The sequence below is a fragment of the Schistocerca serialis genome, chromosome 10, assembly GCF_023864345.2.
Source record: "Schistocerca serialis cubense isolate TAMUIC-IGC-003099 chromosome 10, iqSchSeri2.2, whole genome shotgun sequence".
Classification (NCBI taxonomy): Eukaryota; Metazoa; Arthropoda; class Insecta; order Orthoptera; family Acrididae; genus Schistocerca; species Schistocerca serialis.
Window position 1 is genome coordinate 183,446,476 of NC_064647.1, and position 135,791 is coordinate 183,582,266.

The 135,791-nt window shown below is 39.6% G+C and overlaps 1 protein-coding gene across 9 annotated transcripts; it reads left to right on the forward strand.

The window, feature by feature from the left end:
- The first annotated feature begins 18,457 nt into the window (after positions 1-18,457).
- LOC126425006 (zinc finger protein 271-like) lies at positions 18,458-105,561 on the forward strand. Of its 9 annotated transcripts, XR_007576244.1 has the most exons (9): positions 19,901-20,347; positions 43,290-43,352; positions 51,275-51,343; positions 65,994-66,052; positions 69,785-69,893; positions 77,177-77,226; positions 87,292-87,411; positions 90,719-91,125; positions 92,638-92,771. XR_007576244.1 is itself a non-coding variant. In XM_050087909.1 (8 exons), exons 1-8 carry the CDS (start codon positions 18,710-18,712, stop codon positions 104,983-104,985), a joined length of 1,419 nt encoding a protein of 472 aa, XP_049943866.1. In that variant the 5' UTR covers positions 18,458-18,709; the 3' UTR covers positions 104,986-105,561. The 9 variants fall into 9 exon arrangements, 7 of the variants coding, with proteins under 7 accessions (XP_049943866.1, XP_049943867.1, XP_049943868.1 ...); XM_050087909.1 differs by lacking the exons at positions 19,901-20,347; positions 87,292-87,411; positions 90,719-91,125; positions 92,638-92,771 and adding exons at positions 18,458-18,786; positions 18,892-19,090; positions 104,193-105,561; XM_050087910.1 differs by lacking the exons at positions 19,901-20,347; positions 87,292-87,411; positions 90,719-91,125; positions 92,638-92,771 and adding exons at positions 18,458-18,786; positions 18,892-19,090; positions 104,193-105,561 and having other exon boundaries at positions 43,293-43,352.
- The last annotated feature ends 30,230 nt before the right edge of the window (positions 105,562-135,791 follow it).

Sequence of the window (135,791 nt, forward strand, 5' to 3'; positions counted from 1 at the left end):
CGCGCCGAATTAGTTCTGCTTTCAATCGGCCGTAGCTATTCGTTCCCGGCGGGCTAATTATGATGTCTCGAACCTCAGCGGCGTACTGATGATCTAGTTGGCTGACCACCAGCGCGAATTACGTGGCGTTGACCGTGATACCTGCGTAGGAAAAATTTGCTTCGACTTGCACAAACCACAGGGATGGATTATGCGACCAGGTGGTGGTCGCATCGCTAGACGCGCCACAGAAGTATTTGTCGGCTCTGGCGGATTCGCCATCTCAATTTCTTGCAAGGAAACCTCGTAAATTAGCGTGCACGCAGGAGATCACGTCGGGGTCACTACCTTGTCAGTACCAGTTTGAATTACCGCGATCGACCGTTTAGCATCTGCGTATGCTTGTAGACTGAATAAGGGAAGTATACTTGACTCAGCTTGATGTAACAATTTATTAACTAAGCCCTGCGGGCAGAACAGACAATAATACACTGCAATCAATAACTCGTGCGATGGCGTGATGAAAGTTCAGTACGGTAAACTATTCCCTATCTAACACTTGCATTCACGCTTTACGTCAAGGAGTCGAACGTGGAACAGAAAACTACAATCAAAGACCAAATCACAGGACAAATGTCGCTTGTGTATAGCGTCTCTGACGTTCAGCGGGGAAGTTTTGCGGCACTGTACTTGCAAACACCCGCGCATGTCATGGCGCTGGACGATGACAGAAGGTGCCACAGACGTGAAAGAAAAATCGCTCTATCCTGAGTCGATTAACTTGACATTTGATTTATCGACTAATCGATTAATTGCAATCAACAGCGTACATCTACTGTTCGATCTTCAGTTTACAAACAAACTCGCTTTTAAGTCGGATTTATAATCTAGTTGTCGCTTAACATTTATGAAAGAAATAATCCGAACTGAACCTCGGAGCAGTCTCGCTGGAAATGGTTAGTTTTATCGTAACAATACGGGTGCATGTCTATATTTATTTATTTATTTATTTAGTCAATGTGATATTACACAGTGCGCTACACATGTCGGTCAAATTTTGCTAATATTTATATTTGATAAGTAATGGTTTACAATATATTGAAACTGGTTTATATAAGAATTACTTCGCCGATTAGGTTATTTGTTTTGCAATTTGTTTTACAGTGCAAACACTGACCAGTGACTTAATGCCCTTACAAAATTCTGTATTGTCTTCAGTAGATTTTATATCGCATTTGTGGGTGACATATTGAATGTTTTAGGCTCTCGTTAGACAGAGGTGTGTATTAGCACAAAAAATTTCAGGTTTGAATTTATTCTAGCGTATTGTTTGCTATTTTTACCGTTTTTCTTTATTCTACATTCTGTTAGCACTGTGTGGTTTTTTTAATCATTTTTTTATGGTCTCGAAAATATGTAATCAAGGCAGTGTTAGGGTCTTCAGTTTTCTGAAAATAGGTTTTTCCTCAGAGTCTAGTTTTGCTTCCTTCGATGATCCTCGTGGCCCTCTTCTGGATTCTCCAAGTGCTAAGGGCAGCTGGAGATTTGCCCCAGAATATAATATCTTACGTGATCATGTATGTTTGCATTGTAGTCACTAAATGAGCAATAATTTCCTAAGCTTTCCCCTTTTTTAAGAAGTGTTGTATGCAAAATGTGATGCATATAAAATTTAATGTATTTTATTATTGGAATAAAATTGCTGAACACAATATCATACTACCAGTACATTAAATTGGAGAATGTTTGTAGGGAACCCCTACTGATATCCCATGAAGTGGAACTTTATAAGCTAGTTAAAATAAGGTATCTTGTATTAGCGCAGTTCTGTAAATTTCATATATGCTAGGAATATCCTGTGATGAACAAAAAGCATTTGTTTTAAAATTTATCTTCACCCATACATGTGTGGGTGATGTTACACCACCACCAGTGGGCTCCCATTTATTTTTACTGAACAGCACTTTCAATTGTTCATGTCACAATCTTCTCCAGTGTAGTTTGTTACTTGCAATTTTTGGTTGCTAGTTTTCACATCATGTCAAAGCTATTTACTGTATTTGGAACATGGACTTTTCCACTGATTATGAGACAAGAGAGAAAATACAAAAAATCATTTTACTCAATACACCATTTTCAGAGCATATTTATTGCTAAGGAAGATAGTGAGCTTTTATACTGAAAAACCACCTCAAGAGAAATAGGCTATGTAGGCTAAACTTGATTTAGCAGAATTTGTTAGTTGCATTCTTACCATGTTACATTTGTTGATTTCATTGGGGATCAGGATGCAACCACTTGCAGAGTGTGATGCATATTGCAGCAAATCATGCCTCTTGTCTGGGCTCCAAGGTTAAATTTTCATTTTGGTGACTGCCAGATAAGATGGAGAAGGCCAGACTTGTTTGTGGAGTTTCAACAAAGCTCATAACCTGTATCTTTGTTCATAAAACTACTTGTGCCCACCCACCCACCCGCTTCCCCCCCCCTCCCCCCTCCCCCACCCCTCCCCCCTCCCCCGCCCCCCTCTGTCTGATGGTTCTTAGCTGAGGTGAAGGCTTAAGCTAGAGATTTTGAAGATAGTGTGACAAACTAGGCAGTGACTTACTGGACTTAAGCCAAAGGGTTGGGAACTGTAGGCTCCTCCTAAATAGGTAAGGTGTGTAGCACACAACAGAGGCAGCAACCCAGATAGATAACTCTATGTGGACTGCACACAAGGATTTTTCTGGTTAGATGACTCTCGAGTCGTAGGAGACCCTAAAATATTCATGTAAGATCCAAAGATATCGTATCCACAGATGAAATGATTAAAAACACAGTAATCAACTGCCAAAACATTTACAGCAGAGTCCTAGAGTTTGAAGCCATAGTAAAAGCTAGTGGAACTCACATAACATCAGATACAGAAAAGTGGTTAAAAACCAAAATTGACAGGATTGAGAATTTTCGAGTAAGTCGTGTGTATACCAGAAGGATAGGTGAAACAAAGATGACATATTCATCACGGTAGACTCCTCTTCATTCAAACAGGCTTCAAATGGCCCAATGATGCCAACCAACTGCTGTGTCATTCTCAGCTAGTAGGCGTCCCTGGGTGTGAATATGGAGGTGCATGTGGTCAGCACAGCACTCTCTTGGCTGTTATCAGTTTCCGTGACCAGAGCTGCTACTTCTCAGGAGCTGAATGCACACCATTTGCCAACAGCACTTGGCTGACCCAGATGGACACCCAAGCACAAGCCAAGCCCCACAGTGTTTAACTTCGGTAGTCTGGCAGGAATGCACAAATCAAATAATGTGGATTAGAAGTTACTACCCATACTCATTCTCTTCCAATTTATTGCTTCTGTTCCATATCCTTTGACCTGTGGATGCTGTCCACTTTCATTACAAGTTGTAGATAGTAGGCAGCTTATTCATCTCATTTTTTCCCTGGAACTTTGCAATTTCATACAGCTCCCTCCATTCAGTGTTGTCAAACTTGTTCTAAATCTACAAATACTGTGAATTTATCTTTCATCACCCAGTCTTCAAATGTAAGTCTTAGGGTCATTACTACTTTACATTTTCCTATATTGCTCCAGAACCCAAAGTTTCTCTCCCACATCAACTAGTTGTTCAATCTTTTTGGAGATAATTGGTGTTACTATTTTGCACCAATGGTATATTGAAGTGATGTTTCCATAGTGCAGCTGTTGAAATCTGCCTCATCTGAAATTAGGATTCTTACATTTTTTTTTTCTTCCAGCCTGAGAGTATCTCACTTGTCTCATAGATCTCGCTTGCCAGGTGGAATAGGCAATAGTTTTCGGTGCTCTGATGAGCACTCACCAGTCGATAGGTAGCAATTGAAGTCAAACAGTGTTCAGAATAAAGACATTTCGACTGTCACAATTTTATAAGTAAACTGCCGAAGTATTCATAATAAAGTTCCTGAATTTACTGCCATCCAGGTAAGTTCTCATGCTCACATTATTCTTGGGTCTGAGAGCTAGCTGAAACCCAAAGTGGAAAGCTCTGAGATATTTAGCAAGTCATGGAACGTATATCAGAAAGACAGATTAGAAGCCATTGGAGAGGGGGGTGTTCATTGTGTTTGACAAAAATAGTCTCTATTAAGGTTGAAGAGTTGAGTGTGACAGTGAAGTCATCTGGTCATGCATAACAGGTGTAAGTGAAACCACATTAATTATTGGATGATTTCACTGGCCACCTGATTCTGCTGTGAAGTCCTAGAGCCATTCAAATTAAGTGTACGGTCAATAGCACATAAATACCGAGGCCATACAATACTGGTTGGAAATGAATTTAACCTGCTGAGTATAGACTGGAATGTCTATGGATTCAATGCGAGAGGTACAGACAGACAGTCATGCAAAATATTTTGGAACATGTTTTTTGAAAATTGTCCTGAGCAGCTAGGTAGGCAGCCTACACACAATGGAAATACCATAGACCTTGTAGTTACAAATAGGCTGGATCTTATCGACAACGTCGGTATAAAATGGGGAAGTGGTCATGATGTCATTACAAGCAACTAAGATTACGAAAGTTCATAAATTAGTTGAGAAGGCTAGGATAGTGTTTCTGCTAGATAGAGCAGATAAGCAGTTATTTACATCTCAGTTAGACAGTGAATTGGGATCACTTACTTCCAGTAAGATGAATGTAGAATAATTGTGTGCAAAGTTTAAGCAGATTGTAAATCATGGTCTGGAGAGTTACAGGCCTAGTAAGTGGATAAAGGATGGAAAAGATGCACCATGGTTTAATAACGAAATTCGGTGGATGCTGAGAAAGTGGAGGCTGTTGCACTCTCGGTTCAAAAGGGAACACAGAAATGATGACGAGTGAAGGTGAGTAGAAATTCATGTGTCTGTGGGATAAGGCTTCCATTCAGTTTCTTGTGGACCAGTCTGGTGTGGGAGTTGAGGATAGCAAAACGACAGCTGAAGCTTCAAATTTCATGTTCAAGAAATCACTCACACAGGAGAGCTGTACAAATATACTGTCATTTGACCATAGGACAGACTGGAATATATGTATTCTCAGTTCAAATATAATAAACTTTCTTGACATTGAGAGGCTTATGTGCATGAATCAGCAAGGTTTTAGAAAGCATCACTCATTTGAAACTCGGCTTGCCCTCTTCTCACATGATATACTGAGGACTGTGGATGACGGGCAATAGGCAGATTCCATATTCCAGAAAGCACTGACAAGGTGCCCCATTCCTGGCTGTTAATGAAAGTATGAGCATATGGAATAAGATCACAGATATGTGAGTGGCTCAAAGACTTCTTAAATAATAGGAACCCATATGTGGTCCTTGACAGTGAGTGTTCATGAGAGACCAGGGTATCATCAGGAGTGCTCCATGGAAGTGTGATAGGACCTCTGTTGTTCTGTATATACATAAATGATATGGCTGACAGGGTGGGCAGCAATCTGCAGTTGTTTGCTAATGATGCTGTTGTGTCTGGTAAGTGTCACAGTTGAGTGACTGTAGGAAGAAACAAGACAAAATTTCCAGTTAGTGCGATCAATGGCAGCTAGTGCTAAATGTGGAAAAATGTAAGTTACTGCATATGAGTAGGAAGATCAAACCTATAATGTTCAGGTACAGTATGACTAGTATCCTGCTTGACACAGTCCAAGTTGTTTAAATATTTGGGCATAACATTGCAAAGCGATATGAAGTGGTGGAATGAGCATTTGAGAACTGTCATAGGGAAGGTAAATGGACAACTTCAATTTATTGGGACAATTTGAGGAAAGAGTGGTTCAGCTGTAAAGGAAACTGATGCGACCTGTTCTTGAATACTGAGCGAGTTTTTGGTCAGATTGAAGGAAGACATCAAAGCAATACAGAGCCAGGGCTAGATTTGTTACTGGTGGGTTTGAACAACATGTAAAGCTTATGGAGATGCTTTGGTAAGTCAAATGGGAATCCCTGGAGGGAAGAGGACATTCTTTTCGAGAAATGTTATTGAGAAAATTTAGAGAACTGGCATATGAAGCTGACTGCTGTACAGTTCTGCTGTTGACAACATACATTGCCCGTAAGGATCACAAAGATAAGTTATAAGAAATTAGGGCTCATATGGAGGCACACAAACAGTCGTTTTTCCCTCGCTCTATTTGCGAGTAGAACAGGAGGGGAAATGACAAGTAGTGGTACAGGGTACTCCCCGCCACGCACAGTACGGTGGCTTATGGAGTATCTATATAGATGTAGAATGGTTTTTTCATGATTGGTTCTCCCAAGGGTCTCAGTAATTGTAAGGAAATGCCATGTACTTCCGGTATGTTGTTTAGACGTAAGTCTTTCACTACTCTGTCGAATTCTTCTTCCAGTATCACATCTTGCATTTCATCTTCCTCATGTCTTATACCCTTTCTGCATTATTGTCTTCAAGTGAAGTCCCTCTGCTAATTCCTTCCACATTTCAGTGTCTCTTTCTGTGCTTAGTACTGGGTTGCCATCTGAGCTCTTGATATTTATGCTGCTGGTTCTGTTTTCTATAAAGTTTAAATAATTTTCCTATACATAGAACTGCCATTCTCTGGCATGCCTGCTCCCTACACCAATGCATTTCTCATTTAGCACTTCCTGGTCTTCGATTTTGAAGTTATTGTCAATCTCATTTTTTGGGCGTTTGCCAGTATATTCTATTTTGCCTTTTGTGTTTTTTCCATGTCTTGAAGAGCATTTGACACCCAGTTTTCCTCAACATTTCACTTTCCAAGCTACCCAACCCTCTTCTATTTTACGTTTTTCCCCCACAGCCTCCATATTTCACTCTCCAAGCAAACCAGGCCTTTTCTAATTTTTTTTTTTTTTTTTTTTTTGTTTCCCCTTCTGCAGTTTCATTCATCTGTCATCTCTGTATTCTCTTGTTTAGGGTCTTAAGCATAGACTATATACAACATAGACTGCGCATGTCCATCTCTCTGCTGTGTTAAGGCCTGAAACGAACATCGAAGTCACATGATGGGGGGTTGTTTTGGGGAAGGAGACCAGACAGCGAGGTCATCAGTCTGAAGTCACATGACTCAGGGAAGAAAGCCAAGTTCTTGTCATTATGCACCGTGTGAAGTGGGGTTGACAGTTACAGTATTTCTCATTTATAGCTGAAACCAAGCACTGATTTTGACAATTCAATGAACTGTGGTACAACTGTTACACATGTAGCAGTGCAGTTAAACTAGTTTCTGATAATAAAGCAATGGTTATGGTTGTTACATGCGGTCAAGTTGAAATGTATTGACAGTTCGTGTTAGTCTGTTACAAAACATTGATTATACTTGTGTAGTGAGCTAGATATGAACGATATGACCGAGTGAGGTGGCGCAGTGGTTAGCACACTGGACTCGCATTCGGGAGGACGACGGTTCAATCCCGTCTCCAGCCATCCTGATTTAGGTTTTCCGTGATTTCCCTAAATCGTTTCAGGCAAATGGCGGGATGGTTCCTTTGAAAGGGCACGGCCGATTTCCTTCCCCATCCTTCCCTAACCCCGAGCTTGCGCTTCGTCTCTAATGACCTCGTTGTCGACGGGACGTTAAAAAACACTAACCTAATGAACGATATGTCTATTAAAATCTTAGTCATTCATCAAGTTTTACATCAAGGGACCAAAACATCCATCACAACTTTCAACTCATGGAAATATCTGCACAAGAATTTTGAAATAGTTCTCTTTCAAAACTGAGGTTTTCATGCATTTGCGAAGCCTGTAGGGTCAAAAGAAGACTTCTCTGGGCATATATGGAGGTCATTAATTATGCTGCACAAAATTTGATCTGTAACAAAACTACTCCATAGATCGAGAACCCTCAGGGATACGGAATGAGTGAATATCTACAGTAACAACAAGAAAATTGTAGATAAGCTGTATTAACATTAATGTACCTATCTCTATACTCTGTAGTTATATTCATACCTGCAGCATCCAGTTAATTAAAGTAGAAACAAAGTTGCTGCTTTGAAAAAAGTTGTTGCATCCACACTTACACTGAATATTTGCTGTTTGCCTCTCACTGTTAGCTTAATGCTAACGTGATTACATCTGAATTTTTGAAGCAAAATAGTTCCTTATATCTACAAAAACTGAGTCTTGCTTGCAGTGGATTACTATTCAAGATATAGCTTTACAAATACCAAGTAACAACAGAACTTTGTAATTATTGAATGTCGATCTTCAAGTAATAAAAAGAGTGTTTTCTTTTGAATTAGTAAAAATGCACATTTTGTTGCTTTATGTTAGATGGAAACCTGCTGAATACCATACCTCTGCAGCAGAATCCATTACTTCTCTGGGAACATTGGGCAAGAAAATTAGTTTTATTGCCTTGTATTGTGTTAAGTACATTACAGTTCAGCTGAAACTTCTTTTTGTTGTCAAGAAGAAAAACTATTGAGTACAAGTGTTGGGAAGTAAGAATTCCAAGGGCCTTAAAAAGCATTCTGCATAATGTGTGGTTATCTTGCTGCTCACTTCTGGTGAATAGACACTATTTACTACACATGCCCAAACACTCTATTAAGTTAAAGTTCCCTGCCCCAGAGGAGTCATTTACAGTAGAGTGAAAATATACCAACACCAATGTCCAACCCCCCCCCACCCCCCAAAAAAAGTCATCATTTGCATGGAAAGTAATATACATGCTAAACACTTTATACAGACATTAATCAAGATTAATATCACTGTGTTTGTTTTAATATTATTGTATATTTCTTATACAATAACTACTCTGTGGGAAGAATAAGACAAACAGTCTTTTTTTAGCATTATCAGTTTCGTAACTTCTGTAGGGTGTGCAGTAGGCTATATTATGTGGGCTAAGGTTGCAGCTTTTTATGGTTGAGTCAGGGGAGAGTCCATTTCTGATGACACATTTTCACTTCCTCACGTAGTGCCAAGTAGTTGGACAGAATTCTAAAATCAGCATTCAACGCAAAAGAAAAATGAAAGTACTGATGGTAGTAATACAAGCACTTGATTTATGGCAGAAAAACAGCAATTACTCAAAACTTGGGTCAACGGAGGTGTCTGATCCCATCCATCTGCTTTGACCCGCAACGTAAGGGTGTTATGGTGTGTGACGTCATTATGTCATGGACATTAGTTTATGAGCTGATTGTGTTTGTAGATATTGTTGTGTTACGGCAAAGAGTTTAGTTTATGAGTTGTTTGTGTTTGTAGATGTCATCTTGTTGTGGTTGATGGTGCCCTCTGGCGGTGTGTATGTGTATGGTCCTAGTGTTATGTGGTGTAATGGGTTTCATTCGAGCTTTGGTGTTGGTAAAGCAGAGTTGTTGGCAGTGTCTGTCACTGAAGGATTGAAATTGGCTCCAGTGAGTTATCACTCACTCTCTCTCTCTCTCTCTCTCTCTCTCTCTCTCTCTCTCTCTCTCTCTCTCTCTCTCTCTTTTGGTAGGTGTTATTGGTTTGCTGTTTGTGGTGTGGTAAGCCATTTAATTTATTGTGTGGCTTCTTTTGTTAGGTATGGATATGACCATGAAGTTCAATAGTGTGAGATTCAGAGATTGGGGAGGACATGATGTCATTGATAAAGTTTCTCCAGATGTTTGGATTGATAGCAGAGATTGTCAAATATAGTGTCTGCAGAGCAAATATGAGGTTGGCGAGAGTTCAGGCGTCTCGGACCAGGCACGGGTACATGTGGCAGTATCAAAAGGACAACCTTTGGCACTCCATTAGATGTGGTACCTGGTTCAAGGAATCTAGGTTGGCCATGAGAGAGATTGTTTTGATAACTTACTATTTTTGTTATCACTCCTCTATCAGTTTTTGTGCACATGAGGCTGGAGTGAGTGAGAGGACGGTGTTAGATTGGTTTTCTTTTTGTAGGGAAGTGTGTTCTGAGTATGCGAAGTATAGGGGTAAGTTGGGTGGACTGGGTTGGTGCTTGAGATAGACGAATCACAGCTTGGGAAGAGGAAGTATGGGAGTGGTAAGCCTCCGGTTGGATTATAGGTGTGGGGGGGGGCTGCTATTTTGGGAGGGGGGGGGGGGGGGAGGGTGTATGCTGCTGATTGTGTTTTCAGTATTTTGGAGGAGCTTTCTAAGAGGAGTTAATTGAAGAGTATGTAGAGGAGGGGAGTACTGTAGTGTCAGATGCCTTTTCGTCATACAGGCGTTTGGGGAAGAGGGGCTATGATCATTTAGTTATAAACCATAGTTTATAGGTTAAAAATTAAAAAAACTGGAGTCTGTACTAATACAATTGGGGGGGGGGGGGGGGGAGGCACTGTTAAATCTGTCATAGGGAAGGGAAAGAGGCACTCTTCTAACATGCAATCTCATTTAGATGAGTATTGCTAGCGGCAGAGCATCCCTGGGATTATTGGATTTTTCGCATTTTTTTGAGGGCAGTGAGTAAGATGTACATACCAAGGGTGGTTAATTGAGGGTGTTTGGTATGTGAAAGGGGGGGGCTAATGGTTGTGGATTTGAGGGGGGGGGGGTTATAATTATGTTGCCAAGGATCTTTTTTGTTGCAGTTGTTTTTGAGTTGTAATGTGTGATTGAGTTTCGTTTATTTTGTGGTTTTTATTTGTTGGCAGATTTTTGTTTTTTTTAGGGGGGGGCCGTTGGGGTTGGTAGGTTGTGTGTGGTTCGTGAAGGTTTTTTTTTGGTGGCCAACCTAGTGTGTAGTGCCAGAATTTGTTGGTGGTGATGTTATTGTTGTATTTATGTGTATTTTTGTGTTTGTTTGTTGTTGTGTTTGTAGTGACGTCATAGGTGCCATATTGGAGATGCTGAGAATGGTCATTTCCACCATGCTGATGACATAGTGGGTCAAAGCAGACAGGTGGGATTGGACGCTTCTGTAATCCTGTAGAATTTATTACTACATCACTTAACACAGATCTTTTAGAAGCAACTTTATTTAATCCAATTTTTGCTGCAGCAGAAACTTTGTATGAGGGGGAAGATGAAAAAAAAAATAGGTCAGTCATCTTAAGAATTAAGATGATAACACAGTTTTATGGCAAAGAAATGTGGAGACTGATATTCTGAATTACACACCGAAACAAATATAAGGCATTATATTTCTCACTTGTCAGCAACAGAGTTTAAGAAAAATACAAAGAAGGTTTACAGAATGGGACTCAAATTCATTAATTTATTTCACACAAACAAACACAAAACTACTATTGAGATGTAGGTGACTTGACTTCTGCAGTTGTAGGTGCCACCACATGTGAATGTATTTCTTTTTTTTTCTTTTTTTTCCCAAAACAATCACAAAATCATTGATTGTTAAGCAAAATTATTTTTGTGTGGACACTTCTAATCAGAGCATGCTGTAGCTTCTTCCTGTGGAGTCTCACTTCATAATGTAGCCTTATTTTACTATACTCAATGAGTACAGCCTTTTTTCGGTAGAAGAATGTGATTACCAAGGGGAGCACAGCTTGAAACACGTTTGTTCAACTGAAGCAAAATACACTCCTGGAAATTGAAATAAGAACACCATGAATTCATTGTCCCAGGAAGGGGAAACTTTATTGACACATTCCTGGGGTCAGATACATCACATGATCACACTGACAGAACCACAGGCACATAGACACAGGCAACAGAGCATGCACAATGTCGGCACTAGTACAGTGTATATCCACCTTTCGCAGCAATGCAGGCTGCTATTCTCCCATGGAGACGATCGTAGACATGCTGGATGTAGTCCTGTGGAACGGCTTGCTATGCCATTTCCACCTGGCGCCTCAGTTGGACCAGCATTCGTGCTGGACGTGCAGACCGCGTGAGACGACGCTTCATCCAGTCCCAAACATGCTCAATGGGGGATAGATCCGGAGATCTTGCTGGCCAGGGTAGTTGACTTACACCTTCTAGAGCACGTTGGGTGGCACGGGATACATGCGGACGTGCATTGTCCTGTTGGAACAGCAAGTTCCCTTGCCGGTCTAGGAATGGTAGAACGATGGGTTCGATGATGGTTTGGATGTACCGTGCATTATTCAGTGTCCCCTCGACGATCACCAGTGGTGTACGGCCAGTGTAGGAGATCGCTCCCCACACCATGATGCCGGGTGTTGGCCCTGTGTGCCTCGGTCGTATGCAGTCCTGATTGTGGCGCTCACCTGCACGGCGCCAAACACGCATACGACCATCATTGGCACCAAGGCAGAAGCGACTCTCATCGCTGAAGACGACACGTCTCCACTCGTCCCTCCATTCACGCCTGTCGCGACACCACTGGAGGCGGGCTGCACGATGTTGGGGCGTGAGCGGAAGACGGCCTAACGGTGTGCGGGACCGTAGCCCAGCTTCATGGAGACGGTTGCGAATGGTCCTCGCCGATACCCCAGGAGCAACAGTGTCCTTAATTTGCTGTGAAGTGGCGGTGCGGTCCCCTACGGCACTGCGTAGGATCCTACGGTCTTGGCGTGCATCCGTGCGTCGCTGCGGTCCGGTCCCAGGTCGACGGGCACGTGCACCTTCCGCCGACCACTGGCGACAACATCGATGTACTGTGGAGACCTCACGCCCCACGTGTTGAGCAATTCGGCGGTACGTCCACCCGGCCTCCCGCATGCCGACTATACGCCCTCGCTCAAAGTCCGTCAACTGCACATACGGTTCACGTCCACGCTGTCGCGGCATGCTACCAGTGTTAAAGACTGCGATGGAGCTCCGTATGCCATGGCAAACAGGCTGACACTGACGGCGGCGGTGCACAAATGCTGCGCAGCTAGCGCCATTCGACGGCCAACACCGCGGTTCCTGGTGTGTCCGCTGTGCCGTGCGTGTGATCATTGCTTGTACAGCCCTCTCGCAGTGTCCGGAGCAAGTATGGTGGGTCCGACACACCGGTGTCAATGTGTTCTTTTTTCCATTTCCAGGAGTGTATCATTCCTTATGTCCTGCAAAGCTGAGGTAACTAACTTTTTAAAAGGGTTTTCCCCATAAATAATGGACATTTGTTTAATACTTTCTGGTCCATTTTGCACAAATAAACATGATCATTGGTACTAATAGATAAGCCACGTCTGTGTTTCCTGTTCAATATACTGGTACTAGAAGTTTTGGAACATGGTGAAATTTGCCAAATGTGGCACTCCAGCTTTTTGTTCATTTTCCTAGCCAAATACGAAGTGTAAGAAACTGGATGAGGTATTTGATCATAGTCGTTATTTATTACAATGGCAGAGCAATTAGCACTATTAGATGTGCCAATCTGAATGTGTACCAAAACTCTATTGGAAACTGCTTCAGACTGCTGGATTGATATTGTCCCCATCCACGACTTATCACAGCATTAAAGAACACTTCCAGGAGGTCTTGAGTTAGCTTATTTGCCAGTGCGAAAGTCCTTTGTGGTGCAGATCTGTTTCTGACAGCATCATACACAACTAAAGATGAATGTAGACTGCTCACTATACCTGTAAAATCTGTTCTTATTGAGTGAACCAGTTAAGTTCCATCAGGAGATTCTTTTAATGTAAACTGGCAATCTTTTACTTGCTTTATGTTACAGCAAAAGTCATAAAATATAATCACATATTTTGTGTAAAAACTAGACCTTATTGTAATAAAGTGATTTTATTCCTTATAAAAGCATTTTTGAAGAAGAGAAGTTTGTTAACATTAAGCATAGATGTAAGCGTCAGGAAGTCTTTTCTGAATTTATTTGTATGGAGTGTAACCATGTATGAAAGTGAAACATGGACGATAAGTCGTTTCGACAAGAAGAGAATAGAAGCTTTCAAAATATGGTAATACAGTAGAATGCTGAAGATTAGATGGGTAGATGACATAACTAATGAGGAGGTACTGAATAGAATTGGGGAGAAGAGGAATTTGTGGCATAACTTGACTAGAAGAAGGGATCAGTTGGTAGGACATGTTCTGAGGCATCAAGGAATCACCACCTTATTATTTGAGGGCAGCATGGAGAGTAAAAACCATAGAGGGAGACCAAGAGATGAATACACTGAGCAGATTCAGAAGGATGTCGGTTGCAGTAGGTACTTGGAGATGAAGAAGTTTGTACAGGATAGAGTAGTGTGGAGAGCTGCATCAAACCAGTCTCTGAACTGAAGACAACAACAAAAACAACAACAACAAAAGCATAAGCATAACAAAACATTTCGCCCTTTTTATTGAGGAATCATCAAAAAAGTAATGTTGCCTACCAAACTGATATTTTGTGTTCCACTCCTGTGGAAACGGTGGACCAAAAGACTCGCAGTGAAACAAAAACAAGTATTCACTGAAAGTTGCTGGCTGATTAAAACTGTGTGCCAGACCGAGACACGAAATCGGGATTTCTGCCTTACGCGGGCAAATGCTCTACTGTCTGAGCTACCCGAGCACGACTCACGGCTTGTCCTCACAGCTCTACTTCTGCTAGTAGCTCGTCTCCTTTGAGTCTTGGTGCAGCACACAGTTTTAATCTGCCAGGAAGTTTCATATCAGCTCACACTCCCCTGCAGAGTGAAAATCTCACTCTGGAAGTATTCATGAAGAACTGTAATTTTGTTCCACATCATTACGAAATGTCGTATTCATGATCTGCTGTTGTTGTTGTTGTTGTTGTTGTTGTTGTGGTCTTCAGTCCAGAGACTGGTTTGATGCAGCTCTCCATGCTACTCTTTCCTGTGCAAGCCTCTTCATCTCCCAGTACCTACTGCAGCCTACATCCTTCTGAATCTGCTTAGTGTATTCATCTCTTGGTCTCCCTCTACGATTTTTACCCCCCATGCTGCCCTCCAGTACTAAATTGGTGACCCCTTGATGCCTCAGAACATGTCCTACCAACCGATCTCTTCTTCTAGTCATGTTGTGCCACAAACTCCTCCTCTCCCCAATTCTATTCAATACCTCCTCATTAGTTGTGTGATCTACCCATCTAATCTTCAGCATTCTTCTGTAGCACCACATTTCGAAACCTTCTATTCTCTTCTCGTCTAAACTATTTATCGTCCATGTTTCACTTCCATACATGGCTACACTCCATACAAATACTTTCAGAAACGACTTCCTAACACTTAAATCTATACTCGATGTTAACAAATTTCTGTTCTTAAGAAACGCTTTCCGTGCCATTGCCAGTCTACACTTCATATTCTCTCTACTTCAACCATCATCAGTTATTTTGCTCCCCAAATAGCAAAACTCCTTTACTACTTTAAGTGTCACCCGACTTAATTCGACTACATTCCATTATCCTCGTTTTGCTTTTGTTGATGTTCATCTTATACCCTCCTTTCAAGACACGGTCCATTCCGTTCAACTGCTCTTCCAAGTCCTTTGCTGTCTCTGACAGAATTACAATGTCATCGGCGAACCTCAATGTTTTTATTTCTTCTCCATGGATTTTAATACCTACTTTGAACTTTTTTTTTCATTTCTTTATTGCTTGCTCAATATACAGATTGAATAGCATCGGGGAGAGGCTACAACCCTGTCTCACTCCCTTCCCAACCACTGCTTCCCTTTCATGTCCCTCCACTCTTATAACTGCCATTTGCTTTCTGGACAAATTGTAAATAGCCTTTCGCTCCCTGTGGTTTACCCCTGCCACCTTCAGAATTTGAAAAAGTGTGTTCCAGTCAACATTGTCAAAAGCTTTCTCTAAGTCTACAAATGCTAGAAATTCATGATCTATGGAACAAGTATTAGCCACTGTAAGCTGTGTTTGGAGATTTCCGATCCCTTCCATGACCGAGATCCTCATTTCTTCCCCTTTTACTCTGTTCTTATAAATTTTTTTTAAGGATTGGTTAGTCTCCTTTTCCCATACGTACTTCTACATTCTAGCGGTTGCACCTTTTAAGTCGCAGGTGGTCTTGCCTTTGCTGCTTCAGAAGTGGGATATTTCCTGCCTCTAGTATAGCGTTGGGTTCGCTCTCTTGCTGACTTACCTCATTTTGTTTTTACCATTGACAACATGACTGCCCTTTTACATTTTTTAGCCGTTGCCCTTTTATTGTTCTGACTTTTCGGAGATTCACACAATCGGTATGGACCACATTTGAAACAAGGGACTGATGACCTTGCTGTTTGGTCCCTTCAACCTCAACCAACCAACAAGTATTAGTGTTTGTACGTATGTAAGTTTGTAAACATTAGTGTCAGAATGCCTTCAGGCCACATGTAAAAACGGTAATCATCGCATTAATATTAGGAACTTTGCAGAAATCAGGTTAACTGCCCTACTACGTGTGTAACAGGTAACTGTCAACTCCATTCGGATCGCAATAACCAGAGACACGGCTTCCTCCCCCGAGTCAGGTTCCAGTCTAATGACGTCACGCCTCGCATAGAGGCCCACGAGAAAGACAGGCCCCGGCGCGCACCGGTACGTCGCAATGGTAGCTCGGCTCAGCAGACAAAACGCGTTGCAAAACCTGTTAATTCGCAGCTGGGCATATACGTACTAACCAGAATTGCATCTTCTACTGGAAACTGGTGTTATGAAGTATTACTGATTAACAGTACTACAACAAAATTGTATTCAAGATCAATGCTCGACATAAATGGTATAACAGCTTGCTTATAGCATTTAGTCTCTTCTGCTTAACAGTCCTCAGTTCATACAAGAAGTGGTGCCTTATGCAGTTGATAATTATTTTGGCATGATTTTAATTTTATTGTACCCCAGTACAGCCGTAACAAATTATATGTAGGCTTATAGACATCCGATCATTGCAGGACTAACAACAGTAAGACTCCATAATAGCGGATTCTAGTAGAAGATACAATTCTCGTTTGTTACGTACACACGTAGTTACGAGTTAACAGGTATAGAAATGTAGTTTGCTGAGGTAAGCGAGCGAAGGCATACCTTCGTGACATACGCACCGCGGACTGCCTTTCTCGTTGGTCTCGCAATCTAACTTGTTTATGACTTTAACTATCTTGTTTCAGCTCACGGATATGCAATGTTCACGACATGGAGGTAAGGCCAGTATTACACTATCAAATTTCTTTGTCAAAGATTTGATCAAAGATGTGATCCAATATTCCGTCCAATATATTTGACAAAGATCTTTGACATAGCGCTAGACGGGGTATTACCACAGTCTATATTAGACTGTGGTATTACACTGTCATCAAATTTTTCGTCAAAGTTCAAGATGGCTGACAACAACTTGTTATTAACCGCAGCAGTTCTACGTACTCCAGTTGCATTGTGTGCACATGCGGAAAAGAAGTGGGGGAAAAAATGGAACCATACATACGAGGTTGACAGTCTTAAAAGTCCTGGGATTACAACTTGATAATAAATTCAGTCGGGAGGAGCACACCACAGAACTGCAGAAAGGCCTTAACAAATCTGTATTTGCAATTCGAGTGTTAGCAGACATAGGCAACATAAAAATGAAAAAGCTTGCATACTTTCATTCCATAATGTCATATGGGGTAATATTTTGGGGTAAATCTTGAAGTCAAACAGAAGTTTTCAAGGTCCAAAAGCGTGTAATACGTATTATTTGTGGAGTAAATTCACGGACCTCTTGCAGAAACCTCTTCAAAGAACAGGGTATACTAACTACTGCCTCTCAGTATATTTACTTCTTAATGAAATTTGTCGTAAATAATATATCTCTTTTTCCAACAAACAACTCAGTTCATACATACAATACCAGGAACAAAAATGATCTGCACAAGGACTGCACTTACTTTAGTTCAAAAAGGGGTCCACTACTCAGGAACAATCATCTTCAATAATTTTCAATAATTTGCCAGGAAACATAAAAAATTTAGTTAGAAATAAAAATCAGTTTAAAAGGAGCCTGAAAGACTTACTACTGGCCAACTCCTTCTACTCCATTGGCGAAATTTTTAATAGAAACAAATGATGTATTGTATTTATTCATACTATTAGTATTATTTCAGCTTAAAAAAAATCGACATGTTCCACATCCACGAGGATCTCCTCAGCACGGATCTATGGAACGAAAAACTAATCTAATCTGGGTGAAGCCGTGGGTTTTATGACGACACGATAAAAGCATTCAACAAAACTTGTTACGTGAGCTTACAGTGGAAGACGTCAAGTCGTACATCAATTACTTAAGAATGGATGAGCATACATTTCTGTATGTGCTCAATGAAGTGTATCCTCATATCATAAAGCACAATATTCACTTAAGAACTGCTACATCTTCAGAAGACAGGCTCACTATAACACTCCGATTCCTTGCTACAGGAGAGGGTTATGTTAGGTCTCCAATGTTCTTAATCAATTTTTGTATTCAGGGTGCCTCACGTTGTAAAGCGCCTCATCAGCTTCAGACATATCTATTAATTTTGTAGTTGTCGGCACACACCAATTGTATTTACTGGCAATGGTTATAAAAACACTACAGACGACAGAACGCTGCAGTGATGCTAGCGCTCCATGTGGTAACACGTCACATTGCAGTGAACAGAAGACAAGCGGTTTCTTTGATCAAATATACAGCGAGGCCCTAGATTTTATCAAATATTGGACGACATTTGACAAAGTCCCTATTTACACTATCAAATATCTTTGACAAAGATATTGGACAAAGAAATTTGATAGTATAATACCGGCCTAAGAATAGAGGGAGACGCCGTGACGTCACAGCTGCGAAGCCATGTGAAGCCGAGGGTAGCCATCTCAATCCGACCAAAACATTGCTGCTGTAAGCTTGTGTGCATAGGCTTGTCGCTCGCTTTTGGAAGGATTTTGCGCTATTATGGTGACTTGTGTGGTGGTCGGATGTACGAATCGTTCTGATTGTGATGCGAAATCGAAGGGAATAACATTTCATGTGTAAGTTGTCTCGTTAAGTGTGATTTTACAACTTCATTGTGGATGAACGTGTGCTACATCGGTACTTGTACTATAGCGTGTTTTTCTCCTGTATAATGATTTTAGATTTCCTAAAAATGAAAGTCGGAAAGCTCTGTGGGAGAATGCCGTGAGGAGGAAGAATTGGCGTGCGTCTAAATGGAGCACTATATGTTCTCAGCATTTCCGAGAAGAGGACATAGACCGAACTTCCCTTTCAACAGTAAGGCTCCGAGAAAATGCTGTACCATCAGTTTTCCCTACACACCCAAAACATTTGCGAAAGGTATGTTAATTCAAAGAATTAAATTCTTAGTTTTCAAGTTCACGTTTCAGTATAATACGTACGTATCGTCGATAATCGAAGTGTTGAGTAACTCACTTTGTCTTCATCATGTACCAAATTAAAAGCTAACACTACATTAACTGGCGTAAAGTATAGGCCTAAACAGGACACTGTGTAGATTTGCCATTCTGTGTACCGTATTTCAGTAAATATTGGTGGTAATGAACAGTGTTTCCCAGTAGTGTAACGTAACTGAAATGTCCCAGTACGTATTACAAACAAGATGTATTTATGGGGCTTTGGAGGGAGGGTATAGCTAACTTAGTTTTCAGTTTCTATTATTTAGTTTGTGATACACGTTTATTACTGAATTAACAAAATTGTATCGTTTACATTGAAGACTGGCTATTCGTAATATTACTTTAAAAACTATTTTTAATCAGAAGAAACGCGGAATTTCGCCTTTACGAGATTTTATTGTAAACAAAAACTTTGAAACAACTAATCTGATGACGTTACATGCGTACATGGTGCAATTAGCGACTGTAATACACGCAGCGCTATAGCACACTGGCAATGTTTTGGTCAGAGTGTCGCCCCCATGGCTTCAAAACGTAGTACGGCTGGTTTACGTAGCGCCATCTCCCCTTATTCTTCCATGGTTCACGAGCTGTAGGCGCAGTAGCAAGCTGCGCTGCTGACGTCAGAGTGAATCCAACCAGGGCTCACTTGTCAGTTGCCAGCAGTATTGTGTGGTACTTGCGTATGAGCCAAAACAATGTTGCTTACGTCAGTGTGAAGGTTTATTAGTGACGCGATTGAGTACAGAGTTACGCCTTAATTATCAGTGTATGGGCGGATTTGTTAGATTAAGTTTTTAAGTGGAAAATAATGGTTTGCTGCGCGATTGCCGGTTGTACTAACCATAGCAGACAAGTAAATAAGTTGGGAATTAAGTTTCATATATTTCCCAAAAAGAGTGAGACGAAACAAAAATGGATAAATGCATGTAAACGTGCAGATAAGTTTTCTGTTGAAAATGCTCGTGTCTGCTCAATACATTTTACTGATTCGGATTATGAAAGGGATTTGAAAAGTGAACTGTTGAACATTCCTTCGAAATGCAAATTGAAGACTGATGCTGTTCCAACACTAAATCTACCGTCTTCCGGTGCCGGCATAGGGTTTAGTAATGAGTGTAATGATACAGACGTGTGGGCACAGAAACGAAGGTACCGCCAAGAGGGTATTATACAGGTAAATATATTAAAACTAATTAGTACTGGTTAAAACGTTAGCTGTGAAAACGAACACCACTATGGATGCGACAGTGTTTGCGTATGTCAATCATTAGAAATTATGGAAATATAAATAAGGGAAACGTAGTTACTGGAATTACAACATGTTCAAAAATGATTAATGGCTCTTTTTCTGATTGTCAACTAGAGATAGTTATGAAAGGAGTACTAACTAGTCATCTGAAGGAATTGCGAAGCTATGACTTCATATTGGCTATCTTATGAAGCGTTATCACTTGTTAGGGACGTATTGAAATATTCTCTTCCTAGTGAGATCACTGTTAGAAGACGACTCGAGCAATGTAGCGTTCAAACACGTTAGTATTTTGAAACCTTGATCAAAGTTATTAGCAGAATTTGAAAAAGATGTAGTTCTTGCCTGTGATGTAGTGAAATTAAACAGTAATTGATGTTTTGACCAGGCAGGTGAGATTATCAGAGGAGCACGCAAAATGCTCAAGTTATGGTCATCAGAAGTTTGGTAGGCCCATTTATTATAACTTCGACACAGCCATTACGAAGTACAAGGTTCAAGTAACATAAAATGTTGAATTATTTGTGAGATCATTTGTGCATGATATGGGACCATCAAATAGAAACTTACAGGGAACCTAAAGGTTGCATAACTCAGAATTCGAAAATCATTAAAATCAAAACAGGAAAGTACTTTTTTTGTAAGGCGCCTCATGCCATAAAAGCGTAATTCCATAACATTTCTACGCTGACATGCAATATAGTGGGTTTCTAACAATTTTCGGGTCTAGTGCACCAGGGGATACAACCCGTCGGCTTTGGACAATGTCACAAGTCGCCAGATAGCAGTTTACCATTTTCGCTTTTGCTGTTATGTTTGTTTCGTTTTTTTACTGATTGCTTAATAAAGTGGATCTGTTTATTCTATCTCGTGAGATTTTTTTTTAAAAGCCAAAAAACATTATCAGCCACTGAAGGGAGCTACAACACTAAGAAGAATCGCTTCTCGATTGGCGACTTGTGACGTCAATGTCCAAAGCCGACGGGTTGTATCCCCTGCTGCACTAGTCCCCAATTTTCACATTTGAGGTCATTGACCTTAATCTTTAACCTTGAATGTCTCAAATCACACCACCTTTTATATTTTTGAATAAAAAAGAAAAAAAGATTATATTGCTCCAATGTGTTCCTATAGACATGGCAGATATGAAGATGGCACACTGAAGGCATTATGTCCAAAAATTTATTTTGCCGGCTTCAATGCACTATCAAAATGCAGAAGTGAGCATAAATATTGAACACAAATTATTAAAAACTGTTGTAGTTCACAAGTAATGTTGTTGCTATAAAAATTGTTAATATCAAGGTGGCACACCAAAGGCATCATGCCCAAAAATTTGTGTCATCTAAATTTCTGCACTAACAAATTCTGTGAAGCAACTATGTAGCCACTATTATTTATTTACTTATGTATTTTTTTGTCCAGCACAGCAGCAAATAGCAGCTGCTATTATTCTGACCAATTGGTGAAAATTTCTTGCTGTGAACAGCCAACCTATCATAATTAGCTTGATTCATGGGTGTGGCGTATTTACTCAAACTGCAGTGTATGTGCACTGTGAAGTACTATTTAGTAGTAGTTTGTAAAAAAAGGGTCCTAACATATTGCTAGGTGGAAAATTTGGCAGCAAATGTAGAAAACAAATATCACCAAACCCATCGGTGCTTGCAGATGTTGCCTCAGCTGTGCCAGATGCACCAGAAATTTAAGTTAATGGTTGCAGGGTGTAAACTGAAAGAACAAACAAAGTGTGAAGAACAGGCATCACCATTCTACAAACACTGTGCAGCATTTGTTGCATGTCCTTATTGTCCAAGTGTGCTAAGACACTGATTACGTGCTTGAACTGTCTGATATGAATTGCATTGACGAAATCACTATTAAGTGTTGATTACCAACAGGCAGGATAGTGCGAGAGAATGTAACAATATCAGCCGACCATTTCATTGAGGTGTTTGCATCAAGTTTACAACTACTGATACCAATTTACTTATCACCCAGCAGTACTTAGTTCTTTAAGCTCACTAAAAAGGAATTCAAAGTAATTGCAATTTGGGCAGAATTAGTTCTTTGCCATTCTGGGTGAAATAGCCTACAGAGATTTCACTGGAATAATTCACACAGGTTGGAACTCGCCCATTTGTATCTTATTACAGAGATGCAAATACTAATGAATACAGTTTCAGCAGTTTCTTATGATGTCACTTTCCAACTACAAAGCACATTTATTACTTTTCAGGGGATGTGTAGCTCAGCACTGAAACAAAAACCATTTCATGGATTTTTCATATTTTCAGGAGGATTTTGATGTTACAGCAGAATGGCCTTTTTTTTTTTTCAACAGCACATAATGTGAAGTCATTAGTAGTCTGTGACATACAGTGACAGACTTGTTTGTTTCAAGAATGTGGTGATTGCTCTGGGAGCCACCCAGTCTGGAGCTGAGACTGCCCTGTTTGTGCAAAGGAATGAAAAATTCGGGAACTATAAGTCAGTGGTCAGATCCCCTATGCTGATGTCAAAAAGGAATATAAGGCGATGAAAGCTCCCGTCTTGTCCATTTATTGTGCTTCCATGGTGCAGAAATCTGTTTCTAAGGTTGATGCCTCAGCGCAGACATCGTCCAGTGTACAACCATCCACCACCAGTAGCTGTACTTCCATTTGTACAGGCCAAGGCAAAATGAGCAAGGATAAAGCAATCCAAGCAGCCACCACATAAGAGACCAGAAACAGTTCTGTAGTGAGTGTCAAGAAGGCACACAACAAGCAGAGTGCTTCTCAATGTCCCCTTTCCCCCTCATTCTTGAAGGGACGGGTTGCAGGGATAGGTTCATAACATTTGAGTCAAAATCTATCCTGAGTGCTGTGAGACAACATTCTTCGCATCTAGCCGATAAGGAGGACATCATGGAGTTAGGTGCCTTGGATCCAGGCAGCCCCTCCACTCCCCCACATTCTACAAGTGCTTCACCTCCGCAGTGCAAAGATAGGGGTAAATTTAAACATCAATGAAACGGCTCCCATCCTGCAGTACAACTTGCAGGGGTTCAGGATGCATGGGGAGGAACCCAGTCTCCTATCTCAGAGTAGATCACTGTGTCTGAGTCTCCAGGAGACTCATTTCTATCAGTTGTACACCTCTGAGCTGCGAGGCTATGTACTTCACAAAAAGGACAACCCAAGTGGAGAGAGAGCTAGAGGAGGCCTAGGTATTTTCGTCAGTACCGCCTACCACTCCTCGCCTCTCTCACTTGAGACGACTTTACAAGCAGTTGTATCAGCGCACATGCATCATCCGTTGACAATATGTTCCCTTTGCTTGCCCCCACATGATGCACTTTATGAAGAGGTCATAACCAACCTTATTACACAGCTCCCCTGCCCCTTCATCCTCAGTGGTGATTTTAATACACACGATGTGCTTTGGGGCTCTGCAACTATCTGCCCCAGGGGCAGAGCAATTGAGAGGCTTCTCGTGTCATGCGAATACTTGCTAAATGCGGGACAGAGCACTCACTTTTGCACAGCAACTGGATCGTTCTCTGCTGTTGATCTCTCGCATTGCTCTCCAGCTCTTGCTCACACTGATCAACGAGAAGTGGTTGATGACTTGCACTGAAGTGATCACTTCCCGATCTGGATTTACCTGCCAGATGGGGTGGAACCCAAAAGCAAACTGCTGCAGTGGGTGCTCATTAGAGCCGACTGGACACTTTATAGCCAGTTGCCCCAGTTCGAACATTCTGCAAATGTCGAGAAATGGGTGGATCACATTTCAAATTGATCCTCGATGCCGCTGCAGCATTCATACCACAGTCCACGGGAAAACAGAAGAGGCAACCTGTCCCTTGGTGGAGTTCTGAATGCTGCTCTGAAATTAGGACCAGGTGTGTGGCTCTGCATAGGTTCAAGTGTCAGCCAGCTGCAGAGAATCTTGCAGCCTTTAAGGTGGCAAGGGCAAAATGTCGCCGAATTATTCGAGAGAGAGCAAGAAGAGGTGGTGGCAACAGTTCCTGAACACCATTAATCGTTCCACCAAAAGTTCATTTGTGTAGGGACCATCAGGAGAATTTCCAAACCAATCCCCAAGATATTGCCCAGACAATGGCGGCATATTTTATCACAGTTACTGCAACAGCCAGTCAGGATCCAGGTTTCCAGTGCCATAGAGCAGTTGCCGAGAGGTGTAGTTTGGACTTCTGATCCACCTCTGATGAAAATTACAACTGCCCATTTTCCATGTGGCAGATGAATTCTGCATTGTATGCAGTTCGCGACACATCCCCTGGTCACGACAGGATCCACTACAGTATGCTGCAGCACCTCACAACGCGAAACAAAGATACCCTCCTTGTACTTTTTAATGCCATTTGGGTGTCAGGTCACTTACCTGACTTGTGGTGTGAGACAATTTTAATTCCTCCTTTAAAACCTGGGAAAGACTGTACATGCCCAAGTAGTTACCATAGTGTTGCCCTCACTAGCTGCATGGGGAAGACCTTGGAGTGGATGGTCAAGCACCGCCTTGTCTGGATCTTAGAATCCAGGCAAGTCCTTAGTCACTTTCAGTGAGAGTTCAGTAGGTGTCGCTCCACTTTTGATGACCTGCCCCCCTCTGGAGGCAGCTATACAACAGGCTTTGGTATGCCGGCATCACCTGCTAGGTATATTTTTTGACATCGAGAAGGCCTATGATACTACTTTGAGACATCTTATTTTTGATCAGCTTCACAAATGGGATTTTTGTGGTTGTCTTCCCAGTTTTATTCAGTCCTTCCTCTCACCACGATATTTTAGATACCAGGTTGGTGACATCTTGTCTGATAGCTTTGAGCAGGAGAACAGTGTCCCTCAAGGTAGCGTTTTAAGTGTGGCTGTCTTTGCCATAGCTATTAATAGCATTACATCCATAGTAAAAACTCCTGTCCAATGTTCTTTGTTTGTAGATGACTTCTCTGTGTTTTGCTCTTCTTCAAGCCTCGCAAAGACAACATGTCAGTTGCAACTGACTCTTCGACATTTGGATGATTGGGCACAGAAGAATGGTTTTAAGTTTTCCACTGAGAAGTCCGTGTGTGTTCTTTTTAACCATTCTCGTTCCATTTTAAACTTTCCTGAGTTGAGGATCAGGAATACTGTCCTTACTTTTAAAGACACAGTGAGGTGCCTGGACCTCATATTTGACTCTAAGCTTGCGTAGTTACACCTTAAGGACCCGAAAAAATGGTCTCTCAAGGCTTCAAGTATTTTAAAATGTCTTAGCCATAGTATATGGGGAGCAGACAGGACTTGTCTGCTCCAGTTTTAAAGGGGCACATTTGTGATCTCGGCTCGATTATGGGTGCACGGTGTATGGGTCTGCGAGGCCCTCTTATTTAAAGATGTTGGATGTGGTGCACCTTGAAGGTATTTGGCTGGCCACCAAGGCTCTGTGCATAGTCTGGTGAACCGCCACTTCGTGTCAGGCAATGGCTACTTATGGTGCACCAGGCATATAAAAAACTTTTCACACCCACCCACCTACCATATCGATGCTCAGCCTCCTCTCGAAAGGCTTTTTCATAACCAGCAGCAGTCAATGAGGCCCTGTGGGATTAGTGCACAGGATTGCCTTTTAGAGATGGGTGTGGTCGGTCTTCACATTTTACATCACGGTTGGAGCAGATTTCCACTGCGGCTTCTCCAGAGCCCGTACTTATTTTAGAATTGACGAATTTTAAAAAAGATTGTATGTCAGATTTTACATTTCAATCTGTTTTTTAATGTTTTAGATATGCACCATAATTTCAAAATAGTGTACACTGATAGCTCCAAGCAAGGGAATTTCCTTGGCTGCTCTGTCGTGTTCGCAGCCATGTCGTAGGGATTCGCCTTCCTGACAAGTATACTGTTTTCTCAGAAGGCACGGGAGCAGATGTGTCGTATTTGGGGCAAACGGTTTCTCATTGGCTCCAATTCCCTTAGTGCCTTACAATCAGTACAGAGCCTGTACCCAGCTGAGGAGTTGGTCCAGCTGATATGTGACCAACTGTACTTGCTCCAACGGCAGGGTAAGCAGGTGTCATTCTTCTGGGTGCCAGGGCATGTAGGGATATGGGGAAATGAACAGGCCGATTGGGCTGTCAAGAAGGCCTGCAGAGGACAGGATGTGGCACTGTGTCCTACTCCCTTGCAGGCTGTCATTTCTGCACTAGACAGGAAGTGCATTCAATTGTGGGGTAAGGAATGGCTGGTGGTGACATTCAATAAGCTGTGGATGGTGAAGTCAATAACCCAGCCGTGGCATTCCTCCTCCAGTTGCTCAGGCGGGATGAAATGACTTTCACATGTCTTGGATTTGGACACCGCCCTCTCACATATAGCTTTTTACTATGGCGAGAGGATCCCCCGTTTTGTGATGCTTGTGGCAGGCACATCTCTAACCGCCATATTTTAACGGAGTGCATTTTGTATCGTGATTTGAGGCCAGAAGCAAATATTGCTGCTCTCTATTTTAGCTGATGATGAGACGAGTGTGACTAAGGTTTTAAAAGTTTTGTGATGTGTTTGTACACTGGCCTAAACTTTTAGCCTGGAGGTTTTAGTGTGTTGCAGAGTGGTTGGCTTCTCTGTTCTTTATTATTGTGATCAGCCAGCCACATCCATCTGGTATATTGTTTTAGCTCCTTATACCACTTTCTTCCTGTGTTGTTAATGTTTTATTACTGATGCAATACTTCATTCCATGGTTCTGTGTGGGTATGCACATAGTTTTCCAACTTTTGTTACCTGTGTTTTACGTGCTGTTTTATCTACGTGTTTTTTGTATTTTACTGGCACTTGTCTCAATCCGTTTTTGCACGGGCACTAATGACCTTGCTGTTGTGTGCCAATGCAAACATATCCGTGTTATCCGTGTTTATCAGAGATTCCAGGTGTATATCATCCTGACCAGGTATAGTTTGTTTCAAGGCCTCATCCAATTCAGTCAGTGTACATGATGAAGAGAAATTGGATTCATTTGGTCACTGAGCTTTTAGAGAGGTAAGTTTGAATTTTATTTTGGAAGTATGTCGTTTGTCGCAGAATGATGTAGGTGTCCCAACTAAATGGTTAGCAGTTTGGGTGCATGAGCGACCAGGCTTGTGATGGGTTTATTGGAGGCTCTGCCAACCTTACACAGAAGTCTGTGTGCCTTTCTACTTGAATGTTTGAAATTTACATTTTCTACTGTCTCACACCATCATGCTCTTCTAGCTGTATCAAGACATTGGAGTTAAGTCATCTGCAATATCGCTGTCGCCAGTTTTTCTATATTCTTCATAAAGTGGTTCGCCGTGCACATTCTACCCTGGTATATATTCCTTTCTGTATCCACGAAAGATGAACTTCTTAGCATCAGTAAGAACGGTCCCAACAAATCAAGAGTAGTTTTTAGTTTCTGGTGGAATAAAACAGAAATATTTATCTCTTATCTAGGTGGTCAGCAAAGCTCCTCCAGTCATCACTGTGGAAATTCGATGTGGGTTGTGGTACAGATCTCACTATTTGGACAGAGCGCCCCATATTGAGGATTACTGGCCTATTTTGGCTGTGTGGGAAATTAGGTGGCATAATCTGTATCACTTCAGGCAGGGGATTTACCTTCATAGTCTCGGATGTTATTGAATTTAGCATATGTTAAAATTCAGGAGTTAGTAAGAAACATGTATTTTTTTGTTTTATCAAAAAAAAAATAATAATCCTGCCCCAAGATAGAGGCCTCCAAACATGACACTGCGAACACCATTTTAAAGACGCGTATTTTGGAAAAAATTTTAAAATGCTGTATCTCTATAATAGTTCTAGATATTTTGTTAGTTTTTTTTCTGTTTGAAAGATAATTGCTTTATGATTACAGTGGTATCCTCTGCTTGGACATATCTGTCTAAGTTCTTCTACTGTCACCTTTGGGATGTTTTGTATAATTTACAGAACAAACTTTTTAAAAGAAATATCAATCCAGAAAAGTTAGTTTTTTTTCTGTTGACTAGTACCATGTAATACTATATTTACTGTAAAGGAGAGCTTCTGCTTTTAAGTTGGACAGGTTTTATTTTAAAAGAATCATTTTTTTCTACTTTCAAGGGTAATGTATGTTTTCACTGAAGTTGTTTTATTTCTTTTCAATTTCATTGTTACAAATATTTCTTACACTTTGTTGTAGTCTCTTGTCAGTGTCTTTGTTGTGGTTATTCATAGCAGGTTTCTGTATTGTAGTTGTTCAGTGTTAATTTGTTTACTGAAAAGGCTTCTAAGGAATATGAGACCATCCAGTGAGTTCTTTGTTTTCATGAGGAATTTGCCAGTTGACATAGTTGCAGTGTGTTTTGTGAAAAGGACTGTTTGAAATGTCTTCTGACTGGGGCCACAGGAGAGTGAAGTGTGCTGACTATTTGTATATCAATAAGAGATGTAACAGACTCTGTTCGGGTTGGGAATAAATGTTCTCATTTGAAGACTGAAAGTGAAGATGTTTCCAGTGATGACATTTTGTGTTCTAAATGTTTTGACAGAATAAAACAGTGATAGTATCTGAACAAGGTGAAACCTCCCATGGTGCAGATGATGCAGATTTTTCATCAGTTGAGGAGGAATTAAATACCCTGAGTCAGTCAACTATATATGTAGGTGTCAGTCATGTTAAGAAACCGTGGTCAGAGAAGTAGAGTCGTATGCTCTATGCACCAAGAAAGTGCAAAGAAATTACTAAAGCTATGAATGAATAAATTACAGCAAAATTGCCCACACTCTTCAAAGTAGAAATTCCATCTTCAGAAGAAGAATTACCAAAGCACTCTTGCCCCTTGAGCCAGGAATTTTCACAAATATCTATTCAGCTGTTGAATATTGTGCATCCTTCAGTGAAAAGGTGCAAGTTTTAACTATTATTCCAGATATGTTTTCAAAGAAAATAATTTTGAACCATGTTCCATCAGTATCAAAATACACGGTAGACAAATTAAGAAATGTGAGGTCTGTAAAAGGAGTCTTTGGAAGACCAGATCCCTATTATGGTCATCCTGTTGAAGCAGCTCAAGTTCAGATAGTGCAGTCATTTTATCTGGAAGATAAATGGGACTGTTCTTGCCAGAGTACCAACAGAAAAGACACTATAACCTTAAAGGTCAAAATGTTCTAGAAGTGAAGAGGTACACAACTCACAGTAGTAAAGAAATTTTTGCAGTTTATAAGAGCAACTATGCAACTTCACATATTGGAAGATCAAAATTTTATGCAATTCAACCTAACTGGGTAGTTCCACGCCCACCTAGAGATGACTCTGAGTGCACTGCATGAATTTTGAACTTTGTGTGGTGACTTTGAAGAACTTGCTGGAGCATGTGACATATGACACCTAGGCGGGGCATTTGAAGTCATTAGTAGTCTGTGATGTAAAGCGAGAGAGTTGTTTGTTTCAAGACTGTGGTGACTGCCGTGGAAAGGGAGGACTGTCTCTACAGACACTTGGCCTAGAAGACGTAGCAGATAACTCTGCAGAAATGACATATGCAACATGGAAGGAAAATAAACCAATTAAGAAAACTGTTGCCTTTGACATTTTCATTGATAAACTTGGTAAATGGTCAGTGAAACCAGTAACACACCAGAATCTGAAGAAATTGCAACAACAACAAACTGCAGAAGTGAAAGGGTGTGTACAGGCTGAAGAACTATGTTTAGTAATTCCCGGTGATTTTGCGGAGAACTGGTGTGTAATTCTCCCACAAGAAGTACAAGGGTATCATTGGAGTAATGACCAGGTTTCAGTTTTTACAGGAGTGACATATTTTCAAAACAAGACTACAAGTGTTGCAGTTATAATTGATGACCCCGGACATGACTCAGCACATGCTTTGATAGCAATGCACAAAATTCTTCAATTGCAAACAGGGGCAGAGACCGTCATTATTTCTGATTGTACTCCTAGTCATTTTAAAAATCATTACCAACTGTTTGAATTGAGTAAGTCACTTGTGCCAGCCGACTAAGTATACAGTGCTACTGGTCATGGGAAAGTGCATTGTGATGACGTAGGAGGCCTGCTGAAGCACCATGCTACAAAACATAACCTTTCCAGACCAAATACTGCTGCAATTCAGAATACTGAAGATTTTACCAGTCATGAAATCTTACATATCCACAGTCCTCGTTCTTTTGTCCAAAGAAGAAAGCAAAGAATTCCGTGTGCAGAAAAAAGAATGGTCCAAATAAACTACTACTGTGAAAGCAATTCAGAAGACATATATTTGGACTCAGATTGATGGGTGAACTCGTATTGCAAGCACTTTAAAGATCAAGAAAGAAGAAATTTTGTTCGTTCAGCCAACAACTCTGAAACAGCATGATAATATTCGGATTCACAACCTGAGAAATGGGATGTTTTTGGCGTGTGTGTGTGTGACTGTGGCTGGTGGAGTGCAGTGGTTATAGAAACCAGTTGTGAGTTAAACGAAATTGTAATGAACTTAATGCTACCACATCGACTAGCTGCTGGATATAGATTTCCAGCTGAAGGACAACAGCAATCATCAGTGCTCACTTCCTGTTCACAATGTTTTGAAGATTGTAAGTGCTCCATTTCCTATTGGTTCAACAGGAAGGCATCACTCTATATCAAAGGAAGATGCTGAAGCAGTTGAACATATTTTTAGTTCATTGACTGGCTAATTTCAGTGCAAAAAAGAGTGCACAGTAGTTGTACAAGTTGAAACCTTTTTAAGTTTTTGGACCTTTCACATGTATTTTGGAACCATTTAAAACGCTTCAAAAATGAGTCTCTTGCTCATCATTCAAAAGTAAAATTATGTTAAATAAGGCTAGGTTTTGATTTTTACGAGCCTGTTATGTGATGATAAAAAAGGTTTTATGTATGGCAAAAATTTCAGTTGTTTATAAAACCTATTTGACCTAAAAGTGGAAGGTCTCATTTTCAGGGAATGTAGAACTATATGGTGCTAATCAACAAAAAACAAAAAAATATGGATTGGCATTTTTATTATAATTTAAGTTCAGGACACTATAGTAAAAGAAATTTGACAGGTAAGTCCAAATGGAGAATTTCTTTGTAATTATAAAGCAATTATCTTTCATTAAAAAACCAAACCATTTTTTTTTTCCAAAATTCACATCTTCAAAATGGTATTAGCAGTGTCATCTTTGGAGGGCTGTATCTCGGAGCAGACATTTTTTGGAGAAAGCAAAAAAATACATGTTCCTTACTTAGTCTTTCATTTTAACATATGCTAAATTCAGTAACATCCGAGACTATGAAGGTAAGATTTTTTCCTAGCCTGCCTGAATCGATATGGACTATGCTAGGTGTAACTTCTCTGGATATAGGCACTGGGTGCCCTCTGCAGTCCTGGGACACAAAGCAGAGATCTGGGATTTTAATACCTTTGCCAAGCGGCCAATCTGAAAGATCCCAAATCCTTGGAACCATAAACCAGGTATAGATCTTCATTTTCAGCCAAGTCGTTGAGTGCAGTACCACATTCATTGTCATGTGGGTAGTCCCAATGACCATGGTGACTATAAAAATCATCAGCAAAACCAATGAGTATGCATTAATTGGCATAATATCCAGTGGCCAGGCACATTTGGTGGCTTGGAAATATTATTTATAATGGTCTCCTTCATCTGTTCAAGACATAATGGATCTTATTTTCTGTATTTGTTAAATGAGGCGCTCATACTCGATATTTGTCCTTACGCAGGTGGTAACACCATACACATTGCAATATGGAACACCCAGAAGATCGTAGCCATGCATCCTACCCCTTTCACACAGGTCTTCCATAGTTGGAGCATGTGTTGCCTATATCAGAACTGCACCAGTATCATTATCTATTAGGAGTTTGGATATATACTCGCTTTCAGCCGTCCGTGTTTAAATGGCATACTCGGCCTGAAGGGCCAAGTCTTTTAATTGGTTTTTCCTGAGAAGGTGCATTTTTGAGGCTTTTTGATTTTGATTTGCCTGCATGTTTGTATCCAGTACATCCAATATTTGATCTGGCTGCTGATTCATTCTAGCTCATTTAGCATTACCTGGGATGCACTTGTAGTATTCTATGGTACAAAGAAAATATTCCTTTATATTCCTTCCAATATACATTTGCTTCTCATCATCAAGACATTGCCAAGCTGTGGCAACATTTCAAGAATGCAAGAATGATTCCAGGTACCCATAAGCTCTGTATTGTAATACCTATTAACAAAGGTATAGCAAAAAAGGATCAGAACACTTCTGTAGTGAGCAGAGCAGAGACAGTGATTGCTATGGTGAATGAAATGTTGTTAACAGACATATATGGATTTGTTGCCAGTGTGTATGGCAGTCACTGGTCTTGCGAACTTACGAAGTGCAGGCCTGCTTCTTGCATCCACGTGGATTAGTTCCGTTATTGTGTTTCCTGCCAAACTGGGCACTTGTGTTATCAGAAGATGTAACATTCTCACAAAACTGTATCCAATGATACCAGTGGAAGGACTTAAACTCTCCGTGCATCAGATCTGATGAGACGAGATTTAACCACTTTTTATTACCTTTTCAGTCGAAGAACATAGAAAATGGTTCATAATACTACTACAGTGAGTTGTTGTTGTTGTTGTTGTTGTTGTTGTTGTTGTTGTTGTTGTTGTGGTCTTCAGTCCTGAGACTGGTTTGATGCAGCTCTCCATGCTACTCTATCCTGTGCAAGCCTCTTCATCTCCCAGTACCTACTGCAACCTACATCCTTCTGAATCTGCTTAGTGTATTCATCTCTTGGTATCTCTCTACGATTTTTACCCTCCACGCTGCCCTCCAATACTAAATTGGTTATCCCTTGATGCCTCAGAACATGTCCTACCAACCGATCCCTTCTTCTGGTCAAGTTGTGCCACAGACTTCTCTTCTCCCCAATCCTATTCAATACATCCTCATTAGTCATGTGATCTACCCATCTAATCTTCAGCATTCTTCTGTAGCACCACATTTCGAAAGCTTCTATTCTCTTCTTATCCAAACTATTTATCGTCCATGTTTCACTTCCATACATGGCTACACTCCATACGAATACTTTCAGAAATGACTTCCTGGCACTTAAATCAATACTCGATGTTAACAAATTTCTCTTCTTCATAAACGCTTTCCTTGCCATTGCCAGCCTACATTTTATATCCTATCTACTTCGACCGTCATCAGTTATTTTGCTCCCCAAATAGCAAAACTCCTTTACTACTTTAAGTGTTTCATTTCCTAATCTAATTCCCTCAGCATCACCCGACTTAATTTGACTACATTCCATTATCCTCGTTTTGCTTTTGTTGATGTTCATCTTATATCCTCCTTTCAAGACACTGTCCATTCAATTCAACTGCTCTTCCAAGTCCTTTGCTGTCTCTGACAGAATTACAATGTCATCGGCGAACCTCAAAGTTTTTATTTCTTCTCCATGGATTTTAATACCTACTCCAAATTTTTCTTTTGTTTCCTTTACTGCTTGCTCAATATACAGATTGAATAACATCTGGGAGAGGCTACAACCCTGTCTTACTCCCTTCCCAACCACTGCTTCCCTTTCATGTCCCTCGACTCCTATAACTGCCATCTGGTTTCTTTACAAATTGTAAATAGCCTTTCGCTCCCTGTATTTTACCCCTGCCACCTTTAGAGTTTGAAAGAGAGTATTCCAGTCAACATTGTCAAAAGCTTTCTCTAAGTCTACAAATGCTTGAAACGTAGGTTTGCCTTTCCTTAATCTTTCTTCTAAGATAAGTCGTAAGGTCAGTATTGCCTCACGTGTTCCAGTGTTTCTACGGAATCCAAACTGATCTTCCCCAAGGTCGGCTTCTACTAGTTTTTCCATTCGTCTGTAAAGAATTCATGTTAGTATTTTGTAGCTGTGGCTTATTAAACTGATTGTTCGGTAATTTTCACATCTGTCAACACCTGCTTTATTTGAGATTGGAATTATTATATTCTTCTTGAAGTCTGAGGGTATTTCGCCTGTTTCATACATCTTGCTCACCAGATGGTAGAGTTTTGTCAGGACTTGCTCTCCCGGAGCCTTGTTTCAACTCATGTCTTTCAGAGCTCTGTCAAACTCTTCACGCAGTATCGTATCTCCCATTTCATGTTCATCTACATCCTCTTCCATTTCCATAATACTGTCCTCAAATACATCGCCCTTTTATATACCCTCTATATACTCCTTCCACCTTTCTGCTTTCCCTTCTTTGCTTAGAACTGGGTTTCCATCTGAGCTCTTGATATTCATACAAGTCGTTCTCTTATCTCCAAAGGTCTCTTTAATTTTCCTGTAGGCAGTATCTATCTCACCCCTAGTGAGATAAGCCTCTACATCCTTACATTTGTCCTCTAGCCATCCCTGCTTAGCCATTTTGCACTTCCTGTCAATCTCATTTTTGAGACGTTTGTATTCCTTTTTGCCTGCTTCATTTACTGCATTTTTATATTTTCTCCTTTCATCAATTAAATTCAATATTTCTTCTGTTACCCAAGGATTTCTACTAGCCCTCGTCTTTTTACCTACTTGATCCTCTGCCGCCTTCACTACTTCATCTTTCAAAGCTACCCATTCTTCTTCTACTGTATTTCTTTCCCCCATTCCTGTCAATTGTTCCCTTATGCTCTCCCTGAAACTCCATACAACCTCTGGTTTAGTCAGTTTATCCAGGTCCCATCTCCTTAAATTCTCACCTTTTTGCAGTTTCTTCAGTTTTAATCTACAGGTCATAACCAATAGATTGTGGTCAGAGTCCGCATCTGCCCCTGGAAATGTCTTACAATTTAAAACCTGGTTCCTAAATCTCTGTCTTACCATTGTGTAATCTATCTGATACCTTTTAGTATCTCCAGGGTTCTTCCATGTATACAACCTTCTTTCATGGTTCTTAAACCAAGTGTTAGCTATGATTATGTTGTGCTCTGTGCAAAATTCTACCGGGCGGCTTCCTCTTTCATTTCTTAGCCCCAATCCATATTCACCTACTACGTTTCCTTCTCTCCCTTTTCCTACACTCGAATTCCAGTTACCCGTGACTATTAAATTTTCTTCTCCCTTCACTATCTGAATAATTTCTTCAATTTCTTCGTCATCTGCAGAGTTAGTTGGCATATAAACTTGTACTACTGTAGTAGGTGTGGGCTTCATACCTATCTTGGCCACAATAATGCGTTCACTATGCTGTTTGTAGTAGCTTACCCGCATTTTTATTTTCCTATTCATTATTAAACCTACTCTTGCATTACCCCTATTTGATTTTGTGTTTATAACCCCTCCCATGAACCATGGACCTTGCCGTTGGTGGGGAGGCTTGCTTGCCTCAGCGATACAGATAGCCGTACCGTAGGTGCAACCACAACGGAGGGGTATCTGTTGAGAGGCCAGACAAACGTGCGGTTCCTGAAGAGGGGCAGCAGCCTTTTCAGTAGTTGAAGGTCAACAGTCTGGATGATTGACTGATCTGGCCTTGTTACAATAACCAAAACGGCCTTGCTTTGCTGGTACTGCGAACGGCTGAAAGCAAGGGGAAACTACAGCCGTAATTTTTCCAGAGGGCATGCAGCTTTACTGTATGATTAAATATGGCGTCCTCTTGGGTAAAATATTCCGTAGGTAAAATAGTCCCCCATTCATATCTCCTGGCGGGGACTACTCAAGAGGATGTCGTTATCAGGAGAAATAAAACTGGCGTTGTACGGATCGGAGCGTGGAATGTCAGATCCCTTAATCGGGCAGGAAGGTTAGAAAATTTAAAAAGGGATATGGATAGGTTAAAGTTAGATATAGTGGGAATTAGTGAAGTTCGGTGGCAGGAGGAACAAGACTTCTGGTCAGGTGACTACAGTGTTGTAAACACACTACAGTGAGATAAACCATATTTTGTGCAACTTTTCTTATGAACCGCACTTTTTAATAATTTGTGTTTCATATATGAGGTGTGTTCAAAAAGTAAAATGACTTTATATTTTTATGAAAAAATATTTATTTATTCATCAATATTCTTGTTGTCCCCTTCAAAGTAATCCCTGTCAGATACAATACACTTTTGCCAATGCTTCTTCCATTCCTCGAAGCTCTTCTCATAGGCACTTTTTGGTACAACCTCGAGTACTTCCGGCAATGCAGTTTTTATTTCCTCATTCGTTGAAAATCTTCATCCTTTCATAGGTCTCTTCATTTCTGGGAACAGGAAAAAGTCGCAGGGGGCCAAATCCGATGAATATGGTGGCTGAGGCATGATTGTCACATTGTTTTTGGCCAAAAAAATCTCTCACAAGCAATGATGACTGAGGAGGTGGATTGTTGTGATGCAAAAGCCTTGAATTCTTTTTCCACACTTCTGGACATTTTTTGTGTATTGCTTGTGGCAAACGGTGCATAACATCAAGGTACTCCTTATTGACCATATGACCTTGAGGCAAAAATTCGTGATGCACTATGCCACAGTAATTGATAAACACATTGAACAAAACTTTTACATTTGATCAAACTCGACATTCTGTTTTCTGACTTGCCTCTCCAGATTTTTCCATTGGTATGATTACATTTCGGTTTTGATGTCATAACCATAAACCCATGTTTCGTCACCAGTTATGATCCTTTTGAGCAAATCAGGATCATCATTGATGTCATTCAAGAGCTCCGGAGTGATGCTCATCCAATGGTTCATCTGATCAAAATTGAGAAGTTTTGGAACGAACTTCGCTGACACCTGTCTCATGCTCAAAACATAAAAAAAAAAAAATTGCATGACATAAGCCGACCGATATGTCAAAATCCTCAGCAACTTCTCTTACAGTAATTCGATGATTTTCCAAAACAATTTTCTTCACAGCTTTGTCATTATCATCAGTTGTTGATGAGCTGGGCTGTCCAGAGTGAGCTTCGTCATTGGCATCTTCTTGGCCATCTCGAAAGAGCTTGTACCACTAATAAACATTTTTTTTTAGAGCTGACTCACCGTATGCCACTGTCAACGTTTCAAGTGTTTTAGAGCTTTGATTCCAATTTTCACTTAAAATTTGATGCAAATTCTTTTCTCAATTTTTTATAATGATCGAAAATCACCAAGCACACTAAAACATGTCTAACCTTTCCATCTGTCAAAAACAATACTTAAACTGTGAACATATGTTCAGGACATGTGTACCAACATAACAAAAAAAACCAATAGTTGAATGTATGTTGCCTGTGCAATTTGAAAAGTCAACTTACTTTCTGAACAGCCCCTGTATATGTGCTCCTTCCTGCTATGTGCTGATGTACTGATGCTTAGAACAAAAATTTTTGGGCATGATACCTTTGGTGTTTACCATGTTTATAGTAACATATTGGAGCAATAGAGTAATTTTTTCCGAAAAAAAGAGAAAAAACGTGTGTTTTGAGTTATTCAAAGTCTAAGGACACAATTAGTGATCTTGAATGTGAAAATTCGTAGAAACCCGTCATTTTGCATGTCAATATGAAGCTCCACTCATTAGATTTTCAGTGATATAAGTTTTCTTGCTGTCTGTGGATTAGAATCAAAATTATAGTCGTTTATGTTGAGACACACACATGTAAATTTCACACAATTTCCAAACTTTGCAGACCTGTAATTTTCTTCATTATTGTTGGATACTTTTGCAAATTGGTATTTATCCAGCTCTTATCTGGTTAATTGGATGCACAAAATTAGAAAGAAATCTGAGGTGGTCGTTTTGAAAATGTTATGGAATCACCCGCTTGACATTGTTTATTGACTAAAATCTGGTAGTTTATTCACAAAAGAACCATTCATAAATTCGTTGAACTTCAGAGCACTGGTATAGATATACAATATTCTCATAAAGTAACCATGAACCATTTGCTTGTTGCTGGTAAGGAAAGAAAAAATGTAAGGAAAACAGCTGAGCTGGTTTCTGCGAGTGTAGGGCAAGCCTTTGTCACAACCTTGTTGAGTTCAGTTATGTTGATGAGTCTGTAAAAGTCATAAGCAATGGCTTTTTTGCACTGAACTCAAGAACTCTTGTTGATGGATTCAGATTAAACAGTGCATGTGTAAGTTAATTACCACAACAAGCTAATGGGTTACGAGTACTGTATGATGTCACTGTCACAGTGAAAGTAATAAGAAGAAAAGAGGAGGATAGGAAAAAAGAACAAAAAATAGACCAGTATATTTTTCTTATAGCAAAAGAAAAAATGAGAAAACAGAAAAGAATGAACCATCCCCCACCTACCCCCCCCCCCAAAAAAAATGGAGAGAGAGGGGGGGGGGGGGGGAAGGAGAAACCTACTGATAATTTGCTTCCTTTTCCAACATAAGAGAACTAGGGAGATTCTATGACCACTCTTTGCCTACTACCATCTCCCAAAATATTAACTCTTTGATTTTGAGGTGTAATGTGAACGAAATCCTATCAGGTAATTCCTGAAAATGAACTGATCATATAAACGTGTAAGGAAAGAACTGGCTTCAAACAATTTTAAGAGGATCTGTAAATAAGCCAACTGGAAGTTTTATGGAATTCGCTTTGACAGTGGAAAGAGAATTTCAAAAATTCCATGATAGTTTCATTGATTGTAATTCAAGAGGTTTCATAAGGTTAAAGGACATTATAATTGAGAGGTGTCCAGGAATGGAGGACTTTGTTGTAATGTTTTTTGTAAGGAAACACACTTCCATCAGGATTCAAAGGTAGTAAGTGAACTGTGGAGAAAGACAAAAAAATGAAAGAAAGTTGTAACTAACATAACTTTCCAAAATAGAAAAAGAAAATCTGTTAATACAATTAATAGTTTAAAATGACATTATAGGGGCTTACTCCATACTACGGATCTGTGTAGTCTAAGTCTGTGTGAGCCTCTACCCCAGCGCCCTCTTAGATGGTGAAAGAGGTTGACATCCTTCAGAGGATTTACAGTAGCATTTGACTGAACATAGAAAAAAATAGTCTAATGTATAGCTTAATAATAATAATAATAATAATACACTAAAACATGGAAAATCTCAATTACATTAATATCTGCAACTGAGTTAAGCTTGTGTGCGCCTATTAGCTTCAGTGGAGTGCACAATGGCAAGAGGACTTTGGGTGACATCACAGTTCACAGCCCACCTGTGTGTGACCTCTGCCATGTAGTCTTGTATCTGTTTTTCAACTTATGCAGATCCCATCTCATTAATTTTGCACCCGGTTGCAATTTGCTAAGTTTTAGTCTGTCTTTCATAATTGATACATGCTCCTGTAGAAGTTTTGTAGTTGAAACCCTGATATTTAAATCTCATATTGCGTAACAGAGTGACAGTCTGAAACTTTCCAATGTTCTCATGTCTTCTCCATCTATGCAGCATTCTCTCATTACTTTAAAATCAGTTATCTGCAATGTTTAAATTGAACTCAGTACAGAATTCTAGCAAGTAGCGTCCTATTTCATTTGTTTCTTCTAGTTAAAGTTTCTCCAGCTATTTTCGCACCTGGCACCATTATCTTACATTTGTGCTTAATGTTCAGCTGCCGTCTTTCGTAATGTGGCTTTATCTCATTGTATTTATTTTTCATTGTTCTTATAACTTGCAGACCTAGAAGGGATCTATATACTTTTATTTGTACACTTCCTCAGTGAAGTGTGTCGAGGGCCTTACTGTTAGTGTTGTATATTAATGAACTTGCAGATGATATTGATAGTAATCTCAGGTTTTTTGCAGATGATGTAGTTATCTAAAATGGAGTACTGTCTGAAAGAAGCTGTGTAAATATTCAATCAATTCTTGATAAGATTTCAAAGTGGTGCAAAGATTGGCAATTTGCTGTAAATATTCAAAAATGTAGAAATATATACTTCACAATATGAAAAAATACAGTATCCTATGACTATAATATCAGTGAATCATTGTTTGGATTGGTGGACTTGTACAAATACCGGGATGTAACAATTTGTAGAGATATGAAGTGGAATGCACACATCGGCTCAGTTGTGGGTAAAGTAGGTGGTAGACTTTGATTTATTGGTAGAACACTGGGGAAGTGCAATCAGTTTACACAGAAGATTGCTTACAAATCGGTTGTCTGACCTTTTCTAGAATATTGCTCAAGTGTGGGGGACCTGTACCAGATAGATCAAACAGGAAATATTGAACACATATGGAGAAGGGCAGCATGAATGGTCACAGGTTTGTTTGATCCATGGAAAGTGTCATAGAGATTTTGAAAAAGCTGGCAGCTCTTGAAGGTAGATGTAAACTATCCCGAGAAATTCTGCTGACAAAGTTTCAAGAACCAGATTTAAATGATGACTCTAGGAATACACTACAACCCCCAACATAGCCCACACAGGGATGGTGAGGATGAGTTTAGAATAATTGATGCAAACACAGACACATTCAGACAGTTATTCTTCCCACACTTCATATATGAATGCTATGGAGAGAAATCTCAATAACTGGTAAAATGGGACATACCCTCTGCCATGAATTTCACTGTGGTTCACAGAGTGTAGCTGTAGATATATAGATATCCTGGCTTCGATAATTTGTTCACTAGGCTGTTTATAGTAGTTCACCAATATCCATATTTTCTTCTTCATTATTAGGCCCATTCCGATCTAACCCCCAATAATATGTCTTTTATGCTCACCTTGACAGTTTTATTTGTGGTTTACAAGATAATGTGTTAATACCTTTTTTACACCTGTATCAGGAAAAGCGGCATGACATTTTAAATTTTAAGTTAGGTTGTTGGTTTTATGTGGTAATGATGACAGCCTTTTATTACTTGCTGTTCCTTGACAAAGTTTCCACATTCTCTCTAGCTGCAGTTTATTTTGGATGGAAAATACATCTGTGAACTACTGTTGTGAAAGACTGTGAAATGTTTATATCATCTCAACTGATTTAGTTACAAGAAGTAAAAAACTCCACGTTTCCAGTTTCTTCTGCAGCTGACTTTCAGTTCCTGTGTGTGTTTGTTTCCAGTTTTTAGACACTATAATTTATCTCTATGTTTACTCCCTACTTGTGTTCTTCAAATTTGCTACAAAGTGGTGGACACACAGTGTGTACCTTGTTGCTGCAATGTGGTTTCTGTTTAGGAGGGAAAGATTTCTGTTCACAACTGAAACTTCTGACAGCCAGAAAAGCAACTTCTCAGTATTTGGAGAATCTGCTCTTGAATACATTCCATTCTTAGTGCTGAACTGTTATGTCAACTCTTCCCCTATAGAATCAGTATTTGTTCTAAAATAACTATTGGTTATTGACACTGAACTGGCCATTTCTTTGTGTAACCGATTTTCAGCTGTGTTCCACGGGAAAGAGAGTAATGTTGCTCTTGGTAAACCAACACGTAAGGAAAGATGGGCTGTTGACCTTAATCCTTGAGTGGACGCACCTATGTATCAAGTGCGCCAACCACAAATGACATTCTCTTGTGCCATTCCATTGTTTGTAATTGTGAGCCCCTACCTATTCCTTCATTATTACTTCAGCTAACACAGTGATAAGTTGTACTGTTATACGTCCAAGTGAGCAGCAGTAACATAAAATAAACAGCAAAGTAGTTGAAAAAAAATGTTACTATCATTTGCAAGAAGATGATCCATATTCTAAGGCGAGAGCACAATCCCAGTTTGAGGCAATTGTCTATTAGACAATTAGCAATCAAACAAGTGGCTGACTGGGATCTGATGCAACTGTACTGTTTGATACTTCAAGTCAGTCATTACTGTGGCATAACACTTGTACATGGCGACAGAGCTATAAAACAAAAGTTTATCTTGTTATTATTTAATTAAACAATGATTTAGGTTATGTAATTTAGATGATTTTATTGTTTAATTAAAATAAGATTGAACTTTATTTTATTGATCATACATGTTTACCTTTATAACATAAAGACAGCTATTCTTTACAGCTGTGCAAAGTATGCCATGCATCCACTTGCGTTATAAAAAACAGCACAACCACTCAAGAGTTAAGCACACTCCACTGAGTGAAACATTTCACATGGAAAACTATAAAAATTACAGTGAGATTGAACACCAGCAGGGCTAGAAAATTGTTAATTTAGACATCATGCTTAAAGACTCATTCATTAGGTAGAATCTATAAGGATGTAAACAAGTAAAATATACTTTCCTATAATACGGTGCTATGAATAAATGCTTCTGTTGATTGGGGTAATAACTACAACTATAGGTGGACAACTTTTCTTATTATCTAGAAGCATTTGCTGTATACTCTATTTACATTTATGAAGCGGCAGCCTACCATTTAACATTATTAACAGAAGACTCCTGCTTAGATTATTCAATTGCTACACTACATGTACTATATCCATTACGATTTGTGTTGACTGAAAGATGGTATTTAATGCTGTACCATGAAAGGCTACATCAATGAACTAGTGTTTGCTACAATGCTAACACCACTATGCAGGTTTGTACTGATAGTGATGAATAATTTACATACTGAATGGCCAATATGATATCCTTTCCATTTTGATTTGAATTTCTGAAAGATTTTCATTTTCTAGTCATACATCTAAGGACAAATTGTAAAAAACCTCCCAGATTGTTGCAGTCAGAAAATAGTAATTCAAGCTTAGCACCTACTGACAGAATGTGTGTGTGTTTAGGAAAATTAAAGTTCCAAAGACTGGCTTAATTTCATATTCCACTCAACAATAATAAATTGGTTGAAACATCAGACAAGTGAAGTACAAATACTCCTTCAAATACACAATACACGAATCTAGAACTTAACAAACTTCTTTTTTTTAAAAAAGTGCATGATTCAGTTTCAGATTATTGTCCGTAGTGTGTCTTCACTTACACATTTTCTTGTTCCAGAAGACTGCACAGGGAGAACATCGAAGTTCTGTATGTGGTGTGACTGTCGTCAAACATGAGCCAGTGAGTAATATTAATATAAGCAGTTTATGTTGTTTGTTATCATTTGGACATTATTATTGGCACAAGAAAGCATGGATGTCACAGTAAGTAATTTTTTACACTTCGGTTTCCCCTCTAGTTAGTAAAGTAGGTGGGGGGGAGGGGGGGGGGAGAAGCTGAGATCCTTGTTTGTCTTGGCAGACCTCACAAAATACATTAGATGAAGTCATATACAGTGTGTGTGTGTGTGTGTGTGTGTGTGTGTGTGTGTGTGTGTGTGTGTGTGTGTGTGTGTACGTACACTTGTTCATTATCTTCTTGGATGACTGTCTTGTCAACGAGATCCCAAACTCTCCCATTGAGGATTTCGTAATTATAGAGGAATGCGACGTTGCACAAAATGACCAGCCATTTCAAACAGCATCGTTATCATCATTGTGAAGCAGTCCATGTGGAAGTGGTATGATCAAGGGGACAAAAAGGAAGGGTGCTTACAGTGAAGAAGAAAATGCAATTTTGAAAAGAGCTGACAATATACTGATCAGCGTAAATAAACCAAAAACTGCTCCAACTGATGTTGAAGTATTTGACTCGTGTGTAACTGCTACTCTATAGCAAAGAAAGAATAAATATCTGGTGATGAAAGCAAAGAGAGGGATATTTAACATACTTTGTAATGTACAGGAGAAAGACTTGGGCAACAATGAGTCACAAGATCATTTATTTATTTATTTATTCTTTTTTTTGGTAACAAGTCTGTTTTTTTTATTTTCATTAAAATTTAATTTCATAAAGCGTGTAAATACTAATTGATGCAGTGCATTACCTTGAATGTAAAATGTAATTATAGCAAATTCTAATTACAAAATTTATTGCTAATACCAATTGAGTTAACTTTGAATATCATACTCTCTCCTGCATACCATATTAACTTTTCAGTCATAATTTACATTAATTATTTTGAAGATTTGGTTCTGTATCACTACTGAGATTTTTTTACAGATTCCCACTGACACTGTACTTGCCCAGTAGTGTTGAAATATTAATGAAGAGTGTGTCTCACTTTCCTAGCTTCTTTAACTAACTTGATGACGTAATTTTCCTATGCCTCTCAGATTATTTTTCTGCCATTGTCCCAGGATGATGATACACAATTTGTGTCATCTTTCTTTTCCAATTGTCCAACATAACTCTTCACACATGTATCCAGTGAAAAACTATGTAGCACACAAATAGACAATGTGATTTTCTCTACAGCTCTAATTGGTAGCTCCATTTTCTTAAGGAAAATTCTGAACCTGTTGCTCAGTATTCCACAAGAATTTTCAGAAGTTCTTCTTGCCCTGTTCAAACAGTAATTAAATATTTTCTGCTGGTGCGTTATAATCTCTAATAAGGCACTGCAGTTTGAGTTCCCGACAATGTCTCTGATTGAGGAATATTCACTAAATTTTCAGCATCAGTAAGAATTTCACAGTGTGAACTGAATCTGGAACATTCCTCCATCATTAACCCTCCCATTACAACCCACTTCCATAGGTGTAAATTTATAATATGCATCAAGTGTCAGTAACACAATGCCAATTCCTCCTTTGTAATTGTGACAATGTGAACTCGTACATCTTTGGGGTCGGAGTTCCACATGCCTCCCACCTAAAGCACCAAGGCAGTTTGGAAAGTTCCACATGTTTTGGAACAGTTACATGTTTCCATTCACTTTCTGTTGAGGCCATCTGAAGGACAGAAAATATGATGTGAATATGTCGAGGGGACTTTCATACACAGTTGAGCTTAAAACTCTGGAATCACTGTGTATCAGACATATTTTCCCCTAAGAATTGAAAATGGTAAGTTATGAAGTGCACTGATTTTGTCTGAAACTTTCTGAGGTAGGGGAGGGACAGTTTGGGCCTATAAATTGTAAGGTTCAAATCTTAACATAAACTTTTACAATGTGGAGCTACATATGAATATAATTGCCGAACTATAAAAATATGTGATAATGCCTGCACATAGGCACAGCTGAAGGTTGGGTTGGAGATACTGCATTCCCCACATACTTTTTGGAAATTGTTAAGAATGTCGTTTTTAAGAATTCGTTGCTATTTTTAACAAACTTAGCAGAATAAAGGGAATGCTAGGGGATTGACAATTAACTAAATGTAACAAATAAAACTGCAGCAAAAGGTTGTGGCAGAGGCACAGAGAATACACCCCCACCCTGAAATAAGTTTCTTGCAAAGAGTAATACTTCTCAACAATAATGGTTCACTTATTGTGTTTCTCAGCTTATGTAAATGTGTTATTACATTAACTTATTTTGGTCATATTCTGAAGAAATGTAATGAAACCAGCATACCTTCATGTATGAATGCTTCAAGCACTGGTAAACTGCGTTACAGGTTTCAGACATAATTGAGGAAATCATGCTTATAGCTATTCTGAATGAAAACATTAGGCTTCTGTAGCTTTCTCCAGTATCTAGGAGACTTGGTGTTAGAACTAACCTAAATAAAATTATGGAAATAATGACAAGCTTACAAGTATGTGCTGTGTGTCCAGCAGCTTAGTAATACTAGGCTTATATCAAGGTACCTACTCACATATTTGAAGATGAAATACAGTCTCACATAACTATGTTTTGCCTCATTATTTTTGTACCTACTAAATGGAGCAATGTTAAGAATTCCTTGTTGCCCATCCTCAGAAAATTTTGTATGATTCCCTGTCCTCCAACCTCAGTTCATTGTGTAATAGACAGTGCAATACCCAACTGCCGTCATCACGTCTTAAAATCCGAGGTCTACTCCACCATCTTCTTTTATGCTGATGTAAATTTCTTTGTTTACATTGTGAAAGTATTACTGCAGTAATGACTGCATAAACAGAAGCTACCACTCTCAGTTCATCATCAGCCATTTTCTAAAATAATGTTGCACCATCTGCAGTCCTTATGTATACAAAAATAGCTACTCATTGTGTGTACAAACATAGCTACCAGATGGCATGCTAGCTATTGAAACAGGAAGTTGTGCCATCCTATTGCACCATTAGTGGAACAAGATGTCGTTGTCTGTACAGGGCTTTAATGCAGTGCTTCTCCTTTTAACTGTATGCTGCCCATGATGATCACTACAGTAATGGAGTACCTCATGATACCTAAACAAACAGGAAAAATCAGTGCTAAATGTTCTACATGGACCCTGAAGCGCAAGCGACAGACAAATGCAGCAGAATAATGCAAGTGGGGTGAACATCAAATGGTACATTGCTCCTTACAGTGTGCATTAGCCAGCCACCTGGCCCCTTTATGTACACTTCACTATGGAAAGTTCTTCCAGCAGTTGGAAAGTGGTATGTGATGTGCTGTTCTCCCATGTCAAATGAACCTTCTGATACCATTGTTTGTTACATCCTGTAACGTAATGAAGATGACGTGTGTGATGTCATTTGCACACAAATAGAAACAAAACATAAGTCGTTCATTCTTTTGTGTCTTTATCAGTATTTGCAATATATATTTTGGTGACATCTGTAATGGAGCCTGTGGCCCAGGATGGTGCAATGGTGCCAATTTGGTTATGTTTTGTCAAAGCCAACGACTGTGAATACAAAATCTTTGATGTATTGGCCCATTTATCTGTGGCATAGCCTGAGGTCTGTGTGTAGATTGAAATGGAGTATGGTCGTGAGTTGGCAAAGTGATATCACACTCTTCAGTTAATCTCTCTCTAACAACATTTCTCTTTGGAGTGGTAGTTTGGTAGAATGGGGAGAAAAATTTATACCTTTTGAAAGATCAGAAGCAGCTGTCAAGTTGATGCGGATAATGGCATTTGAAGAACTGCATGAAAAAAATGAATGGGATAGACAAAAAGATTGTCTTAATACGGTATGATTGAATGGAAAGCAGACAGTTCGGTAGTGTCCCTGTGTGAACACCACACACCTCTGTTTTTGTAGAGCTGTGCAGTATCTCTGTAATCCAGCTGTCCCTGCTAAACTGTGAACAATCAAAATCCAGACATTCAATTATTCTCCAGAAAAACACTGAGTAAATCATCTACTGAACAGGTTCCATGTTTCAGGAGTTGTCTGTATATTCTTCATGTGGAATTAATTCAATACACGGATATGACTGAATCTATTGATGGGAATGAAATTGGTGAAGATGCAGTGACATGAAATGAAAACCATTGGCAAATGCCAGACCTACAATGTGATGCATTAATTCCTTCCCGTTGATCAGTTTATTTAATTTCAGGGCATTTAATTTGTTTCATGTCTGTCCCTTGTCACATGTAATGCATCTTCCTACACGTATCAAAAAAAGTTTTGCATCACCCCAGTTACCAGAATTCCTGAAGATAGACGTTGACTGTGGATATTGTATCACAGACAAAGTCCCTTTGACTGTTCAGAGATGTCACTAAACCTGCCCAAACATGTAAACAACCATGCATGAGCAGCATCTATTAGATGGAGGGGGTTCGACAGCCGATCAGTTCGTCATTCCGCCAGGAAGCGGGTACGCAGCTGGAATATCTGTAGTTCAACCGTGCCTAGACGGTCAATACCACTGTTCAATCGCATCCGCATGGTTACTTTGTGCCAGGAAGGGCTCTCAACAAGGGAAGTGGCGTCTTGGAGTGAACCAAAGTGATGTTGTTCGGACACGCAGGAGACGCAGAGACATGAACTATCGATGACATGCGTCGCTCAGGCCTCCAAAGGACTACTACTGCAGTGGATGACTGCTACCTATGGATTATGGCTTGGAGGAACCCTGACAGCAACGCCACCGTGTTGAAGAATGCTTTTCGTGCAGCCACAGAATGTCGTGTTAAGACTCAAACTGTGTGCAATAGGCTGCATGATGCGCAACTACACTCCTGACGTCCATGATGAGGCCCATCTTTGCAACCACGACACGATGCAGCACGGTACAAATGGTCCCAACAACATGACGAATGAACTGCTCAGCATTGGCATGACGTTCTCTTCACCGATGAGTGTCACATATGCCTTCAAACAGACAATCGTCGGAGATGTGTTTGGAGGCATCCCTGTCAGACTGAACACCTTAGACACACTGTCCAGTGAGTGCAGCAAGGTGGAGTTTTCATGCTGTTTTGGGGTGGCATTATGTGGGGCTGACGAAGGTGCCATAACAGCTGTACAATGCATGAATGCCATCCTCCGACCGATAGTGCAACCATATCAGCAAGGCATTTGTCTTCATTGACTACAATTCGCGTCCCCATCATGCACGTCTTGTGAATGACTTCCTTCAGGATAACGACTTCACTCGACTGGAGTTGCCTTCAGGCTCTCCAGACATGAAACCTATTGAACATCCCTTGGATAGATTGAAAAGGACTGTTTATGGATGACTTGACCCACCAACCACTCTGAGGGATATACGCCGAATTGCCATTGAGGAGTGGGACAATCGTGACCAACAGTGCCTTGATGAACTTGGGGATAGTATGCCACAACGAATACAGGCATGCATCAATGCAAGAGGACGTGATACTGGGTATTAAAGGTACTGGCGTGTACAGCAATCCAGAGGTCTCGCTGTACAGTGGTACGACATGCAATGTGTGGTTTTCATGAGCACTAAAAAGAGCGGAAATGATGTTTATTTTGATCTCTATTCCAATTTTCTGTACTGGTTATGAACCTCTTGGAACCAAAGTGATGAAAAACTTTTATTGATGTGTGTGTATTGCATTGTATTAGACTAACTGGATATTGAGTGGATGATGGAACACTACTTTTGGAGAGGTGGGTAGGATCTTGGGTAGGATGTCCCCCATTTCAGAACATGATGATAAATAATCGAAGCACTCATGAAGGATTTGGTTCAGTCGTTCCATTCCATGATGATATTGGATAACAAAGGAGGTGCTCCTTTGCACCTGCATTTCTACAGCTGCCACACCTACCACACAAAATAAAATCCCTCACACAAAATCTGACCACCCCTAAGTGGTGTTCTGTTGCCCACAGAACCTCCACAGTATCCTAAACCATGCCAATGTGACTCCCAATCCCAAACCCTTTCCTCAGGCTTCATATCCATGTGGAAGACTTGAGATGCAAGACCTGCCCAATCCACCCACCCAGCACTTCCTATTCCAGTCCTGTCACCATCTTATACTATGCCGTCAAAGGCTGGGCCACATGTGAAAGCAGCCAAGTCACATACTGGCTCTACTGCTATCACTGCACAGCTTTTTATATTGGTATACTACTCTGTAGCACAGCATGTAGCTGAACATAACATGCCTGATTTTAATGGCTGCTTCATAACTTGGGCTATCCAGATCAACCTCTCCATCACCAGGTTATATCTGAAGTGCGCTGATGGGAGTTTCCCTTACAACACATTCTCTGCTCTCAAAATCATCCCAGCCTCAGCATAAGGTAACCTACTGTCCCCACACCCTCCGCTCAACCACTTCCACCCCTTCTGTCCTGTCACATCCTCACAATTTACATCCTCCATCTTAATTGTGCTCCACTCTCTGCGAGTGCCACTGGTCTTTTCCCCACCCTTTCTCCCCACCCCCCTACCCCCGCCCCCCACTTCTTTCCCCACAGCCCCCACGACACCGTGCCAGACAGCCTTGTCTCGCCAGCATCTAGTCTCTGCAATTTGTCAGGCTGCTCTGACTCCTTTTTCTGCCACCCCATACCCTGCTATACCACCTCCTTCTCTGCCCTACTCTAGGCTTCTCCTTACACTCAACAGTACACCACTCCATTCTGGCCACAGTGGCCCCTAGAGAGTGGTCGTGTACGCTTGAGGTATGCTTGCTTGTGGGAATGTTTGTGTGTTTTCTTTTCTTTTCTGAAGAAGCCTTTGGCTGAAAGATTAGTGTGCAACTCAGTGTATGATCATTATAGTGAGTAGTGATACAGAATTATTTTTTCATACCTACATCATAGTGATAAAAGAAGTTTCATTTTACCACATCCAGTCATAATTAAATGAGTTCCGCATGTAATATCAATTATTATGGAATTCTGGACTTAGTTAACAGTTGCTTGTAAATAGCAGGCACTCATTGTTTCAATACCTTTCAAATTAACTTTCAGGGTAAATAAAAATGTTATTTAAAAATTCATTTATACAGTATTGTAAAGACTGACATAAAATCCATGTGAAACATTTATAGTTATTTTTGAAATGAATATGTATGTAAAATTACCACTTTAAAATGTGACACTGTAGTTAACAAACCTTTATCCATTTCATTAGTTATTTTTCAATATTTGCAAACACTTGGATTTTCAAACATAAAGATTGGGATTTACGCACTCTAACATACCGCATAAAGTTGATAAATCTTTGTAAATTATGAGCTTCAGTTGTGTTTAAGCATGGTTTTATCTTATTGTAAAATTTTATAAGCAGCTCGTACCCATGTAACTGTTTGGTGGTATTTAATTGACATACTTTGTGGAATATTATCAGACTTGCATGCATAGCCATGTCTCTTAAAGTGCCACTTGTGGACTGGGGAGGAGTACCAGCCTCAGATCGAATCTTACTTGGTGGATTATCAATGAGGATTAGTGTGCTGGCTGTGGTGAGAGTGGCTTTTAGGAAGTTTCCCACATCCCAGGGAATACCGGTCTGGTACCCAAGTCCCACATCTGCTGCAAGATTCACAAAGAGTTAGAAAACTTTCACCCATTTTCATGTGAATAACAGTACAAGCAGACAATTGGGCTACACTCATTCCACACACGAGATAGCTGACATTGAGCTCAGATAACCTAACGTTAAGGTGGATGCTCGTGATAAGCAGGAAGTACGTGTATAGATATTCCGCTGTCACAACATAATTATTTGTGTTCTGTAGACCAGTTTAATCTGCACTTCTCGTACTCTGTGTTGCACCTGTACTTCACTGTGTCCTTTTCTTCAGGTGGAGGCTGTCCCACTCACATTTCCGAAGCAAGAGATGGAGCTTCTATCTGTTAAGGAAGAACCTTTGGTAAGTACGAAAGTTCACCGGTACAGAACGACTTGGCTCCTGTGCAGAAACACATTCTTGTCCTGAGCACTGAACAGTTGCATTCGTCTGTTGCAAAGGCTTGGCCGCCTGGGTCGATTGCCGGATGCCAACTTCCACACTTTGAACAATCTCACTGCTCTCTATTCACTATAACATTGCAACTCAGTCTTCATAGAATTCACAAGCAATGCAATATCTTGATTATTGTGCATGTGAGAGTGTATACAGTGCCACTAAATTTCTGACAGGAGAGGCAAACATGGAAGCAAGAATCTCATTAAAAGCTGTGCTTGAGAGGGCTGCAGGAACAGCTAGCTATTCAAATCAAAAATAAAAGTATAAAGAAGGAGGGGGAAAACATAGCTATAAGAAGTGTGGTTTTAGGTTTTCCTTCCCTCCCTAAGAAAATCTTGAATATACACACACATAAAAAAAAGTTTTGCATCACCCCGGTTCCCAGGACTTCTGAAGATAGACGTTGACAGTGAATATTGTAGCACAGATAAAGTCCCTTTGACTTGTCATACATGTCACTAAACCCATCCAAAGATGTAAACAACAATGCATGAGCAGTGACTCTTAGATGGAGGGAGTCTGACAGACGATCAGTTCCAGTCATTCCACCAGGAAGGAGGTACACAGCTCATGTTGTCTGTAGTTCAAGCATGCGTAGACGGTCAATAATGTGATTCGATCGCATCCACATTGTTACTTTGTGCCAGGAAGCGCTCTCAACAAGGGAAGTTTCCAGGCATCTCGGTGTGAACCAAAGTGAAGTTATTCCGACATGAAGGAGATACACAGGGACAGGAACTGTCAATGACATGACCACTACTTACGGATTATGGCTCGGAGGAACCCTGACGGAAACGCCACCATGTTGAATAATGCTTTTCATGCAGCCACAGGACTTAAGACTGTATGCAATAGACTGCATGATGCGCAACTTCACTCCCAACGTCCATGGCGAGGTCCATCTTTGTAACCACGACACCATGCATTGCGGTACAGATGGGCCCAACAACATACCGAATGGACCGCTCAGGATTGGTATCACATTCTCTTCACCAATGAGTGTCTCATATGCCTTCAACCAGGCAATCGTCGGAGACGTGTTTGGAGGCAACCCGGTCAGGCTGAAAACCTTAGACACACTGTCCAGTGAGTGCAGCGTGGTGGAGGTTCCCTGCTGCTTTGGGGTGGCTTAATGTGGGGCCGACGTACATAGCTGGTGGTCATGGAAGGCGCTGTAATGGCTGTACGATACATGAATGCCATCCTTCGACCAATTCGCGTCCCCATCTTCCACATCTTGTGAATGACTTCCTTCAGGATAACGACATCATTCGACTAGAGTGGCCAGCATGTTCTCCAAACATGAACCCTATTGAACAAGCCTGGGATGGATTGAAAACAGCTGTTTATGGATGACGTGACCCACCAATCACTCTGAGGGATCTATGCCGAATCGCCGTTGAGGAGTGGAACAATCTGGACCAACAGTGCCTTGATGTACTTGTGGACAGTACGCCACAACAAATACAGGCATGCATCAGTGCAAGAGGATGTGCTGCTGGGTATTAGAGGTACCAGTGTGTACAGCAGTCTGGACCACCACCTCTGGAGGTCTCGCTGTATGGTGGTACAACATGCAATGTGTAGTTTTCAGGAACGATAAAAAGGGCAGAAATGATGTTTATGTTGATCTCGATTCCAATCTTCTGTACAGTTCTGGAACTTTTGGAAATGAGGTGCTGCAAATTTTTTATTTTTTATGTCTTTATTTATTTATTTTTTGTGTGTGTGTGTATTCATGCGGATACTCATCTGGGTGGCATCACCCAGAAGACATGATATTTCTGCTGACTGATTTCTTGCCATCTTCAAGCATTCCTGATGATAGATTGATATCTGCTGGGTTCTGCTTGTATATCCTTTTCCCTTCGCCACAGCCTCCAGCCGGCCGCCTCCGGGTGCGAACCTGGTCCATCGGTTTGGGGAACTGCGACATTAAGAAGTTTATGTAGGGTCCACAGTTGTGCTGTGGCTGGTGGTGAATGCATATCTCTGCTGGTGCAGCATCCATCAGTTGTCAGGGATACCTGAAGGTGGTGAGAAAGTGGATTGCCGAAATATTGCAGCTTAAAGGCACCAGACTGAATACCTGAGAAATATTCAATAATATGAAAAAGATAGACTGCTACTCACCATATAACAGAGATGTCCAGCTGCAGACAGGCCTGTCTGTCTAAGACGCAACATCTCCTCTGTATGGTGAGTAGCAATCTATCCTTTTCCTAACATTGTCATTATTCCATCCTGGATTTTCCATTCATCGAGAAATATTAAGGGTAGCAATAAGAACTTCTCAAGGCTTCACTACATGAGGAAATGTGAAGAATAATATAATGTAAGTTTTATACAGGGTGATTCAGGAAGATATGTAAATAGTTTAATGTGTTATTCTACAATTAAAACTAAAGAAGAAAGTTCATGTAACATAGGTCTGCAAATGTTTAGTTTCAGAGTTATGGCTAATAAAAGATTTTGCCTGAAATTTAGCAACTTTGCTAATCAACAGTGCACTGGGAAAGCAAGTATATGAAACTGATTTTTAAATATTCCTGAGTTTTCATATTGATCAGAACTTGTATTTGAGACCATGTGAAATGAATTTCTCAAATACTTGCATTAGAAACATTTGCTCCATGTGTAATTGCTGATTTGCTGATGAAAACAATAAAAAATTAGCTTATGTTGTAGACTTTCATTCACTGATTCCTAATGGAATAGCTCTTTGTGGCAATTCCATGCACAGACACAAAGTATTCATTACACTTAGATTTGCTGTAAGGATGTCATCTGGTGTCCATCCTCAAACTCCATGTAGGCAACTGTTTAAAAGATTAGGCCTTAATACTTTTAATCTGTCACAAAGTTCACTGAGGCACCATTTGGATATAACAGCAGCATTCATAAATATAACACTAAGAACAAAAATAAACTCCATTATTGACAACTTAACCTTTCTCTTGTACCAAAAGCTGCAAAATATTTGACCATTGCCCTTATGAATCAATGGTACTGACATTTAATGAAAGCTTTGTAAACAAATTGAAATCATTTCTGCCTACAAATCCATCCACTCCACAGATGGGTAACTGAATGGATATTGTCTGTATGTGGTTGGCTTACAGTTCACAAATTTCATGGTAGATTAAGATTAAAAAAATATAGTCATGTAAATTGTCAGCATATAACCATGGCTGGGTAAGCAAAGTGTGTGTTATCTGTGAACCTACTGAAAAGTCATCTATATACATACTCTGTAGACAACTGCGAAATGCAAGACATACAGTACTCATAGTGAGTTGTCACAAGACCCACAGAAGTGTGAAAGGAAAATATCTGTATATCTACATCTAAATACTTTAGGAATGACACAGCAAAAGACAAAAGTGAGTGCACTCTGGCTGAGGGAAAAAAAAAGGGATTACTCTGAAAGGTAGAAAGTTTCCTTTCTTTTTTGTGTGTGCCAGTCAACAACTTTATACAGGGTGATTCAAAAAGAATATCACAACTTTAAAAATGTGTATTTAATGAAAGAAACATAATATAACCTTCTGTTATACATCATTACAAAGAGTATTTAAAAAGGTTTTTTTTCACTCAAAAACAAGTTCAGAGATGTTCAATATGGCCCCCTCCAGACACTCGAGCAATATCAACCCGATCCAACTCGTTCCACACTCTCTGGAGATGTTAAAGAATTGGCTGTTCCCTCAGCTCGAACAAGAAGCACAATAATTCATATTTCAGCAGGATGGAGCGCCACCACATTGGCACTTATCTGTCCGTAACTACCTGAACGTCAACTACCCGAGGCGATGGATCGGCCGCCAGGCAGCCCGTGACAGAGCACTTCATCACTGGCCTCCAAGAAGCCCTGATCTTACCCCCTGCGATTTTTTCTTATGCGGGTATGTTAAGGATATGGTGTTTCAGCCACCTCTCTCAGCCACCATTGATGATTTGAAACGAGAAATAACAGCAGCTATCCAAACTGTTATGCCTGATATGCTACAGAGAGTGTGGAACGAGTTGGAGCATCGGGTTGATATTGCTCGAGTGTCTGGAGGGGGCCATATTGAACATCTCTGAACTTGTTTTTGAGTGAAAAAAAACCTTTTTAAATACTCTTTGTAATGATGTATAACAGAAGGTTATATTATGTTTCTTTCATTAAATACACATTTTTAAAGTTGTGGTATTCTTTTTGAATCACCCTGTATTTCTGCTTTTCAGTTTGTATCTCCTTTACTCCTAAGGTACTTAGTCTGCCAGAGCTTTGCTGTAAAATTATACCTACATCTGTATGTAAACATGATTAAATGTGTTGTAAAAGATTCTTTTTATAGTGATGCATGAGCTTTCCTTCTCATTCTATTCACAGATGAAATTTGGGTAAAATGGTTGCAGATATGCCTTTCGCTGCTATTAGCTTTTTTATTTCCGCTGCCTCTGCAGCAGATGTACATGGCATGTGATAAGTATTTGTGCATTCTGTCCTGATAACTGATTCTTAGATTTATTGATATAGATTTCATGGGATATTTGGCATATAGTATATTGAAGTCATCCTTTGTCAAATCGCGTTGGGACTTATCTGGAACATGCTCTCGAACATGTACTTAAAGATGGTCCGAGCTAAATTTATAAGCAAAGAAAAGAAATTAAATAAAACTATATCAGGAGTCAGTATTTTTCCATGTACATTTCAACCTTTATATTTCTGACATAGCTGAAACTGGTGCAAAGAGGTTTGGATGTGCTGACAATCTAGTATTTGCGATTCAGTGCAAAGAGTTCAACCCTCAGCAGTATCAATTTAAACAACAAATAAACTGGAGATCTATATGAATCATACAGTACTTCCCTACCAGAGTCACCTTAATTATCTTGGAATTACGTTTGATAGGACACTATATTCAGGAAGCATCTTGAAAAAATGTCTTGAAAATTAAGGAAATGAAACAACCTAACCCAGGAAGTCTGAGTACTAACTGGAGAGCATTAGCAGATATGTTTTGAACTTTGGTGCTCAGTTTTGTGTTTTCTGTGGCTGAATTTTGTGCTTCAGTGTGGTTGGACAGCCCTCGCATAAATAAAACAGTGGAAAATTCAGATTGAAATGTAACAATATTATGAAAAGGATAGTTGCTACTCACCATATAGCAGAGATGTGGAGTGTTGCAGATAGGCACAACAAAAGACCTTTCACACAATAATCTTTCGTCCAACAAGGCCTGTGTCAAAAGTAGGCAACAGAGACCCACCCACCCTCATGCCTGCCAGAGCATGCGCCCCCCCACCCCCCCCCCCCCCACCCCACACACACACACACACATATAAATGCCTATATGGCTTGGCACTGTGCCATATTGTGCTTTAAGTGTGTAATGTATTTCAGGCTCTTTCACCCTACTGACATAAATTTTGTGCCAGTATAATGTGGAGTTATTTGATAGAGTTTCAGTTTATGGCTGGGCAACATGTAACTTGATCTTTTTTTGGTCTCATTGTGGTTTATTTATGTCTCTTGTGAATCTGCTGATCATAACTGTGTGTAACTCATTGTTGGTTCATCAGCAACTTGTGTGCATCTGTAGCCTTTAAATCGTTAGCCTTCAGACTTTGACTCCTCTATACAGTTGCAGAGCTTTATGGGTCAGTGACATTAGTAGGTTGTAGAGAAAACACAACTCCCTATTTTAAAACCATTTTCATTATGCTTTAACCTTAAGAGCTGGTAGATGCAGGGAGGAGAGCACAGGTCACACCCACCTGCAAGAAAGACGAGAACTGAACTACTATCCAGTATCCTTGATACCCATTGCTTGCAGAATCTTAAAATATATCAAATCTAAAGAGGTGTCTGAAACTGAATGATCTCTTCTATGATGACCAACATGAATTGGGTAAACATTGATCCATGAAACATGAGCCGTGCTTGCCTCTCACGACATTGTAAAGCCATGAATTGAGACAGTGAGGAAGATGTAGTATTCCTTCACTTTCAAATAATATTTTACATAGTACCACACCTACACTTATTTTCTGAAGTACACCCGTAAAGGGGTAACAAACAAAATTTGTGACTGACAATTTCTTAGTAGGGAGAACACTGCATATTATCTTTGATAGAGAGTTATCAACAAATGTAGAAACACCTTCAGCTGTGACCCAGTTAAGTATGTTTGGATCCTTACTGTTGATGTTACATGACTCTTTGCAGACAAGATTTTAAAGTGGTGCAATGAGTGGCGACTTGCTTTAAATGTTTAGAAATGTAAAAATTTTCACTTCAAGAATGAAGATGATTACAATATCATTGAGTCACAGCTGGAACTGATTGACTCATACAAATGCCTGGGTGTAACATAGGTTCAGTCATAGGTGAAGCACGTGGCAGACTTCATTTTATTGGCAGAATATTAGGGAAGCACAACTACCCTACAAAGGAAATTGCTTGTAAAACATTTGTGTGGCCCATCTTAGAATATTTCAGTGACCTCCTGGATGTGCAAATGGAAGATATGGACTTATTGGTATGTGTAATGTTTTCCACTTTCCATTATGTCGCTTGCAGTGAGAGAAATGCTGATACTGTCGGTTGGGCACATTAATTTCTGTAGCAAGCAAATCTAATGTCTTCACTGCATAGAGAATAGATGAACTTAAGAGTTGTGGTCATAGTGTTGGGCTGTCCAGTTTTCTTCGTAATTGGTATGCTGTCCTGGAAACTTAGGCTTAAACACATTAGAAAATGCAAAGTATGTTAATTTAGAGTGTCTGATGTCACTAAGCAGAGATTATTATTATTGTTATTATTATTATTAGACTTGCCACAATTTATTGTCTGTTGTTTTGCTATTGTTCTGTTCCTCCTTGTTTTTGTTATCAGATCTTACAAGTTATTGTTAAAGCAACTGGTGATGCATGTAACTGCTCAATTGTTTCTATGCTGCATTGACTTGAATGGAGAATAATGGTTTCAGAGTGCAGACAGAACCATCACATACACATCTGCAGACTCCTGTCACCTGCAGTGTCCACCATATAGCAATTAGGCAAAAAGCTTTGATCGGTCTGTATGTGAGTGTGGATTACACTGTGGAACAAATTTTCCCTGAAAATTTGTGAATTACTTAAATTTAGGATTTCTGCATTTATTTAGATATAATATCATGGAAAAATAGCTGTTGAATGAAATACTTAGCTCCAGCTTAAGAAATGTGTTCAGTTTTATACCATTAATATAATGCATGGGTAATTCCATGTCAGTCCAATGCACTGCTTGACCCATTCAGATTCCTTTCACATTTTGTGCATTCAGTGCTCCAGATAAATGGATACATGACAGTTGTAAAGAAAGTTACAGGCTGGCTAAGTTTGGAAACTGTGTGAAATGTATGCTCATCTGTCTCAATACAAATGATAACTCTGGTTCCACTCTAGAGACAGTAATGTAACATATACCATTGTAAAACTGAAGAGTAGAGCTCTACTACATTGGCGTGCAATGTGGCAGGATTTTAAGAATTTTCACTTGCAAGATCATTGACCTTGAACTTGAATATCTCAAAACACACCACCTTCAAGCTTTTTGAAAAAGTATATTGCATTGCTCCAGAGTGTTACTATAAATATTGTCATCAGCATCAAATCTGTTGTGATTGACTTGAAAATGTTACTCTTCTGCTTTGAACTGACATGGAATTGCCTGGATACTTATTTGATTAGCAATATACCCAAAACCTTTAATAATAGAAATTTTAAGAAATTCTGGATTCTGAATCCCTGGAGGTGGTGATGAATGTGAAGTCACTCATACTGATAAGATCTGATAAACATTAACTCACCAAATTACTAAATTAAACCAAAAGGAATGTAAGAATTTTCCAGGATTTTTTTCAGTTTCTCATAGAAATTGTTAAACATACACAAGCTATCCAATAATTTATAACGAATACATAAAATACCAGTAGGTACTATTTTATTTAGTAATATGAATACTTTTTACGTTGGCTGTTTCTGACATGACCTATTGAAGAATTTTTGAACAAACTATAAATGAGGTGTGTGTTTCCACTTGGCTCGTCGCTTTTAGGTTGCACTTGGAGCACCCTAGCAACAGTCCAACAGTATTATGCCAGAACAGGAGTTCACTTTTTGCACACCTCATCTCTATGATTGCAATATACTGATGAAATCAATCAAGTCTGTCAAACTGCTCCGCAGTTTTCGGGCAGGAAGTTGATGTAAGCATGGACAAATTGTATTTTCAGAGACGTGTTACAGCCAAGGTTTTCATAATATGACAAGATTTCACCTATAATTTCAATATAATTCTGTGCTCTTATTTACCAACAGGTTTAAACAAACATTTTTGACATGATTCTTCAGCTTCTCCCGGCATATCTATTGATTGAACAGTCCACTGGTGTGCTGCCAATCCATATTGTCCAACAGACTTCACTCGTGAGGGTGCACAGCCGACTTGTATCCCCTCCCACTGCGGGCCGTGCCCTCCACGGTCCACCCTCTATGGTGCATGTCGGCAGTCATGGAGATGCTTGCATTGTTGCCTGTGGTAGTGTCGATACAGTTGCTCTCTCTGGCCTAGTCGTCAGATTGTTGTTTGCTGAGCATCTTCTTAATTAGACCCACTGCTCGATCCCAAGCCTTGCTGAGATTATAGCTGCAGTCCCCAGTCATAAGATTATCTTCAATGCAAATTTCAATGGCTTCTCTAATGACACTGTCCCAGTATTAGAAAGTTTATGCTAAAATCCTGGTGCTTTTGTATTCCATCGCACAATTCTCTGACAAACAATGCTGTGTGTGTGACCACAGACTTGTAGTGGTACATTAGTCGAGTGTGCCACTGGTGTTCTTGGCACTGATGTTCAATAGTGAGTACTGTTCATTGAATATATATCTTGTCGCACTGGCACAGAAAAAATTCACACTGACCAGTGTTTGCAAAGCTGATAGCTGCCACTACTGTGCACAATGGGGTGCTAGAAACACTACTACACAGGGTGCATACCATCTTGGACACAGAGGTCTACCCCAGGAACTGGAACACCTCAAAACTGTTCTGAAAAAACAGATACTCTGAATGGCTGATTAAGTGCACTATTCACCCCACCACTACAGTACAATCTGTAGAGATGGGAGGAACCATGGAGCAAGATGAAGCCACAACGTTTATATCGTACACTGGTGCACTATCAAAAAAAGTCATATGCATATTGAGAAAGCACTGTGTAAGAGTTGCCTTTTTCACACCCAATAAAATGCGGGCATTATTGAGGATGTTAAAGGTGACTTTGATTTGTGGAAGATCAGGTTGTATCAAATTCTGTGCCAGTGTGGCAAGACGTGTATTGGACAAACAGTGCACACAGTCAAAGATCGATGCCAAGAACACCAGCAGCACACTTGACTAATGTACCCTGACAAGTCAATGGTTACTGTCGTTACAGAAGTGATAAAAATTTGCACCCTGGAGACTCTTATCAGTCGGAACTATGGTTGCAACAATAGCAAGGTATGGGAATCAGCAATGAGTCTATGTAAGATGATGCTCAGCAAACACAATGATCTGGTGATACGGGCAGACAGAGCACCTACATCGACGCCACCACAGATGCCGACGCTCATGTCTGTACGACTGCCGATTTGCACCCTTGGGTGCATATTGCAGAGGCAATGGCTTGCAGTGGGAGGAGTGTAAGTCAGCCTCGGGAGCTCAATTTGTCAACCCACCTGATGATGGTGACATGTCTGATCACTGAAATATTGTGCCCATTGGACACTGGAGTAGCAGTACACCCGTGGACTGTTCAATAAACATTTTTTAAAACTGTCCGAAGCAATCTTCGCATTACCATATGATATTTCTTCACCTTGTTTGTCTTTGAAAAGCTCTCAAATCAGTGACAACATTGATACCCTCTTTGACATTTGGTTCACTCAGTCGTGGGAATTTTTCCCTCAAATGCTTGTAGGCTTTGGCATTATTGTTCACTTCTTTAATGAAATTTTCCATGTGACCTAACTTTATGTGTAAAGGATGCAGGATCGAATAGTGGCTCGAGTAAGCTTTCTTCCCACTGAAATGAAGTGAATTTTTTTCTAAACTAATTTGCTTTTGGTGTAGTGAGCCGCAAGAGACTTTAGTGTCTACCAGTTGCATATCTAGTAAAAGTGCAACGGGCTGAAGGTCACCACATATCTGCCATTGAATTTCACTCTACTTGATGACTCCAAGTAAGCATTCCATATTTACATTAGACTCTTCCATCTGAATAAGCATACTGTAACTGAAACAAGCTCATTACAAATCTGGAGAAGTAAATATGTTGGCAATAAATATCGTCTGTTTTCCTTTATAGACAAAAATTTGTGTAAAACAAAAGCCACAACTAGTTTTAATTTTCTTTATGGTATTCATTATCATCATAATGGAACTGATAAGAATTGCCTAATTTCATGTAATTTATATTTTCATCATTACATGGCATTGTTTATTTACTTCTGTGTATAAACGTCGTCACTTACAGAATCTACAGAACTTATTGGATTGGTAGGAAATAGTGATCTTTCATTAGATAACCCCCACATAACAAGAATAACTATTTCTTTACAGTAAGCTAATGCGACACACGTCACTGAAGCGGTGTTGCCTAAAAAGACTTGCAACAGGAGACCAGTCTACCTGTCAGGATGCCCTAGCCACACAAAATGTAATTTTTTTCAACATAAGCTAATAATTTTTGTGATTTTGTACCTGCATATGGTAACTAAAAATTATGATCATCTTATTGCATTAAAATTTTGAAGGCATATTTACTGTGTATATTCTGCAGGACATTGACAGTTATTTGCAACACTATTTCCAAATTCCATTATCTGTTGTCATCTACATGTATCTGTGCTTTCAAAGTAGACCACTTGTCATTCATAAGTGCAGAAAACTCGAAATTTAGTATCCCATTTAGAGAAACATGTCATCACATTCAGAATATAGCTTGTTCAGAACATCATGTAATTAGGTCTCCCTAGTTCTGTATTGGCTAAGTTTGGTAGAAATCAGTCAACTTCGGGCCATGGGCTTTTTGTGTCTGGTTGTTGCCAGCTTAAAAATACAGTATCTGTCTGTGCTAGAGCCATTACAAAGTGGATGTCATGCCGGTCCATACTGAACCAGTAAGCAAATGTGTACTGTGAACACTACATAAGTAAAAGAAGTAAACACATAGTTAAACCCCCCCCCTCCACCCCCTCACACACACACACACACACACACACACACACACACACACACACACACACACACACACACACCCTGCAGTTACGCATTTTGGTAGGCAGAGGTTGCTTCCTCTGCTCTCCCCACACTGCTGAGGACTTAATCAGGACATTGTGAACAGACTGTATGTTTGTTTGTGGCACTGAGTGGCAACATAAATGCTGGTAGTCAGTGAATCACTACAGATATCAACTGTGTAAAACTGTATTTTATTGTAGACTGAGAATTGAGCATCTTGCTCATACCAGAATCAGTTTTCATTTAAGGAGGACTTGATGTAGTTCATTTGTCATTCATTTTCTTCATCAGTAGTGACAGGTGTGAGCAAATGATGTCAGCTTTGTTCAAGAGGCCTCTGCATTGTTTGGCACACTTAATTTTATGGATTACATGTACTTAGTTGTTTGGTTAGGGTTGTTGTGGCTTTCAGTCTGAAGACTCATTTGATGCAGCGCTCCACTGTACTCTATACTGCTTCTTCATCTCTTAATAACTATTGCAACCTACATCTGTGTGAACCTGCTTACTGTATTCATCCCTTGCTCTCCCTGTACAACAACCCCTCACTCTCCCTGTACAACAACCCCTCACTCTCCCTGTACAACAACCCCTCACTCTCCCTGTACAACAACCCCTCACTCTCCCTCCCCTCACTCTCCCTGTACAATAACCCCTCACTCTCCCTGTACAATAACCCCTCACTCTCCCTGTACAATAACCCCTCACTCTCCCTGTACAATAACCCCTCACTCTCCCTGTACAATAACCCCTCACTCTCCTTGTACAATAACCCCTCACTCTCCCTGTACAATAACCCCTCACTCTCCCTGTACAATAACCCCTCACTCTCCCTGTACAATAACCCCTCACTCTCCCTGTACAATAACCCCTCACTCTCCCTGTACAATAACCCCTCACTCTCCCTGTACAATAACCCCTCACTCTCCCTGTACAATAACCCCTCACTCTCCCTGTACAATAACCCCTCACTCTCCCTGTACAATAACCCCTCACTCTCCCTGTACAATAACCCCTCACTCTCCCTGTACAATAACCCCTCACTCTCCCTGTACAATAACCCCTCACTCTCCCTGTACAATAACCCCTCATCGTCCCAAAACACTCCCCCCTCCCCCCCCCCCTCCTCTCTCTCTCTCTCTCTCTCTCTCTCTCTCTCTCTCTCTCTCTCTCTCTCTCTCTCTCTCTCTCTCTCTCTCCCCTCCCCCCCTACCCCTACCTCTCCCTCCTCTGCTCTGCTCCGCTCCATTACCAAATAGACGATTCCTTCCTCTAGACATGTTGTTCCATAAATTTTCTTTTTTCCACAGTGTGCTTCAGTACCACCTAATTAGTTACAGTACTCAGTCTATCTGTTTAATCTTAAGCTTTCTTCTGTAGCATCAGAATTGAAAAGCTCCATTCTCTTCTTATCTGAAGTGCTTTTTACCCACATTTCACTTCCATGCAAAGCTACATTCCAGACAAGTGCCTTCAAAAAAGACTTTGTGAGGTTAACATTTATATTAGACATTAACAAATTCCACTTTTTCAGAAACAGTTTTGTAGCTTTAGGCAGTCTGTATTTTATATCCGCTACACTTTTCCATATGCTCTATTTTTAAAGTCTCATTTCCAACTCTAATTCCCTTAGCATCTCCTAGTTTACTTTTATTGATGTTCATCTTATTACCATTTTCAAAACACTATCCATTCCATTCAGCCTCACTGTGAAGTTCTTTGCTGTCACTGAAAAAAATTAAAATGCCAATGTAAATCCTATAAGTTTATATATCCTCCCACTGAACTTTAATTCTCATTCCAAATTTCTCCTTGGTTTCCTTTGCTGCATGCTCAGTGTACAGATTGACTAAAACTGAGTATAGGTGACACCTCAGTCTCACTCATTCTCAATTACTGCTTCCTTTCCAAGTCCTTCTCCTCTTGGAACTGCAGTACAGCGTCTGTACAGGTTGTAAATATCTTTCTGCTTCCTGAATTTTATCCCTGCTACATTTAGAATTTCAGACAATGTATTCCAATAAGCATTGTCAAAAGTTTCCTACAAAACTACAAAAGCTGTTAAATGAAGGTTTTCCCTTGTTCAATCTGTCTTCTAAGTCACAGGGTCAGTAATAATGGCAACGGGTATTCCTACATTTCTCCAGAATTCAAACTGATTTTCGATAAGGTTGGCTTGTATCCATTCTTCTGTAAATAATTCGTGTTGGTATTTTGCAACCGTGGCTTATCAAGCTTGTAGTTTGATAATATTCACACCCGTCAGCACCTGCTGTCTTTGGAATTGGGATTATTGCATTCTTATTGATGTCTGAGGATGTGCCGCACATCTCACATACCTATAGTACATAATTTCTATATTTCTGTCACTTTCTATGGCATTGTTTTTGCATGACAGTAGAATTAATCAGCAAAGCATAAGAGAAGATAAAGTATAATGCTTTTTATGTGCAGCCTGTCACTGGGTCACACACTAGTTTTGAAATCACGAAGCTGAACTGACACTATTTTTTGCACTATTTTTGAAAACACTTTATTTTGTTCTTCGCCAGAACTCTGGAACATCTGATGTAATAGGCACATGTGGGTGCAAAATCTGAAAGTATTTTCTTTTACACTAAGTTCCTTGTAGTGGCCCTTTTCACAGGAGCTGTATATATACTACAGTAATTTAAAAGACAAATCTCTTTGCATGCTGCACTTTTTTGTAAATATATAATTTATTTGTGATCCTAAACACGTTTCGCTCTAGTAAGGCATCTTCAGTGGGTCCGTGAAATGTTAAATGATATTTTATTTGTTTACACATATAGATTATAGATGTAAAACAGTTAATGGAAGTTTTTATAATAATATAATTTTAAACTGTGGCAGTCTTCTTTTATGTTTGAGTGACATGCTGTTTTTTGTCTAACTACTACAGGGTACCCACAAAATGCAAGTATCTTTGCCATCATGCTCAGACAGCTTCAGTTCTTCTTCCAGTTGAGGTAGAGATGATTATATTATCTGTATAAGGAATGCAACGTTAAACCTTACATTCGATAGCCCCCCCAGCCTCACTTAAACAAAGTAATAATAGCAGAGGGCACCAGATTACCTACAGCTGGCTGTACATGCATCATTTGCTGCACATTATTGAAGGGGAGGGGCAGAATGTTGGGTGGTTGTTATGTCTATGGCTTTAGCATTTATGCTCACACAAGTGTAACTCCATTTACTCCTTTTCAGGATTGGGAGGTGCCTGATGGCCACGTTAGCACACAGGAGCCACTAAATGCTGTTAAAGAGGTGAGTATACCTTTACTTTTGCATTATTCTATAATTATATTTTTGTATTTTACTTTTGTTGATGTTAAATCAGATTGGGTGAGGTCGCTTGCAAGTAGTAATGCGTGTAAATTATTAACAGGAAGTTAACCCCACCAAAATTTGTGACTTGGTTTTAGGAAAGGCTTGGCTTTTTGATATATGTGTAGTCTGAAATATCAGGAAAAATAATCAGGTTTAATCCATTTGACAATTACATTTACTAACATTCAATTAATAAAGTGATGACACTTGAGTGTGGACAGATTAATTTCTTAATAAAGAAAAAGGAGTACACCACTAATTTACAACTATAACACCTAATGATGCAGGTTGGCACTTCCCCTTGACTGAAAGAGAGCACAAGGTTCTAGGTCACGTACTTTACATCTGTATCTAATCACAGAAATAATGCAAGAATGTGCTGCTATGCCCAATAGGTCAATGGCCAACCGTTTAACTTCTATCTACTGCAAGGCTGATAGTGCTATGGCCGGAGCAGTGTATATTACCTATTCTGCTCAATGATAAGGTCCCCAGCCGGCTGTTCGCGTCATGTTGTTGTGCCAATCAGGTGCGATGTGTCTGCAACCATAGTGGCACGCGAATGCGACACAATTCCGCGAAATTATCTGGAGTTCCAGGTAAGGTACACAGCTACTCCGCAATTATTCTGTATCGCACAGCACATAGTACTCCGTCCTTATTTGACGGATGCTGAAATGCTTGTGCCACACTTCCACCAAAAACCTAGTGCAGCATGCCACTCCACTGGTGTGGTTGTCCAATTGCAACATTTTAATAAATTTTTCACCAATGAGCACTGCTCCCACTCGACAGTGAATGAATGCACAGGAAACACCGCTTATGTCACGTCAATGTGGCCAATTGTGGTCGCCTGTGGGAGTCGCTGTTCATTTGAAGAACTTTCCAGATGCTCCCTCATCACCAGCGTCTAAATGGATACATTCCACTCCTCCGCCCTACACTCAAAAAATATGTAGTGGGGGATTTTCCGCCTGTCGGGCGGCATCAAAGCCTTGCCACTGTAGGCCGCCCTGGCGGTGCCAACACTCCTGGGGTGCTGGAGGTTGTAGGATTTGACCTTTGGGGTATGGTTTCTCGCTACTCCGAGTACAATCCCGCATGAAACTATATATTAAAAAAAGAAAAAAAGAGACAAAAATTGCACTTAATGCTATGGAGCATATTCTCATAGCTCATCCCTTAGCCGTCTTCTATAGTATAGTGTGATGAACTGCAAATTTGTTCACATCCATGCTGCTATTTGTCATTACTGCCTTAATTAATTATTCAGAAAAGGAAAATGGTGATTTGTGTTGTACACAACCCCTGCTCCCAATCCCTTACCTCATGGCTCATACCCCTGTAATAGACCTAGATGCAAAACCTGTCCCATACATCCTCCCACCACCACTTACTCCAGTCCGGTCACTAACATCACCTATATCATCAGAGGCAGGGCTACCTGTGAAACCAGTCATTTGGTCTACAAGCTAAGCTGCAACTGCTGTGCTGCATTCTATGTAGTAGTGACAACCAACAAGCTGTCTGTCCACATGAGTGGCCACTGACAAACTGTGGCCAAGAAACAAGTGGACCCCCCGTTGCTGGACACGCTGCCAAACATGATATCCTTCATTTCAGTGACTGCTTCACAGCCTGTGCTCTGTGGATCATTCTCACCAACATCAGATTTTCTGAATTGCGCAGGTGGGAACTTTCCCTGCAATACATCCTATGTTCCCATAACCCTCCTGGCCATAACCTTTGTTAGTCACTGTCCTCACCCATCCAGCCCCTTCCCTGTTCCCATTCCAGCACCACAAAGCCATCATTCCACCACCACACCCAGTCTTTTTATTTCTCTTCTTTTCTGCCACGTCCCCCCCCCCCCCTCCCCCCCACACCTCCCAAACACACAATCTCCCCTGCCCTATGTCTAATCTGCAGCACTTCACTCTCCGTCACCCCAACCACACTATCGCTCCCCCTCCCTGCCCCAGCCTCCTCCTTACTCTCACCCAGTCACCACTCCCATCATGCACTGGTGCTACTCAATGTGGCTAAATGTACTGTAAAAGTATTCAGAGTTCCTGGGACATTTAAACTCCATCCACTGTAATATAAAATTCTCAGTGGAATTTGAAAAAGGAGATGTTAAAAGAAGAATGGACAGATCCCTAGGTCACAGTGCATATAGAAAACTTGCTTATACTGACCCCTATTTCCACACTTTAAGTGATCACCATCCATCACAAACAAATTTGATGCTTGATAGCACTTGAACACTTCCAAACATGGAAACCTTTGCCAAATAATTGTGACATCTACCTGAAGTCCAGGCAAACTTGCAGCATCTGAAGAAGACAGCTCTAGTGTAGCAAGTGCCTGCTCCTCTAGTGTCTGAGCTTAATATATTTAAAAGACTATGTGAGTTTGCTAAACTACATTAAATTCATCAAATACAGTATTATCAGTGCAACTACAAAGTCTACCCATGAAGCACATTACATCAGCATTCGGTCAGCAATATAACTCAATCACGCCATGCTCTGCTAACTTAAGATCATTACTGTGGAGCACAGCATTCGTCATTCTGATTAATCTTTCTATGGTATGGTGTGGTATTCAAGAAGCTATTTTTTTAAAGCTGCTGTATGTTTACTAAATTAAATTGCCACACCATCTCCTTTAACGAATTGCCTGCAAAAACTGTTTGTTAGTAAGTAGCCTTCTGATCTAAAGTACATTATTCCACCATTTTGGTATCTTGAGCCAAGCCTCTCCATTCAGTGCCTCCTCCCTGTGTACACCACAATGCTCAATTATTTCCATCTACCATAAGGTTTCCATTCAAAAATTTTCTTTGGCCACCAATAATATGGCATTTTCAACAATATTTCCATACCAGTTTAATGATTTTCATTCAGTTTTATTTATCACTGAGGATGGGCACAAGCCTGAAACCGGCCGTGTGACGAATAAATAATCTTTTATTGTGACTGGTAGCAGAAATTTTTCTACACCCTATAAAGGAATAGTCACGGAGTTCACCAGCATCCACTATGGATAAAATTCAATTATTTCTTTATTTCTGACTGAGAAACCAAATACCAATTTCCGTAGATCTTGAGTCAGAATTGCCTTAATAGTGATATTTTTCAAAAAAGTGCTTCACGCCCTATTGCACCCTCTTAGGGTTGGAATTTTGAAAAATCTCCTTGTAAACAATGCCTATAGTATAAGATCCATGCTTTCTCTAAGTTTCTGTCCTTAGCAGTTTGGGCTGGGCAATGATGTTTCAGTCAGTCAGCACATCAAATGGTGATAGGAGAAAGCAGACATCACATTTAAGGAAATGTGCAAGTTCTCAGTGCCATTGGCTTCTTTTATGGCAGAAGCATTGAAGGGGAAGGAACAGGAATGAAAGAAAGGGACTGGCAAGGTTTAGAAAATGGGAAGACTAAAAGCCGCTCAGAACCGCAGATCAGGGGAGGATTACCAGATGGGATGAGAAGGAAAGAAATCAGAAATGCTTTTCTTGTTGTAGCCAGCCTACATTTTATATTCTCTCTACTTCAACCTGCATTATTTCCGGATCTAATTCCCTCGGGGTCACCCGATAGAATTATAGTGCATTGTATTACTTTTGCTTTACTATCTTGTCTTATGAGGCATTTTTCAAAACTGTTCCAGGCATGTTCACCTTCAGATGATTGTCTCGGGCCTAGAACACTCAATACTGGAAAGACAGAGGATGACGAAGATGAGGAGGCAATGAGTGAGGATGACTTTGTGGTGAGTTGTCTGGCCTGATGTGTTGTTGACTGCCATGTAAAAGTCAAGTAGTGCCATGTAGAATATTAGATTTGTTTGTTGTGAACCGTTAGGCTAAGATAGTCTAGTGGGAAGGAACTTTTAGTAACAAATAGGTGCACCACCCAATGCCATATACTCCTTATATAGAAGTATACACTGTGTTTTAAAAAATAAATTTCCATATTCTTACAGTAGATAGTACCATCTATACTAGAAAGGAAAGGTCCTATAAAGCTATGTCTGGAAATAAATGCTTGTTAAGTATGAGCCATTTTACTTGTTCGTGGAGCAGTCAGTACTCGGTGGTGCAGGCTTTCCCCCTTTTGATGTTCATTGCTCATTTCTTATTGGTTTAGTCTGTCTGTTTGCTTAAAGGGCAGCTTCCAGATTGGCTCTTTTCAATTTGCTTCATACTTGTGTAAGGTTTGAAGCTTATTGCCCAGAAATGTTTTCCAAAGCAGTACTGAAATAACTCAATAAAATCATCTTTAAAGACTAGAAAATTTGTGAATGCTGTTAAGCACAAAACACCTATAATTGATTATCATAATCAGTGGTAGCTCAGTGCATAGTGTATAAGTCTAGAAATTGTGGAGTTCCTGGCTCAAATCTTGCTAGCAAATACTTTTTAACTTTTAAATAAATTCTTCACTCATTACCAAATAGAAATGTTAATTATGAAGTATTAAATAACATTTTTAATAAAAACTAACATGTAATTACATTTAACTACTGGTCTTCTGAAAATAAGTTAAATTTTACACAGACATGCAAAATGCCTTATTCTTAAATGGAAAAAAAACTATTGTATACTTCAACAATACTTTTCAGCCTCTATAAATATAAAAGCTTTTTATTTTCTATCTGATGTTTTCATTTTTTGAACAAAATTGCAATTACTTATTAATACTAGCTTTTTCTTGCAGTTAGTAATTTAAAATAAAAACATAGTTTTATTAAAAAATTATGGTTCAGTGTTTGTTCATAAGTATTTCTACTTAAATTTAAATAAAAGTAAAAAAAATTAAAAATAATAATATTTGAACCACCAACTGTACAGTTATAGTAATTTGCACTATGTGCTTGACTGTTGTTGACTGAATTAACACATCACAAATGTTTTTTACTTAAATTCAGAAATCTTCTAATTTTTAAAGATTTTTTTAGTTTATTTGAGAATTGTGGCATACTACTACAGGAAATTAATGCACTGGCACTGAGCTATAAAGCCTGTAGGTATGAACACAATCAAAGAAAATATGACCATTAGGTCCACTTGTCAGTGCTCTGATTGTAATGCCGTTGTCAGGCAGTGGCACTTACACTTGCCTTCTAAATTAGTGCATTGACATCAGCATAAGATTAATGAAGTGTGAACAGTGTAAACACTGAAATAGAACACTATTATTCAATGTGAGAAATGCCAGACATTGTATTGTGCAATGGTTTGTCTAATTGTGTTAACCAACAGGTGCATTTTGTGTACGTCGGGTGACATTTTCGATACCACATTGTATCTGAAGAAATGTGTGGCAGGTTCTTTGAGTGACTTCCCGACATGTGATCATTTTCAATAAGGATAAGGAATTGCTGTAGTCTCCTCTCAGTTTACACACCAGATTTGGAGGAGCAAATGTTTTGATTAGGAGAAAATGATGCAGAGGCAAGTGTGTGTACAACGCTCTTGCATGGTCAGTTTTGCATGAATGTCCTGTGCAAACTCTCAGGCCTCAAGACCACCACGCCAGGCCACAGTCCACAGTTCACAGCTTGCATTTTATATATGGATGAGAAGAGAATCACTTTCATTGAGATGATAAATTGCCACATTAATCGTGTGTGGGCATCTGCAAATCTTTGAGTGATTGTAGAAGCAAGGTACCAGGTTCACTTTAGTATCAGTGTATGGGGAGGAATTGTTAGTGACAGATACTTTACCAGACAAATTAACAGGTGCTGTTTATTACAGATTTGTGTGTGATCGATTACCTCTGCTGTTGGAGAAGCTGTTATCTTGTGGATAAGTATTAACTTACTGTTTTGCAGCTGAATTTTTGCTACCGGTATTTGTGTTGCAAAACATGTTTCAAATAGTGGTAAATGGCATCTTCACTGGTCTGCAATGGTGATAAAAAAGAGAATTGTTTGCATAACTGTATTTTCTTTCGAGATACGTAGGAAAGGAAGATAATAAAAGACAAATAGGCAGCTTTGAGAGAAGTAGTAATGAAGGCAGAAGATGGTTGACTAGGTATAAAGCCAAGTCGCAGTAGAGATCTCTGGATAACACAGGAGAAAAAGAAATTGGGGAAAGAGAAAAATATAAAGATGCAGCATATGAAACAGGTGAAAGGGATTACACGTGTCTAAAACATGAGATTGACAGAAAGTGCAAGCGATTAAGCAAGAATAGCTAAATGACAGACTGTAAAAATTTACATATCTACGGTAAAGATAGATGCAGCATATAGGAAATTAGAGAGATCTCTGCAGAAAATGGAAGTTCATACAAGGGAAGTGAGGGCAGTATTATAGAAAGAGAAGAAAAAGTAGATGAAGAGGAGATGGGAGATATGGATATTGCAGTAACATTATGATGGAACATTGCAAGACCTAAGTGGAAACAAGACCCCTGGAGTAGACATTCCCTAGTATTATTGAGAACCTTTGAAAGCCCTGCATGACAAAACTATTCCACCTTCTTTGCAACATATACGAGACAGGTGAGAAGTGTGTGATAGTTCAAATTCCAAAGAAGGCAGTGGTTGACAGGTGTGAATATTACCAGACTACCAATCTAAGTTGTGAAATACTGATACAAATTATTTATGGAAGATTGGAAAAACTGGTGGAATCTGACCTCAGGAATGATCAGTTTGGGTTCAAGAGAAGTATAGAAACACACAAATGAGTACTAACCCTAAGACCTATCTTAGAAGATAGATTAAAGAAAGGCAAAGCTATAAAGGGCATCAAATTAAAAAAAGAGACCGATAGAAATAATGTAAGTAAACTGTTTATTATTTCAAGAGTAATCACTATAACTTAATACGAGGGTCATTTTTAAAGTCAGAACTGACAGCTCATTTTGTGCACGCATCGTGTCACATGACAGCCATTCCCAGTCAGCCATTCTTGGCCAGTCTCTCACTATGCTGCCAATACGTTTCACATTTCTGCCAGTGTTAGTTGCATGGTTAAACTGCTTCCTTTGTCACCATGTCAATCAGTAATCCTGCTGATTGTGAAGTGTGCTTGGTTATTCAGTTTTTAAATGCAAAACAAATCCATCCTGCTGAAATTCACTGGCAGCTGATTGAAGTTTATGGCGCTGGTGTAATGAATGGTGGAAATGTGTATAAATGGTGTAGGTGTTTAATGAAGGAAGAAAAATGTTCATAGTGAGGATTGCTCTGGACGGCCCACTGTTATGAATAAAGACTTGACACAAAAAGTTGATGAGGTAGTTCACCAGAACAGACAGCTTCACTATTGACAAACTGCATCAGACATATCAACAAGTTTCAAGATTAGTAGTGTATCACACTGTTACTGACAAATTTCACTACAAACAAATGATGGGTGCCGAAAATGTCAACAGAAGAACACACAACAAAGCGAAGGGAACATTCTTTGTCCACTTTGGAGTGCTGTGACAAGGATGGTGATGCATTCTTGAGTCACATTGCGGCTGATGATCCAACATGAAAAGCAATTGGAAAATGATGACATGTTGAAAGTAACTGGCACTAACTGGTCTCATGGTCAGGTTGCAGAGTTCTTTAATGCTGGGATCCGAAAGCTGGTCCACGACCTGAGAAGTGTTAAAATTTTCAAGGTGATTATGTTAAAAAGTGAAAAATTTGCAAATCGTAGTTTGTGAAACAATTTACATTTGTAAATAAATTTGCTTACTCCATTACAAATCGGTTCTTACATTAAAAATAACCCTTTTACATTTATCCTATTGTGAGACAAGATGGTCAGTGCCTTCGTGAAAACATTTTTGCAGTTGCGTACAGAACCATGAGTGAACCAAGGCATGCATCTCATCATCTGAAGAAGATTGAGGGCCATGAATGTCTTTCTTCAGGACTTCAGAAATATGGAAATTGCATGTGGAGAGATCAGGACTGTGTAAAGGATATCGTGTGTTATGGCTTTCCAGCGGAACTTGTGCAGTGTAGTCAAAACAAGCTGTGAAACATGTGGTCATGCCAGGAAGCCTTTACACATCCTCCACACAGTATTGATATCTCCGCATACATTCCCATATTTTTGGAGCCCTGAAGTAAGACATTGGTGGCCACTGATTTGCTTTGGACAAAGAGGACACCTGGGTACAATCGTGGTTTCCTAGGCAACAAAAAAACATTTTTCCATAAATTCCATCTTGTCTCACAGTGGGATAAATGTATTAACAGTTAAGGTGGTTACTTTAGAAATAATAAAGTTTTCTTGCTTTTTTTCCATCTGTCTTGTTTTCATTTGACTGCCCCTTATACATTTATAGCATTTGTAGATTTTACAGAAAACTTTGGACAATGTTGAGTGGAATACACCCTTTGAAAATTCAGAAGCTGGCATGGATAAAATACAGGGTATGAAAGGTTATTTACAATTTATATAGAGACCAAACAACAGTTATAAGTATCGAAGGACGTGGGAAGGGAAGCGTAGTGGAGAGGGAGCGAGATAGGGTTGCTACCTAACTCCAGTAAAGAAAACCGAGGAGATATTTGGAAAGGGAATTAGAGTTAAGGGAGAAGAATTAAAAACTATGAGATTTGTCACACTCACACTGTAATTCTTTCACATACACCAAAGGACCTGGAAGTAGAGTTGAACAGAATGGATAGTGTGTTGAGAAGAGGTTGTCTGATGAACATCAAAAGTAAGAAAGAGGCAATGGAATGTAGTTGAATTAAATCAGGTGGTGATGAGGGAATTAGATTAAGAAATTAGACATTGATGAGTTTTGGTGTTTGGGCCGCAAAAAACTGACGATGGCAAAAGTAATGAGGAGAAGATATAAAACGGAGACGCCATGCCCAGACAAAATTTTCTGTAAAAGTGGAATTTGTTAATGTCTAAAGTGTTAAGAAGTCTTATCTGAAGTTATTGGTCTGGAGTGCAATATTGCATGAATGTGAAATGTGTATTATAATCAGTTCAAGCAGGAACAGAATAGAAGCTAAATGTGGTGCTACAGAAAAAATATGAAGATTAGATAGGTAGATTGAGTAACTGATGAAGAGCTACTGACTCAAAACGTGGGTAAAAAAAATTTATGACTCTACTTGGCTAAGAACAGGAATCGGTTGATAGGGCACATCATGAGGCATCAAGGAATCGTCACTTTGGTTAATGGAGGGAAGTGTGTTGGGGGGGGGGGGGGGGGGGGTGTAAGAATTGTAGGAGGAGACCAAGGGATAAATACAGAAAGCAGATTGAGAAGGATGTAGGTTGCACTAGTTATTCAGAGATGAAGCAGCTTGCACTGAGTACACAAGTATATATTTGTGTGGATTCTGGGCAGTTAACTAATTCTTTGGCATACCTGGCAAGTTCCTTAGACTTTTCTTGATTCTCTAGATCTAGTAGATCCAATCACCCATTTTCTTTCTTGTAGCAGAGACTTTGTGGTTGATATCCTATGAAGTTCTCACAGAAATTTTATGTGCTGCTTTTTTCAAAGTCTCTCTTCATTTCAACTATCTGCCTGTTTTCGTATTTTCTTTTGCCTTTCTGATTAATTTCACAGTACCTTCCATCACTATCAATAATGTTTTGTAGTTGTTTCCTGTCTTATGGCCAGTCCAATTGTTGTAAGCATACTGTCGAGATTGAAATGCATATTCACATTCTTCATTCCATGAAGGGTGCATTTTCCTTTTCTGTAGAGGAATTGAAGTATGTATAGTTTTTATCAGTTTTCTTATGAGTTATTGCCAATTGTTTGACTGCTTTTTCTCTATTTCTTCCGTAACAAGTGGATAGATTCTACTAATTTCAAATTTGGGGATCTATGTCTTCTTTTTCGTGAACCTCTGAAGCTTTAAATATAGTTGTATTCTTGTCAGTTAATAGTCTATGTTTGCACTGTTTCTGACATGGACGTTCATAATTTCTCTATGGTTTCAATAAGAGACTGCTACGTGGTCAATTTGGAATTTAGCGATGAGTGTGTTCAGTGATCTCCAGGTCACGTGTTTTGATGGTTTCTTTTTGAAGGGTTTTGATACAATTTTAAGGTTGAATATCGTGCATAGTTCAACTAATCTTCGTGCATTTTGGTTGATCCATTTATGTGCTGGGAATTTTCCAGTTGTTTTCCTGTGCTTTCTTTGCCTAGCTGAGCTTTGATATCACTTAGTAAGATTCTGACCTGATTTTGAGGAATTTTAGATATTGTTTCTGGTAACATTTTCCATGCTTTGTCTACCTTTTCAGTATTGGTTCTATTTTCAACATAGATTGGTATGTATTCACTGATTAACGCGTTTTATTTCCATACTTCAGAGTTATTGTCATTAGTCTATTTTACAGGCATTAAGTTTGTTGTGTAGGTGAGTGTGTCTTTCTCGACTGCAAAAGTGGCCCATAAAAGTGGTGTGTTTTTTCAGTATTCAATTACTTTTGAAAAGTCTGTGGTTCCCAAAATCCATTGGCCAGTCAGTCTTGTTTCTTAGAGTGCCAGTATTTACATTTTTTTTCCATTTAGGGTTTGTTCTAGTTAATGCAACAATCCTGCTCATAAGTCTATTTGTATTTAGTGTGCTGAAAAAGATTTTGGTGTTTGTTTGAAGTTGTTTAGTGGATTCTGGACTCACTCTGTGTGTCAGTCCAAATGCTTCAGGATTCAAAGCTCTGGTTGTAGTGTTCTTGGCAGTAGTGGATACGTCACCACTGTTGTAAAAGTCTGTTTGCCGCCACTCCTCATAATACTTGATGATCTCAAGTATGGGATCGAAGTCCAGTTTTTAGAGCTGTATTGTTAGTTCCAGAATAAGAAAACCAGCCATACCTCTGGTGATCAGACACTGACCACTTTGCCACTTGCTATAAGTTGGTCATGAGTGTTTTCGCAGTATGTCTCTTCTGCCTGTAGACTAGTTCACTTCCTCTCTGCTCTTACAAGGCATCACATATATATCACTGTATATTACTGTTGTTCTTGATGATGATGATGATATTATTATTATTATTATTATTATTATTATTATCATTATCATTATAGATGCTCTTAATCCTTGTTTCAGGTGGTCAAGCATGAAGTGGAGTCAGTAGGTAGTGACAGCGAACAAGAAAGGTAATATGCAGTTGTTTGTGTCTTTTCTTTTTCATTTTGTGCATGGGTTGTTTCGGAGCTTCATGTTTGATGAAATGGTCCACCAGAATGTAAGGCTAGACATATACTGATGAGTCAAAACATTATGGCCACTGCCCACTGGGAGGTTGAATGCCTCCTGATGGTGTTGTTTGCATGATGCAGTAAGGAAAGAATGTAAGCAGAAGAGAGATGAATGGGCAGTCATTATAGCAAAGATACAGGTCGCAAATGCGGAAATCCACAGGTATAAGCAGTTTTGACAAAGGGCACAACATTGTTGTGGCATTGCGGCTGGAAACGAGAATCTCTGAAATGGCATAATTGATCATCTGTTGGCAAACTGCTGCTATGAGCACTATGAAAAGTGGTTGAAGGATGTGAAATAACAAGTAGGCCCAATGATATTGGACAACCACATCTATCACAAAACATAGAGGTCGGAGGTTCCCCCACTGTGTAATCCAGGATAGGCAGCAATCTGTGGCAGATCTGACAACAGAGTACAATTCTGTTGCAGGCACAATTCTGTTGCAGGTACAAGTCTGTTGCAGGTGCAAGTGTTTTGGAGCACACTGTTCAAAGGTCATTGTTGGACATGGAGCTTCACATCACATGACCCCTATGTGTTTGTGTGTTGACCCAACAACATTGTCATTTATGATTGCAATGGGCACAGTATCACTGAGTTTCCACCATGGATCAATAGAAATATGTCACCTGTCAAATGAATCGCATTTCTTGTTACACCAGGTCGATAGTTTGGTCCTTAAACGCCGTCATCCAGGCGAATGGCTGCACAAAACATGCACCACACAACAGATACAGGCTGGTGAAGGCAGAATTATGGTATGGGGTACACTAAGCTGGGCTTCCACGAGATCTGTAGTGGTAATTGAAAGTATCATGGCAGCAGTGAACGTTGTGAACATTATTGCAGACCACATGTCTTGCTTCATGCTTGAAATGTGCCCCTGTGGTCATGACATCTTTCAGCAGGGTAACTGTCCGTGTTGCAAGATCAGCATCATGCTACAGTTGTTTGAGGGGCATTGTAGTGAATTCACATTGATGTCTTGGCCAGCAAAAGTTCCTGATCTTTACACACTGGAACACGTATGGGGTGCCAGCTTCTTGTCCATTAACCGCCATCCTGTAATACTGTGGGAATTGCTTGACCTGTGCATAGACATCTGGTGCCACATACTTCTGGAATCATATCAAGGACTTGTAGAATCCCTGCAGTGCAGAATCCCTATTGTACTGTGTTTCAAAGGTGGAACAACACGCTATTATTAAACAGGTGGTCATAACGTTTTGGCTCCTGGAATACTGAATGCTAGAGACCAGTTCCAATAATGTTCACACTCGTGATCTGCTGTGACCTGCTCAGCCGTGTAATCCTGTACCATCGGAAGCATGCAGCATGTCCATTTCAAAATTAGTCACACAAACTTCTGCTAAAACTTTGAATCTTCATGAAGATTCTGAGGAGCAGATATTGGACTCTGCATCTGTTGAAGGTACACAGTTGACACTGTTGTAGAGTGGCCTCACTGTGAGGAGAAACATCATCAGTTCTTTTTGACTATCCGAATTACATTCATGGGAGGATCTAGATCCATTATGTGGCTGGAAAAGGATGAATGCTTCTTTTTCTTGGGTGTCTTGATTCACCATAAAACCAGCAACACCCTGGGACACAGTGCTCCTGCATTTAGTTATACAGATCTTTACCATATAGCAGAAAGTTTTCATCTTCTAGTGCAGACTCCATTACACTTGAACACAGTGCACATTTGATTTGATTACTGGGGAGGGCTGTCTACAGGAAAAACTCGAATACCTCAAAAAAATTCAGTGAAGATAGTGCCCTGTCCACTGTGGAAGATCCACAAGGCTTTGCAATTAAAACAGAAGGTCAATGTCTCACCTCAAGAGGCTGAAGAGGAAAGGTTGATGTCCATGGCCTTTCTATTGGTCACAGGGAATCTGTCTTCTAAAATAGTTTGTATCCTCTCTAAACATAGTCAAGCCTATTTTTTCTGGCAATACCAAAGATAGCCACACTCCTTGGCTCTGTGAAGGAGGACTGGATTCTACAGAAGGCTGGCATATATAAAATTCTCTGTTGTATTTGTGACTTACTTTATGTATAGTTCAAGAATGAAGTCTGCCGTGCACTGTACTGAGCAAGCTATGCAGTGGAGCAAGAACATGCTGATTTCAACATCTGTTCTTCTGGGATTCATTTTTCAGGGAAGATATTGAAATAAATTTGATGAGTGAGTTAAGTTATTGTGATGACGATTTTAATTTTGACAAAGTGTGGAATCTGGCATTGGGAGTAATTAACTCTTGTTGACAATGGTACTGTACTCAAGTTGACCAGAATCGTGAAACAACATCCTTCACTACCTTATCATGGTAGCAAATATGTCTGCCACCCATGTCGTATTTCTTCCACCTTGATCGCCATGTACTCATTCGTACTTGGCTCGCCTCATCACTATGTAAGTTAGGTAGATGCAATTTACCATCTTTCTCTCTGGTTTGCCCGGAAGATCACTGAATTTGTGGCTGTCAGCCCTTCTTTTAACTATAATCTATTGTAGAGTCTTTGAGGAGGAGGAGGAAATTAGTGTTTAATGTCCTGTCAACAACGAGGTCATTAGAGACGGAGCACAAGCTCTGATTAGGGAATGATTGGTAAGGAAATCAGCATTTGCCAGAAGTGATCTAGGGAAATCATGGAAAATCTAAATCAGGATGGCTGGACACAGGATTGAACCGTCGTCCTCCTGAATGCGAGTCCAGTGTGACCCCTGCGCCACCTCACTCGGTAGGGCCTTTGAACAAGAAACTGCATCCAGTACCTGGAAGAAAGCACAAACCGCATCCATTTACAAGGAGGATAGTAGAAGTGATCCACAAAACTACCGTTCAATGTCCTTGACATCAGTTTGTTATAGACTCTTAGCACATGTTCTGATGTTAAACATAATTGAGTATCTTGAACAGAATGTCCTCCTCCATGCCATCTAACATAGATTCCGAAAACATTAATTGTGTGAAACCTAACTTGTATATTTCTCATATGGTATACTGAAAGCCTTGGATCGAGGCAGTCAGCCACATGAAATAGTTCTAGATTTCCAAAAAGCATTTGACTTGGTACCTCATCTACGTACATCATGAAAGTATTATCATATGGGGTAAGGAATGAAATTTGTGTGAATTGATGGTTTTTTTGAAAGGGAGGATACAGCAGGTTATCTCGGATGGGGAGTCATTGACAGATGTAGTAGTAGTCTGACCAGATTTCAAAGAGGAAAAATGCATACACTAGTGTTTATACACAACTTCATTACTTTGTGTACTCCTTACCTTTATTGACAGTCGTCGTGATATTTTGAAATTGATAATAGGCGTATGATGATGGTGCAGCAGCTGAAAAACTGATAGCAAGAATGGCACTTGTGAATTAGAAAGGAACATGGGGGTACATTACACATAAATAAAATACATTACCCGTAAATAAAATTCTTTTCTTCACAAATAAAAGAAATCAATATACAGTTTTTTTATTGTAATATCCTGGATATATTTTCTGCAACATTTAGTCACTTATTATATACTTAAGTACAATTTTTAATCCTAAAAAAATCTGTAATATTACTACTCAGTAATTAGACACACAAATTATATATTTCACACTAAAATTTAAGATTTCATTTGACTGTAGACTGTTAGGGCAAATGTGCTTATGAGCCAAACAATATTTGATAAGCATTGCTAAAACACACATCATCTCACACTCTTCACCAAATTAACTTCCATATGGCTGCAATCCTGTTAGGAGAAAAGGTGTGAGTGAGTGATGCTCCGTTATACCTCCTTTGGTTTTGGTTTTACTTGCATTGAGTACCATAAAGTGAAAGGTCGGCAAGTTAGGGACAGGGGTAGGTAATACCTGCGTTTCTTTGATACATATCCCTTACTCTTTCATTAGCCTTTTTTATGTTTATTCCAGTCTATGTCTTCCTCTATAATTTTTACCCTCTACAGCTCCATCTAGTACCATGGAAGTTATCCCCTGATGTCTTAACTGATGTCCTGCCATCCTGCCCCTTCTTCTTGTCACTGTTTCCCACATATTCCATTCCTCGTCCATTCTGTGGAGAACCTCCTCATTCCTTACCTGATTTTCAACATTTTTCTGTAGCACCACATCTCAAATTCTTCGATTCTCTTCTTTTCCGGTTTCCTCATAGTCCATGTCTCACTACCATACAATGATGTAGGCCAAATGTACATTCTCGGGAATTTCTACTGAGGCCTTTGTTTGGTACAAGTAGACTTCTCTTGCCCAGGAATGCCCTTTTTGAGGTGCTAGTCAGCTTTTTATGTTCTCCTTGCTCTATCTATCATGGATTATTTTGCCTGGCTAGGTAGTAGGATTCCTTAACTTCATCTACTTTGTGATCACCAGCCCTCATGTTTAGTTTCTCATTGTTCTCATTTCTGATACTTGTCATTACTTTTGTCTTTCTTTGATTTGCTCTCAATCCCTATTCTGTACTCATTAGCCTGTTCTTTCCATTAAGCAAATCCTGTAATTATTGTTCACTTTCACTGAGGGTAGCAATGTCATCAGCGAATCTTATCATTGATATCCTTTCACCTGAATTTTAATTCCACCCCTGAACTTTTCTTTTATTTCTGTGATTGCTTCCTCGATGTATAGATTGAACAGTAGGGGTGAGAGACTACATCCTTGTCTTACACTCTTTTTTAATCCGAGCACTTCGTATTTGGTCTTCCACTCTTATTGTTCCTCTTTTTTTTTTTTTTTTAATCCGAGCACTTCGTATTTGGTCTTCCACTCTTATTGTTCCTCTTTTTTTTTTTTTTTAATCCGAGCACTTCGTATTTGGTCTTCCACTCTTATTGTTCCTCTTGGTTCTCATATGCATTGTATATTCCTCATCTTTCCCTGAAGCTTACCCCTATTTTTCTCAGAATTTCGAGCATCTTGCGCCATTTTACAGTGTGAAACACTTTCTTCAGGTCAACAGATCCTATGAATGTGTCTTGATTTTTCTTTAGTCTTGCTTGCGATGTCAACCACCTTTCTTGTGCCTTTACCTTTCCTAAGGCCAAAATGATCCTCGTCTAACATATCCTCAATATTCTTTTCCATTTTTCTGTATGTTATTCTTTCACATTGCTAAATGTGCCCAGGACATTTCTTAGTGCTGCGATAAGAGCATTTTTCATTTTGGTTTAATATCTATGCATTGTACATCTAACAATTCTGTTGATATAAATAGTGGGACGATGGCAGCATGAGGAAACTTTTGATATCAAATTCATATGCAAATTAATTAAATTGACCAATTAATTACCACCCCTTCCCCAGATGACATGTTGTGTTTCCTCCAACCGGCGCATGGGGCCCCGGCCGCTATCACTCCCAACCCTCCCTCCTTCCCATCCCCCTCCACCCCTCTCTCCACCACCTCCTCCCCCACGTACCCTATCAGTGAGAATTTCGAGTTTTGGTGGGAATTTAGAATTTTGATGGGTATTTCATTATCCCAGGATGGTCTGATGTCCCACTACACCTCCTACTCAGGAACTGTCAGAAAATTAACAATGGCAGTGAGCTTTCCAGGACTTGAACTCTGATACTTGTGGATGGAATGCCAAAGTGAATCCCCAAACACGTGGAAACTGTCCAGATGTAGGAGAGGAAGGTTAGGTTAGTGTACATTATTTACTTCGGTTGGATAAAGATCGGTCTTAACTATGTAATGAATCATAAGAACACTCCTAATTACACAACTATATGCATACTGTTACACAAGGAGTGCCTAAAATTGCAATACAGCTCAAAAATTGAAGATACCATACAACTGGTGTTATCCTGCTGGGAAAAAATTTTGCAATAGCACTCGAAACTAGTGGCAGACATACTCTCAGACTCTGTCCTTCACCTAGAAGTTGGTGGGGAAAAGGTTGGAGTGGAAAATACTACCTTTATTTTTTGGCGGGAAATATCTTCAACTGACGAGATGATGGTCTTGGGCAGAAAGGAGTTTATTAAGTGTATTACCTGTAAACATGCAGCTGAGGACTGTACGTATTGCTGTTTGATGTCAGAGTTCCCTACAGATGCCTTGCGCTGCATTGCTTGACAATCACCCTGCAGCTCAGGTAATTGGAATTCAGTAAAGTCAACACTCTACCACAACTGATAGGAAATGCTTCGTTGTTCAAATTACACACTGAAATAGTCATTGGGGGGGGGGAGTCATAATGCAACACATGTACTGTTTCCTAAGGAAAATCGTTGTCCCAATGATTGCACCAGGAGAGAGAGGTGGCAACTACCCGTATGTTCTCAGTGATGTGCAGTCACAAACTACTGAACTTAAAAGCCACTCATCCCTCTCCTCACCATACTCACCATGGGTGGGGCTACAGCCTTTTTCAAATCTCCAGCTGCTACCACTTCTGTGTGGCACCTATGTTGACCTCCCCATCCTCATCCATCCTCGGTGTGCACATGGCTGCATGGTCCTACCAGCCACTCTGTTTTAACGATACCAGCATACACAAAAGGCCATAATGACCACTGAACAAAGCAAGATAAATGACGGCCACCCTGAGAGCAAATTGTTTGTATAAAATGCAGCCACGCTGCACAGCCCCCAGCTGCCTTGGGTGACCGCACACTCAGCCTGTCTCCCACCCACAATTGCATGGCAATCTGCAGCAAAGAACACTTTTATTTAATGTCAACATACCTCCTATAAGTGATCATCTATTAAGAAAAAGAAAACACAATCCCGACAATAATAAATGCCATCTTTCCACGAAATAGGTGCAGTCCATTTTGTTTTACTTTTATTAACAAAAACTGTATAGTTTCTACATTCAACTGAAGGATATAATTTGCATCTCCCTCTCCCCCTGCACCCCATTATTTTGCAACATCCAATGAAGTGGAAAAAAACTACAGAAATGTCGCCAATTACAGATTACGAACTGCAGAGACCGGGCTACACATCTGCAATACATCTCCACCCTGCATAAAATCGGAAAAAAGGGAAAGATACTACTACTATTTAGCTGCAAAAGCTACCAATCACTGCAGAATGTCCTCGTTATTTTGAAACCATCATCAGAGTAAAGAAAAAGAGATAATTTAAACTCTGAAGAAAAAAGTCTATGTTAAGCAATTTATTTCCGCTTAACGGACAAATTACATACCTTGAGAGCATCCCTCTCATTCAAATCAGTGTCTGTAAGTAAATTGTTATGCACGAGTGTATTACAAACATTTCAGACACATAAACTAATATTGCAGAATGCAACCTTTCACGCCATTTGTTTGCAGCTCTGAAAAAACACAATCATTTTGCATTCAGCAACAACAAAAAACTGTAATTCAAGAGGATAGTGTTGTTTTGTACAGTATGACAGGGCCCATTTGACAAATGTGATGCTATATCGCACTTGTGTTTACGAAACAAATCATGAGATTCTGTCTTGTACTAGAGCCTCCTAAAGTCACCTAGCAGAGAACCGTACAAGATTCCTCCAATACTTCGTAAGCAAATACCGTATGCGTGATGAAATCTGACACTTTTTGGTCCATAACTCACATCTGCCGAGCTGTGTGTAAAGTTTCTGTCATCAGGCAGAAAATCATTAGCAATAGCAACAGATTCTTTTGTTGTAGTTTTGTAAGCAATTTGGTCATTTCAGAACAGCCTGTTTCACATAATTTTACTAACATGTCAGGAATAACACTATCATTTCTAGGTTCCACAACAAGCTGTAATTCAAGTGGTGTCTTCTTTGTAATTAGAGGTTACGAAGTATGAAATAACATGAGACTTGCGATAACACCTATTTTTAAACAGGCAATCGTGATGATAATACTAAAAGCAGTCATGATTCCATGAGAACAGATACAGGTGATTTCTATTACTTAGCAAAATCGTTGTGCTTTGAGAGCATTCTTCGTGTTCAGATTACAAATTGTTATGCATTAGGTCATTACATTCATTTCAGACATATGAAATACTGATACAGATCAGTATCTATACAGTCATTTATTACATTCAAGAGCACTCCTCACATTATTTGTAACATCAAGAATAGATAAAAACCTGTGAACTATCTGCATCCAAACTTCAACCTGTCATATCTCTCCTTGTAATAAAAGCTACTATAAGACTTTACCAAGTTTTTCTCTTCTGATATATCGAAAAACAAATACCGTGTGCGTGTTGATGTTGAGCTTATTACGTATACTCGTATTGCTCCATTGGAGAAGGTGACCAGTGGATCTAATTTGTTTGCACAGACTTGAGTAAAGTTTTGTCGCCTGCACTGGAGGAAGGCCGTATCCAACCGACTACCAATCACAACAGAGTGTTCCTGTGTTGTTCTTTCATGAGCAGTGTAATACATTGTTTTTTAGCTGTAATACCTCCAAGCAGTGTATGACTACAGCTTTGTACTCCACCGTACATTTTGTTTTTCTACTATAACTTCAACGTCTGTGTCAGGTGATCACATTTTGATCCATTGGCTCTCACAGAAAGCTGAACATCATGTGGTGTAAACTGTACTGCTCCCACAACACACAGGATGGTAAGACACAGAAGCTATGTTTCTTATTCACAAAAATTTAGAAGACATTGTAACTTATGGAAACTGGAAGAATTTGCAGCATTGTGGAGTGTTTCCAAACAGCCGTCTGACAGTGGTGACCTATACAGTTAACCTCATCTGTCACAGTGACGGGGTAGCGGATGTCTAGTGTTCCACCAAGACTTTCTCAAACTAGTGTTCCGAAACACAAGTGTCGGGGCACTACGTGATATGGAACCGAACGAAATGTGCACTGCATTTCCAGGTGCTGTAACTACAGTACCACAGAAACTATCTCTCAACCAGAGCAGCATAACTGGGATTCAAATCAGGCGAATTCGACGGCTGAGGACTGTTCACCAAATGATGAGCTGGCAGTAGACGCAGAGAGAAGCGAATGCATTTCCCTGTCTTAGTTAATGATCAGCACGGGTGCCCACATTACACCCACCACTTGGCTGTGTGGGGGAGCAGCAGAGTGATGACTATTTGTTCTGGTCAGCTGGGAAGAATCACAGGTGGACCTCTCTACCATGACCTGACACCAAACAAACAATGTTTTCCTTGAGCAAAGCATTGGGCTCATTGTTGGTGGACTAGAACAGCTATGAGCTGATTGTTTCTTATTTGGCTACTCCATGTGTGAAAGTGATGCTTCTCCCTGTGGTCAATAGTTGGCGGGGCCCTGTGTGTTCTATACATATTTTCAACACTAGAGGAAATTCACCACTGAAACATTTGAGACTCCTGTGTGTAGAAGTGTATAAGTAAGCAGACTACGTAACTTGTGAATTATACAATTTCCACTGTTCATCAACACTATTCTTAATGCTTCTGTAAATTACAGGCATTCTGATTGAGTGAATTTACTTGTTATGGAGTGCTTGTCAGTTACAAGTAGCTCTAATGCTGAGTTAAGTAGGTGCAATTGCAGCAGCCCCTAACTGCAGATTCTCGTTCTCCATGTTGGCATCCCGATTGCACGCTTCTCATTTCATTGAATTCAATGTGCGCATTGTCTTTTAGTATTATCACTTCAGATTTGGTGAATAAGGTCTGTTGTACTGCTACAGGACATAAGTCCATTTGATGTATTCTGGCAGACGAAACACACCCACATGCAGCTAGTCATGTAATTTCAAGGCAACTCGTCCAATAGGGATGTATTCAACCTACCCCAACCAACCGGCCATCCATGGCTCTCTCTCATCAATAACCACCACGATTCAGTCGGTGATTGGCGTTACCATTGTGCTTATGATGAGCCCCAGGATTTGCTGTAAGTCCCTTTTTCTCCTTAATTATTATCAATTCCATGTGTTTATTCACGTATGTAGTCCAAAAGACTGTGATAGTGATTCTTTCATCTTGTTACAGCCCAATTTGAAGAAGAGGTGAGACCCCCTCCCCGCACTTTTAGGTGTATGGTTGTAGCTGAGGAGGAGGAGGAGGATGGGGATGTAATCTCCACAGCAGACATTGTGGAATTCAATGTAGGTAAGTAACCTAGTTGTGGCATCTTCCGTCACCTGATAGATAATTACAAATAAATAACATGTAGCAGTGTAACTTTGTGTGTTTTCGTTGCTATCTCCGGGGTAGCTCCTATATCAGGCAGAGGAGGAAGAAGTGGAAATGGAGGGAGACATGATTGATGGTGAGCTCATTTTTATTTTTTATTAGTTGTCAATCTTCTGACAGGTTTGATGAATTTGTCTCCTGTGCCAACCTCTTCATCTCAGAGTAGCACTTGGAACCAATGTCCTCAATTATTTGCTGCATGTATTCCATTCTCTGTCTTCCTCTACAGTTTTTGCCCTCTACAACTTCCTCTAGTACTATGGAAGTCATTCACTGATGTCTTCATAGGTGTCCTATCAGTCTATCCCTTCTCATTGTCAGTGTTTTCCACATATTCCTTTCCTCCCTAGGCTTCTGCTACTTCTCATTACTTTCATCTTTCTTCAATTTACTCACAATCCATATTCTGTAATCATTAGACTGTTCATTCCATTCAGCAAATAATGTAATTTTTTTTACTTTCACTAAGGATAGCAATATCACTAGTGAATTGTATTAGTGATATCCTTTCACCTTGAATTTTAATTCCACCTCTGAACTTTTCTTTTATTTCGATCATTGGTTCTTTAATGTATATATTGAACAGTAGGGGCAAAAGGCTACAGCCCTATCTTACAACCTTTTTAATACGAGCCCTCCGTGTTTGGTTGTCCACTTTTATTATTCCCTCTTGGCACTTGTACGTATTGTATGTTACCCATCTCTCACTATAGCTTACCCCTACTTTTCTCAGAATTTTGGACATCTTTCACCATTTTATAGTGTTGAACACTTTTCCAGGTCGACAAATCCTATGAATGTGTGTTGATTTTACTTTAGTGATGCTTCTGTTATAAGTCACAAGGTCAGAATTGCCTCTCTGATGATCGTCATCTAACACATCCTCAATTTTATTTTCCATTCTTCTGTATATTGTTCTTGTTAGCAACTTGGATGCATGAACTGTTAAGCTGATTGTCTGATAAAAGGCTATTTTCCTATGTTAAAAATATGGCTCGGATTGTTGTTATTCAGAGTGACTATAAGATTCAAGTTGCTTTTACGGTCTATATTCTTACAAAATATATCTAATTTTTTTGTAATCCAAGCTTAAAAAATCATTAAATATAAAGATTATGCCACATGATAGAAAATGCTCTTTTATTGGCTGGTGCTCTGGTGACATCACAAACTACGAGTAAGCTGAAGGTATGGAGTGTTACAGGAGTGTTAGCCATAGTTACTAGCTTTTTACATACTTTTTCTGCAAATAATTTAGCTATTTAGTGCTGAAAAATGCCTTTACAACTTTTAAGTAACAATGCAAAGGAATTTTGTGAGTGCTGATAGTGGAAACCCTACAAAAATTGGTATGTTTATGCTCTACGAATTACAGCGGAAATATGTACAGGGATGGATATTGTTGTTTTCCCTGCACCCTGCAAAATCCTTACATCCACTCAAAACCAAGGTATTGAAGAACTTCTGCAAATGGATCTGTATCTTATATCTAAATTGTCAACTATCAGTCATGAAATACGACCCAAAACACAATAAAAATTTTTTTGGCAAATTGTAGTGCTGATTTCTGCTATACAAGATACTCAGCAGAGACAGAAATGGAGCATGGGCGCTGTGGCGCAACAGATAGTGCATGTAACTACAGATAAGGGGAACGTAGGTTCCAATCCTGCAAGGGTCTTAAATTTTTGAAAGTTTACGTGTAATATGAAAAGAGCATTAGCATGAACTCGAACTCATTGTAGCAGTTGTTTCCGTGGTGGGATGTATTGTATATAGCTTTACATTAATCTTAGTCTGTGAAATGGACAGATGAGGATTGTGCAACATGCAGGTAACACAAAGGAAAGGGCTGTGCTGTTTGTGAGTGTAAACTCATGTCAGTGTCTGAAGTAGACTTAACTCCATCTTATGTAATAAGGATCCTAGCTCGACTGTACAAAGATAAAAAATTGTTTCTAATAAAGTAAAAAGTGTGTGGTCACATTAACTAGACAATATCTTTTTAAACATGACGTTTGTAAAACAGCTATAGCAAATTTAAGCGCATGTAAATGCTAAGGAAAACACAATAATACTCTTTTTTTTTAATCGGTGCAGTGAAGTTTTGTAATTGTGATTTAGTTTTCATATGAAAGTACTGTCACTTTGTTTTATAAATAAATTAAAATATTGTTGCTATGTAGTTTTGAGCTGGGAACTTCTGGATATCATCTTTTAATATCCAACAGTCCACCACATTACCAACTGAAATGGATATCGTTATAATTTTTAATAAGAGTTTAATTTCATCTACTGACACCATCCTTCTGTGTAATTAATGTTAACTTTAGAGCACAAGACATTTTTAACTAAGTAAGAGAACTAGAGCATCAACGTTGTGGCATTTTGCCAGTACAGTGCAACCAATTTTTATGCACCTTCTCATTCTCTGAAATACTTGGAAACAATTTTTCAAGAGTTTTTATGGGTGTATTTGTACAGCGTGGTACTACATGCCATTTGTAATCCATTTTTTGAAATGTAAGTTCCAAAACAAGACACCACAGTGAATTACCTTTACGACAGTAGAAGCAGCGAGCTAGCCGGTGATGTCACAGATATCACATGACTCGAAAGGAGCATTTTAGTGGGCTTTCAAATTATTTGAATTTCATTTCCATTTTTATAAAAATACTGAAATTCCAGAAGGAAAAAAAAAACATGTTCCAAGCATAAAATGGCATAATTAACCATTTAAGATGATTTCCTAAAACAGCCAAATACCCTATTCTTGCACTTTTCAGCTCTTCCAGTCTTCAGAAGTGTGTGGGTGCTATTTTTCCGAAAGTCAGATGGTATGTCACCAGACTCGTGCATGTACACACTAAAGTGAATAGTCGATTTGTTGCCATTAAGTCCTCCAAAGCTCTCTTAAAATCTGATTCTAATACTGGATCCCCTATCTCTTCTAAATGAATTCCTGTTTATTCTTCTATCACATCAGACTAGTCTTCCGCCTCGTAGAGGGCTTCAGTGTACTCTTTCGACCTATCTGCTCTCTCCTCTGTATTTGACTGTGGAATCCCGGTTGCACTCTTAATGTTACCAAAACAGTGTTTGATACCAAAGAATTTGATCTTGCATGCTTTCCATGTAGTTGAAAATACTTCTAGGTATTTCGAATTATGCAAGTTTTTCAATAAATTTAATGATTTATACATTGTTTTGATGTTATCCACAGATAACTCCTGGTATGCTGATGCTGCTGCTCCGTCATCAAAGTCGCTCATCTGGGAGTCAGCAATGCTCTGCCCGGTCGCCGCCCGCTGAGGCATCGCATCCTGCGCCGCGTACGTGCCTGCGATTCCGGAGACTGTTACAGTCCCTGGTCCCCACCACCCTCTGCCTCGTTTAGCCTGTTCTGTCCGACCAGGCGATGAAGGTGGATGTGCTGGTCACTCAAGGCCCTCAGGCCGCCCCTGCTCCCAGGACAGGACCGGACTCGAACCCGCGCCCTCCTGGACGCCGTGCCGCAACTTGCCACTAGTGGTGCTTGCCGGATGGCAACACCCACTGCCGTCTCTGGTGCTGCCGCAGCGCTGCCACGCCTCCTGCAGCGTACGCCTCGCCCAGACTCTGGTATGCCAGGTGGGAAGCAAACGTGCCCCGTCCTGGACCTGCTGCAGACCGCTGTCGCTGCCCTCCTTCAGGCAGACCTTGTAATCTCCAAGTACCCAGCTGCCATTCTGTCCCGTCCCGCTCTAGCTCCAACCCGTCATTGTTATCCTTCAAAGCATAGTCTAAAACAACCTTGGTTTCCATGTAATAAGGGAAGATGGAAGTCACAGATATTCAAAATGAAGAAATGAAAATTAGAAACTTACTTTAAATTTTCTTGTAACGGAAGTAAATGTGCTCAAGGTTACTCCTACAGAAAAGCAATAGAAATCACAACAGCAGCATAAAACATTACTTACAGACTTCTTTACGATGATATTTTGATTTCCAGTGCTGAAACTTCATCAGCCTAACAGATGTTGCACTGTAACTGCCCTGTATGTATGTCCCAAGGTTTCGATTTCACTAAATGTTGTTACGTTCATGTGTCATTTCAACCACAGCACCTGATCAGTGTTGGTACCAATATTAGCGAAGTGAGATATAGGAATGTCCAGTTTTCATGTAGTGGTGATTCTAATGCATCATAGAGAAGATATTATCAGTTGTGAATATGAATGCATATACTTCCTTTTATGACTCGTAACAGCTACATACCCACACAATTTTTTTCTTTGTGCATGTCTATGGCAAAGTATGTTTAAAATTCTATAAGGTCATTGGCTCCCTTGTGTAATTAATATTAAAAATCTGCACTTCAGTGTTCAGTTTCATGTATTAATATTATGATAGCCATCTAATGACTTACGGAGCCTTGATTCAATCATTTAAATGTGTTTGGATAGTTAAACTGATACTATCATTATTGTCCCTAAATAAAAAACATTCTGTATGTCTTCCCTACACATCTTATTGGCAATAAATTCAATCAAGTTATACATTGTTATTTCAATGTATGTCAACAGTACTTGATTCCTAAATAAATCTAACAGTTATGTTAGTTCACTTGTGGCTGCAGGCAATACTTTACGCTGCTGTATCTGTCATATAAATTTTTCATAGAGATAGACAACCTTACGTGCAGTGTTATGCTTACTAATGGCATACCCAAGTTACTTTCATTTTGGTTGAGCATTCGATGTCCTGCACCAAGTTCCTGGCTTGGTGATGTACTTAATGCCTTTCAGATGTGTATTAATCACTCTTTCTTCTCATTAACATCCATGCTGTATTTCACTCAAGCAATGTCCCCTGTTTGTGCATACGCCTTGCTTTATACCACTTACATGCAGTATTTGTTAGTGCTCTTTGCAGTTATGAGTACCATTCAGATTTATCATAAAAGTTATATTGTCTAACACTCTATGACCAATTATCTGTGGTGGTATTTGCTCATACACAGAAAAGTCGTGGTGGATTTCAGTACATAGCTATGCTTTGTGTGTGTGTGTGTGTGTGTGTGTGTGTGTGTGTGTGTGTGTGTGAGAGAGTGAGAGAGAGAGAGAGAGAGAGAGCACTAATTTCATTTTTATTATTTTTCAGAAGCGTTACCAGATAGTCCGGTATCACTGTCGCCGCCACTGCCGCCACCACAGGAACTACCAAGGTGGTACTTAGTGCCTGAGGATGAGGAGAATAATGTACAATGTTTGTGTGAAGTTGTAAAAATAGATTAAAAGGACAATATTTTTATAGAAAAAGCTTTTCTTTTTTTGTGACCCCTCTCTCGCATACCTAACGTCCTCTACAACATTAGTCTGATACCACAATGTACACCACTGCAAACCATGTGTGTTTGATCCTTTAGAAATACATCATGTAATGGATCACAAGCTGTTAATTTCATCATAGCAACAGCAAGCACAGTAAGTAAATGCTTCACTAACACTGCTGCTGCCGACAACGGGAATGCCTAGACAGAATGTGTCTTACTTAGCTGCCAAGTGCCTTCAATATTTGTGTCACTTTGCTGTACGGCTTCTCCCAATCTATTTGAATGATTCCCACCTTCGTACCTTACTATATGTTCTCAATTTGCACTATAACTTTGATGCCACTCTCAGCTGCTATACCAACATGAACATGCATACTTTGTATGTGGATTGTAATAGAGTTTTTTACAGAGAGCTGGTTCACTTACCAACTGACCTGTATTGTAATCAGAGAGAGAATATAATCACATATTTGCCATCTCAAAATTATGCCAAAGTATTGCAACCATCAGATCCCATTTCAAAGGACTTGTCCGTCCGTCATTCAATTTGAAGACGTTTGGTGGTTCTTCAGCGTACGTTATAGCACCATCCTTACTCTGAATAGTTCACTCCTCCACTTTCACTAGGAGTGCAGTGCCATGTGTAGTAATGAGACAGTCAGACCGGTATAGTGAATGCCCATGCTTGTTTCAGTCGAAGTTAGTAAACAGTGCTTTAGCACTTTTCAATACATTTCAGATATCCATCAACCCACACACACACATTGATCATTAATCATGTAATTCACTATTGTTTGATGATTGCTCCCTGATCGTCAAATTCATGTGATCTGAATGCCAGTTATGTTGCTCTGGTTGGGAGTTAGTTTCTGTGGTATAGTAGTTAAGGCACTTGACTGGGAATACAGTACATGTTTCGTTTGGTGTCTGTATCATATAGTGCCAGACCCTTGTGTTTTACAACACTAGAAAGGTCTTGGTGGAATACTAGACATCCATTACCCTGTCACTGTGAAAGATGAGGTTAGTTGTACAGATCACCACCTTCAGACAGCTGTTTGGAAATGGTCCACAATGCAGCAAACTGATCCAGTTTCCATTTGTTGCAATGTCTTCCATATTTTTGTCAGTAAGAAAAATCACCTCTGTGTTTTGTTTCTATCGTCCTGTGTGTTGTGGGACCAGCATAGCTGACACCATGCAAGGTACAGCTTGAGCCGATGGATTGAAACGTGTTAATGTCAGTGTAGCACCTGACAGAGGTCTCTAAGTCACGGTAGAAAAACAGAATTTATGGCATTGTACAAAGCTGTAGTCATACACTGCTTGGAGGTGTTACAGCTGAAAAACAATGTATTAAACTGCTTGTGAAATATCAACACAGGAACTCTCTGTTGTGATTGATAGTCTGTTGGATATGGTCTTCCTCCAGCACAGGCGGCAAAACTTTACTCAGGTCTGTGTAAACAAATTAGATCCACTGGTCACCTGCTCCAATGGAGCCATACATGTATACGTAACATGCACAATGTCAACACACATATGGTACTTATTTTCAACATATCGGAATAGAGAAACCTGGTAAAGTCTTACAGTAGGTTCCATTACAAGGAGAGTTATGAGTGGTTTAAGTTTGGATGCAGATAATTCATAGTTCTTTGCCTCTTCTCAATGTTACAAATAATGGTGAGGAGTGCTCTCGAATGTAATAAATGACTGTATAGATGCTAATATGTATCCGTATTTCATATGTCTGAAATGAGTGTAATGCTCTCATGCGTGACAATTTGTAATTTGAAAATGTCGAATGCTCTCAAACTGCATCAATTTTGCTTGTAAAACTAATCAGCTGTATCTATTTTCATGGAATCACGAAAGCTTTTATCATCATCTTGATTGTGTGTTTAAAATAGATGTTATTTCCTACTTCATTACCTCTAATGATAAAGTAGACATCACTTGAATTATAGCTCATTATGGAACCTAGAAATGATAGTGTTATTCCTGACATGTTAGTAAATTATGTGAAATAGGCTGTTCTGAAATGACCAAATTGCTTACAAAACTACAACACAGGAATCTGCTGCTATTGCTAATGATTTTTTGCCTGATGGCAGAAACTTTATACACAGCTCGCAGATGCGAGTTATGGACCAAAGTATCAGACTTCATCACGCATACAGTATTTGTTTATGATGTATCAGAGGAATCTTGTACGGTTCTCTGTTAGGTGACTTTAGGAGGTTCTAGTACAAGACAGAATCTTATGATTTGTTTCATAAACACCAGTGCGATATAGCATCACATTGGTAAAACAGGGCCTGTCATAGTGTACAAAACATTGTCCTCTTGAATTATAGCTTGTAGTTGTTGAATGTAAAAATCATTGTATTTTTTCCCGAGATGCGAGCAAATGGTGTGAAAAGGCTGCATTCTGCAATGTTATTTCACATGTCTAAAATCCTTGTAATTCACACATGCATGACAATTTACTTACAGCCGCTGGATTGAACTTCAGGGATGCCACCAGGTAAGGCGGGAGGTTGCGATAACATATGCGCCGCACAGAAGTAATAGCACTGGACATTTGAAAAAGCCTGTATACCCACCTACAGTGAGGAGAGGGAGGGATGAGTGGCTTTAAGCTCGATAGTTCATGACCGCACATCGAGGAGAACATATGTGTAGTCGTCACCCCTCCCTCCTAGTGCAATCTTTTGGTGCGATGAATGTCCCTAGTTCCCAGTACATCTTACACTATGACCTGTTGATTACGAGTGTTGGTTTTTTCATGACTATTTGAATTTTTGATTAGAATAGTGAACCATTTTCCATCAGTTGTGATAGCATGACTGTCGAGCAATGCAGTGGGAGGCACCAGTAGCGAACTCTGACATCAAACTGCGATAGATACAGTCCTCGACCGTATGCTTACAGGTGAGTGAGTTGAATGTATTTTTCGGCAAAAAATAAAGATAGTACTTTCCACTGCAGCCTTTTTCCCCACCAGCTTGTAGGTGAAGGGTAGAGTTTTAGTACGTCTGCAACTAGTTTCGAGTGCTATTGTGAAATTTTCTTTTCCTAGCAGGATAACACCAGTTGTAGGTCATCAATTTTTGAGTTGAATTGTGATTTTGGCACTCCTTGATTAGCACTGTGCATATAGTTGTGTAATTATGACTGATCTTTATGATAAATTATGTAGTTAAGACTAATCTTTACCCAACCAAAATAAATAAAGTACACCAACCTAAACTTTCTCTCCTCCATCTGGACAGTTTCCACGTGTTGCAGGATGTACATGGACTTTCCATTCTGAAGTACCGCCATTTTTAATTTCCTGTCAGTTCCTGGGTTGGGGGAAAGGGAGGGGGGGGGGGGGGTGGATGGGGTGGGACGTCAGTACAGCCCTAGGACAATAAAATTCCCGCCAAAATTCGAAATTCCCAACAAAATTTGTAATTTTCACCAGTGGGGGGGAGGGGGGGCAGCAGACGATGATGCATGTGCCAGCTGTGGAAAACACATGACATCATGAGGGGGTGGCAATTGATTAATCAGTTTAATTAATTTGCAATTCAGTTTGATGCCAAGTATTTCCTCAGGCACCATCATGCCACTACTGACACATGCTCTTTCAAGACATCACCAAGTATGTAACGACAGTGCCAAAAAATGTGGCAGGAGAATTAAGTGCAATCTCTAAATGGCAAATAGTTGTTAAACGAAATTACAGATGTGAGTGATGAGTTACACAACCCACTGTACAGCACACTTTTTTGTCATACAGATATAAAAGTGATCTTACTCTGTGCTCAGTTTTGTTTGACACAGCACATGTATTTTCTCGTGGTGGAGGTTGAATGAACAATGACACTTTTTTTTTTACGTTGCATGATATTTGTATGGTTTTTGTCTGAAGCATGAGCTATAACATGAAACTTATTCCACATATATACTCCTTCTTTAATGGAACACATTTGCAATTGTGCACTTTGCATAAATTAATTTTCATCTAACACCTTTCACAGTCTTCCAAAATGCAGCTTTGTTTAAAGGCCATCATGTCCCGACAGTCGGTCATTTCACCCTGTCATTGCTACTTTATAGCAGCAATATGTGTCCCCGTCTTCCATACTAGAATAACAATAAATCATGAGCAGCCTTGCACTCCATCATACTTCAGTAAGATAGAGGTCATCCATTATGAAGTGACTGCGGCACTACAGTGTTCACAGTCGTCAAACTTGCGGAACTACTGTGGGGACAAAGGAATCCCTTCAGCACTGATGTAACAGCCAGAACATTAGACTTTCACTCGCCACATTTTTTGTATCATTTGCATGTACTGCACCAAAGTGTCAGGTAGTCATAATCCTGTAATAGGGATGGTGATTTTTTTTTTTTTTTTTTTTTTTTTTTTTTATGTTTCTGGTTGGTAGTAGTATAATTATTACTACAAAAATGTATAAAAATACATTTGTATTAAAAGAAAATTGCATTTGTTTGACATTATAATTAAAAATTAACTCAATATGGTTTTACCCAGATTCAAGAGCTCCAGAACCCACGTACAGCAAAAGCAATTCCCCCCCCTGGGTTGGACTTAATTCAGTGGTCGTCAAAACTGCAGCCCTCGGACCGCGTGCAGACATAATCAAATATATGTGTGGTGTACTGTTGTCAGCCGTATTTTATAACATTGCACGTAGCAGGAACCACCCAAATCCAGAAACATCAGTTACTGCTAAGGGCTTCTTAAGAGAGTAGTTTTTGTGCTCAGTAACAAGCAAAAATATCTAGAGTAATATTGTAAAATTTGCTGTATTTCAATTGACAGTAATGGATTCAGCCATGAGATAAATAAATTTGGCCTATTACATCAGGGTCAAAGGAATAAGCAGCTTGACCACTGCCAGGTTAGAGGATGTGTCCCAGTACTCAGAACGCACAGGCTTGTGCGACTTATACCAATCAGCTGGTATGGTATGAATTTTGACATGGAAATAATATGGATTTGTAAATGCACATTATGGTTGTCTTCTTCAAATGCAGTACTTGTTTGTAGCAAGGAATTTGAATTAGTTAAAGCTGTTGTAATGCAATGCAACTGACATTTAAAACATTATCAAGCTTTTGTGAAGATGTCACATTTAAATAAGAGTACAAAGAAGTCCTATAATAAATCAAAATCATTCATTCACATACACAGTGAAACCGACAACATTTCATCTCGCAACTATAGTGTCACAACTGTCAGATCGCTGAGGCTGACAGCAATCCCAAACAAGACCACAGTCTACATGATGAGCTCTGAATAGTGCCAACGTTTAATGATTAGTACTTATGGGCTGATGCCAACTTATCATGGCCATACTATAGCTAATTTCATTATGCCCATCTCGTAATGGATAATAGGACAACAGACGAAAATTAATTTATGCAAAGTACACAATTGCAAATGTGTTCCATTAAAGGAGGAGTATATATATGTGGGATAAGTTTCATGCTATAGATCATGCAGCAGCAACAGAAACAATAACAACACTAGTTGGTGTTTCTATTAGTTTTGTTCAATTGCAACCAGTTTAGGGGATAAAATCCACCATCTTCAGACCGCCTCCTGCAACATAAGGTGATGACTGTTTCAATAGGCATCGTCACCATGTAATTGTGTAGCTTATCACTCACTTCTGTAATTTATTTTAAGAATTAATCACCATCTAGAGCTTGCACTTCATCGGCCTGTCATGTTTTCTCGTACTGCCATTACATACTCGGTAATGCCTCAAAAGTGTGTATACGTCAACATAATTGATAGACATTCTCTGAACAGATAGGAGCACTTTTCATTCTGGTTTAATATCTATCATAGCACAAAAAAGGTGAATATGTCCTGGGCAGATTTAGCAATGTGAAAAAGGATTTAAATCAAAACATCTTGACATATTCATGCTTTTTTACTTGTCAGTATTAGTACACATGTAATATAGTGCATTGTGTCAAGTAAGGTACCATGATACATGATGTCATGTCATATATAGCATCATGTCATCCAACATGGCATTTGTCACGTCACACAGTATGACACAATATATCATTAAAGTCTATGGTGCATGCCTCCACAATGTGGGATACTTCGTATTGTAGATGCATCCCACTATCTAGATGCAAATAAATTTGTGTTTGTTTGATGCAACCACAACAGATGGGGATTATTGAGAAGCAGACAAACCTGTGGTTTCTGAATATTTGTAGCAGCGTTTTCAGTAGTTCAGGGCAACAGTCTGGATGATGGAGTGATCTGGCCATCAATCAAAACTGCATTGCTGTGTCGGTACTGCAAATGGCTGATAGCAAGGAGAAACACTACAACCCCCTGTGTACTGCTCCTGTAGGGATCATGAGGGCATGATTACATTAATTACAGCCAGTACGGAGGCATTTAAAAAATCATTCTTCACTTGCGCCCTACATTAATGGAACGGGGAGAAATCCTAATAACTGGTACGATGGGGCTTACCCCCTGCCATGCAGTTCACAGTGATTTGCAGAGTATAGAGGTAGATGTAAATGTAGATGTAGAAGTTCACAGCAGCTGGTAGCCCATGTAGTTACAAAAGGCAGTTAATTTCGTCATAATAGAGAAGAAGATATGAACTCATCTGCTAATGCTGAATATTATGTCTTCACCAAGTTTTTCATACAACCCATGTTCAGAAAGCAAGTAGAAGATCTACATTAATATTTAATTAATGATTAAGTATTGGAGAGACACATTTACATCTATTACCAAGACAAACCTGCTTCACTCAGTAGTCAGCTATGGTTCTAGCATGTAGACTCGGACTCAACTTCATGAGACCTTTCTTGGCCATCAGAATTACAGAGAAATGTCATTTTTACTTGTCCATAGATACTCGGGAAACCACCGTGATGTGCATAGCAAAAGGAACTTAGCATGGTACAAAATGTTTGGGTTTCCTCTGGTTCCAAATTTGCCAAGGTTGGGGCTTTGAACCTAAGAATTACACAGCAATCCTCGAATTATTGTTAAATATGGAGAGATTTTGAATAAACGAAATTGGAACTAGGTCAGAAAATTAAAAATGATAAAGGACAATTGTTGTTTCAGAAATTTATAAATGCTCTTGTTCAATTCACCACAAATTTTTACATGATGCTCCAATAAACATTCGGATAGACATAGGCTGTATACTTAAGATGCGTACTAATGTATAATGGGGAACATTTTTAGCAGAAATGTCGAAAAGCTCTTGACCAGTATACTTAAAATTTTTACACAATACTCTAATAAACATGCAGATGAACGTACAGTGTAATATATTAGATTTTGTAAACAATAAGGTAGAAGTTTTCTGTTAAAACCAACTGTGAGGCAGAAATAGTTGTGCTGTGCTATGAACATGTGTGGTTTCGTTTTATTTTTTGCAGTTAGTTTCAACTACCATAGCTTAAACTGAATCTATAAACCACATGGAATCATTGATGTATGGGTTATGAGAGAGACTTCTCCAGCTACTGGATCAGTTACGGTAAGGGGCGACCAAAAAGTTTCTGTTCGAAGGTCGTACAGTTGAGAATCGGTATGCCAATCAGGCAAATTTGCCATGAGGAGTGACGCAATTATCGTGCTGACACACCATGTTAAAAATACCCGTTTGGTAAAATACTATTTCATGCTGCATGAAGAAATTCGTAACTGCCTCTGCACATACACGTCTCATAGGAATCGTCAAACCTTAAAAGGCCATTTTTAGAAAACCAAAGGCTTAATAATAGCATGGGAAAAGATCAGGACTGTAGGGTGTGTGCTCAAGTGTCTCCCACTTGGGCTGGCATAACTTCTGCATTATGACACTTACGATCGGTGACACGCATTATGGTGAAGCAACAGCACCCTTTGGCCCACCATTCCACAGCTATGGTTTTCGTCAAACACACTGCCCCATTCTCATTCTTCATTCTCCGACGGATGTCTACCGATGTTTGCCCTTCAGCTGTCAAGAAAAGAATAACAGTTTGTTGGTCATGTCTGGACTTGTTTGCTAATAACATCGCCACTGTTCCTGTTTCCACGTTTACCACATGCACGATGGAAAGACTTTGAGTGCCACATTAATCCCTTGCCTACATCTCTGTGCTTATACAAGATGAACATTAATAAAACTGATACTGCAAGGACGGGTTCGTGACTGGAAATAGAGGAAAAAAGTTCCTACCAACGTGTCTCCAGAAATGCGCCATTGACACAACAGATAGTGCTGACAATTGAAAGTTCTTCTGACCATGTGCCGTGTGTTCCTTTTGTGTTGCTGGCTGATGGATGTCCGTATTTGGCAATTGCGAATAAATTTCATGTGTTTCATAACAGCTGTAGTCGTCACAGTGCCTGTAATTCATAATAATACAGCCACTGCAATACCACATTTATCCACCGATGCAAGTTTACTTTCAAGTAATATGTCTCGCCTTTACGGGAATATACATAATGGATGTACGAGTACAGGTTGTAGAGTCATTGTTGATTACATAAGAACGGTGAGTCGTGCTCGGATAGCCTAATGGTAAGGTGGCTGCTTGCGATAACCAGGAAATCTGCGTTCGAACCCTGGTCCAGCACAAATTTTCATTTTCGTTATTCCATTATACAGCTAATGGTTGTCCGTATTTGCAACTGCGAATACATTTCATATAAGGCCACTGTAGTTGTTGATTTTCTTCAAGTTGAGTACTAGCACGAATTTTCGACTAATTTCTAGATTGAACTTTTTCTAACCACCCATTGTCATTTAAATACATTTTTCCAGGCATCTGCAAGGCTTACAAATAAGTGACTTTGGGAGTATTGATGATGATGTAGTTCACACAGTATGATTAAAATTTTGCACTCCCTATCAGTTAACGTTTTACATGTACATGAGTAATGATTTTTTTCCTTCTGATGTTTCACTTTGCAGTAATCCAACAAACACTAAATAATCCAAATTTTCTCTCTCTCTCTCTCTCTCACACACACTCTCTCTCACTCCCTCTCCCCCTCCCTCTCTCCCTTTCTGTTGTGTCTTGAAAAAAGCCTAAGGATTATTTTAATTCAAGGCAGTGTGCTACTAATTTATAGCATAGTTTAGAAGACCTCTTGTGACCAAGTATTCATTAATACGGGGGTGTTCAAAAAGTCTCTCCGCAGCCATATGCCGAAGTGAAAATACCGAAATGAAACTCAGTGAAATACAAATTTTTAATTTATTGAATATTCATTTTTACTTACAAATTTTCACATTAAATGTTGAAAGTGTCCCCCCTGTTGTTGAATACACAGTTCAATTTGTCTAATCATTTTTCCAAACACAAGCTAGCCGTAACATTTCTTCTGTAACAGAAGCAGCGAAAGTGGATATTGCAGTTTTCAATTCATGGATGGATTTTGGGGTAATTTCCAAGAATGATTGCCTATCGAAGTTGCGGGGTCCAAAGGATACATATCGAACGTGCGATCGTAAATCGATCATGCGACTGAGTTGGCGGGCGTTATGAGTATGTTTACGTTGGTCAGTTGGTCAGTACAGCAACGACAAAAGAAGAGCGTTACAAAAATACTTGTAATTGTAAAGGAGACGACTTACCTTACTCGTCGTCGGTGTTGTCGTCATGTGAAAGTCCATTACGGTGGTTTGGATGGATAATTTGGAAGAGTCGAACCATATATTCTTCCTGATACGCGTTCGTTTTCACACAGTCCGCAATGAAATTGTAACGGTCTTTCAGCATCGAAACTGTTCATACGAGGTTTTACACACTTCGCACCACCACTGTGTACACAGTCCCTTCTTTCCTCGTCCGGTAGTACTCCATATTTGCGACAAAAAGCCGAACAATTTTCTACGCTGGATAAACATGGAAACAGATTTTTCCATGTGAGAGAATCCGCCGAAGAAACGTCAAGAACACCAGACACCCCACTCACTAACGACATACGTCGTCTGGGTTTCCTTAGCAACTCATAAACAATTCGCGGAGGTATGTAATTTAGAACAACTAAGGGAACAACGGAAAACAGATAAAAATGACGATCACAAATAATTGATAACACCCACCACCTAAGCCTGATGATCGATTTACGATCTCACGTTCGATATGTATCATTTGGACCCCGCGACTTCGATTGGCAATCGTTCTTGGAAATTACCGATTTTTGACCGTTTTTATAGACAGTTGCTTTCGCTGCACCCCAGAAGAAAAAGTCAGGTGGTGGAGGCCAAAGTCCCTGTGAAATTATGCGATCACCAAAAACATCAACAAGTAGTGACATTCAAACGCAAGCTGTATGCGCGGTTGCACCATCGTGTTGAAAATAACCGTTCAGTATTTCACTTAACACAAGTTCTCCTATGAATGGGTACGGAATATCACTGCAGTATCGTTGTGCGTTTATTGTTCCGTTGAAAAAGATGGGACCCACAATCCGATGTCTAGAAATTGCAGTCAAAACTCCTATTTTCACAGAATGAAGTGGTTTTCATTAATACACAATGGATTTGCAGTACTTCACATACGAGAATTTTGCTAGTTCATGTACCCGCATAAATGAAACCACGCCTCATCAGTGAAATACATTTCATTAAGACTATCCCTTCCATTTTGTTGAACGAAATTTTTGAACCATTGACGGTAATGCAGTCTCTTGCCATGTTCAGTATTTTTCAGTTCTTGCACGACCGTCACTTTGTATGGGAAAAGTTCTAATTTTTTCCTTACAGTTGTGTGAGCCGTTCCGACACTAACATCGATTTCCTGGACGAGTTTTCTTACTGACTTGTTCGGACTCGTGGACACTTTATCGGAAATATCGCATAGTTTATCCTCAGATAAAACGCTAGGACGACCACTTCTCGGTGCATCTGTCACTGAACCCGTACTTGGTACTTCGAAATTTGTTAATCAAATATCGCACAGTATCATGGTGTGGGAGTGTTGTCTCCAGGAAAACCGAATTAAATGTTTGACGAACTGAAACTGTGTATTTACCGCCAGCTTTGACCACCTGTTCGACTAAAAACACACGTTCTTCAATGGTTAGTATTTTAACAGTGACAAAAACGTAACAAAGGAACTAAACTTAAACGTTCACGTCAACACGTAACGACACACACCAACGATACTATTGACGCTGGCTGAGATAAACGAAACAGTGGAGTGTTGGGAGAGTCCACTTGAAGGGAAGTAACCTAGGCAGGTGAACAATCACACGGCACTGCAGAGAGACTTTTTGAACACCTCGTATAATTACTCACATCTGTAGTTGCATAGTTGCACTGTTACGACAGTAATTTCTAATACAGTTGTCTCCAATTTTCTACAGTGCTCTCTCTGTTGGCATGGAGAACATCAAGCATAATGATGACAGCAGCAGTTTGGTTTCCAACGTTTCTCTGGGTGCAGGAACAGGCAACAGGATACAATGCACCACCAAGGAGGATACACCCTTTGAGAATAAGAGTGATACAGTGCATGTGGGCCACAGACGTGGCATCTGCAAAAAGACATTCGCACAGTTGCAGGAAATGAAGAAGCACGCTCACTTGGAGAGGCGTGAGCTTCTGCATCTGTGTGGTATTTGTCACAAAACATTCACAATGAGTAGCAGTTTGAAGAGGCACTTCCTCTTACACACTGGTGAACGCCCTTACGTCTGTGGGATTTGCAGTAAGACATTTACACAAAGTTATCATCTGAAACTGCATTCGAGGCTACACTCTGGTGAACGTCCCTACGTCTGTAGTGTTTGCAACAAGTCATTCATACAAAATAGTGACATGAAGCGGCATTTGCTGTTGCACACTGACATACACCCATACAAGTGTGATGTTTGTCACAAGTCATTCATACAAAATAGTGAACTGACGCAGCTTTTGCTGTTGCACACTGATGAACGCCCATACAGATGTGTCGTTTGCAAGAAGACATTCGACCAAAATACTGAACTGAAGGAGCATTTGCGGGTACACATTGATGAATGCACATTCAGTTGTGGCATATGTAACAAGACATTCATGCGAAATAGTCAGCTGAAGAGGCATTCACAGTTGCACACTAACAAAACTGCTAAATCTGTGAAGCGTGTCATAAGAGATTCAAGAGCATCAGCAAGTTGAAGGAACACTCACAGCTGCTGCACACTGGTGGAAACCACAAAGTTGCAACATTTGTCAATAGGATTTCTGTTATTGCAGCAACCTGAGAATAGTTTCTCTCATGAGGTAAAGCCCATCTTATGTATTTTCATAAAGATTCGCAATGAGTTACAGACTGTAGAAGCATTCATTTTTGCTCACATCTGCAGCTCATGGTCTAGTGGCTAGTGTTGCTGCCTCTGAATCATGGAGTTGCAGGTTCAATTCCCAGCCAGGTTGGGGATTTTCTCTGCCCGGGGACTGAGTGTTTGTTTTCTCTTCATCATCACACTCATTTGTGACAGTGGTTAGAGTGGACTGTGTAAAAAGAATTGGACTGTGTACGAGCACTGATGACCACGCAGTTGAGTGCCCCACAAACCAATCATCATTGTCATTTTTGCTCACAGTACCCATCAAAACTGTCTGAAAGTACATTTGCAAGTGCACATTGGTGAATACTGCTATTGATATGACTGTGCCATTGTAAGATGAAGAGCAGAATAGGCTCAATAGTGTATGTGTGATCTCACATCTTGTGAGGGTGGTATATCTGTCTTTCCTGAACAGTCATGATGGATAGTGATAAAGTTTTCACTAACACATCTTAAAAATAAAGTTATGTAATTAATGTGGTTTTTTTTTTACATATCTTCAGTTGTGCAGTACTTTGCGCTCTTGACGAAGAAGAGTGTATCAGTATATCACAGGTACGTTTCTAGAACTTTCTAAGGCTTTTGATACTTTTGACTATAGTACTCTACTAAATAAGCAAGAAGCTTTAGGAATAAGTGGTGTAGCATATGAGTGGTTCTGATCATACCAAGCATACCCTTTCTATGCAAAGAAACATGCATAACTCCATCTGTCTGTGACAACTGTTAATTTCAGTAACCAGTAACTCCATAATCAAAGAGAGATTTTAAAGTGCATGGATTTCTCCAATCTATCAATAACTAGGTTTCTACTATATAGTTACATATTTAGAATCTTTCTCTATCACTTTATATTATTTTTTAAGGAACCCTTTTTGCTTCACCTGCAAAATTTAACAAAATGGAGTTACGAGGTTTTCATTGCCTCCATAGATATAATGTATGAAGAGGAGAGATGACACATGCCTCAAGTAAGCCTAAACTTTTAGCAAAACATTTCTCAGAACAAAATATATTAATACGAGTTCCTCAGGATACCCTAGTAAGGCAAATTCTGTTCTTACTGGTGCATCAAACTGATGTGTCATCTCGGACTGTACTGAATTAACAGGCTGTATAGTAGTTAATATAGGTTACATCTACATATGTGTGATGCATACAACTAGATACAGGCATTTCTTCTGTGTCTGACCATAAAACTTTAGAAATGAACACTGCTTAATCTACACTAGATGATGGGTTCGCATGATCTACAGTATTTCCTCATTTTAATTTCAAGACACAGACACTAAATAAGGGCAAATAATATGATTCAGTACTACAAAGTTAGGGTAGGACATTGTCGTAGTTGAAAGGAGTCTACAAGCAAATTTTCCCATCTACTTAGTACCTTGAATTAACACAGCTTACTTATCTTTCTAACAGGACCATGCAGTAGCATCCAATACATTGATCTCTTATAAGAGATAGATAAATTGTAGTATAAATCCAATATTTAATGGCCTTTCAGATCATGATGCCCAGTTGTTTACATTTAATGTAGTGTGGTCTGATTCAACTAATAACAGGAAGTGAGAAACTATACGAATGATTAATGAAACATGAATTGAAGGTATAAAAAACTGTTTGAGGAATACAGACTGGAAAGATCTATACAATTCACCAGGGATAAATGAAAAATATAACTGTTTCTCTAATATGGTCAAGGTCACCTTAAAAACTGCCGCCCTAAGAAACTAATCAAAGCAAATAGGCCTGGCACTGCCCTTTGGCACACTTAAGACCAAATAACATGTCTTACGTCCCCTCGATCATATATGTTTTATGTATCAGACTCTTCAGAAAGATGTGCACTACAATATGAAGATATTTTTGAAAGGTCGATTTTTTTAAATTTTTGGCTTCCTACCTCAAACGCTCGAGGGAGGGATAGCGCCACTATCTAATATTGGCCCGGTTCGGAAATATCGTAGATCCGGACCTGATGCGCAGAGTATTCTGAGTTGTAGACGGGAGGTGGTAGTCTCCACATGACCCGTGTTTACGTTAAGTGATTTTGCTGTTTCCTCTTCGTTTATTGCTCTCACGTCAAATGAAAACAAAACGGATTTCTGTGGTCAGGAGCTATCAAGTGAATTAAAATAATTTCACATAATTACGGAAGGCTAAAATAAGTTATTAGTTTTAGATTTTATTTTGTTTCTATCTTTCTGACAGTCAAGCGTTAATGGCCTTGCAGAACAATGAAGTTATCTTTGTCGGTGTGTTAAAGAATTTTGACTGTTATTAATCTTTTCTGCTGAGGCAGTCAATTTATTTGAAACAAAGTGTTTAATTCCACACTATTACCTAGTTTCTACTGTTCGCTACATTTCAAGTTCACGTTTTCATCGTCTAGTACGTATGGCATTATGCCATAATGAAGAACCAAACATGAGATAATGCGGTACTGGTACTCCAAGAAAATTTACATCTGAATCTGGACATACAAAAGTGCACTTTAAGCCGAATTATGCATTTTAGTAGGGTTCACAAAATTCCCATGCTCTTGGAGTATCCTCTAAAGTCTTGTTTCTTTTATGACATAATGTAAGATCTTTTAATGTTTTACACGTACGAACATACGGGCTTCCTGCATCATCATTGGTGCACAAGCGCGGCGACGCCTGTCATCTGGCGCAACTGCTGAAACGAATCTATTTGTAACAGGCCGCGGGAAAATATTCCGCATGGTTGTTTGAAAAGCGTTCCTTTCAAATAAATTTCCTTTTACACAAGATGAATTCTGTCCACCAATGTCCGATGAATTTCTTAAATCACAGAGCGTTTGACTCTCATCCAAAATTCCAATCTTTGTGAACGACCATTTAGAATATTTTCGAGCCCAGAAGATCAGACATTTATGTCGTTGTTAAAACTGTTACTGGCACATTGGTGTTATGTATCTTAAAGTGTAACACGTGCAAAAAAGATCAACATTATGTGTGAAAGCTTAGCTTCTCTTGCAGCTTATTAATCTTAGAGGCAAATATTATAGGTTATGTGAAAGCTTTTCTTTTAGCAACACTATGTATATTAATTTAAACTATTACCTTTCCCTATGTGTGTGTTCGCGCTACTTAACAGTGATGTTGCTATTGGCTGACTACATCACGTGTCCTATGCTCTGAATATCCGCTGTCAACAGCTGGCGAGATCGCTTGACATGAGCCACGACTGGCTTACAAAAGCGCATCGCAATCTCGATCTCAATCCTTTGGAAAGTAACATGCGGTGTTTGGTGGAATTCGAATTTATACTTTCGTAATATGAAATATGCAGTGTACATCAGACATCTTTTCAAAACATGTTTTTTCCCCCTGAGTTTCATTTTCTAAAGTGCCGGGAAATTCTACACTGGTGTATAAAACCACAACCATTGAAAGGATTGATATGCTTTACAATTCCAAGGAAAAGTATACTGTTACTTAACACAAAAAAAGTGTATTTTCATCTGGGAGAAAGTGTATTTTTAACTGGCAAATCCGGGAATTTTTTTTCCTCGCCCACGTATGCACCCTGAGTTCGGAAAGGAATGCCAACTGATCAAACTATATTCACTTTCACAGATGATATATTAGAATCAATAAATCCAAAGGTATTACCACTTAGAATATTCTGTGATCTTGCTAAAGCTTTTGATAAAACAGAAAGCAAACTTAACACATTAACATTATAACCACAGCCAATATCAAGCTTTAGTTACAACAGTAAGGCGAACATTACATGTTAGAATCAACAGAACACACAGGAAACAGCATAACACTTTGTAGCTATTGTGAACACTTTGATACTTGGGCAATAGGCAACATGTAACAAGTGATTATCACAGATTTTGCTTTTAACAAGTAAAAAAATAATACTACATAAGCATAGAAAGCATTAGTACATGCTACAGATACTCTCACTTTGATGTACCTAGACTATGTGACATAACTTTACTCTCTTGTTCTTAATAATCACATGTTACTGTCAGGAAAGTAAGACACAACTAATGACAGTTTTGTTTTTAATGATACCTTCAGCTTCTGCTGGACGTACAGTACCATCACGGTGTGACAGTGAATACTAGAGCAACACCAGCAAGCTGAATATAAGTAACCTTAATTTCAGATAAACTAAACAACAGTGGAAACAAAAGACACTGGGCTTACTATGGTGGCTATTTTCTTCCTCTTCTTTTAACAACAAAACTGTGACCATATAGATAGTGCCATATTGTCAGGGAAGTAATAATTACACGTTCAACAAGCAATATACCATCCAAAATACACAGAAGTTAGAAGTGATGTCTTTAAAAGTTTGGATATCCAGCAAAATTCAGTGTGACTGTCTAGCGCCAACTTCAGTTTACAGTCTTTGTGTGTCGTTCTCTTTATTGATCATGCCAAATCATTAAGTACTCTGCACTTCTGAGAATAACTGTGCAGGTCAGGTTACACTGCAACATTCTGAAAACATTTTCACGAATGCAAATACATCAACAATAGAACGTGATGGAATTTATGAAGTCTGAGTGTCAGAAATATATTGCATTCTCTAACCTCTTTGGTGTACTTGTACGTCCAGAATAGTGTCTGCTATCTTCTCCACATCTGTGTGTTAGAAACTCCTGTATCAGAAGTTTATTAATGCTATCACTGTGGATGCAAACTCTGAAATGTGTTCTTCCATCACAATACTCATTTAATTTAATTCTGTTAAAACATCACCAATGTGGGATTTTCTCAGCCATTTCATGCTTGTAACATGGGTGTGACATCAGCATCTATGGCTCACTAAACTACCTTTTTCTGCCACAGTCGCTGTCATAAAAAATAGAAGAAACTGGGAGACCATAAACAGCATACAACAAAACACAAAAAGGCTGCCAGTGAAATATAGTAGTAAGGCAATATTTCTCTGGCAGCAAATAGCAGACCATGGTAGTGCCTCGAGAATTTCGGAGTAAATTCTAGACACACTCGTATTTTCACTGTCTCGAACACACGTTATTTTAGAGATAAGGGTAGTGAATTAGAACTATGTCTACTGCCCCACAATTATGTGTGTACAGGATGGATGCGTATCGGACGGACGATCGGCGCGAGCAGGTAGTCAATGAGCCCGTCTAAGAAGTTACATGTACCGCCCATGGAGTAAACGCATCATACACTGTGAAATATAAAACATTGTTGGTATAAAACATTTGATGGGTGCTGAAAGAAAAGACTTTTATTCATTCTCTCACTTACTGTCATAAGGACTGGATAGTCGTCTTATTAAGCTTGGAGAGATTTATAAACTGTACGTAAAAGTTTGGATATCCAGCAAAATTCAGTGTGACTGTCTAGCGCCAACTTCAGTTTACAGTCTTTGTGTGTCGTTCTCTTTATTGATCATGCCAAATCATTAAGTACTCTGCACTTCTGAGAATAACTGTGCAGGTCAGGTTACACTGCAACATTCTGAAAACATTTTCACGAATGCAAATACATCAACAATAGAAACGTGATGGAATTTATGAAGTCTGAGTGTCAGAAATATATTGCATTCTCTAACCTCTTTGGTGTACTTGTACGTCCAGAATAGTGTCTGCTATCTTCTCCACATCTGTGTGTTAGAAACTCCTGTATCAGAAGTTTATTAATGCTATCACTGTGGATGCAAACTCCGAAATGTGTTCTTCCATCACAATACTCATTTAATTTAATTCTGTTAAAACATCACCAATGTGGGATTTTCTCAGCCATTTCATGCTTGTAACATGGGTGTGACATCAGCATTTATGGCTCACTAAACTACCTTTTTCTGCCACAGTCGCTGTCATAAAAAATAGAAGAAACTGGGAGACCATAAACAGCATACAACAAAACACAAAAAGGCTGCCAGTGAAATATAGTAGTAAGGCAATATTTCTCTGGCAGCAAATAGCAGACCATGGTAGTGCCTCGAGAATTTCGGAGTAAATTCTAGACACACTCGTATTTTCACCGTCTCGAACACACGTTATTTTAGAGATAAGGGTAGTGAATTAGAACTATGTCTACTGCCCCACAATTATGTGTGTACAGGATGGATGCGTATCGGACGGACGATCGGCGCGAGCAGGTAGTCAATGAGCCCGTCTAAGAAGTTACATGTACCGCCAATGGAGTAAACGCATCATACACTGTGAAATATAAAACATTCTTGGTATAAAACATTTGATGGGTGCTGAAGAAAAGACTTTTATTCATTCTCTCACTTACTGTCATAAGGACTGGATAGTCGTCTTATTAAGCTTGGAGAGATTTATAAACTGTACGTATAGAAAGATGGTTGTAATAGAGTCTGTCGCTCCGGAAGGTGTTGATCTTGCAAGAAATGTTTAGTGTATGAAAACTGCTGCATGATATGAAAATACAGTGTTCAAAGTAATATCGAGTGTATCGGAAAGTGTGTAGAGTTTATAGAAAATTCCTCCAGAGTAGCATCTATTCTTCAGAGAAGATGCGGAACAGAATACCACAGCCGGTTATCCTGAAAGAAGATTGGCGAAGCAGCTCCAAGTAAGTTCGACAGCCAAGGGGGAGTGTGAGTCTTGCAGACCAGTACAACATTGTCACCCTTAGTCAACGGTAACCGCCAGACCATCAGCAGTTGCTGCCTCTTATACGAGGGCGTTGAAAAGTTTGTAGTCTAACATATACAGAATGACAGAAATTTCTTTATACCAATTTATTTTTCAATATAATACCTGTGTACACTAATACACTTGCGGGCACACTCAGATAACTTTTGCAAACCATTCGGATAAAAGGTCTTTGATTTCGAGTCCAACCAAGCATTCGCAGCATCAGTCACTGTACCATCATTGTCAAATTGTCATCCTTTGAGGTCTTTTCTTAGGTTTGGGTAAAGAAAAAAGTTCGATGGAGCGAAATCTGGAGAATATGCTGGATGCTGTAACAATTCGAATCCACAGTCTTGTAGAGTTTCCAGTGTTGTGAGGGGTTTGGTCGCTGTTGTGTTGCCCTGAGGCAAAAGAACTCCACGCGCCAATTTTCTGCAGCTTTTCTTCTTTACCTCTTCTCTCAAACAGAGCAGGAGAGTGCAATAATATGATGCACTGATAGTTACGCTTTTTTACAAGTAAACCACCGTAATTACCCCTTCCGCGTCCCAGAACACCTATGCCATCATCTTACCGGCTGATTTTTGTACCCAGAATTTTTTTGGGGTGGGGAATGAAGAACATTTCCATTGCTGTGACTGTTGTTTTGTCTCATGATCAAAGTGGTGAACCCACATTATGTCCATCATCAAATACCTTGCAAGAAAGCCATGTTCATCCACTTCAAATTGGTGCATGATTTCTTCATAACACTGCATACACTCCCATATCTGGTCTGCATTAAAGTCTTTCGAGACCCACTGAGATGAAACTTTCTGCATTCCTAAATTATCCACAACAATGTCATGAGCATGCCCAGGGGAGATTACAAATGTTGTTTCAATGTACTGCAACATTGTTCGACGATCCTGCAAAATCGTATCATAAATTGCAGGGACTGTTTCATCTGTGGCAATGGTGACAGGCCTTCCACTCCTTGGCACATCTTCCACAGTCATTCTTCCACACTCGTTCTTCCACGTTTGAAGTCAGACACCCAGTTTTTTACTGTAGCATAAGACGGAGCACTGTCCTTACGTGTATTCCGCATATCCTCCGCAATTTCCTTGGGCATCATTAACTTCAAATGAAGATATTAAATCACAGCATGGTTCTTGATTCTCTCGATATTCGTCACACTACGGTATGCAACTCATTCTAGCGGTAAAACTAACAAAGCTAGACCCACGAAATTTGACTTGCATACCGACAAAGAGTCACCATAAAAGTGGGTTGTGGCGTTTGTGCAAGACATTACGGTAACTATCTCGGGCTAGAAACTTTTTGACTGCCCATTGTACAGTAAATTCTAATTTTGTCAATGCTATTTAAAAACTGTTGGTTCATCAGTGTTGCCATTCTATCACTTGAAAAAAACGGATATTGCTGTTACAATAGGAATCATAAATTCGTAGATGATTAACGATCCTTCTCCAATTTTCAAAAAAAATTGTAATTACGCTACTTAAAAATACACTGGTGTCCAAAATTGAAGCAATAAACTGCTATTTCCCTGTCCTGTATCTAATTCATGGCATAGTCATACTGTCAACTTGATGTCCGTATAGTCACGCTCTGCACGGAATATGTAATTCTGGTCAATGGGCAACCATGATGAAGTCATGGCACCTATGAAATGAGGTGGTGTTTTCCAGGTAGCCCCACATCCAATCACTGTGTACACAGTCAGACAGTGCAATATGGCACAGAGAAGACACCTACCAGATGCACTGTGGTGGAGGGCCATGGAAAGAAAAGAAGCAGGACAGTCAAACTGATGTCGCCCAATGGCTTAATGTGAGAGTCGTTCTGTTGTTTCTCTGATGTGGCAACAGTTTAGAGAGACCAAAACTGCATCCCAAAGACCAGGACAGGCCAACCACGTGTGACTTCAGAAGTGAGGACCATTGTTTGGCTGTAGGGGCACGACAGTGCCGCCTTAGTACTGCATGGCAACTGGCATATGAGCCCACAGCATCCACTGGACGTGTTGTATCAAGGCAAACAGTGTGCACAAGGCTTCGGCAGAATGGCCTTTATTATCGAGACTTGCCTATGTCTACCTCTGACACGCCTTCACAGAAGAGAACGTCTAGAATGGAGTCATCAACATGTTATCTGGATGGGAGGGAACGTGGAACACGATTTTGGGACCCAAACATTGCAGAAAGAGACTGATATTGATGGGATACCTAATGGTGTGGACAGGGATTATTTTTACCACTCGAACGTATTTTCATGAAATTGTACGGGCGAATTGGCAAGCTTTAATTACTCTCAGGAAGTGCTGTGGGCCCAGACTTTGTGTTGATGGACGATAATGCTAGACCTCAAAGCACGTGTGGTTGATGTTTTACTTGGAAACAGAAGATACTGCACACCAGTATATGTATTGCCTTCAATGCTGAATATTACAGAAAAACCAGTACAGAAACAATGTTATAAAAATAAATACTTTTGGTTTCACAGCATCAGACAGCATCTAGCAGTTAACTGAACTATATAGGTAGGGACAGGAAAAAATCCTTCTAGTTACTGACCAAATTGGGTTCTTTTTTGCCAAATTTAGCATTTCTTTCCAAATTCAGTGTTTTTTTCCAAATTCGGCATTGGCAGTGCTTTTTTGGTAATTGTGGTACAATTTATATCATAAAATAAAAGTTTCTTAAGCAAGAAATGAAATCTTAGTTTAAGGTCATACACAAACACACAGCCTTAAGGGAGCAGAAGCGAAAATGCAGTTTTAAGATTTGGTAACTATCAATTACGAATATTAGTAAATTGCCATCTTTATTTTTAGAACATTTTTATACACTGCACATTAAAATTTTTGCAATATGTTGTAAAAGTTGCCAATTTTTCTAAAAACCACTAATTTCAGTTTATTTTTGCATTATTCATTTTGCATGGTTTTCCTGTCTGTACACAGAGGGCATCAACAAGAATCAGCCTTCCAGAATGAGATTTTCACTCTGCAGTGGAGTGTGCGCTGATATGAAACTTCCTGGCAGATTAAAACTGTGTGCCCGACCGAGACTCGAACTCGGGACCTCTGCCTTCCGCAGGCAAGTGCTCTACCACTCTCTGCTGCAGAGTGAAAATCTCATTCTGGAAACATCCCCCAGGCTGTGGCTAAGCCATGTCTCTGCAATATCCTTTCTTTCAGGAGTGCTAGTTCTGCAAGGTTCGCAGGAGAGCTTCTGTAAAGTTTGGAAGGTAGGAGACGAGGTAGTGGCAGAAGTAGTGAGTACCGGCCGTGAGTCGTGCTTCGGTAGCTCAGTTGGTAGAGCACTTGCCCGCGAAAGGCAAAGGTCCCGAGTTTGAGTCTCGGTCGGGCACACAGTTTTAATCTGCCAGGAAGTTTCAAGAATCAGCCTTAAATTTTGATCCAGTTACACAGTTACAAGTTAGATGCAATCAGTACTGGGAATCATTGTTTCCTATAAATTGTACATCACTTTTGCATATCCTTGAGAAAAACAATAAAAATAGTACCTTCATCTCAAATAACATTATCATTCTCACTATCAATGGTACAGCTACTATTACCATAATTGCTTTCTTTACTCTCCGAACAATCATCCTGCACTTCCATCCGCATCGTCAGGCCCTATAGTTGGATAGTTGGTTGATTTGGAGGAAGGGGACCAAACAGCAAGGTCAATGGTCCCGTTGGGTTAGGGAGGGATGGGGAAGGAAATTGGCTGTGCACTCTCAAAGAAGGCCTCTTAATTTCCTTCCACGGCAAGTTCCACATCACACTCGTGATCCTCCATGTCTACAACGGTAAAGGTGGTTTCCCAGGTTTAATGTAGCCCTAGATTGTGAGACCGGGCATGTGGTAAGCCAGCCAATTTCGTACCTCCCAGTCACCGCAACAAAACGAGATACACAGCTTCCTGCAACGAGAAAGAAAATAGAGCCATTACTGTGGCAATGTGAGCATATAACATCTATTGAGTTATGGTTTGTACAACACTTCTGCCAAGAAATTTTATTAGGTTGGTGCATAAGGTCATAGCACTTTTGTTTTGCATGTTGGTGTTCCACAGATTTATTTATAAACTTACATTTTGTATTTGTACTTCACTGTAGCTATTTGAATTTACACACTGTCATTTTGTTACTTGGAGAGTGTGAGTGGAGCTGTGGAAAATAGAAAATGGAGTGACAAGTGGAGAAATCTGAACATTCCCGACACATTCTTCTGTTTGAGTTAGACAGGTGACAGTTGTGGAAGCAGCCAGAAACCTTTATGCTGTGTACAGGGATAACAATACTTGGCAGAGCATAGCTAGAAAATGGTTCTCTCATTTCAAGTAGGATAATTTTAAGATTATGAACTATTTATGTTCAGGAAGACCTTAGGGTTTGACGAAGATTGTTTAAATGCCTTAATCCACAGTGATCCACATCAGTGTACTCAAGAACTGGCAGATGTGATGCACTGTGATCATTCCACATTTGCGCGCAACAGGAAAAGTTCAAAAATCTGGTGTGTGTGTGTGTGTGTGTGTGTGTGTGTGTTTGTGTATGTACACGTACTGCTCTCCAAGACAAAATCACAGAATCAGTGGGTGGCCATATGTGCATCTCTGCTTGCTCATATTAATTGGCTCATGAATGACAGTGACCATTCTATACTATATTGTTACACGCAAGGTGAAATAGCGACTTAACACTAACATCAGGTAAAGAAAGGAATGAAAGAGCCCAAATAAAGCAGCAACTCCCCATACGGAGATCTACGTGCATCCAGAAATAATGTTACGCACTTGGTAGAACCGCAATTATATGGTGTTCTTGGAATTGCATTCCTGATGTGTAACCATCACTGCTAACATTTAGTGTTGTAACTGTTCTTATCACACCTATCAAAAATCATTTGTATATATCGAGAAAAAGTAACTGTTCAAACCAAACATATACCATAAAACTTGAAAAATTTCACAAGACTGCTTCTTCATACAATATTTATGTAAATTCTGTACCAACATGTTTTGAATCCGTAATTGATGTGAACTATGTATTTCTTAAATTGTCAACATAATTCCAAAGTAAAACCTAGAATAGAAAGTAGTACAGTCACAGATGGGCCCCTTCGTACGAATGGGGGAGCCATACAGCAATATACTGTCCCATGCAGGTGAATAAAATTCTGTATCCATAAATCTAGCACATAAGACGAAGCTGCAACGAATGGTCGTCGCCGAGGCAGATTAATGAAGTTTTGCGGATTGGGGCAGTTACCTACAAGAGAAAGATGATCCGGAGGTCCTCTCCTTGGAAGCTGAGGATAAAAAATTTTCAAAAACTACTGTTTCAAACTTTTTTCATATCAAACAACTGCAAAAATGTGTTTTATTTTTGATAAAAAAGTTTTAAATTTCTTGAAATGTGTAGCATTTACATCCTTTTTCTGAGCAACTTCTTTTATATAATTGTTAACACATAGCAAGAAGCTCATAAGTCTTTTGTTTACACAGAGTTCATAAGCAAATTAAAAGCAAATAAACTGAAATCAGAGTCTAATACTTTTAAAACTGTAGTTCTTAATTTGTTGACATCTTATATTTTGAAAATAATACTTGTAAGTCTTGAATAGATACTCAAATATTTTTCTCGAATTTATAGTTTCAATACAATTCACAATGATACTCGTTTCTAAAGAAACTTAGTGGGAATAAAAATGCAATACAACATTAAATATGTTATCAAAACAATGCCTTTGAGACTATTACCTCCAAAGAAGTATGATGTAAATAGTGAGAATGATGTTACATCGTGACAATAGCTCAAAGCTTACATGCATGCACATTAAGCCATAGTTCAGAACCTAATATTGTTTTTTAATAAACTATGTGGTTAAAATTTGGCAGAGATCTTTTACAAAAAACAATCGTTTTTATATTTTTCATTTTAGTTCTCCACACATACAGTGTATATTTGGCATGATTCATGCATATTAACCTCTGACTCGCTCTTTTTTCAGTTTTTATACAAAACTGTAATCCGAGTGTGTGAACACTAACTACTCAATCATTTTACATCACAGAAGAACAACTGACATTATATTAATATTATCTGTACTTAAGAAAACGTCTTTTCTTTTCTTTCTGACCTACTCAGTATACCCATCCATAATTTTTTGTTTCTTAATAATGATGTCTCTCTGGACAGATGACAAAGCAAGCTTTGTTAAGTGGTTTTTGCCCACAAGGGTGTCCCAACCAAATCTTAATGAGTTTGAGTGTCGAGAAGGTCTTTCTGCTGTTGCAATTGACACAGGAAGAGAAGAAAAAGTTAACATCAAAGATCTAATGGTAGGAAAAATTTCTGGAGTGCGAAACTACAAACACTCAACTGCATAGCCTGGCTGGAGTGTTTTGTTTGCGTCTTCCCTTCTCCATTTTGCCACCCACAGCTTGTTCTCTGCCTTTGGATTAGAAAAGAAGTCACTTTCACCCTATCCAATTACTTTGATCTAACGGGGTGTTTTGGACGGCCGAGTAAAATGTTATTGCGTTCATTTGCTGTTAGGATGGGATACTTGGGCGGTAGTTCGGGTAGTGCAGAATGTGGAACACGGAAAATTTAGTTTTACCATTTATTAATAAAGGCGGTGCGACAATGCATTACGCACGTCTGGTAACCCGTCATCACTGTGTCGAGAGCGATACGTGTTCGCAACTGGCCGGTCTCAGACTGCTCTTCGTAGCCGATGGCGTGCGACTTAGATTGCATTTCCCGTCAGCATTCCGCGTGATAAGCACACAGCCAACGCTACCTAGGTGCCGTTACAATCACCTTCCCTCATCAGAATAAGCTACCGAAGGTTGCTCGAGACGACCTCCTGGGCGTCATGCGTTTGTCTCGCAATGGCGGCGTTGGGGGGCACTTCAACATTTATTCTGTTTGCAGACACAGTGACGATGGGCACTGACGAGCGGGTTTTCAGGACAACAAAAGAACACAACACTGACAATCAAATATGGATTAGCGTTATTGGAAGATTCAATAGACTTAATTTTAGTTGCTACTTCTAACAAATTTAACTCATTATTAGTATTTATTACACTTTCATGGATATCTGCAATTAAATTGTCATCCTCGGGTAAGGTGGACAGAGAATGATTTGCATAGGTCAGTAAGTATGATGGTAACATCTTTGTTAAAGGGAATTTTGCATCTGCATGAAAGGTGGTTGGTAATACAGAAGGTATTTCAAACAGATCACATGATAAATCACAGTGCGTAACATTCAGAATTAATCCACTACCAGTTAATCTGAATGTGAAACGTACTTCGGGCGAGTCAAACGTTTTACAGGTAAATGTGATTTCGAGAGTTGAGTTAAACGAATATATTATACCTTCAGAATATCTTTTAAGGAATGGTTGATGAAGATGCATTAAAATCCTAGGGCAATCACCGCGAGTTGGATTGTTCATAAACAAATCTTTCTCACAACTGTACACTCTAGTATCTAAGAATACTGCCATCTCTGGGCAAATTAGCTTATGACTACATTTACACTTACGAACATCATGTTCATTCAGGGATACAAAATATCGTCTATCTTTACTGGTTAATAAATAATTCTTTAGCTGATACATTGCGTGAATACCTACTTGGCTCCATTTCACAGGGTAAGTATGAATTTTATACATTTCAAAATTATTCTTGGATCTGTCAATCGGTATAGAAACAACTACAGTTAATTGATCTTCAATCATTAAAGAATATGTGGTAGTTAATCTGTAATAAGCATATAAATTTTAGGAATTGACAGGATAAATCGTGGTAGGTGATGCATCTAGCTTACGTCCAATCAAGGCCAACATTTGTAAAAATTGTTCTGGATGCAATAAAACACTATTCAAGCAATCATTTGAACTAGTTTCTAAGGCTATTGTTAAATTGAGATCATCAAATTTAGCGTTTGATAAACTGTAAGTAATTCTTAACAGTAGGGTGTTTAAATTTAAATGTGCACTCACAGCTTGAAGAATTGCGTATAATTCATGGATGGTTGCATTCATTTCACCACAAATTGTGTTAAAATGTGTAATGAACTCTTACACCATCTGTTCAATAAACAATGCATCATTAGTAACGGTCTTTTGCATATATCTTAACACAATTATTTAATTAGAAAGGTTACTTGAATTTGTGTCAGACTGATGCTCTAGAGCTAGTATTTTATCCTTTATGTCCAATAGATCTTGGCTAGTTAAGGTAGCAAATACAGTACGAAGAACTCTACCTCCAAAATCAAACCAGGAACGTTTGTGCCTAATCAAGCTTTTATGTGGCAAGAGTTTTAAGAAACAGTTAATCTCTTGCTCATAGCTAGCGAAAGTGGATTCTACTTGCATTTTTGCAGTAATCCAGTTGTTAGGTTCCATTTTCCAAGACTGTATCATTATTCTTAATTGAACAGATCAAATCAATTTGTTTTTTAACAGAATCAAATTGTTGGTGAATCTCAGACAAATTATATTTAAGCACAATTGTAGCACTGTGCGTTGAGACTGCCATGTCTGATTATGGTTCAAATATACACCTGCATTCTGTGATACTCCGTTTACAGCATTAATGGAACACACTAACATAACAAAGGATGGAATTATAGTAAACATGGTTAATAAGTTCTACACACTAGAATTAAACAATGAATATGAAGAAATATATGTCTTCGGCGAACTGTGGAACAGATATTATTTACACTTGAGCACCTTGCGCAATAGCTGAGATTTTATGTTGCACAGTACATTCACATATGCACTCGGCTAAACGCAACACACCTTGCAGTCACTCACACGACACACACTTACGGAGGTTGTAAGTGTGCCTTGGGCTGGATCACTGGGTTGGCAGTGGCGACGCCTCGGGCTCGAAGTCTGGAATGTGAACTCGCGGTGCTCGGCCTGGATTTTGCAGCAGCTGGTCTGCCCCTCGGTCGGTCCTCGCCGTCGTCCTGCATTGTTACATGGAATCTACTCAGGTAGGGCTGTACATGGTTGACATGGACGACAACCGAACGAAAAGGCAGTTGGAGCTTTAGAGTGACAGGTGACACCACCTCCAATATCGGGTATGGTCCCTTGCAAAACGTCTTAAACTTTGTGACTTGCGACTTCTTTAGCACTACGTTGCTCAGGTAAACAAAGTCTCCCACTCGATAGTGCGGCGCGACTGCTTGGCAATCATGTTGCTTGGCTTACTGAAGGAAGGACTGATGATTCCGCTGTTTCACTCTCCTCCATGCGTCCTTCAGTTTGCGTGCTAACTCCCTTAAGTGTTCGTTGCTGATTCCAGCTGTCGATCGTGCAAAGTCCAAGGGTGAACGCATCTTCCGTCCACATACAATTTCATAGGGACTGAGGCCCGTTGATGAGTGCATTTTAGCGTTGTAGGCATTTACAGCATATGGAAGACAGACGTCCCAGTTATCGTGTTTGCTGCTTACATAGTGGCTAAGCATTTTAATGATGGTTCTGTGTACTCTCTCGACGCGACCATTGCCTTCAGGGTGTGCTGGTGTGGTTCTCAACTGCGTTATTTGCATCAGCTTACATGTTTGTTTAAGTAAATCACTCATAAAATTCGTCCCTTGGTCACTGATAATGCTTAATGGAGATCCAAACTTTAGAATCGATTCCTTCACAAAAACTTTAGCTATGGTTTCAGCACTTTGATGAGGTATTGGTACCATCATAAGATATCTGGAGAAATGATCTAATATCATCAATATGTACTTGTTTCCATCCTTAGTCTTCGGCAGGGGACCGACGACGTCTAACCCAATTCTTTCAAAAGGATCACTAGTCCCCGGCAGTTCTTGTAATGGTGCCTTAGTTCTTCCCGAATTATTCCGTCTGTTGCAGGAATCACATTGTGAGACAAACTCAAATACGTCAGCCTTACGACTTGGCCACCAATACTTTTCAGCTACTTTGATATTCGTTGCCTTTTTACTGCAGTGTCCTGATAGTAAGGAATCATGTTGTTCAGTTAGAATTTGCTCTCTAATGCTTCCTGGAATAACTAGGCGATTCCCTTTGTTAGTAACTTTGTACAGCAATCCATCTATTTCAACAAACCGTTGATCATTATTCCATATTTCGCATTATGGATCTTCTTCTTGGGTTGCTTTTAATTCCTCCTCACGGCTTATGGTGACACAAACACGAACCTTACAACTCATCGCATCACCATTCACATGTTGTTTCCCAGGACGATGGATAGCTGTGAATTGGTAAGCGCTCAGTTCTAATGCCCATCTTGTTAGTCTCGAACTGGGATCCTATAAGCTCAACAGCCATTTAAGTGCGGCATGGTCTGTGATTACATTGAATTCTCTTCCTGTTAAGAAACATCTGTTTTGTTTGACACCAAAGACCAGAGCACAAAGTTCCTTTTCAGTGATAGTGTAGTTACATTCCGTCTTATTTAATTGCCAGGAAGCAAATGACACAGGACGTTCTTGACCATCAAATTGTTGGAACAAAATAGCACCAATTGCAAAATTTGAAGCATCTGTGGAGAGGATGAAGGGCTTACTGAAATCCGGATAGGCCAAAACTGGAGCTGTGGTTAGAGCAGTTTTCAGTTTTTCCATTGCATTTTTGCATTCTGTTGAGGAATTGAATGTGGCTCCTTTTTTTAAGTAACTGTGTCATTGGCCTTGCGATATCTGCATAATGCGTTATGAAGCGACGATAGAAATTCGATAAACCCAAAAATGATTTAGTTCTTTTCCTGTTTGTGGTTCAGGAAAAGTTTTGACAGCTTCAATTAATTTTGGATCAGGACGGACACCTTCACTGGTTATACCATGTCCAAGGTACTTCACTTCACTTTGTGCAAAGTGACATTTATCTATTGATAAAGACAAGTTCGCACTTCTGATACGCTCAAATACTGCTTGAAGTCTCTCAGTGTGTCGCCTCATATTTTCACCAAAAATTATCACATCGTCAAGGTATACAAGAGCGTGTGTTGGGATGAGCCCGCATAAAACAGAATCCATTAGGCTTTGGAAGGTAGCGGGGGCGTTATGTAGTCCAAAGGGCATACGGAGGTATTTGTACACTCCCGTTGCAGTTACAAATGAAGTTTTTGCTTGATCATCTGGATGCACTGTTAATTGGTGATATCTGCTAGTTCGATCACAGACTGAGAGTATGCGACATCTGCCCAAATAGTCCAGGGTTTCTACCAAGTTTGGTAACTGGTAAATGTCTGGTGTGGTGACGACATTTAAAGCTCGGTAATCAACGCAAAATCGGAACTGTTGTTCGCCCGAAACAGATTTCTTATTTACTAGGACCACTGGTGATGACCATGGTGGATCAGCAGGATCTCTTTGTTTAATAATTCCGGCCTCTAGTTGTTCCTTGACCATATCTTCGACCAATTCTCTTTGACTGAATGGAATTCGGTAAGGCTTATGCGTGATTGGTGCTGCGTTTCCAGTGTGTATTCGATGCTGAACTAAGTGAGTAACAGGTAAATTTGAACGTTCTCTGAAAAGATCTGAATACTCTAACAAAACAGGTGCTAAAATCTTCTGATCATCAGATGACAAATGTTCAATCTTCTTCCATATTTTGCTCTTCAATTCGATTTCACTTTCAGCTCCTTGTTTCAATGTTTCAGTATCACTACAAAAATCTGTTTCTGTGGCTGCTACACCTGCTGCTTCGTTTGGAATCGGTATTACATCATCTTTACTTATGCTCGACACTTCAGCAACCTTCGTTCCTCGTGGCAAAACGACATCTGTATTGCTCATATTCGTTATTGTTATTGGGACTCTCGCCACGTTCGGTCTCACCATTGTAGCTACGCCTATATCTCGGGAAACATAACAATGCATCGTGTCCAATAATTCACAATTTTCCGACCATTCGGTCAACAACAGAGCTCCTTTTCTGATCAGTGGCGACTTTAGTTCAACATGGATTGTCTTTCCTGTTCCCTGAGGAACTTGCTGTGGCTGAGTAATTTGTACTTCGACTCAGAGGGTTCCAACTGATGCGTCGGTCGTGGTGATTGGTCCCTCGACATCAGAATTTCGGCTCCTTTGAGTGCGACATGAAGAATGATTTTCCAGGTTTTAATTGTTACGACCTAGTCTGATCCTTCCTTCTGCGACAAATATTTCTGCCCTGTTAGAGGATAAGAAATCAAATCCAAGTACACCATCGTAGCACGTTTCATTATTAGAAACCACTTGCACCGTTGCTGTGTATTTGTCCTGGCCTAGGCACAATTCTACATCAACTTCTCAATAGTTACGTACAGGGTTATTACAAATGATTGAAGCGATTTCACAGCTCTACAATAACTTTATTATTTGAGATACTTTCACAATGCTTTGCTCACACATACAAAAACTCAAAAAGTTTTTTTAGGCATTCACAAATGTTCGATATGTGCCCCTTTAGTGATTCGGCAGACATCAAGCCGATAATCAAGTTCCTCCCACACTCGGCGCAGCATGTCCCCATCAATGAGTTCGAAAGCATCGTTGATGCGAGCTCGCAGTTCTGGCACGTTTCTTGGTAGAGGAGGTTTAAACACTGAATCCTTCACATAACCCCACAGAAATAAATCGCATGGGGTTAAGTAGGGAGAGCGTGGAGGCCATGACATGAATTGCTGATCATGATCTCCACCACGACCGATCCATCGGTTTTCCAATCTCCTGTTTAAGAAATGCCGAACATCATGATGGAAGTGCGGTGGAGCACCATCCTATTGAAAGATGAAGTCGGCGCTGTCGGTCTCCAGTTGTGGCACGAGCCAATTTTCCAGCATGTCGAGATACACGTGTCCTGTAACGTTTTTTTCGCAGAAGAAAAAGGGGCCATAAACTTTAAACCGTGAGACTGCACAAAACACGTTAACTTTTGGTGAATTGCGAATTTGCTGCACGAATGCGTGAGGATTCTCTACCGCCCAGATTTGCACATTGTGTCTGTTCACTTCACCATTAAGAAAAAATGTTGCTTCATCACTGAAAACAAGTTTCGCACTGAACGCATCCTCTTCCATGAGCTGTTGCAACCGCGCCGAAAATTCAAAGCGTTTGACTTTGTCATCGGGTGTCAGGGCTTGTAGCAATTGTAAACGGTAAGGCTTCTGCTTTAGCCTTTTCCGTAAGATTTTCCAAACCGTCAGCTGTGGTACGTTTAGCTCCCTGCTTGCTTTATTCGTCGACTTCCGCGGGCTACGCGTGAAACTTGCCCGCACGCGTTCAACCGTTTCTTCGCTCACTGCAGGCCGACCCGTTGATTTCCCCTTACAAAGGCATCCAGAAGCTTTAAACTGCGCATACCATCGCCGAATGGAGTTAGCAGTGGGTGGATCTTTGTTGAACTTCGTCCTGAAGTGTCTTTGGACTGTTATGACTGACTGATGTGAGTGCATTTCAAGCACGACATACGCTTTCTCGGCTCCTGTCGCCATTTTGTCTCACTGCGCTCTCGAGCGCTCTGGCGGCAGAAACCTGAAGTGCGGCTTGAGCCGAACAAAATCTTATGAGTACGGCTGTGGTACGTTTAGCTTCCTGCTTGCTTTATTCGTCGACTTCCGCGGGCTACGCGTGAAACTTGCCCGCACGCGTTCAACCGTTTCTTCGCTCACTGCAGGCCGACCCGTTGATTTCCCCTTACAGAGGCATCCAGAAGCTTTAAACTGCGCATACCATCGCCGAATGGACTTAGCAGTGGGTGGATCTTTGTTGAACTTCGTCTGCGAAAAAAACGTTACAGGACTCGTGTATCTGGACATGCTTTGTTGAACTTCGTCTGCGAAAAAAACGTTACAGGACACGTGTATCTGGACATGCTGGAAAATTGGCTCATGCCACAACTGGAGACCGACAGCGCCGACTTCATCTTTCAACAGGATGGTGCTCCACCGCACTTATGAGTATCTGTAGTGTGTCGTGACCATATGTCAATGAATGGAGCTACAGTGAATTTATGAAATCGTTTCAATCATTTGTAATAGCCCTGTAGTTTCCCACTGTTCAGCCACCGCACATTAAACATTGGTGGTCTCAGTTTGTCCCTTTCGTCTATAGAACACCATATCAATGAGGTCTGTGCTCCCGTGTCGATCAATAATTTAATATTTTTTTCCGCGATAAACAGCACCTATCACGAAGTCATTATCGAATTGATTTTCAGCTGCAGGAATCACTGCCTCGGGCAAGGGGCAGACGCTATGGTAGCACGTACGTCCCCGCACTCGTTTAAAGATCTGCCGAGTTGTCTACTGCTCACATTTGCTTTCTTTTTGTTGCGACAGTTCCTCGCTAAGTGACCCTGTATCTCACATTTGTGGCAGGTCCTGTTCTCCTTACAGTCCTTGCTCATGTGACCGGGCCTATTGCATCGGTAACATTCCACATTTGAGTTGAACACGCGACGTTCTTCCTTTCGCATGTCATTTGGGCGCCTCAATGTTTCGACAAAACCAACTGCTGCCTCTACTGATTCTTGAAATATTTTACAGCGTGCGAGTCTGACTGCTTTGTTTACTTCTTCCCCACACAACCCATGGATGAATGTGTCAAGTGCTCTCTGATCGGCTTCGAAAAGCTGGATCCGGTTCTCAATTTCGTCCTCTACAAGCTCGTTAAGTCTGAGCATTTATGTTTCGGATTCTATCAGCGAGTTGTTCGATAGATTCGTCACGCCGCATGCGCAAACTATGAAGATGTTCACGGTAGAATCTGACTGCATTTTTGCGTATGAACCTCTGAACCACTACCGTTTTAAAATCATTGTAAACTTCTGTTTTCACGCAAATCCGCTCCGCGCTAATGAAATCTTGAGCGGCTCCTTGGATTCTCAATTTAGCAACTGCTAGCTTATCTGAATCAGTCCACGAACCCAATAGAGCTGGGCCTTCGAGTTTCCGAAAAAAATACTGTCACATCTTCCTCAGGTTTTCCGCTGAACACTGGTACAGATTTCAACAGTGAAAAATTCTTTATTGGAACAGAGGTGCCGTCATGTGACAAATCAACCGGGAGGCTATGCTTGCTTTTAACTGTTGAATCTCTTTTCGTAGCTCTATAACGGTTTGGAGAACGACCGTGTTACTCGCGTTTGCGTCTGCCATTTTGAATGCAGTCTATACCGGTCAATCACTATATAAAAATTTAAAATCCATCACTGCCTTTCGTTTTAAGCCAGTCAAATTCTGAAGGTGGCAGGGGTAAAATACAGGGAGCGAAAGGCTATTTACAATTTGTACAGAAACCAGATGGCAGTTATAAGAATCGAGGGGTATGAAAGGGAAGCAGTGGTTGGGAAGGGAGTGAAACAGGGTTGTAGCCTATCCCCGATGTTATTCAATCTCTATATTGAGCAAGCAATAAAGTAAACAAAAGTTCGGAGTAGGTATTAAAATCCATGGAGAAGAAATAAAAACTTTGAGGTTCGCCGATGACATTGTAATTCTGTCAGAGACAGCAAAGGACTTGGAAGAGCAGTTGAACGGAATGGACAGTGTCTTGAAAGAAGGGTATAAGATGAATATCAACTAAAGCAAGACGAGGATAATGGAATGTAGTCAAATTAACTCGGGCGATGCTGAGGGAATTAGATTAGGGAATGAGGCACTTAAAGTAGTAAAGGAGTTTTGCTATTTGGGGAGCAAAATAACTGATGATGGTCGAAGTAGCATATAAAATGTTGAATGGCAATGGCAAGGAAAGCGTTTTTGAAGAAGAAAAATTTGTTAACATCGAGTATAGATTTAAATGTCAGGAAGCCGTTTCTGAAAGTATTTGTATGGAGTGTAACCATGTATGGAATTGAAACGTGGACGTTAAATAGTTTGGACAAGAAGAGAATAGAAGCTTTCGAAATGTGGTGCTACAGAAGAATGCTGAAGATTAGTGGGTAGATCACATAACTAATGAGGAGGTATTGAATAGAATTGGGGAGAAGAGGAGTTTGTGGCAGAACTTGACTAGAAGAAGGGATCGGTTGGTAGGACATGTCCTGAGACATTGAGGGATCACCAATTTAGTATTAGAGGGCAGCGTGGAGGGTAAAAATCGTAGATGGAGACCAAGAGATGAATACACTAAGCAGATTCAGAAGGATGTAGGCTGCAGTAGGTACTGGGAGATGAAGAAGCTTGCACAGGATAGAGTAGCATGGAGAGCTGCATCAAACCAGTCTCAGGACTGAAGTCCACAACAACAGAGCAGACTAACCTGAATTCCAGAGCTGGATGTCCCCGTGTTGTCGGACGATGTCCTTGGCTGCTGCTGCTTGTTGTGCTGTCGTGAAGATGCTTCGATGTTAAGTTTACACATCGCTGCACTTTTCAGGACTGTAATTTTCCAAAAATAATCCCACACCTGGCACCACTTTTCGAACGAGGTCTTTTGCACGGCCGGGTAAAATGTTATTGCGTCCATTTGCTGTTAGGATGGGATGCTTGGGCGGTAGTTCCAGTCGTGTGAAGTTAGCACCCCTTTTTCAAGAAATATACATTTTTTTCACAGTTGTTGATAGATGTAGCATAGTTCTAGAGTTCTTTGTACAAAATTTCAATAGTTCTGCAGAATTTAGCGAAGAAAACAACAATACTCGAAAAAATTTTCGTACCGAATACATTCTTTGGCAATTTCCGCAAAATGTAAATAATTACAAGAGTTCTGAGCACAGTTCCGAACAGAGCTCCAAGAGTTCTTTCGAAAATCCAAATAACATTTTTTTGTGCAGCTAATAGTTTACGAGATAATTGCATTTTAATGAGAAAAACTTTTCACTTACTGTGAAGTTGGCACCCTTTTTTTCAGAAATATATATTTTTTTCAGAGTTCTTGATAGATATGGCATAGTTCTAGAGTTCTTTGTACAAAATTTCAATAGTTCTGCAGAATTTAGCGAAGAAAACAACAATATTCGAAAAAATCTTCGTATCGAAAACATTTTTTGTCAATTTTCGCAAAAATTAAACTTGTACAACAGTTCTGAGGACAGTTCTGAACAGAACCGCAAGAGCTCTATCGAAAATATCAACAACATTTTTCTATGGCGATAATGGTTTGAGACAAATTGATTTAATATGGGACACACTTTCTCTACGGAAAATATAAATATATTCGTACAACAGTTCTGATGACAGTTCTGGACACCACGTGAAGAGTTCTATCGAAAATCCTAGTGGAATTTTTTGTGCAGGTAATAGTTTAAGAGGTAATTGCAACTTAATTAAGAATTCCCTAAGAGCTCCTACTGTGAAGCTGGCACCCTTTTTTTCAGAAATATATATTTTTTTCAGAGTTCTTGACAGATAAGTCATAGTTCTAGAGTTCTCTGTACAAAATTTCAATAGTTCTGCGGAATTTAGCGAAGAAAACAACAATACTCGAAAAATTTTCGTATCGAAAACATTCTTTGACAATTTCCGCAAAATATAAATAAGTACAAGAGTTCTGAGCACAGTTCTGAACAGAGCTCCAAGAGTTCTTTCGAAAATCCAAATAACATTTTTTTGTGCAGCTAATAGTTTACGAGATAATTGCATTTCAATGAGAAAATCTTTTCACTTACTGCGAAGTTGGCACCATTTTTTTCGGAATATATATATATATTTTTTCAGAGTTCTTGATAGATATGGCATAGTTCTAGAGTTCTTTGTACAAAATTTGAATATTTCTGCAGAATTTAACGAAGGAAACAACAATACTCGAAAAAAATTTCGTATAGCAAACATTCGTTATTAATTTTCGCAAAAAGTAAATTCGGACAACAGTTCTGAGGGCAGTTCTGAACAGAACCCCAATAGTTCTATCGAATATCCTAATTACAATTTTTTGTGCAGCTAACACGTTACGAGATAATTGCAATTTAAGGAGAGAACCTCTTCACTTACTGTGAAGTTGGAATCCTTTTCTTCAGAAATATATATTTTGTCAGAGTTCTTGATAGAAATGTCACAGTTCTACAGTTATTTGTAAAAAATTTGAATAGTCCTGCAGAATTTAGCGAAAAAAACAACAATACTCGAAAAAATTTTCGTATCGAATACATTCTTTGTCAATTTTTGCAAAAAGTAAATTCGTACAACAGTTCTGAACAGAACACCAAGAGCTCTATCGAAAATCCTAATAATATCTTTTTGTGACGATGATAGTTTATACGGTAACTGCTTTGATGTTAGACCCACTTTCTCCACAGAAAAAGTAAATTCGTTCAACAGTTTTGATGAACAGTTCTGGTTAACACCTCAAGACTTCTATCCATAATCATAATAACATTTTTTGTGATTATAATAGCTTATATGGTAATTGATTAAATGTGGGGCACACTTACTCAAAAAAAAAAAAGTTATGTCTGTCCATATGTTCTGATGTCAGCTCTGGATAGCATTGTAAGAGTTCTATCGAAAATACTAGTAACATATTCTGTGCAGGTAATTGTTTACGTAGTAACTGCCTTTATTAAGGAATGCTTATGAGCATTTCCCGTGAAGTTTGAACCCCTTTTACGATAAATATACATTTTTTCATAGTTCTTGATATATATGCAATAGTTCTAGATTTCCCGGCTCAAAACACGAATAGTTCTGCAGAATTTCGGGAAGAAAACAATAACTCGGAAAAATTTTGGTATGGTAAAAAATTATTTATCAGTTTTGAAAAAATAAATTTGTATAACAGTTCTGTTGGCAGTTCTGGATAGCACCGGAAGAGCTACATTGAAAATGATAAGAACATTTTTGTGGCGATAATAGTTTATACAATAATTGTTTTAATCTGATACTCACTTTCTCTACTATAGCAAAATTCGTAGAATAGTTCTGATGACAGTTCTGAATATCACCAACGGAGTTCTACCAAAAACTATAATAAAATTCCAGAATGAGATTTTCACTCTGCAGCGGAGTGTGTGCTGATATGAAACATTATAGTAACATTATTTGTGACGATGACATATGAGATAATCAATGTGGGACTCACTTTTGTCATGTAAAAGTAATAAATTCGTACAAAAGGTCTGATGGCATTTCTTAATACGACCCTAAGAGTTCTACCGACAACTGTAATAACATTTTTTGTGGGGATAACAATTAATGAGATAATAGCATTTCCGAGAGACCCACTTGGTCTACATTATAATAAATTGGCACAACCCTTTTGCTGACAATTCTGGATAGCTCAGAAAGAGTTCTTTTAAAAGCCCTCATAACATTTTTATGGTGCCAGTAGATTATGAAATAGATCTGCAGTGGGTGTGCGCCGATGTGAAACTTACTGGCAGATAAAAACTGTGTGCCGGACCGGGTCTCTAACCCCAGGCTATGACGAAGGAATATCGTCACAATATCCTTTCGTCCAGGAGTACTTCTTCTGCAATTTTCGTAGGACAACTTCTACGAAATTGGGAACGCAGGAGATGAAGTACTGCTGGAAGTACAGCTATGAGGACGATCGTAAATTCTCACTTTTATTTTGGAAAACCGAAAATCGAAAACCCGGATGTATATTCTACTAATTACACCTTCTTAAGACTGACTGTAGTAACTGCAGGTGGATGCGTGGGATGTGCACGCTTAGATGATTCAAGGAGAGAAGGCTCGTCAGTGCAAAACAAACAGATGGCTGAGAGAGCAGTTACGTTCACATGCGCCATTAACCAGATGGTGTCACACCTGTCGAGAATCGCACCAGAGGTACAATGAGCTATGGTAGAGTGCTGTTGGCGTGGTTACTATGCAACTTACTTGATGGGCATCAATACACCGTTATATTAATGTACAATACTTGAGAAACAATGTCATTCACACACTCCGAGTTCATTATCACTCAGTACTAAACTAAATTACCGGCCTAGTCATAAGCAGCCTATGTACCTCACCGACTACACATCTTCGTGTTATAAGAAAAAAAGAGAAAAATACCAAGGGACACAAAATATGAATCTGGATAAACCGGAAATCCGGATTACTGAGGACCAAATAAACGAGGTTCTTATTAACAAATTTCGAACTTCTTATTAACTTTAATACCGTATCCCCTCAACATAATAACACCTCTATCAGTCATGTATTGAATTAGGATTTAAACATACTACTTAGTTCGTTTGTACAATATATTCAGTAAATATACTTACATTTCTATACATTGTAAAGACTTTTAACTCTCGCTGTAGTGTAACTCATCAAACTTCCACACTTCCTTTCTAACTAGAACAAATGTTTGCAACAATATTAACGACAGTAATTTCAAATTTATTCGTTACACACAGCACATGTTTTTATGTATCCTAGCGTCTGGTGATGTTGCCACATAACTTTCATACATGAGGGTCCTGGGCATATTTTTAGCTGTTATTGGGTCCTGGATGTCATGAGAGCTCAAAACAATTACTGTTTTACGTAATAAAATTCATCTAGTTCTTTCAGATTCTAAAAATATACACTTCATGTATGCCTTTCATTGTTGTATGATTCAGTATCGACGCTAATGCTCTCTTGATGAGATATGAGCCGATTGCTCGTTTTTATCCACTGTGCCCTTTCGTATTTCATTTCAGCGATTAATTAATTTGTTTATCAACGTAGTAAGTAGTACAAAGCTAATCCAGAATGTAACTGCACTTAAATTCTGTTTGAACTGTTTAATCGTCAGTGTCCGCTGTCTGAACGTCAAATATCATATTAATACACTGCCCTGGTTGCGTTATTTTATAGGAATTTTATTATTTTAAGTGGGAAGCACTAGATAATGTTGAAGAAATCCAAAGCATATTGTTCGAAGAGCATAATATTATTCGAAATTTACCTGTACCAATAGGTGCAGCCAAAGCAGCATTTGTGATGCTGTAATTACCTCATAGATAACGATATTTGTCTATTGTAGTTCTGTATTCCAATCAGAATTTTGAGAGCATCAAAGCCTCATTTCAGCGTGAGAGAGGGGTAAAATCAATAGATGATATTGAATTGAAAGCCTTTATCAGTCTCTTGTTTTTAATTGTTGTTAACAAAAGTAACAGATAAAGCCTGGACGATCTGTGTGGAACTGATGGTGATGGCATTGAAAAATTACACCTCGCAAATGAACATAAAACGTTTCAAATTTATTCTGGAGAGCCTTAGATTTTACAGTCGCGCTATTCGTGATGAAAGGAGACAATTAAACAAGCTAACAGTTATTCGGGAAATATTTACTGTGTTTGTACGCAACTACCACAAATCTTACACCCTTGGAGAAAATGTTATAGTACACAAGAAGCTGGAAGGATTCTGTGGAAGGTACAGTTTTCGCCAATATGTATCAATCAAAATAAACGAGTATGGATTCATAAGTGTGGATTCTTAAGTATTTTACCTGTACAATTTGGAAATGTACGCTGTGTTGCAACCAGAAGGATTTACCAACTGAGCAATAAACATTTTGATGTTGTTCTGTGACTGTGTAAACCTATATATCAGTCAGGTCGAAATGTGAAAGCGGACAACTGGTTTACTAGTACTGGAATGATAATAGAGCTATGAAGGGAGAATTTTTCTTTTGTTGGCATGATGAAGAAAGACAAGCGTGGAGATTTCTCTAGAGTTTGGTATCAGTAAAAGAAGGGCTGCCCACATTTCCTTTTTTGGCTTCCACAAGACTGAACTCTAGTTTCCTCCAAACCTAAAAAGGGGAAGTGAGTGATTCAGGCATCACGTTTGCATGAAGATAATTCGATAGATGCTGACATTTTAGATAAGCGGAAGCCATCCACCGTAAATTTTACAGTAGCGTTAGGTGGGGTATTTTCACAGCGGATAAACCGAATGCTTTGTACAACGCTGCAAGAAATGTGCGCTGTCGATAGATGGTTATATTTTTGTAATGATCAGTACAGTTGGAATCTATGCACAAGTGTTTTATTGTGGCAACAGTAAGAATTGTATCAGAAGGAAAGGGTTCCTGAATCAGCTATGTTATACAATGTTGTTTTCTTCGCTAAAATTCTGCAGAACTATTGAAATTTTGTACAGAGAACTCTAGAACTATGACTTATCTATCAAGAACTCTGAAAAAAATACATATTTCTGAAAAAAAGGGCGCCAGCTTCATAGTAGGAGCTCTTATGGGGTTCTTAATTAAGTTGCAATTACCTCTTAAACCATTATCTGCACAAAAAAATTCTACTAGTAATTTCGATAGAACTCTTCACGTGGTGTCCAGAACTGTCATCAGAACTGTTGTACGAATATATTTATTTTTTCCGTAGCAAAAGTGTGTCCCACATTAAATCAATTTATCACAAACTATTATCGCCATAGAAAAATGTTATTAGGATTTTCGATAGAGCTCTTGGGGTTCTGTTCAGAACTGTGCACAGAACTGTTGTACTTATTTACAATTTGCGAAAATTGACAAAGAATGTTTTCGATACGAAAATTTTTTCGAATAATGTTTTCCTCGTCAAATTCTGCAGAACTATTGAAATTTTGTACAAAGAACTCTAGAACTATGGCATATCTATCAAGAACTCTGAAAAAAGTAAACATTTCTAAAAAAAAAAGGGTGCCAACTTCACAGTAAGTGAAAAGATTTTCTCCTTAAATTGCAATTATCTCGTAAGCTATTAGCTGCACAAAAAAATGTTACTGGGGTTTTCTATAGAACTCTTGGAGTTCTGTTCAGAACTGTGCTCAGAACTGTTGTACTTATTTACAATTTGCGAAAATTGACGAAGAATGTTTTCGATAAGAAAATTTTTTCGAATACTGTTTTCCTCGCCAATTTCTGCAGAACTATTGAAATTTTGTACAAAGAACTCTAGAACTATGGCATATCTATCAAGAACTCTGAAAAAAGTATACATTTCTGAAAAAAAGGGTGCCAACTTCACAGTAAGTGAAAAGATTTTCTCCTTAAATTGCAATTATCTCTTAAGCTATTAGCTGCACAAAAAAATGTTACTTGGGTTTTCGATAGAACTCTTGGAGTTCTGTTCAGAACTGTGCTCAGAACCCTTGTACTTATTTACAATTTGCGAAAATTGACGAAGAATGTTTTCGATAAGAAAATTTTTTCGTATATTGTTTTCCTTGCCAAATTCTGCAGAACTATTGAAATTTTGTACAAAGAACTCTAGAACTATGGCATATCCATCAAGAACTCTGAAAAAAGTATACATTTCTGAAAAAAAGGGTGCCAACTTCACAGTAAGTGAAAAGATTTTCTCCTTAAATTGCAATTATCTCTTAAGCTATTAGCTGCACAAAAAAATGTTACTTGGGTTTTCGATAGAACTCTTGGAGTTCTGTTCAGAACTGTGCTCAGAACCCTTGTACTTATTTACATTTTGCGGAAATTGCCAAAGATTGTTTTCGATACGAAAATTTTTTCGAGTATTGTTGTTTTCTTCGTTACATTTTGCAGAACTATTGAAATTTTGTACAAAGAACTCTAGAACTATGGCTCATCTAACAAGAACTGTGAAAAAAATGTAAATTTCTCGAAAAAGGGGTGCTAACCTCACACGACTGGTAGTTCCGGGTAGTGCAGAATGTGGAACACGGAAAACTTAGTTTTACCATTTATTAATAAAGACGGTGCGACAATGAATTACGCTCGTCTGGTAACCCGTCATCACTGTATCGAGAGCGATACATGTTCGCAACTGGCCAGTCTCAGACCGCTCTTTGTAGCCGGTGGCTGTGTAGACCCACGGCGCGCGATTCAGATTGCATTTCCCGTCAGCATTCCGCTTGATAAGCGCACAGCGCGGCGACTCGGCGCTGTCCGCTACGCCGTACAATTCTGCCGTTACATTGAAGTACTTTGATCCAGTAGTTTCTGCATTCCTAATGAATGACTCCAAGGACAGTGTTGAAGGTGATCAGATTTTTGGTAGAAGCGTGTTGAGATTACAGATACTGAGAACGTCTATAGAGAATCTGTGTTCTAGATC

Coding starts and splice junctions, on each gene's coding strand:
- LOC126425006 (XM_050087906.1), top strand. CDS start 19,982: ATGGTTTGCTGCGCGATTGCCGGTTGTACTAACCATAGCAGACAAGTA. Junction 43,353..51,274: donor CTGTCGTCAAACATGAGCCA/GTGAGTAATATT, acceptor CCTTTTCTTCAG/GTGGAGGCTGTCCCACTCAC. Junction 77,227..104,192: donor AGTGACAGCGAACAAGAAAG/GTAATATGCAGT, acceptor AATTTTCTACAG/TGCTCTCTCTGTTGGCATGG.